Raw genomic sequence first — 144,179 nt, 5'->3', positions numbered from 1 at the left:
ACACACCACATGATGGCAGCCTTGACCATGATTGGCTCTGAGTGAGTCTCCTGCAGCGCTGCGCTGAGATCAGATGATTTGTTTGTAACGTTACTGTAATACCACGGACACACTGAAGATTCATGACAGCTGGATGGTCAGATATATGGCTGTAGACTGAACATGAAGGTAACTGAACAGCTTCTGTTACCCTGATAATCATTATTGGAGACTTCACCTCGTGTGTTCAGGCTCTTACAACTCCTTGTCGAAGACTGATAACTACTTTGTTCTTCAACTTGCTCAACACAACACAGCCACATCATCTATCTCATTTGTTTGTGTAGTTTAGACACAGCGCTTTTCCTAAAACCTTGTTCCAATTTAATTTTGAACAAGGTTTTTTAAAAGTAACATTTGCGATTGGATTAAAGGTTGCAAGATTTAAAAAAGACATACTGAGACATAACTCATTTGTTCTGTAGTGAGCGCATTATATCCTGCCCCTTAAATTCTTCCCTCTTCATCCTCTGCAGAATAAAAACCGTTGCACAACTCTCTCCCAGCGCACCATGTTTTATAAATCAGCACTGTGTTCTGAGGAAGAGTTGTGCAACCTGTTTTATTCTGGTGATGCAGAGAAGCTCACTCCGGTCTGCATTTCACTGTGTGTGCATTCTCAACACTTTACAGTAAGAAGAGTACAAACAACAGACTCGTGTGTTCAGTCTCTATAAAAGCAGAACTTTACCTGCTCTCAAAGAACTGGAGATTTGTTTTGAACATTTATATCATAAAATAAATAGTTTCATAAATAAACTTGTTCCTGTAATCCAGCTAATTTGAATCACTTAATTTAATATTGGAATTAACAGTGAATTAACAATCCTTTACTGATCATATTCAAACTGAACTAAAACATAAAGTCACAGTGACTGAAAGATTTGTTGATGGAATATTCTAAGTAGTTGTGCTCTTACTGTCCTGTGTTACCCAATTGTTTCAATCCCTTAAATGTTGAATTAAAAATTCCAACCCAATTCAGAGTCTAGTTTTGGTCTGACTCTGATATTTGGTATCTTTGGAAAAAACCTCTAACCTCTAACACAGGGAGTAATCTCTATTTCAGGGACGTGGATTTCTGGGAAGGTAAGTGTTCTGGTTTCCATTTTAACTACGCTTCTAGTCCAAGTAATGTTGACCAATCACGTATCAGCAGGCTGCGTTGTATGCAAGAAAAACAGTCCGTGAGGAGAGCAAAAGCAGGCGGAACGTAATGCCATCCCGGCTCCCATCAGTGTGATCCGATTTAGCTTCTTATTAAACTCTATAAACAGACATCTGCATGTAAGTTCAGCTAACAACCTGTTCTAGATCTAAAATTCAACTTCATATAAATTCCCTTGACGCTGTGTCACGAAAACCGTTCAGCATTCAGATTTCCTGACTTCCCCGAATGCATCAGATCGATCCAACCTCCGTTCGACAAAGGAGCATTTCAAAAGTTTTCTTCTCCTCTTGAGGACAGACCTGACAAAGCTTGAATTTTTACTTCTTACAAATCTGCATCATGATGTTGAAATTTCGGCAAAGGTAAGACCCGCCCGGCATGTTCACTGGTGTCTTCAGAGGCTATATCATCTCAGACTATAGCCGATGGGATCCGAGATTGCACAGGGAGCAACACAACAAGTTCAAGTTTGCAAAAAAGAAGGAAAACCTTTTTGTCAGTTTACAGAAATAACCTTACAAAAATCACACAATGTAAAGCAAAGAAGCCGTCAGGGTCTCCAAAGCCAAAATAAGAAGCCACTGAAATTCAGGTGTGGGGGGGATCCAGTCACTCAGAGAGGGGTGTGGCAGGCCTGATACAGAAGCCACTCTCTCAAAGGTCCTAATCCGTTTACCTGGAATTTAAGCGCACTCTTTCCTGGCAGCCCCATAGTGAAAAGTCAGCGCCAAATAGTCTGCAGCAGGTAAATCTGGAACATTCAGCACTAGCAAGTGTGCCGGGTGACGATGTCGTTCATGTTGAGCGGAGTTTTGCTCCTTCTCTCTTCTGCTTGCCTGAGAGCCTGTATATCTTTCTACTATTGTGTTTGTATTGCAGAAATGTTGTCGTGATATTAACCCAGAGACAGTCACAATTACTGAAGAGGCCGCCTCCTCCTGCAAACTAAACCCAGCCCCCCCCTCATCTGAAAGGAGGAGTTCAGGAGTGCAGTGCATGTGTGGTAGGGTCTACAGAGACTCAGTGGATGTGGAGCCAAAATCAGTGCTGCTTCCTACAGCTGGATGTCTTTAGTGCCCCTTTTCTCCTTACGAAGCCTCGATACCTGCAGGCCTGTTTCCAAACACCCGACGTTACCTGTTCATCTAAATGCATTAGTCAACAACCGTCCAATCCAGCACTGATGATAACATCCACACAATCAAACAGCCCCTCGGCCTCTGCAGCATCGTAGCGGGGTCACCTCTTTTTCCATTAATTTACCGAATCACAGCATCCGTCACCCTCGCCGTGGCACCGGCAGCCAGCCGCCCTCGTCCCCCGGGGGCTGCTGGGTGTAAAATACAGCTATCAAGGTGCCGGATACATGATTCTATATGTGAGGGTTACGAGCAATATAAATTTTTAATTCAGTGAGCAATTTGAACGGACTGCTTGTGACATGGCGATGCCGTCTATTTATTAGCATATGCCGATAGGAGGCCTGTGCTAAATAATCAACCTCAGAGGGGCTACAGGCGACGCATTAATATTTCACACAACATGCTGCACCTGTGTATAAACAGAGATTGTCCTGGCTGTAATTTTCATCATGGTTTATTGGGTATTAAAGATTGAACTCTCGTTCCCCCACTTGCTTGTTCAGTAATCAGTGTGTAGTCCCTGAATGACAGATCGCCAAAATAAGAGCCCTGGAAGGAGCGATTTGTGATTTGTTTCTGTAATGCTCAGGTGGAGAACATGTAGGCGTGGAGCTGTAGACCTCTGATCTCTGGCGGTGAAGGAATATGCAGCATATAATGTGAATTTTATTTAAAATATTCTGTTGTTATTATAAAATGTATTTGTTTCAGACCTTAACTGATTTACTGGTGTCTCCTTTTGTTTTGTTTGTTGGAAGCTGCTCACTCAGGCCTCTGCAGGTCTGTGTGAGCCTGCCCTTTGATTCTAGAGCTGATATATCAGCAATGTCTTTTTGTCAAGTCAGCCGCGTGTGGAGCTTTCGCCCAACATTTACTTGACATTGCTAAGCTAGACTGACATCCAAGTTTTTTTTAGCCACTGACCATCTGTGTCTGTTAACTAGCGTTAACATTCACACAAGAAGCAACACCTGAACACATCCAGCTAATGCTGACACACGACTTTAATGATCTAACTCAGGCTGATTAGATGTTCCTTAATGCTATGTAAGGAAAGGTTAGAAAGAAGAGACCCACTGCAGTCTGTAACGTGATTGGATAATAATTTAACTTGTTTGTTTAACACAAAAAACGTGTAGACATTTGACACATCCTTTCAGAGAGGGTATAAAATTGTTGATTAAGTATTGAAATGATGTTAAAACGTTAAACCTCCTGTTCCCCTCAGAAATTAACCACGCAAAACATGTGTTTGGTTAATCTAACAAACACCAGACAAAATACTGCTTTACATTAATATAAAAATCATTAAAAAAAATCTGATGTGATCTTTAAGCTGGTGTAAGAATTGATTGGGAACATTACCCAGGATGACAAAATATCCAACTCAAAGGCTTTGTTGGCATTTAAGTTTTAGAAACGGTTTGCAAAAGCATTAAAGTTTCTAAATTCTCTCAGTTCAAAAACAGTTACATTAGGATTACTACAACATTAGAAACAAATCAAAATAGCAACATGTTTGTTAGTGAGAGCTGACAAGTTGTGAAATGATGCTCTAAGTTGATATCGCTCATGGCAGATCCAGACCCAGTAAAACAGGAAAAGAAAGAAAGAGTAAAGAGCGGCTGGAGAAATAAAGGAGAAGTAGAAAAAAGAGAAACAAAAGAGAGAGATTTAGGCAGAAGATGAAGAAAGAAATCAACTTTACTTTATGTAAGATTAAGATGTTTTGACTTTATATTCCTGTTGTGTTTGAGTCGTGTGTGTTGTCATGACCCGTCTCGTGAGCTACGACAAAAGGAATAAATACATGGTTGTTTTAACTTAACGATGTAAAGGTTTATTAGAAAAAATACTATAGGCATAAGGTTATACCAACCTTATAAATATAAGGTTATGGGCTGTGTTAATCAGTGTTATCAAACAAGGAGACACAAAGCAGGCCCTGCTAAAGCAGGAAGGCCGTCACAATAAATAGAGAGAATGCAGCCAGGCTTCTTTCAGTGACTCGCTCCAAGATGTGAAGCACTGAGCATGCCCACACTGCCCCCTGCCACAGCACATTCAAACAACAGGCCTCTCTCCCTCTCTCATTCATCTGTGCCTCTCTCCCTCACAGGCTGTTCGGTGGCTGGGATCATACCACGTAGATCGTTCCCCTCTACAGCTACACTTTTCTTTCTGTGTTATTCAACAATGTAGTCTTACTGAAATAAAGATTTCTGTTTAAGGAAATAAATGAGACATGATAGAGTTTCCAGGGCTAAGCTATATCTGTGTGAAACCACTGCCACGTGTTTTTGGAACCACCTGAATCTGAACCACTGACTAAAAATGGACGACGTGTCTCATCCAGTTCTCGTTGCACAAATGTGAAGCCAAAATGTCGCTGCCAACGACTGTAGTGTTCGTGTAAGTCACGTCTCCTCTCGCCGTTCCTCCTCTACTCTGCTACTCGGGAACAGAACGCTGCAAGAACCCATCTGTTAACATGGAGGAGGCTGGCTTTATGAGCTATACTGCAGCCAGTCAACAGGGTGGTGGAGGTTAAACTGGCATCTTATTCAAACGTTTGAAAACCAAACTTTCCTCTAAGAATCATGAGAATCATCTCCTGCTTAAGCGCTCCTGTTCCATCTCTTTCCCTCCTCCCTCCCCCTCTCTTACCTCCCCCCCTCTGTCTCCCCTCACAACAGACCTGCGGGCAGAAAAGGCACAGGAAGAAGAAATCTCTCTACCTGCTCTGATTGTTGTTGCATAATTAAAGACGACGCTCAAAGCAGTGCTACTGAGCCCCAGGTGACACACAAACACACTTCCTTCTCTCAATCTCTGCCCCCTCTCTCTCATGTTTCAGCCTCCTTCCTGTCCTCTTCTTCTCCCCTTTTCTTACTTTTATTCTTCTCATACTTCCATATTAACTTACTTAAATGGTTGCATACAACCTGGTACACACTTTAAGGTGCCTTTTCATGATCTCAGGCATGTGTTCAATCAATACATCTACTAATAAGATAAGGAACAAAACTCTACAAAGGTGCCTATACAATTACAGATGCTTGGAATCCATTTAAGTTGTAGTACAATGTCCCAAACACCAGGTGGCAGACCCTCAAAGCTATCGCTACAATACCGGAGTCTGGAGAAACAGCCTGAGGTTAGCTTACCTGCAGGTCCATTAGCCAAGTAGCAGGCTGTAGGTCCGTTAGCTTGTTAGCTGTTCCATCTGTGAAAGCTGAAATGAAAGCGCTCGACTTTCGTGGTTTGAACAGTGCGCCCATTAATCGTCCAGTTCAGTCAAGGTCCCTTCTGGTTTAATCCACACAAAATAAACCACTGATTCCCCACACAAGTTCATGAGTACGGGGGTGTTAAGCTGCAGCAGTGTGCGGTACAAGGCGTAGAGACAAAGCTGGCCTCCATGTGTGAAGCTCTTTCAGCTGCTGTGTCCCCCACACCTCAGCTTCATTAGTCGGCTATTAGAAGGTTTTCACTTGTTTCAAAGTAAAAGCAAATATTTAAAAAAGAAATTTCTTAACATTCAAATGAAAAAATGACTGTCGACTTACAGCTATGGTTCCTGGTTTGAATCCCGGTTCAGACACAGTGGGCCTTTCTGTGTGGAGTCTGCATGTTCTCCCTGTGCATGCGTGGGTTCTCTTCGGGTACTCCGGCTTCCTGCCACAGTCCAAAGACATGCTCGTTAGGTTCATTGGCGACTCTAAATTGTAGGTGCGAGTGTGAGCGTATAAGGTTGTCTGTCTCTATAGCCGCTTTCCCACTGGTCAAAAAACCCACTAACACCCGGCTTTTTTGCTTAATGGGAAGGCTACAAGTCAAGTGATTCTGCAGTAGACCCGGGTAATTATCGCCTCGGCTCTGATCGGCATTGATGGGAACACAAAACCTGTTTCGACACGCTAATCTCCGCCCCCTCTCGGGCGCGATGCTATGCTCCATCGGTAACTTCTGCGACGCTTTGTCATCTCAGTTACAAAATCTGCCCGTCTCCATCCGAGCAGCGCTCGAACATCGTTCCACATTTGTCGCGTCAAGTTAAAGACCTAACCACCATAACATCAAAGGAGTATGCAACACTGGCAATGGGAACAGAGACGACACACTAAATTTAGGTGGGAAAGGGGTATATGTGTCAGCCCTGTGATTGACTGGCGATCAGTCCAGGTGTAACCACGCCTCTCACCATATGACAGCTGGGTTAGGCTACAGCCAGCCGCGACCCTGACCAGGATTAGCGGTATAGATAATGGATGGATTGATGGATTCATGTAGAGCCTTTCAGGGGAAGTAGCTCCAAGTGCTTTACAGTTTAGTGGACATTAAACAACACAAGGCACCAAATATAAACAAAAGGTTTCTATATGAAAACATTAAAATTGTGTGGAAGATCAGAGTATAACTTAGGAAGAGTGACAGCGCTTAAAATAAATGTTGAATTAATATCAGTGGTGTTTAAAAATGGTCACAGAGTTTGCTTCTCTTACAGCCTCGGGGAGAGATTTCCGCAGGTTCGGTGCAGACGTGAAAAGGCTGATCTGCAGATTTTATTTTTGTGTGATTGTTTTTTGGAAAACCTGCTGCAGAGAATCCAAGAGGCCGTGAAGGAATAAAAAACAACAAAGAATTTGTAATGTAGGACGGTCCATAAGCATTAAGAGCCTCGTAAAGTAGTAAAATAACTTTAGACTGGCAGCCAGTACAAGTCAGCTAAAACTGGGGTGAAATGTTCTCTTTCCTGTTTGAGTTAAAAGTCTGCAGCAGAGCTCTGAATTAATAATCAAATAATAGATCAGTGAAAGAAACATGACATTAGTTGTAGCAACTTTTGACAATAAGAACCCGAGGAGAAGGATCAAGATAGATCGGTTGGTGGATAAGTTTATGGATCTGTCAAACACCATTCTTGTTTTTCAGACTGGATGCTGAGATCTGATCCGCCATGTAATACGATTGTCTGCATAAGATTTCTCTAACGTATCCCTTAGAATACCAGATGTGGTCTATCACAAAGATTTCTGATCTTACAATCTGCATCAATGGATTTTCAGGCAAATGTATATGAGAGAATGAGACATCTTAATACTGCAGACCCTTATCTCAAAGGACCTATGCTATGACACATATTGACAGACAGTAAAGCATGTTAAGATATGAACACATTTTTGTTTATTTTGTTGCAAATAGAAGAATGTAAGGTTCAGGCTCCAACTGGATATTTCAAACCTGTAAACCTCCAAACCCCACACATCATCATAGATGCACGTTAAAGATGCACTTAAATATGAAAACATCAGAAAATAGATCTTAGTGGATTGAAATGTTGTTTTTTTCACAGATGATTTTCACATAGCACATTTGAGTAAACGGAGCAAAACAGGAAGATGAAATAAATATATAACAAAAAAATAAAAACATTAAATACAAAACAAAGAAAATAAGGAAAATTAAATTTTGCCATTGATAAATCCAAAACAGGGAAGTCCCCCAGCTGCCCCCCACACACACTTTGATGTTGCACATATTTCCCTCCTTATTGTCCTGCATACAAATACTGAAAATAATAATATATAATAAATAATATCAATGTTGTCTTTAGTTATTATAATAAACACCTCTTTTAGTTACAGTTAATTATGTGGATGTAGGCATTTCTGCATGCATGTAGAATGTGTGTCAAACATATATCTGTGCATACATATACATCTTTTTAATAGTTGAACAGACTTTTGATGATCAAGTAAGTGCTTTTTTAAAGATTTTATTTAACGTGCAAATCTAATCTACAATCTCAGTGCAGACCAAGCATCGTGCACCCCCAGCGATCTTTGACGCTCCCCTGAGAGGGGCCCGGACCCCAGGTTGGGAACCACTTAACTCCACTTCATTGCATCACCCAGTTATACATGAAATAGAGCTAAGCTGAGTTAACTAATAAAAATACAGCAACATTTAAACAAGATAGAGGAGGAGGACACTTGGCCTGGCCGTTGTATGGGTTGTTGTTCCCTCAACACTAGTTGAGTGATTTCTTCAGGTAAGTCATCGAGCACAGGAGACCACATTTCAGTAAACTGCCTCTCATTACCTCAGAACTGCACTGATCCTTTCATGAGGAAGGACTAGTGGAGTGAATTTAAGAATATTAAATGTCTATATCTCTGATAGGTGTCCGTATTTGGTATTTTTCAGGGTCCAATCTGACATAGATATCTCTAAAGTGAATCATTGTAATCTGTTGGATGTTGTATGAATCTGTGAATACAAATCAGCACCTTGGAGAGTTCTGTATTTTTTATTTATTCCAGTTATTAACTAAAATCAAGACGTGATGCGTCATCCTTTAAAATTGACCACACTTACGTAATGCTTTTCTAGTCTTCCGACCATTCAAAGCTCACTTTTACACTACATGTCACTTTCACCCTCTCACACTCACTGTAAAAAAGGATTTTTGAGGGTCATAAATAAAATCCATGCAAATTGTGTAAATTATACTAAAAGTATATAAGTTAGCAAGATCATTGAAATTATTTTCAGCAGTAACAATTGCAGCCCAAAATAACACAATAAAATCTCCCCAAAGATATCGGGCCTGTGCTGCAAAGTGTGCATGCACAGATGTTTGTTCTGGGCTGCAGGTCAGGTTTGGATTAATTGGTGTTCGCCAGTGTCGGTGTGCCATCAGGGTTAATGTTCATGATTCATGTTTTGCTGTGTATCATAGAATTAGTCAAAGTGTTTATATATTTATTAGTTAGATATATCAGACGATTTGTAGCTGGCGTTTCTGTATATGACAAGAAATGTAAATTTGTAGCCCCCTCTTGGCGGTTACACTGGCTGACTTTTCTGAATATTAGTAAGTAAATTAACTTGACCAATCTCGGCTTCCATTGGCTGCAGTCTGAGACGATATCGCCTCTGGGGACACCGGTGAACGTGTCGGGTGGTGAGCGATAAACGACTTCCCGTCAAGACTTCTTTTTCCGCTTGCTGCATTGTTACAGAAAGAGAAACCATTTTCTTGAGATTTACTTTAACGATTAAGGGTCTTACCTTTGCCGAAATTTCAATGTCATGATGCAGATTAGTAACAAGTCAACATGAAGCTTTGTCAGGTCTGTCCTCAAGAGGAAAAGAAAACTTTTAAAATGCTCGTTTGTTGAACGGAGGTCGGATCGATCTGATGTATTCGGGGAAGTCAGGAAATCTGAACGCTGAATGGCTTTCGTGACACAGCGTCAAGGGAAGTTAAATTTTAGATCTAGAACAGATTGTTAGCTGAATGTACATACAGATGTCTGTTTATAGAGATTGATAAGAAGTTAAATCAGATCGCGCTGATGGGAGTCGGGATGGCATTACGTTCCGCCTGCTTTTGCTCTCCTCATGGACTGTTTTTCCTGCATACGCCGCAGCCTGCTGATCCGTGATTGGTCAATATTACTCTGACTAAAAGCGTAGTTCAAACTTGCCTTCCTGGAAATCCACGTCCCTGCCCACGAGCAGGCTAATGTTGTTGATTATAATTCATTTTTATTTGAGCATCTTGAATTCCCAAAGGCCGCCCAGCGGTGCAGTGGTTAGTTTAGAACTAGGAGGTTCTTAGTTTGAATCCCGCTACGGACGAAGTAGGCTCGAGTTTGCATATTCTCCCCGTGCACGTGTGGGTTCCCTCCGGCTTCCTCCCACAGTCCAAAGACTTGTTAGGTTCATTGGTGAATGTCAGTTGTCTGTGAGTGTGAGCGTGAAAGGTTGTTTGTCTCTATGTGTCAGGAGTTATTATTGCTCATTTTTATTCAGTAATAAGATGTGTAATCTACCTCATTTATTTTAGTGTATCATAGTCGTTAAATGTGGGTACTCTTCACTCAAAACAAAAATGTAGTCAATCAAATAAAATGCAAATTGTTACCTGAGTTTTGTTCAGTGGATTCTAGGTTGCTTTTTGTAGTGTGATGGCTATGCCTTGTCTTGCTTAACGACACTTTGACATGAGACTGTAGCAGTCAGATATCGAACCCCCAACCCTCCGATTGAGAGACGACGGACTCTACCACTGAGCCACAGCCGCCCCTGTGCATGTGACTGGAATAGAGAGAGAGGGACAGAGTGAAAGAAAGAGAGAGAGACAGAGAGACGGGCAGAGGTGGAGAGGCTGATTGACACAGTGACAAGAAGTCAAACCAGGCAACTAGAGTAGACTTGACCTGAGCCTCTCCTTTGTGTTAGCAGCAGCAGCAGTGTGTGTGTGAGTGTGTGTCAGGGCAGGACCTCTCTTCCTCATGTCTGTCTGGGTGACAATGATTGTTGGCCAATTTCTTGACACCTCGGAGAATTAAAAAATAAAAAAAATGGGGCAGAGAGAAAAAGAGAAGGAGACAATGTCGACAACATGAAATAATCATCAGCTCCTTCCCCCTGCGCGGGGGAAATATGAAACATTAATACACACATTCCTCCACCTCCTCATTCACTCCGTCTCCATCCTGCGCTCGTATCTCTGGGGAGAAAAACTAATAAAGAGGAACAAAAATGCAGGAATGATTAAAAGCTGCTTCTATGCACGAGAAACATTAAAATCAAACAGAACGGGGTGGAGAGGAGAGGGGGGGGGGGAGAGAGGGGGGAGGATGAGACTTAGAGAGGAAAAGGAGTTCAGGTAGACAAAGAAGGAGCGAAGGGGGAGGAGAGGTGAGAGACAGATGATGCAGGGGGGAGGCAGCAGTCTCTTTGTCTCTGTCAATAGTTAATATTCCAGTGGTCGGCCTGACACCTCCACCTCATTTCTGTCTACAAATATTTACACTGGATCGCCCTGTATCCATGTTTTCTTTGCTGCACACACACGCGCACACACACACACACACACACACACAATAATCAAAGAGTGTCACATTAAAAACGACATGTATGCTGCACATGAATCAGTAGGCTCGGGCTCCATCATTATTATTTCCATGTTCCTGCAGTCGTTAAAGGAACAGGTCCGATTTTCTGAGGTGTTGTTGGATGAGGCACCGACAGTGACCAAAACTTTGAACAGACGTCCGCCTTGACAGAGAGGGACAGCAACAACATTACCTACAAGTTGTAATTATGTTATGTAAGAAAACTTTTAATCTAATATTCAAAGAACGTTTTAAGGATGTTTTTTTCATTTCAAATAAAGTTCTTGTAACGTTAAAACTTGCCGCCATTGTAAATAAGAGTTTGTTCTTAATGACTTGCCTGGTTAAATAAAGGTTAAATAATTAAAAAAGAACGCTATGTACCACTGTGGGCAGGGTTTGGGTTTCCCGACTTCCTTGAATGCATCACAAATGATGGCTCCGCCCTCCGTTCAACAAACTTGTCATTTTAAAGTATTGAGGACAGACCTGACAAAGCTTCATGTTGACTCGTTCCTAATCTGCATCATGATGTTGTTATTTCAGCCAACTGAAGAGCCGTTAATTAAAGTCAATCACAAGAAAATCTGCTTGTTTTTTGGCTTCATCCCGCTGAAGTAAGCCAGAGTGCAGCCTCTGTTTAACTTACTCTTTACAGTGAAACTGAGACTCAGCACAAACAGATGAATGGGCGCTCCTCCGGGAAATGGAACGAACCAAGAAATGACAGTGTTTATTTTGCTCACACATCTGGAGGGAGAATTTCACTTCACTTTGATCTGAACACACAGTCGCTTCTCAAGCTGCTAACTGGACTGTAAACAATGCAGCACACGGAAAAGGAAGTCTTGGCTGGAAGTGCTTATAGCTAAACGCTGGCTTAACTGGAATGCCTGAAAAGTTTCCCGTTGCTCCCAGAGGATATATGGATGTCAGACTGTTACCTCTAGGTTCCGAGATTGAAAGTATCCTAAATAAAAACCATTGTGTGAAGCCTTCAGAGTTGATGAGACTCTTCCAAACATGCCGACAAGCGACAACAAGGGCGGGGCGGACACAAGTCCTCCTTAATTAAGCGCATGTATTGGGCAGGCGCCTAATAAAGTCTGCTCCATGCTCAGGAATATGTAACTTCAAAGGTTGAAAAAGGGTCAAATTAAAGGGCCTTCTCACGGAAAGTTTAAGCATCAAACAGGTGTTCAATACTGCTGAAACTAAAATCCATCTTTTTATTTTTATTGGGGAGCTTAAGTGGCTACATTAAACCCAGACGGCAGCTGTGCGTAGGGGGGGCCATGAAGACCGCCATATCCTGTAGATAATATATTTAAATAAATTATCTTACACAGCCACAGTGAAACAAGACTAGGTCAAAACCTAGTATGTGGCTGACCGCATCAGGTCAATGCGCGCTTTTGTGGGCAACACTGGAAGCGTGGCGTGTGCGTGATGGCTGCGGGACGTGTTAATTTTCATTTGAAACGCATGAAAACAGATGAGAGTCTTCACAATGCTGGCGTGACCCACGTGTGTCTTGTGCGACTCATACGCCGAAATTGTAGAGAATAGGAGGCTCGTCTATTTTTACAGCGTGCCATGCGCGGTTCTTGTTTTTTTTACTTGTTTTTTTTTACTTTATTTGTAACTTTTCCAGGAAATTATCTGACCGATAAAGTCACTCACAGGCTCCTTATGGTGGTTCCTGCTTAATTTTCTTTGAAATAAAAACGTACTAGTGGTTCTGAGTGTCGTGTACCTTTATGAAAACTCTACAGTGCTAGGCTCTGTTCAGAATACAACTTTTAACAGATCCCGGTCATCCACTGTTAACATGATTCCTCAATAGATGGAGGCCTTTAGATTTCCTTGTCCCAAATATTAAGGCTCTGTTAAGATTTAATTTGTCTTCGATCTAAGCAGAGTTATACAAACAAGGATCTCCTGCTGCGGCCCGCGGGAGCTCGGTTTCTTTGACTAAGTTCAGTGAAGACTTCTGAAGACTTTATACGGCCTTTTTACGCTGCAGTTTCAGAGACCTTTTAAGAACCAAACAGAGGTTTCTGTTCCCATTTATTACGTTTTTAAATTTTAACAAATCGGAAGCTTCTGTGCTGCAGTGAAAGCGATGAGGCAGTGTGAGGTGGGAGGATCTCTCCAGTGACCCAAACACCATAAAGCATTTATTGTCTGTGTTGTTATTAGAGTACAAACACACACACTGAGCTGTCTGCAGGGGGTAGAAAAAGAGAAGAAGTACACAGTGGGGAGGTGTAAAGTGGGGTTGACGCCACTTACGGCTTGTTTCAGCGCCTATTTTATGGGTGTTAAAACAACAAAATAGGCTTTTAATGCAGGCCGAGGCCAGATGTCGATGTCGTTTTGGGGAGCTCTCCTCCCCTCCTGCCTCCCTGTGTACTTCATTAATCGAGACGTTAAAAGATTTATCTGTGTCTTCTGCTTTGTCGTTTTTTCCTCCACTAACTCCCATCCTCCCTGTTGTCCTCTTTTGTAATTAAACGGTTCAGGATGCTGCCCTGCGTGTGTGTCTGTGTGTGTGTGTGCAGAGCGAGCAGAGACAGACAGTGTTTTCCTCCCTTCGCTCGCCGCTTTTTTCTTTCTCTTCTGCAGCAGATGCTTCTGTTCTGCCTTAACGGCCAAGGATTCCAACTTAATTAACACTAAATAATTAAGTGAATAAACATGCTAAGCGCAGCAAACTCTCACACACACGCTGATACTCATACGCTGTATCTGCATCATCTTCAGAGAGCCGGTCTTTCGGGGCTGTGAGAAAACGGGTAAAGTGTAGTAAATATAGGTGGGGAAGGTTGTTGTAATGAAACAAGCTCATCCTCTAATCAGTGAAGTAATTAATGTGCTTAATGCTGTCATTAATCATGTCGTACAGCACAGGTAGCACACTGACAGTGTTCTGTCTCTGAGGCCTCGACCGTCTGACACACACATATTACTTTAGCTCCTGCTGGAGACGAAACAGATCCTCTCAAACGGAGCAGGGTGGTTCACTCCGTGCTCTTAATTTGTTTAACATTTACGGACACTTTCTCTTTCACCTACAGAAGGGAAACTAACATCACGTGCATCATATGTTTTTTTCTCTTTATAATGTACTTCTTGTCTGCGTCCCCCCGTGACTGTGACACATTAAAGCCATTGTCTTGCACGCTTCCAAAAACAGTGTGATTTGAGGCCGCCTTATCAGTTTAGTAACAAGAGCCAGTGTACGGTATAAAAGGTTAATTTAGAATATGCCAGAGGGTTGAGATTGGGATGGGATGAGAGGGGGTGGAAGTGGTGTTGGACGAGAAGGGTTTGAGGTAGGGTGGGATGAAAGTGGGTTGAGTTAACGCGGTATGAGTGGGGGTCAAGTGGGGTCGAGTTAGCTGGAGCCTTCAGGAACCCGGGGGTCGAGACTCAGGGAGGCACGTCTCAATGCGCTTTCTGCCTTCAGCATCCCCCAGCGGTTCCTGTGTTGAGATAGGAGAGAGGAGAGGAATGGGGTTTGGGGGGGGGGGTGAGAACTGAAACAAACAGGAGAGAAGGTGTTAGACAGGCTTATATACAGTGGCTGGCAGAGGCATAGGTGATTGGTCTGTTCCTGAACCTACTAATAACTTCATGTACATTTATTGCAGATATGTTTTTATATTCACGGTAATATCAAATTAACTTCAGGTATGTAACATTTTCCATCTTTTTGCCTTTATTTATAGGAAAGCTGAAGAGAGACAGGAAATGTTGGGAGGAGAGAGCGAATGATGGGCAGACCGGGCCCCGGTCCTGCGATCAGTGGAGCCTCTGTACGCGGGGCGCCTGCTCTACCAACTGAGCAAAACCGGCAGCCCAACAGTTTCTATCTTCATCAGATTTTTGTCTTTATATTTTATCTGTTTTCGTTATAAGTCTGTTATGATTCATGGAAAATCTGTCCATGAGTGTTTTTGATACATTACTGAGGTCTTCACTGGTCCACATGAACCGTAGGACCGTAGGACCGGGGCTGTTGTGAACAGTCGCGTCCCATTTAATCACCACGGGTCTGTTTACTGTTAAGTGTAGAATCTGAGTGTCATTAAAGTCTCTCCACAGTCTAAAACATTGATGTGAAATAGGACATGAATTAACAAACACCTGTGTAGCAGTTAAATATTGGGGGATTTATTTACATCTTTTCTTCTAATGAAAATGGTTCTTAAAGGAAACGTTCGTCGCGCTTAAAGAACCCATTTTTCAGAGAGGGGTTCTGCAGAAGACAATGGTTCTGGTTAAAAGCTCTGCCCTTCAAGAAGAACCCTTTTAGGACCCTTATTTCAAGAGTGCTGTAGCAGCATGTGTGTGTGTGTGTGTGTGTGCACGTGCAGTATTAGTGTGAGTGTATGTCTGTGTGCGCTCCAGGGACCTGCTTCATCAGAGCTCAGCCGAGTGTGTCAAGCAGTGATGTGATCTGGTCCGCGGTGACATGCCCTGTACCCCTCCCACAACCACCCACCCTCCCTCGTCTTCTACACACACACACACACACACACACACACACACACACACACACACACACACACACACACACAGGCCCACAGCTCTGCTTCAGTGTGGCCCAGAACAATAAGGGCTCATTTGGTGAAATGAATCTGTCTGCCACTGAGGCTCTTCCTCTGAGGAGCCTAATCGCACTCAAATAAATGACTAAACTGTGTAAGTGTGTGTGTGTGTGTGTGTGTGTGTGTGTGCGTGTGTGCGTGTGTGTGTGTGTGTGTGTGTTTGCCAGAGAGTGAATGAACAGACAGCTGAACACTTTCTTTGTCCTGCGCTCTGTTTTTATCAGGCAGCTCATAGAATTTGAGGTCTGTTGAGGGCCCGCCACCTGCCCAGGTGTTTTCCTTTCAATCCCTTATAAAATCTTTTACTGACCCAACCTGCATCTGTGCACAAAACCACAGCTCCCAGTGCTCCCAGTGCTCTCAGTGCTCCCGGTGCAGCTCCCAGCACTCCCAGTCGTGCTGCTCCAGCAGCAGCAGCGGTGGCAGCAGCAGTGACTGCAGTACTGGTGTGAATGGTGGTAATTAATGGATTTACACATTGAGCTCTTGTCAAACACATGCCAAGGGCAGGGAGCTCTCCCCAGCACACCACGACGATTAAGTTCTTACACACACACACACACACACACACACACACACACACACACACACTGGTGAATACAGCTCTAAGTCCCTCCGTTATAAAAACCATGTGCATAATTCCATCACCAGCAGGCACACGCAGGCTATTACCTCGACCTGGAGGCCCTTCACAGGAGCGCCGAGGCGGGTAAAGGGACCGATTGTGTGTGTAACGGAGTCAGAACAAGAGATGCTGATATGGATCAGGCAGGTTGGACATTTCTACTGGACTATACGAGGTTGAACACCGCACCAAACTTACTTTCTCATTGTTCTGGTCCCATCACCATTAATTTAACCCTCAGTGAGCTATAGCTAGCAGCCGCTCGGCCTGTAGTCCCTGACGTGCAGCAAAATAGTTTTTACCTGCTTTAACTACCTGAACCATTTATTTTGGAGAGGAGGAGGAGACCTCTGCAGATAAGCCTGCTTGCTGAAAAACCTCATAAACATTAAAAATTGATCTAAATCTAAAAACGAGCTGAGCACATACAAATAAGGTAGCAGCATCTCAGCTCACAGCCCCTCCTTTTGTGTTGTGTCTTACTGGGAAGTGCTTTATTAATTTCTTTCAATACCAGTTTAAATCTTGGATCTGTTTGTTTGGAGAGCAGGAGACCTCTGTGGGTAATTCGGCTGCCTATAAAAACTTTGTTAATGATGAACATTAAGAGGGAGTTTACAGCCTGACATGCTGTTGCTTCTGCAGAGCTGTGTGTACAAGTTAGAACCATAGACTGTATAAAAAGACGGACCACGTGACAGCTCCCTCAAAGTGAAGCCAAGCCCTCTCTACCGCCCCCTGCTGACTGGCTGCAGTATAGGTCATAAAGCCCGCCTCCTCCATGTTAACAGATGGGACATGAGTCAAACTATAAAATCAAAATACACGTCAAATACATTTTTCTCAAACATGGTTTATGTCATTATAGTTAGTTCTTATCATGCTGATTTACGTCCAAGTGTTCATTTTTTTCACAAGTTTACATTTAATTAGTTATGATGCTATAAAAAGGGGGTGTGACCTCATAATTGACAGCTAATCCTCGGTTCCGGGTCTGTTCAACATTATGAGTAATACCCGAGTGGACCTGGCCGGGATTAGAAAGTGTTCATGATTAAGGTGATGTGTGTGTCTGTGTGTGTGTTTTAACTTGCAACAATGTGTCATTCGCATGAGAACGTGAGGTTTTTAAAGTGGAAAAAAGCATAAGAAAGAGCAACAACAACTTTGAGTGACGTGTCACGTGACTGCAGGTTCAGAGAAAAGTTGAAGCCAAAGCCGGCAATGATGGATACCTTCCTCGCTGATGTGGACAATAAAGCTAAAAGAAAATGAACATAAAGAGGTAAAATGAACTGTGGGTGCAGCTACGTGTAACACGTGTGTGTGGTTTCTAAACAAGCCGCGGATTTGTCACCTTTCTGCATGACAGCCAGTGGACTTTTAATGTAAAATAAGTAGTGGATTAGCATCGCTGTTTTTATCAACACGACATGGATAACAGAAAACTTGGCTCAGGCTCAGGGGAGAAGGCTGCGTCACACAGGTAGGACAAAAAGGTTTGTTTTGACAGGTGACTAGTCGGTGCTGATCGGGTCTGTTTCGCCTGGCCAGGGTCGGAGCAGACATAACTCAGTCCGGGTCCCAGCTTTCAAATAATAGACGGGTGCGGTTCGAGTCCGGGTAGCATAATTACAGGCCTCTTAGGGTTCGGGCAAGAAATTTTGGACCCGTGAAGACCTCTACTCTGTTGAGAAATCGGGCTCCTGCAGCGCTCTGTTCCCGAGTAGCAGAGTAGAGGAGGAACGGCGAGAGGAGACGTAACTAACACTAACACTACAGTGATTGAGGTTTCCATAACTGTGAATATCTGCTTCAGACCGACACAAGGAGCTGTTCTGATGTTTAATATGCCGACGTGCCGGGTCCTTTGTGTTTCTTTTGGTAATTTAAGTGCGTTTTGGTTAGCGGAAGTGGCTACGGCGATCCAAACATCTATATATACAGTCATTGGTTGGAACCTGTTGGCTTTCTCCTGGTCAAGCCTTTCTTTAATCTTGAGAAATCTTGAGAAAACTTGAGACACGACAGTTGAGTGAGAGTGTAGAGATGATGTCAATGACTGGATTGTTACCTGCACTTCTATGAAGATCTCTGTATAACATGCTAACCGGTCCTCAGATGGGTTTGAGAATCTCATTTTGATCGTCTGTCACATGATGTGCTGCCTTCCAGTGGTCTGCTTGGGCCATCCAATGTCAGTACTTTACTCCTGCCATGCATGTACCTCCTCAGAAAGACGCTCTGCTCAGTCCCCTCCTCTTTAAATCTCTTCTATCTGCTGGTGTTGCTCCCACAACCTCTGCTTGTTCTGCCCCCACCTACACGCTCTCTAGGGCCAGTGGTTCAGTTCAGCGTCTGGTTAAACAAAGCAGACCTGGACAGGTGGACGGCTCAGGGGATGAGTGATAAGCGTCCTGCAGAGTCAAGGGCTGCAAAATACATGCCTGCTTTAAACTGCATGCAAGTCAACACAGGTAATGCAACTAAATCATGCAATAAAAACGCAATAATCACAACTAAATAAAGAGGTACAATCATGCTCCCAAATATAGCATGCAAAGTCGAATGTTCACAACACAAGATTGAAGCCTCATGCAACATTTTGTTTAAAAGAAAACCAAAACTCTCAATAAGAAGTAAAGCCGGACAAAAGGATTCAACAGGAGGAGTTTTCCATCTTCCATCTGTCCAAGTCTTTTCTTATTCTCCTGCTCCACTATCCCTCCTCTAAACATCTCAGGCCATTCGTTTTATTCAAGCTGTAAGAAGAGGGGGAAAAAACCGAGAGAGAGAGGAAGAGGATAAGAGATGTGGAAATAAAAGTCTACGAGAGGAGTAAATAGAAATGGAGGAGGAGAGGAAGAAGAGGGCAGTGGAAGTGGATAGTGCTGTAAACACTATCTGGCATCCCACTCCAATCGCATCCCTCCATTTTAAATACCTGCTGGCTGAACTGCCTGCCTGTCTTCAGCCGCGCATGTGTGTGTGTGTATGTGTGTGTACGTAAGTGGATGTGACTGAGATAGATGACCAGCAGTAAATAGAGCTATACCTCACCGCCAACAGTAAGCAAGGCCACTGGCCACACAGCAGGATAGTGTACACTCTCTCCCGCATGTCAACACTCAACACTCTGTGCGTTTTATTCTATGTGTGTGTGTGTTATTCTGGGTGTGTGTCAGTATGCTAAATGCTTTTTGTAAACTCTTCTGTCGGCTCTCAGAGCATCACTTTACTCATTGACGAGTATATGTGGTTGTGTGTGTGCAGGGTTGGGAGGGTTACTTTAAAAATGTATCCCGACACAGTTTCTAATTACATGTTAAAAAATGTCATCAGTATCTTCATTTTAAAGTAACGTAACTGATTACTTTCAGTTACTTTTGGATTACTTCAACACTAAAGCTGCAAATAAAGACAAGAGAAAATAAATGTCAATTCCTTTGTTATGCGCGAATGCCTGTTTAAATTAATAGCGATAATTATGCACATTTAACTGTACTTTGTTAAGTTGCTATTCACACAATTTCACTCTCAAACTTCAAGTAAACTGCCATAAACTCTGGAGCTTGTGTTTTTACCCGCACCATCCTGGCCGCGGCCATCACCAGAGTTGCTAACTATTTTTCAGTAGTTAAAGTCGAGGTGAAATGAGAAATGTCATTTTAATCCTTTTAGATCACATCCCCGGTAATTTTGTGCATCTATTTGACAATATAGGCCAAACAAAATACAGAAAATCAATTTATTCGTATTCTTACATCAAAATCCGATCATTTTTGCTTCTGGTAAAACTAAATTTCATGCGTGCTTACGTAGGCTAGCACCAAACAATTTCAACCAATCAATCTGCAACATTTAGCCACAGAGCACCAAGAACGCTCGGTCAGTTAGCTAGCTACTGGGCTGTGGAGAACGTCTGTCTACACCCACTTCTCAACGATCAAATCAAATTCCTCTAATGATATGTCCCGCCTGCACGTCCTGTTTCACTCGGAAATACGACACGATACGGAAGCTAGATACTCTCAGAATGCCGTTTCAGCTCGACTTTAACATAGTAGCTAACATTTTGAACTGGAACTCTGTGAAGCTAATGTTAGCGGTTGGTCTTACCTGTAAATGTTTCTTTAAATTAGACATCGAGTCCTTGGATAATGACAGCCAGGAGGCATAACTTGCACTGTACTACGATGTTGCTCCCATTTTCTCCTTTGAAGACAAAATGATGATGAAATTTCCTCCCAGTGGAAGCATTTTTTTCACCACAGACCATGGCAACCAGAGACTGTTGATGGCAACCAGAGGCTGTTGATGGCAACTTTGAGGAGCGGTGTTGTGAGACTTGTGTGTCATTAAGTGTCGTAACGTGTGCGCGCAGGTGCATGGTGTTATCAGAGACGGTCAGATGGACGGTTTGGAAATGAGACTAAATGAGATTATATCGTCTTCATTTTAAAAATTGTAAACCTGCTAGTAATCCCCTTTTTTAATAAATGTATCTGTAATCTAATTACCTCTTTTTTTCTGTAACTGTAACAGAATACGGTGGCTTTTTTTTTGTATCCTAATTAAGCAACGCCGTTACTTATATTCCGTTGCTCCCCAAGCCTGTGTGTGTGGATATATAAATATATCAGATGACTGAAACCTCTGGAGACCTGGATAACTAGTTTTTACAGTCAGTTGTTTATTTGTCTAGTCCAGCTAGCAACATGTGCCAAGCTAAATAAAATTCAACTGCTCATCTCTGCAGGTGCTCCTCAGCTGAGACAGAACGCCGGCAGTCGGTGTCAATAGGAGAAATCCTGGTCAGCCTCAAGAAGGTGGAAGCAGCAGGAAAGTTCATCAGGAAGTCCCTGGAGAAGTCGGCATAAACCCGAACATGATGGGTTTTGTGATTTACAACAAGGTGCTGGTTAGCTGTGTCGCCGAACAGCTAGAAGGTTTCTGGACGTAGTGGTCCTCCCCGTGCATGCAGGGGTTCTGTTACTCCGGCTTCCTCCCACAGTCCAAAGACATGCTCGCTAGGTCCATTGGTGACTCTAATATCACACTTGGTGTGAGTGTGAGCGTGAAAGGTTGTCTGTCTCTAAGTGTCAGCTCTGTGAATGACTGCCGGGCAGTCCAGGTGTAACCCCCCCACACCTGCTGTGAGCATGAACAGGATAGGCGGTAAAGATGATGGATTGATGGACTGACTGGCAGGTCTGGTATTGCAGACTGTGTTAGCTGTGTTACAGAAACCACTGGTAAGAGGTTAAAGGTCAATGAACAGGAGTCAGTGGATGTCCTTTGGCTTTCCTAAGTCCCCCCAGTCTTAAGTCCATCATACTCCACATGCAGGTGACAGAAGTGCCTTAAAACAGGAAAAAGGTCTCAAGCACGATCAAAGTCGATCCTGATGAAGTTATTTTCCTGATTTCAGACTTCCACAGTTGAGCTGTAGAAATATCGCCAACGAGTAACAAGTAATGACTAAGTGATTACATATTTTCAGGTAACTCGTCTCTAACCGGCTCCTTCTCTTTAGTAATAACAGCCTCTCACTGTGATCCATTTCAAACACGATTCCCATTGATTGTGATTATTAGCTGACGGTACACACACCTCCGCCAGTTGGAAGCAGCTCACCTGAACCGGGAGTGACAGGAAATCGTGAGATGTCAGGAGAAGTCAACAGTAATTGTCAGTAATTCGCCCCTCTAATTGCCTGAAGCTCACTAAAGAACACATTCAGCAGTTATTGCCATTCAATTATATCCAATTATGAATAAATTATAGAGCAAACAGAGCTGATGTAATTTGCAGGAGGCTCCTCTCCGTGTTGAACTGGCAAATTGGAAAATGGACAAGGTGGGATTTGGAGATGCTCCAGCAGTTTGAGGACAAACATTACTGCATCAACCTGAGAGTGTAAAGAGGTCAAAGTGGATTATTAATATTATAAATCACTTTTTTATTTTTTATGTGAAGCAAACCATCTTCAGCAGTGAAGTGTTTGGACTTCACTGCTGCTTCACTGGACTGCAAAAGACCGAACGCCCCATGATTTTAGTCGATAGTCGCTCATAGGGGGTTAGTAGGTCTTTGATATACTGAGGGGCCTGGTCATGTTAAGCCTTGAAAGTCAAAACAAAGAGAATCAAATAAAACATCTAAATGTCTTGCAGTTTGCCATTAGTATTGTGATACTGACCAAAGATTGCAGACAATCTGACCAAAATAATTATCTGTGGCAAGCAGCACGGTGGTGCAGCGGTTAGAAGTTAACAGTTAGAAGGTTCCTCGTTTAAATCCCGATTTGGACATGGGGGGCCTTTCTGTTCTGTTTGCATGTTCTCCCCGTGCATGCGTGGGTTCCCTGATGGTACTCCGGCTTCCTCCCACAGTCCAAAGACATTCTCATTAGGTTTATTGGTGACTCTAAGTTGCCCGTAGGTGTGAAAGGTTGTCTGTCTCTATGTGTCAGCCCTGTGCTTGATCAGCAATCAGTGCAGGGTGTAACTCCCCGCATTCCTGAACAGGATAAGAGGTAAAGATAATGGACGGATAGATGTTGTAAGTGGATTTAGAGTGGTACTGTATATTATGTTAAAAGATGACTTGACCTAACGAAGCATTTAAATGTGGAAGATTAAGGGCCCTAAGATTGATCCCTGAGGAACGCCTTGAGTGAAATAGTAAACAGGAGATCATAGTCATAGCCAACCCTATCATAGTTACAAAATCATTTGCTATCTATATCATAGCTAGCAGCCAGCAATTAAATGCAACATTAGCTGAGCAGCCCTTTTTGTTCCAAAGCTATAAAGGCTATGATAAATAATGGCTGTGTCGTGTCAGCTAGTGCTGTATTATAACAGAAATAAACTCCCTCTGGAGACGCTCAACGCTTGTCTACAAAATAGATCATCAGCTCGCACTAAAAGCTGGAAATAGACAACAATTGTTGACACTCAACTCCAAGGCAAATAGCTGCTGTGTGACTATTTGTATGTTTGGTTTGCAGAATGTATTGCTGTATGTTTTGTATTTAATATCCATGCGTAACCAGGCCCAATTCAAACCCAATATCAGAACAGCTTTCAGACACTTGAATGACAATATTGGTTTTGGATTGAAACCGATATTTATTACTTTTAGGTGCTCCTTAAGAGCTTAAATTACACAGTTAAAAGACAATGATGGATTTGGGTTTCCAGTGGCTATAAAGAACAGATTTAACAGTCATTTAATTCCGATGTTTATTAGAACCTTTACTTTCTCCTTTTACTTTCTAAAGAGTGGGCTTCTCACATAAACAGGTAGTGAAACCAGGTGGTAAATGCGGTACAGAGGAAGGGGCAGCGGTGCGGTGAACATGACTGATGGTGGACTGTCTGTGTGTGTGTTCATGTGGCATGCCTTAATAACGACACCACGAGATGGCTGACACATCTCCTCTGCCTCTGAAGAGACCATTTTAGTGGGGATTTATTTTGTGGAATGAATTACCCTGTATAATTAAAAACCTTAATCTCTTTTTTCCCCTCAACAAAACAATTTTGTTCAAACCCAGAGAAGCAATCCAAAATTAATTTACCGCACCACTGAGTAGTATTAATGCTTTGCCAGCCCCTCCCCCCTCAGCCACCCATCCACATCCTCATCTCTTACATGGGTTATGTGATATAAGATGATAGGCAGTGTGTTGTAACATGGGATGTTCCCCGTGTAATCATCAGGAGCAGAACAATACACAAAGGACGGCGGGTATTAGCTCTAATAGACTGTCCTGTGGGGGACTATTGTCTGACACTTTCCTCTGTGTGTCTCAGCGTGTGTGTTTGTGGAGCTTTCTCGTGTGATGCGGCTCTCTCATGTGTGCCAAATCATTAAGGACCATAGAAGAAACATGTCACGCTGCCTTACTGTTTTACTCTGATAGTTTTAGTGCTTAAGCTGCGTTGTTTCCTAATTTATCAACCAATTAATGAGTTGATCAGTCTATCAGCCCGAATCGACAAGAAATGTCTATCTCAGGATTTTTTTGGCGCTTTGTTTTATGATCGCCTACTCATCAAAAAGATAACTGCTGGACATAAAGATGGAATCATAATTAAAGTGATAATCTCAATGTTGAATCACTCCACTCTCTACTCCAGCATTTGCAGCATCACGAGCTATTCCAGAGACTGTTCAACTAGCTCTGCACTCCACTTGTGTTTGAAGCCATGTATGATTTTGTCCAGTCGCTGCCAGAGTTCAGACAAAACTATTCAAAATCAACCCTCTTATAACTGCTTATTGCTTTATGTGTTGCCCAAGAGTACAAATTCTGACTTTAAATGTGTTTGCAACAAGCGGCAACCTCCCGGACCGAGTCAACGCAGCGACAAAACCGCAGTTAGCAGAATAATCACTTGAGGTTCTCGTTATGCATAAATAGGGGCGTGGACACTTTGACTGAGAGGTGGTTACTGCTAGACATCTGTTAGGTGTCACCCATAGACTCTATGAATAAGTCACATTACACCAATTTTATTTTCATTTTATTGGCTTCCAGTTGAGTTCAGAATTCATTTTAAGGTCCTTGTTTTCATTTGTAAAGGCCTGCATGATCAGGCACCTGTGTATAGACCTGCTCCATCCCTACATCCCCTGCTGATCCCTCGGGTCTTCTGACCAGGGTCTACTTGTCTTCCCTCGTGTCCGACTGAAAACTAAAGGTGATCCTGCTTTCGAAGTTGTAGATAACACTTTGGAACACTCTGCCTCTGCAAATACACACTGCAGTTTCTACAGACGTTTTTAAAAAGCAGCTTAAGACTCACCTTTTTTATTTGGCCTTTAATCATCTCCTGTAATTTTGCACATTTGTAGTCTTTCTCTGTTCAATTTTATTTATGAGTACTATTTTTGTAATGTATTGTTGTTGTTGTGTTGTTTAGCGAAGCACTTTGTGACTTTGCTCCATGAAAGGAGCTATATCAAAATAAACGTATTATTATAAATAATGGACGTAGCCACCGTGACGTGTCTCAACAGCGTAAATGAAGCTAAAATATGGCTGCCGCCATGTTGGTTCACTGGAGCCTGAAGTGACCACATTTGGATGAGAGCGTGCAGCTGCAGAAAAGTGAGTGGTTGAAGTTATCAAAGCTAAACAGTCTGTGTCTACGGCTGATCCATGAACTCGTGAATGAGCTAGTTCAACTTCCTGTTTCCCACAAAGGAGATTCTGTGGGCCTTTCCCACACGGGACCCTCCCCACTCCCACTCACTCGCGGAGTGAATTCCGTTTGATGTCACACTCACAGCCGAACGGAGCACCCTTCATTCAGGTGAAGGGATTAAATGCAGCGCTGAGCTTTGAGACAAACTCCCCTCACTCTGGCGGAGGCAGGAAATGTGTGTAACCATGGTTTCATTTCATGATTACCTTAATTAAAGCGGTTCTCATTTGTACGGGTGATAACACCAAACTTTAATTTAAGTCTCTCATCTCATGACGAACATAGCACAGTGTTGCACCTGGTCAGTTAGTCAGCAACGATGCAGACTCGCTGGTGGAGGGTTTAACAACCCACTCCCACTTGACACTCGGACGGTTTTGGACGGCGAGCGCGCAAACGGAGTGGAAGTGTGTAGGGAGAGGGTGTAGGGAGTGGTCTGGGAAAGGCCCTGTTTGTGATAGTGACTGACAGCAAGTGTTTATCAGTTAAAAGAAGTAGCGGACTCCCCGCTCGCTCGCCAGGTGAGATAGCAGAGGGTGAACAACAAGTAACAGGAAACATAAAATAACCGGTCTTCTCATGCCTTCGGTCTGCTGTAATCTCTCTGGGGAAAACCAACAAACCTGACACGCACAGTGTACCTGCTACTTTATGCTAAAAACATCAATACAATAATACAAGCATTTAACTCACCGATAAGATAGTTCCATAAATCACACAGACAAGTTATTTGTCAGATTTCTGAAAAAATCCCCAAAAGGCTCCAACAACACAAACAGGTGAAGTTAAGTTCAGTTACTGTGTCTGTATTGACGTCTAGCAGACAGCCAGCAGCATCCACCTGTCAATCAAGTGAGCCGGCCCCTATAATTTAAGGTTTAATATAATTAAAACAGGGGAGTTATAAAACAATCACGCCCAGTACAGTTATCTTGAATAGTAAAATTAGCTTCTTAGAACCAAACCGTTTTATGTGCCAGGCTGTAAACATGTTTATTTCTGCTGTGAAAATTAGCATTTCCCCACCTGCTGTTATTTCTTGGTTTTTGGAGCCTCAAGTGGCCGCTCGAGGAACTGCAGTTTTTTGCCGCTTGGGGTCACCTCAGCTACGAGCTGAACTTTACATCGTCTCCATGTTTGTTTTGATGGTGCCTTTTGGAAATCAAGCAAATTACATGACTTCATTCTACTTACAGGCAGCAAATAAGTTTATTCTCCTGTTATGCTGAGAGTGAAATTATAGTATTATGTTAATAATAGCACATTTTTGCAGGTACTGGTGTCTGAGCTTACCATACCGTGCTTGTTAGCCTGTTTAGTGTTGCTGATACACTGATTTATTTGTGTTGGCCTGTGCATGGAAGGCTGGATCAACAGAACTGACTGTAGTGATGTGAAGACTGGTTCCATTAAGTAGCCTGGTTTGCTCCTAAAGCTCTTTAGTGTATCTAGTCTAATAAATAACAACTCCAGTCAGCTACCACCACAAATAGAATCTCAATCTGGAGCAAACACTGTCATTAACTATCTAATTAGCCTGCTAATGAATTAGCCTTGGGCATAGACAGTGTAACTCTGATAACTGATAGCATTTGGCAACCACTCGCTCCTCTACTGCTCAACCTCTCTTCCAAATATGGTCCAAATATGGCTCCAAATATCAACATCAGCCATCATGCCAAACCTGAGGCAACAAAACAGTTGTCGGTAACTACATCCCCTTCTTATATACAGTCTTTGTTTAGGGTTAAGTCTCTGCATGTGTCCATCTTTGCACAGTGCAGCTGAACTTCTGTAAATGTCCTGTAAGATAAGGAGGAAGGGGGAAACAGAGTTATCAGGGTGCTTCTAATATCCCTCTCCCTTTTAGGAGAGAGATCCATTAACAGAACAGACAACTTCAATCTGTGACCCTGTGATGGCCTGAGTGGTCCTTGCCTCCATTCTCTGTACAGTGAGACCACCTCAGCCCCACCGAGGACGGAGAAAGCTGCTAAAACAGCAGAATGTATTGTGTTGGACAGTGGCGACAGTGGCGATTGTTTAGTACACAATGGAAGGTGATGACAAAGTGCTGCAGAAGAGGATCAATGTGCGAGGTGTGCAAGACTGCTCTTTTCCTGTGTAACAATGCAGCGTGTGTGTGTGTGTGTGTGTGTGTGTTCCTGGTTGCTGTGGTGGGAAGGGAACAGGGGGATGTGAGGTGGGACGGGGGATCGATGAGGCATTTGTTTTGTTTAGGTAAATGATGTGGTGGAGACGGACAACAGCACTCCGTCTTGTGTCCCTAAGGAGACGGAAGACAAATGGCTATTAGTGTCCCATCATCCCTCTCTCTCTCTCTCTCTCTCTCTCTCTCTCTTTCTCTGGGACTGGCATGCATGGTGTGCTGGGTGAGGCTGGGAGCCCCACTGTTGGACTTTGATGGCATTTACAGTGTGTGTGTGTCCAAACGATACTGGCCTCTGATGAGCACTACCACAGGCAGCTCTGTACACTAACTGCACCTTTGATCAGATAATTAAATTAAGGCTAAAAGGGACAGTGGGGGAGTCAGCCTTCATCATGGCTTTAATCCGCTGTCATTATGCAGATGGGACTTTGAGCTCTGTAAATATTTGTGGTGGCAGAGCAGCTCTGCAGGGAGAAAAAATCGGATTGATTGTGGAAACTTAAACGGCCAAAGCCTGAGAGTAACGGATCGGCATCAAAATAAAAGCAATGAAAATTAAAAGGCAGACATAAACTGTATAAAATATGTGGATGAAGCCACCATGACGTCACCCACTGGTTTGTGGACAGCCGTTTTGAAGCCACGAGGTTTGTTTGTTTTTGGAGCCAGAAGCGACCAAGAGGGTGGACTCACATTGTGCACCTCGAGTGTGAATGGCCGTAGCGACTTGTCAATTACAAGCAAACCCTCCTTTATAATTTATTTTCCTCCTACTGAGATTTACAGAATGATCATCACGCTGTAATGAAGACTTGAAAGTAACGATTAAGACCAGAACATTTTTTACCAGTCAATATTAGGGTCATTTTCTGACCATACAATTGTACTTGTTCTTGCGAACAGCGGAGTCGCCCCCTGCTGGCCATGACAAAGAGTGCAGGTTCGAGGCACTTTTGCATTCCCCTTTTACACTGCCAGTTCAAGGCGTGATTATTACGCTTCTGTTACATTTATTCTTCCATGTAAAGTGCACAGAGGTGGAACAGTGGAGCGAAGTCGTTCTGCCTCTGAGCCGGCATCGGCGGTAGTAACAGAGGCGAGACGGCGACAATGTAAACAGTGGAGACAGCAGGGAGGAACAGCTTCACTGCAGCAGAACCGCAATGTAAAAAGAACTGTAGAGATACACCTCTAGCAACTTAAATGTAAACCCTTCCGTGGCAATATTAGACGCCCGGAGAAACAGTGACGTAGAACACCGTTCAACAGTGGACGGGACACACGGGACAACACAGGACTACCTCGCAGGAGACGGGGGTTCTAGGCCCTGTAAGACCAAAAGTAAACTAGTGAATAAAGTAAAGTAGTTATTGTTTTAAACTACTTAATTATGTTATTTGTTGCTTTAATGACATATATTTGGGCCTTGACATAATCACGTTAGACAGGAAGAAAACAGATGCTACCATGAACATCTGTAAAAGATACAACAGGGTATCTTGTGCATCTGACGGCAAAGGTGGGTGACAATTCCATCAAGTTCTGCCTTTATTCCACCTTTGCCATTTTACACTGGACCAGGCAACGCTGGCGTGAAGCCGCTCCAGTGTGTTTTAACAGAAGCAAAACGAGTGCCAGGTGTAAACAAACAGCGTGTACTTCACATACACACACGGTGCTGTGCGGCCCTACTGTCTCCGCTGTTTACACTGACGCCGCTGTGCCTCGGATGCCGGCTCAGAGGCGGAACGACTTCCTACCATTCTGCCTCTGTGTGTTTTACATAGAAGACGTAACAGAGGCGGAATAATCCCGCCTTGAACTGGCAGTGTAAAAGGAGCTTATGTTTAAAACCAAATCAAAGACATTCAAACATGTTTCTTTTGCAATTATTTTAACATAATTTCTGGTTTAATGGAGGGTCCCCTCTAAAATGACAATAAGACAGTGTCAAGTGTTAATGTAAGTTTCCTTACCTTTAATGCAACGCATCCTATCTGCTGTCTCCACATCAGAACTCTGTTCTTTATAGACACAAGACTTTAAAGGCCAAAGCAAACGTCTAAGCGGTGAAACGGAGGAAAACATTGGTCCACACGCAGCGCTACCCTGCAGTATGCTTTGGTCAGAATAAAAAGGGGTCAATCCAGCTCTGATGCTTAGGGAAAAGTACACATATGTGCTGAGGGGGGCAAATTCAAAGGTGCTCACTGGTTACATTTTTTATTCAGCTGAAGATGTGACCTGTGAAATCCATCCAGAGAAAGAGAAGGCATAGTCCACGTACCACTAGAAGGAGCTATTTATCTGTATATCAAAGAGCATGCAGGGGATAACATAACTCATTTTTACTTTAATCATTAATTATCACTATCATATTATTTTTCCTCTCATACTTATATTTAAATGACACTGACACTCATCACAATCTGTTCTCTATCATGTTTAGTTTTAGGATATGAACCCAGAAAGAATAGCTCGATCGATCACTCTGCGTAATGTGTGCATGAATAGATTTATTTCTGCAGATGATGCGTGAGACAACTTTAAGTGCATTAACAGGGAACTTACTGAGGAAAGAAATGTTTATTCATATTAATCATGGTAGTAATAACTGTAATAATAACTGTGATAATAATGCACCAATATCTGTAATAAATAGTATTGTTCTTTGAAGCACATTGGGAGCATACAGAAACTAAACCAGGAAACTAAACAGGAACTTAACAAACCCAGAAGGTACAGGTGCTGAACAGAAACCGTTGGATTGCACAGGTCAAGTAAAGCCACAGCCACACATGAAGTCTTTTTGTTCTTCTAATATACAGTAATACAAGGTTCTGCTGTTTACAGAGAGAAGGGAGGATCTGTACATAAGAAATACAAAAGCACATTGAAGCCTCAAACGGATAAAACAGACGGACAGTTACAAACAGAATGGAAGGAAAGTCATCTTTTTCTTTCTGTTTTACTCACGAGTCACCATTCAAACCTTTGTGCTTTGGGGATCTGCATAGGAGTGAGGGGCTGTGGGGGTCAGGGGAGTGACGCGGATGTGCAAAGGCAACAGTATACTCACAGCAAAAGGCAAAGGTGCGCAAAAATAGTTGCAACATAGAAAACGTAGTTATATAGCACAATTATTTATACGTTTGCACCATTTAAGAGGGAACTGTGATCAGGTGACAGAGCTCAGTAGAAAGATAACTGCAGTGAAATCATCCTGTGTATTCTCTTTTACTTCTGTGAAGGTCGACTCTTACGCCTAAATTCCACAGGATCCGTGTCCACTGCGTTCCGTGTGCGCCGCGGTTCTGGTCCGTCAGACGGCGCGTGCCCTACCCCACAGGAGGCGTTACTGGTTACTGGCCCAAGCAGCTGGATTCGCGAGATCACAAGATCGCGGGAGAACTACATTTTAGATAACATCAATATTAAAACAGAGCAACACACAAGTTCAGTTTGCACCTCCGAGATAAACCTCTCGTCGTCCATGGCGTAGAATAACCTCTGCGACCCTCCGATTGATTGACTCCTTGCCTCGAGCCACGGGTTATGATGTAATGTTGATATGGTGATAGGATATAAAAACTTGAGTCTGTACATGGTGATTTATTTTGAAATGACCGGTTGCTGTATGCTGTTGTCGTGTCCGACTTCCTGTTTGGAACGTTCTGCTCTGTTCAGCTTGACGTGAGCTTGAAGCGGCCTCCGACAAAAATAGAGCGGAGAGATGCTTCTGGGCCGCGTCGGAGACAGAACGCGACGCCCTGTGGAATCACGGGTTTTGACTAGAGTGGGTACGATCAACTCGGGAGGTCGCAGCGCACACGGAACGCAGCGCACACGGATCCTGTGAACTACTTTATATTACTTTATAGCAGTCACAGGAAGAACGTCTGGGTGGAAGGTTGATGATAACTTCTGTCCCTTTGAATATCAACAGAAATCTTCCCAGATTCCTGATTTTTGATGGTTCCAAACATGATCTTGCCAGATGTTCCTGTGGTGTGAGGGATGTTAAGAGTGATTTTACTTCCCCCGATCTGCTCGGAAGAACGCCGTTACTACCCGATTTCAAATCGTAACAATTAAACATGGTCAATATTTTTGATCTGATATCCTGTTGTGTGACCCCGAGGACAGCCGAGCACGCACTCTGTGGATCATCACGTGGAACGAAACGACAGCCAAGTGGGAAAACAAGCTGACTGAAGAAGGAAGCACAACAACCGCAGCCATGGCGACAAAAGAAAACTTGAAGTTAGAAGGACATCGGAATTTCATCGCCAATTCTTCCTGCCCGTCGGCCGCCATGTTTGTTTACTCTGAAGTCTCGTTTGACTGCGAGAGATTTAGTGAGATTGTTGGTTGTTGTGTGAATGGAATCTGTTAGTGTGTGTGGGTCATATCGTTGCTCTCCACACACTATGAGAACAAAACTGTTCAATCTATCGTCCTTTGTCGTCATGTGTGGGCTCTCTCACATGTTTAACATCTGTTAAGATTTTAAACATCTTCTCGTGTGGCCTTTAGCAGATCAAGTACGGTAGCAGAGCAGACATGTTCATGTTTAATTGAGCGCTCATATAGATGATTTTTGAAGGCCTTTTCAAACATGAAGACTTACAAATTAGATAATTATGTGAAAGGACATGCGTAAAATATCAGAATGATTTAAAGCATGTCCTGTCTGTAATGGAATATTTGAAATATGTAGCTTTAAACAAGGTCATTCTGCCAAGTTCACTAGAAGCAAACATTTTCAGTGTGAGTCATTGGGTTTTATACTTTTATCAGAAGGTAATTGCACAGGTTAAATAAATACTTTTCAAGCTTTTATAAGTGGTGCATAGTTCGTACATTTCTGCTCGCTAAACTTTATCTCTGAGGACAAATTCTAATTCTAATCATGAGCTAAATAACTCTCTATAATCCTCTGTGAAAAACAGCTAGGGACTAGGGACTTTGAGAGGAACTCAATGCATTTCCACCGCAGGTACCAGGTCTAAGTAAGGTCTCAGGGACTTTATTTTACCCCCCTAAAATGTCCCTGCTCTGGGGGTATTACTTTAGAAACGTACACAGACATGAGGTGAGCTTTGCAGCGCTGAAGATATCTGATTGGTGGACTAGAGCAGTGGCTTTTCCACACGTTAGCAGACTAACTATCCCAATATTCTAGATAACAAACCTTTAAGTCCCTAGAAAAGAAGCTGGGGCGAGAACAAGGTACTTTTGGTGGAAATGCAGCATTTATAGTGCCACTGATTGACAGATTCAATGGTTGAAACTTACATTTACTTGTTAGCAAAGAGATGCAGCTCTGATGCTTTAGACCAAACACAGAATGATGCACATTTCGGGCATTTGTGGGAAGAAAGCATACTTGTACTTTAATCAAACCAGGCAAACTGTGTCTCTGCAGGAAGTATACTGTGGCCTTTAAGGTGGAGGTCAGCGGGCAGGGGAGGTAGGTGTGGTTGTGGGGGTGGGAGGAGAGGAATGGGGGTGGCGAGGTCTGTTTGCCAGGAGGTTTCAGAGGATAATAGCTGCTTAAGGGCTTGCATCTGAGGTATAAACATCATACAGAAACAGGGAAAGTTTTGCAGAAGACCCATACAGGTTTTGGTAGGAAGCTCAAGGATTGTTTGTATAGTATGTGCACTGTGGAGCAGGTGAAAGGGGTGGGGGCTCTAATATGGTGTGGGTGTTTGACCTAAAGGGTGGGGGTCACTGGCGGGAAAAAGGATGGAAGGACTCAAGGTAAGGAGGACATGCTAGCTTTTACAGAATGGTTTCTCAGGGTTACAGTACTCAGCCACAGAGAACAGCAGCGCTAAAACGAAAGCTGCTTCACACCCTTTTTTTAACCTCTCCAACTGCTAATGAATGGACGGCATTTACAGGACATGTAAACAGGACAGAATTGTTGAACCAACAGCAGGAAGAACAGAAAAGTTCAGAATGAGAAGCAGAGATCTGAGGATACCTGGATCTCTGCTAAGATTGACATCGTTAGTTGTTTTTCAGTTGGTTTTTTTTTGTGTTTGTTTTCCGTAAAGTCCCAGTCCGTGTTTCTGACTCATTTTATCCCAGTTTAACAGCTCAGCAGTGGATCGCTGTGGGACGGTGGTGGATGGGCGTTTTAAAAAAGTCACTCCACCCACACACACACACACACACACCCGTGTAGTCTTTGAAGAAGCTTTGAGGAGTCCATCCAGAGAACAGTCATGTACTGTATGAGCCCGTCGCCCTGTCCACGGTGCCACACGCACTGTGAACAGCAGATAGAACCAAACCAAACAACACTGGGGGAATCACCATGTCCTTTCACTCAATATCAAAATGTTTTTGACTGAAACACCAGAGAACTGAACCCTCTCATAGAGGCCAGGGAGAGGAGGAGGAGGAGGAGGAGGAGGAGGACATTCACCTTTCCCCACTTTACATCAGATCTACTGGAGGTGGACTAAATAATGGAAACACAACTTAACTACAGGGTGAGCTACAGGTTCAGGCTGGAAGGTTTCAGCTAATCATCTGACAGAGACAAAAGAGAAAAGAAAACACTCCTGTTATTTTTTGTTGGACATGTAACAGTCGATCATTTCATTAACCCTAATCCTGATAGAGGTCAGAACACACACTGTATATTAAAAGTAGGCATAGACTTTTGGGCCTAAAAAATTAAAGCTGAAACCTGCGTTCTTTCTAATGCCCACCAGGGGGCGACTTCACTGGCTTCGAAACAAATTCCAGATGTAGAGAAGTCTATTTAAAAATAAGCCCATTTTTTACTTGGCTCTTTAAACATTTTTCTAGAACGAGTTATAAATTACAGTCCCATTAAGAGCACAATTAAAGATAACACAGGCCATGATTTAGGGCGGGGCTAACTGCAAAATTGCATAGTGACCTAAAAAATGTCTCAGCGTTTGGTTGTCCTACAAGATACTCTGGCGAGTTGGCTGTTCAGTTAGTTGTTTTTCACCAGCAAAAGTTAAATTAATTAAATTAAATTATAATTTTTTTTAAATTAAATTAATATCCAAGTACCGTGAGCCTGTCTCTCAATTCAGGGGCTGCATCCTTCGAAGGATGCAGTCTACAAAGGTTAAGTCATTCATTGCCTTTGTAGACTGCTGAGGCTGAACTGAAATGACACGGTCTGGTGGCTATTCTAGCTATTCAGTTGAGTTGAAACCAAAAACTTTTACATTTAAAGTTTATTCTCGGGCGGCATCTTGTTTGAATTGGTGCGCAATGAATCTTGGGATTTGTTGGGCCACGAAGGATGCACCTGATGGATCCTTCGTGGCCAGGGAAAAGGAGGACGCATTTTTTGGCCGCATCTGAAGGAGCAGCCTTCGATGCACCGCTGTGAAGCAGTTGGCCTTCAAATACATCCTTCGAAGGATGCAGCCCCTGAATTGGGACATAGTTATAGATGCACCTTACTAACCAACATAGCTGTAGCATTAGCTTTTAACAGTTTGCAAACCTCTCCCTTCTCTTCTCCTCCACCCTGCCGTCCAAATACGTCACTTCTAACTCAGAGGCTTCAAAATGTTAATCTACAAACCAATGAATGATGTCACGCTGGCTACACCCACTTTTTTATACATAGTCCATGGGTCAGACTGCTGCATGTGTTCATGGACGACCTGTAAGCTGCAAGTTTCTGTTTTAAGATCTTGCATGAGAACTGTCTTTATTTAGGCTGCTTAGCTTGCAGTTAAAAGTTAAGGAATAGAAAATGTAAGCAAATTTAAGCAGGTTTTTAAAAGAATGTCGTGTCTTTATAGTTATAAACTACTGGATGTTTCCTTTATTTCGTCCACTCCGTGTACCTCTGACGAGAGTGAACCCAATCCCTTTTTTTCCTTCGTCCTTGTCTTCTTCACCCCCCACATTGCACTCGCCCACAGCACCTTGATAACGCTAAGATTCAAGGGGGGTGGGAGACAAAGACAGAAAGAGAGGAGACAAGGAGTAACCACTGGGAGAAAAATCAATATTTCAAAAAAAATTCCTCTTATCTTTCCCTCCTCCATCTTGTCTTTCTCTGGCTCTCAGGACGGGCTGCTCCCCTTCTCCTTGTTCTTATCAAATTTGAAAAGCCTGGCTGCGAAAAATTCTGACTGATCCTGTAATGATTGCACATTTCTGTCTCTCCCACTGGCTTCCTTACTGGCTGCAGGGCACTGGTGTTCCCTTTAAATGCTTCCCCCCATCTTTACTTCTATTTTTCCTTTTCTTGCTCTTCCTCTTTTTGGCCATGGCGTTACAGTCTGTCTGGGTCATCAGAAGAAGAAGAAGAAGTCCAGCATATTATCAGAAACATTTTTGCTATATCATTTACACATGTATATAATTTACAGAATACTGTTTGTTTTTTTTAAGTATATAGAAAACAACAACATCTACCTAAAAAGTTTTACATTCAGTAGCTGAACCGAAAGGAAACCAAACGAATGGAACAGAATAAAACATCACACAAGTAGAAACCTCATCATACATCGACAGTGCATTGAATCCTGCATGAAAGTTGAAAATCAAAGGCAAACTTATGTCCAAGAGTTGCAGATCACAAATAGATATATCTATATTCATATATAAATGTTTTTTCTTCTTACTGGTAATACAATAAATACAACATTAGTAAATGGCTACAACTGACTCTCCGACCATGCCTGACAGCATGTTATTAGTACAACGTTTAAATATAGAAGGATGTCACTAAAGTAGAGATCCATATAAATAGAAAGGTTTAAAGAGACTCTTAGGAAAACTTTGTGACACTTTTTTAAGACTTCACATGGGGCTTTTTTCTCCCTCCTATCCCACCATCGCTCAATCTGCTGTGGTGGATTTCGAGGGCTGTTTCCCCCCCCCTTGAGTACCACCATCTCTTCCTCCTCTGTGGTGGAAGTCGAGGAAGATGGATGGAAGGAGTTTTCTGTTACCCTCCGAAAGCAGACAGCTCCCATGTTTCTAATTTGTACAACCCACTCAGACTGCAGGTTACACCCACCCCTTCCCCACCCGACACGATGTACAAAAGCATTTTACTACACAGCACGGCCACCTCAAACCACAACACTACAATGACATGTTTGGTCATGATGTCAGGGGCCGCCGGGCCTCCAGCAGACATGACCTACTGCTCAGCTGGGCCTTTTCTCATCTCCAATGAGGGATACTTATTTGTTTCTATGCTTAATTTTTGGAATCTACAAAATGCAGACAAAACTAACAAGTAGTAACAACTACACTACTGCAGTCCGTTAGTGGAAGACAGGCGGAAAAGCTTTTGACTATCTAAAGAGAATTCCATGTAACCATAAGAATCACATAGTGACATGTCTGCTGGACCAGCTACCCCCCGCCTCTCACCCCACGCACACACACACACATGTACACACACAACCCACACAAGTCCACCCCTCCCCCTCACACCTGCCCCATCCGGCAGAGGGTGAGGGGGGTGCAATCAGAAGACAGGGGGGAAGCTGGCATCTCCTCACCTCACCTCCCTCTTCTAAATTGCCAACATTTATCCCCAAGTTTCTCTTTTTATGTATACATACTTACTATATTACACACATATAATATATCATATGTATATACTTACATTAGTGTTTGCTCTTTTTGGAAATCATAAACTTAAAAAAGTTTACAAAAATAAAATGTTTTATGGTGACCTCTCTAATTGGTCTCTTACGCTCAGCAAGGCTTGTTTTTCAGGGGTCAGAGCCAGCAGGCTCCCCTCCCCCTGGACTACAGGCTCAACGGTTCAGGCCCCGACTAAGAGCAGGTCCACAAACTTCCTCCGTCCATCACGTCAGATCCTCTTTCGTTCCCGATAGAAGGCCGGGCTCCTTTACAAATCTGCTCTTTTTGTTTAAGTTGATCTTTTTTTAAGCGTCTTTCTGTGTCCATGTTGTTCTTCTCTTTTTTTAAGTTGAAGTCCATCTGTACTCGTCCCTCTAGTCTCTCTTTTATTTACTACAAAAAGAGAAAACAAGCAAGTCAGTGTAAATGACATTCATCTACATTTTGGAAGGTGAATTTGCTTCTTTACAGTGTTAAGAAACAAAAAAAAGAAGAACAGTTAACTTTCTTTTCATTGTTAAAAAAAAGAAAGAACTAAAAAACAGAGACAGGCAATTACATACACTTTACTATAATGACATCACAACAGCTGGAGAGGTAGTTTTCACTCAACAAATAGTATTGATCTACCATCTTGTAAAACAAAATCAGACAAGTCTCAAAAACAACAACAGCAGAGTATACAGAGCAAAGTCATATGTTAGCACCTTCTGTGGGCAGCTGGGTTTGACGCTGGAGTACAGGCTGATGTGTCTGGCACAGGGAAACAGTCACAATCAATACTATTGGGAAGTCAGCAGAGGCTTTATCCTTTCTGAAACTAGCAACTGATCTTGCCAATTATCAGCCGGCAATGGGAAATGAATAGTTAAATATTCATTGGTCCATCTAACTTTGCAACTCACTTTATCAACAACTGCCTCTGCAAGACATTAGCTTCCGAGGCTAGTAATTAGCATGCCAAGGCCAGCAACCTACAACTAACAAGCTGAGGCTAGCAAACCCACTTGGTTTGCTTGGCCATTGGTTACTGGCCTGGCTTGACATTTACTACCAATACAGGTAACTGGATTGACTTGGCTTACACAGCTGCTAACAAGCATGCCATCGCCATCAACTCAACTGGATTGGCTACTGACTTGGCTAGTCATGAGCTTCCTTGTCTGGTAACTAGGATGCTGAGGGAAGCAACCGCCTGGATTGCCTACTGACTTGGATAGTCACACAGCCAACGTTAGCAACCAGTTAGATTGACCAATGATGAGCCATGTCTGTAGTTGATCCATTGGGATGCAGAGGCTCTCTCAGTAACATGTTCTAGCGTATCATTGGCAATAACAGTTACTGACTTTGGCAAGGATATGCTCTCTGCTGATTTTTCAACAATCTTAAATTTGAATTTTATCCGGCATAATAGTTTAATCAGCTAAGTTTTTGATGAAATAATACAATGTAGTTTACATGATATAATAGGCAATCAAGTCACCAAGACATACCATGTGTGTATTAGAATATTAAGTGAGTAAACGAGACGAGATTTAGAGAAATTCGTTTCCTTTGAAGCGAAGCTCGGATCTGAAGACGATGGCACAGCTCGATCAGCTGTGAGTCGACACCACCGCTCTGGTTCTGCCTTGCCCCTGTTCAAGTACTTTTTTGACCACCTTAGAAGGTTAGCAAGAAGTGTTCACTGTATTTTTTTCTTTCTGTACAAGACAGAAGAGTGAAGAGGAGTGCAGGAGTTGTTATGTCCTGGTAGACTCTCATCTTTACAGAACATTTCTAGGAGATGAGTTGAGACAGTGTGTGCGCTTGTGTAGGAGTGTGTCGGGGAGGAAGGTGGGATTTTCAGAGCCAAGAACAGAGGAGGCCGACTTTAATTTCAGCATAGCTTTGTAGTTGCTCCGTCCCGCCCCTCAGAAGAGAAACAAAGAGAGAGAGACAGAGCCTGCTACACCACTGAGTCTCCAATCACAGCCAATAACGGCCTCCTCTTGTCTCAACCTGGTCTCCTCCTAGATACATTTTCAGATCAGGGCCGCTGCAGGAGTTTAGCCTCAGAGGGAAAAGGAAGAAGGAAGGTGAGATGGGGGGAGGGGAAGTTTAGAGTGTCGAGGGTTCAGGCTTTAGAGGATGCTAGCTGAAAGCTGAGCTGAGGTGTCAAGTATGCTAATCGCTTTGGGCAAACACTTTCTGCTGAATTTAACAGGTTGAGAAGCTTGTGCCACCCGGCAACCCTCTACAACCATCTACCCAGCATCCCTTGCAACCGTCACTTAATCTCTATAAACTGATATCTACATATGAATGCAGAATTCATATGCAGTATTGGCCGAAATGCAATCAGGGAACCCCTCGGCTTTTGTCTGTCTGCAATTTAGCTTTTGATTAACGTTTATGAACAGAAAACCTGGTCGTCATCTTTGCACTCCAACTTCATTTTTGCATCTCAAAATCCTAATTGGAGTTTTGATACACTGTCTATTGTCTGACCTAGCCTGGGGCTGCCAGGTTAGCCAGCAGTTATCCAGATAAGCGATACAGGCTATCTGGGCCATAACCTCCCTTTGCATGTGCTGGTCATTGTTTACAGTCTGACTACCAACTTTAGACGTGAGAATGGAAGTGGTATTGAGAGACGTCAAAGAATGGATAGTTCTCTGCACCGCAGAAAACTGTGGCTGTGGATCCATGACTTGTATGATGGCTGATGTGGGCCGCCATTTTTGCTCTCCACTCGTACTATTTTCCGACATCAACCAACAGTTGTTGAACAGAATTCGTCAAATGGACTCAGGCAAAGCTTTCGATGTACTAGTCGATCTACGTTCCAACCCTCACCTATGGTCATTAGCTTTGGGTAGAAACCGAAAGAATGACATCGTGGGTACAAGCAGCTGAAATGAGTTCCTCTGCAGGGTGTCTGGGCTCAGCCTTGGAGAAAGGGTAAGGAGCTCAGACATCCGGAGGAGGCTCGGAGTAGAGCTGCTACTCCCTCACATCAAAAGGAACCAGTTGAGGTGGTTTAGGCATCTGATTAGGATGCCTCCTGGCCACCTTCCGTTGGAGGTTTTCCAGGAACGTCCAACTGGGAGGAGACCCCGGGGCAGACCCAGAGCTTGCTGGAGGGATTATATATTCCATCTGGCCTGGGAATGCCTCGAGATCCCCCAGGAGGAGCTGGAAAACATTGCTTGGTAGAGGAACGTCTGGGTCAACTTGCTTAGCATGATGCCACCGTGACCCAGCCCTGGATAAGCAGAAGATAATGTATGGATGGATGGATGGATGATCTCAGACCCCAAACGGCAACCAGTGACCAGTGCAGGGAATAGTTAGTCCTTGCTCGGATGTCCATTACCGGTGAACCAGATGTTTGCTGGCTACACTGTAAGCCATGAAATACTGGCTGTCACCCTACGGACTAAATCATCGTCAAACAAAGGCGATGGGTTCCCGGATTGTCCTTCACTACCCTTTCTTCTCAACTCCACAAAGATCCCAGCAGGCGTCCCCTCACTTCTCTACACCTGCCACTGCATGAGTTGAAGTGTGTGTGACATGTGAAACTACCTCATCTGCTCTAACTTGTCAAAGTAAGAATGACGGAGGGAAAGAGCTTTGGAGGTGAGCGATGAGGCAGGATCTGCACTCATGTTTCAAAAGTCGGAGCCTGATCACCTCGAGATACCTCGTTTTATGAGCGGGCATGAGAAGAAAAGAACAGACAAGCACGAACCTGACAGGTGTCTCAAATTATATTGTATAAGTATATGTTAGTATATACAAATTTGAGGATAAACAGTTAAATATGATATACATTTTTGCTAGGTAGAGACTATAAAACAAAATGAATCAGTGATGCACTCACTGATACCGGGCTCGCACTAAAATGAGTCTTTGCATTGCACAAATATGCTGCCTAGTACATATCAAGCAGATAATGGCATGTGAGTACATCAGAAGAAATGAGAAGTCAAATACAGAGCAAAACTGAACACAGAAAATGTTCAAAGATTCAGCAAATCATCAGGATAAACAGCTTATCAAATCATTAGATACAATATCAGATCGTATAGAAAAAGAATAATGACACACAGCACGTTTAAACTAGAACTACACAGCATTTGTTTGGTTATTTTTTCATATAAAACATTTATCTCTAAAAATCCCTTTTGGTGTAAACCCACGACTTCAAAACAAAACGAGAGCACAAATTTTAAAAGCTGTCGAAAGGCGAGCGGGGGGAAAGAAAGAGTCTGTAGTGAACAGACATGAAAAGCACTCTGGAGATTGCTTGTGCGCTTCTTCTCATATCTGCACCTCAACTCTGGAACAGTGCTGTGATGAGTCCTACTATGGCTTTATGAAAAATATGTGGCCTTTAAATTGGCTCCCTCGTGGCTCCTTTGATAGTAGAAGCCCGCTCTGTTCATAAGTCTTTTGACTCAGGCTCTGTCACCCACAATCCCACAGAGGAAAGACTGTGTGGCTTTCTGCTGCAGCCACAGTCATTTAAAACACAAACGGACTCAAAGACCAACACTGAGCCAACATACATGGAAGGCAGTGGACAAAACAACTGAATATATATGAAGGAACTAGTAAGGACTGTTCTCACCACCACTAAAATACAATTGTTATAGAGAGGGGGAAAAGTAGGGACAGAAATGCTTATGTCTTGTAAATCACATAATTTAATGGAACTAGTTTGCTTATTTAAACCGAACTCTAAGTCCAAACATTTCACAACGTTGAGCAACATTTCCCAGTGTTTGTCCGGTGCCGATGGTGACGAGTTGACAGCAATTGGTTGGGGCGCTAATTCTGGAAACACTGCTGCAGGATGTATTAAATGGAAGGAACAATCAACCGATTTTGTTGTGTAGTTTTAAGGACTTATTAAGTGAGAAGGACGGCAATGTTCTTTCTGGAGAACAGCTTTTAAGCCACAGTGACATCATGAGTTGCACTGCAAGATTCATTCACTTGTTGGCTATTGGGCTAGTGCAGTCGCATGCACAAGAGTTACAAAGTTAGGCCAGACCATGCCCAATCTCTTTTGTTCATCTTCTATAACAGAAGGGTTACTTAAAGTGGTCATCATCATTTTTGTATATTTCTATTAATTGCTACAGCTCATCTGCTGTGGATAACTGTGTGTGTAGAGCCAGACTGATAAGAAGGGACTTTTGAGACTGATACGGATGTTAGCGGGGAAACATTGCAGATACACTGGTAGGTACAGTCAAATTGACTTGTACAACTACTGATACAACTATGCAAAGGTCAAAGGTCATCCCCAATTTCCTCTCTGGGGATCATTAAAGGATAATCTTATCTTAATCAAAATGCATTATCAACCAATTCAAGTGTGGTTTGAACGCAATGACTTGGAGCGAGCGCTGCAGGAAAAACTACATGATGCAACCATCTGTGCAAGAAGCATTGTTTTTGCATCATGTTTTCACGTAAAGTATTTATGTCAGTGCTTTTTCTAAATCATAAACACCGATATCAATATATATTCAACAGACCCATATTGCCCGATATTATCGGCTGTGTGATATATCAGTCAGGCACTAATCGCCAGATTGTTTGAAACTGAAACTACACCAGTAGTAGTGTACTGGTACTGGTATGACTGCGGTAAAGTCACAGCATTTCACTGCCCATCTGTATGAGCATGTGACCAATCTTAAACTCTTGAACTTGACAAATATCTCTGTGGACCTACGCAGCTGGACGGGGTTCACCTGTGTGCTGTCCTTGCATTGGTTAATTTTTGGTTATTTTGTCCACTCATTTTACGTCAGTGTTGAGAGAAAGAAGAGAGAAAGGGATTCATTTCCAGAGTCAAACACTTTGTATTTGGATGGGAGCCCGTGCTGTTCCATCTTAAAGGGATAGTTGTAGGGGGTTGTACACCTAAAGCTAAGCTAAGCACTGCTGCAGATGGGGCCTAATGTACCACGTACTTTAGCCACTTCAATAGAGTCTTACATATAAAAAACATTTCAGTTGAAGTATACACTGTGTTTTTTATTTTTGCTTCACCTTGGCATCAGACAGTCCTTTCCCTCAGTATTCCCTTTTACTCCACACAACGGCCCTTTATACCTACGCATGCAGCTTAGCTTCTGTGTAGGAACTCCAGCTGGCTTCTCCTAACAGGGACTGTGCTGACTGTTATCTACTGTACCTAGCACACTTACTATTGATAACTACCTCATACAACCCCACTTCAAATAAACCTGAACTATCCCTTTAAAAGTGACTGCATTAAAAGAGCCGCTCAGACTTTGAACTGTTTCATGGTTGCCTATGCTGTGATGTGAGACGGAGACTTTTATTGTGAAAATCGCAAAAGAACTAGGACTGTGGAGGAAGCTGCCTTATACTACACACAGAGGGGACAGGGGGCTCCTGCTCTGTGGAGCTCCTTCATAATGATTCACGTCCAGTTAAAAAGAACTGGGTTAAAGGTGGAGGAAGTTGAGGTGTTATTTGCATGTTTTTTTAAATATTTTTTACCTAATTTTGTTTCAAGAGAAGCTTCCTCTCTCTCTTTGTTTCACTTTAGTTTTTTCTGGCTGCTTCGTCCCTCAGCACAGGCTCTGTGTTTAAGTGATGTCATAAAAACCAGAAGCAGCCTAACAGTCGTTTAAACTTGTGCTCTCAATTTCCCCAACTGAAACAAGCTCAGACAAACAGAAGGGCAGCAGATAAAAAAATAAAGTGTCTTGCCCGAGAGCAGGGAGACATAGAGGTTATTTAGGAAACATTGCTGTAGACAGAAGGAGACCTATGGCTTAACAAAACACAGCTCGTACATTAATGTGACCACAGACACATAGAAAGGCTTTACATTTTTTATCATACTCTTTGTTATAGAAAATGTTGCCGATGTCTAACCCCTAACCACTGATATATAACCATAGAAAAGGAAGAACATTTGATTTTTTCTCTTCTCATATACATATTTTTTTCTTCTTCTGCAGTATAAGAATGTTAATGTTTATATCACTCTAAATAAGAACTATTAAATACTACACTATTACACTTCTTTCTATGATACACAAATAGACATAAAGTACCTTCACAACCTTCAGACAAACACATATTTAAAATTTGTAAAGTGCATGGAGGAGTGATAAAAGTAAACACGAATACCAGATTTCTATTTACATTAATAGAGATGAAAAGCAGCTGATATCCCATCACCACTGAAGTACATTCCACTCTAAAGAGAATATAAGCATGTTCTGTGTGCGTGTGTTTATAAACTCATTTTGTAATAGAGGTTCTATGATACATCTCAGAAGTAAAGGTTGGCCTTAAAATCCCCCATTCGCCAACATTAGTTTTAAAGCATGAACATTAACATGCATCGATATTAGATAAAATTAGATTTTAAAAACAAAGTGTCTTTCCTTCAACGAAAGCAGCTTGGTCAGTGGCCACTGTCCTCAAGTTCACTGTTTTGATGTGCTGTTCAAGTCAAACGAGGAAGTATGAAGAGCAAGTCTTTTCGTGTTGTAAACATTTGAGTTTCTGTTTGTAGACACGGCGCCCGGTTGTTCAAGAGATTTAATCCGGATACACATTATCCGGATTTGGAAATCCAGTTTTTTCTATCCAGGATCAGGTCATCTGGTTTACTTTTATCCCGGTTGTTCAAAGAAAACTGGATATGATCAAACTTAGGACACAATCAGACAGATTTGCAGGCTGTAAAACGGGAGGCGTTTTGTTAAAGCCCACGGTTAAAAAAAGAGCAGCTCGCTGCGCATTTTCTTTTTTTTATTGTTGTTAAGGCAACCACCGAATCATTAGCTGCCATAAACCTAACCGCTATTGTAAACTGACAGAAGGCCCGCCTCTCCTTTCATCCGATTGGACAAAGAGAATAAACGCCCAATGATGTCGGGCGCTTTTCTGCTTTAAGTTGGAGTTTTTTCAACTCAAAGCTTTCACAGCGTTTCCTCAAACACACGGGGCGCACAGAGCGGAAAAACGTGAGGCGCTCAGCAACGCAAAAGCAGCGCGCAAAAAGCGTCTAGTTGAAAACAACGTCAAAAAAGCCGCCAGCTGCTCAAACGCGCTCTGTCTGATCGGGCCTTTATCCAGATACTGACTTTTAAGGATTACCAAGGATGACCAAATCCAGATTACCAGAGCTCTAAATGAGACTTTATACAACATTCTTTGCCCACAGGGGGCGCCAAAATCCACACTAAACAAAAGTTCCAGAGAGTTGCTTTTATATGAATAATTTATGTTTGATATTAACAGTTATTTGGTGAATTATTGTATGGGGACAAAATCCTTTATTCTTTCCACAACCTAAAGTCTACGTTATTATGTGACGGAGCGATTAAGCAAATTAAGAACAAAATATAAAAAAATATTATTTTCTTGTGTTTGAGTCGGGATCAGTTGTGTGCAGTAAAACCGTGTTTGGGTGACACACATTGTACTTAATTCAATCCTACATAGCGTTACCTAAGGTCTCATAAAGAGTTCGCTTTTCACATAATTGCATATGAACGCAGATACAATTCTAGTCGTAGCTGTTTTCTCTCAACCCAAACCCTATTGTTCTGTTCAAGTTGCACGTCAGACTCGGAAATCCTTTATCAGTTATTCAGATATGTGCTGAATCGTCATCAGGCATTAGCCAATACGTCCCAAGATTGATCATGTGTAAATTATTGTCGCATGCAGATCCAAACCTCTTAAATGTTTCTTAGCGAGCTTTATTTTGAAAATCTAAAAGGAAATTGCTTATTTATTGACGCACACTTTCTCTTATTTTAAAGTCTAGCCGAATGTTGCATATATATTACTGCTAACGTTAACATGGAGAGCTGCACACACAGCTCTGATGCAAGAGGGTTACCGACATTACATGTATGAAGCGGAGGGCCGCTGATAAAACTGCTGAATTTGACAAGCTGTGAGTAAGAATGTGATGCAAGGGCAGCTATTTCGGCTGCACCTTGAGCCTTAATGACACGTTTTCACCTAAACAAGGCCTAAAGTTAAACTATCGGACTTTCTGAACATTTCTGCAGCACTTTTGTTGTTATCTAATCCTGCACTTCTCAGGACACAAGCCTGACTAAACTTTTCCAGGTGAAACCAGTCGTGGAAAGGTTGCACAGACTACAGGGGCTTGTTTATAGAGTCTGCAGACATGTTAGATTAAGGCCACAGTTCGTCTGAGTAAATAAAAATAAAGAAGACGTGTGGTTAGACAGGGAGAGGGAGCTTTGTGCAATCCATATTTACTGTAACAATGGCCTTATCCTTGTTGGAAACAGCAAGAGAGCGAGGGAAAGGTCTGCAGACAGACACAACAGTGACAGCAATAGACCAACTAGTGTGAATGTGTATGTGTGTGTGTTTGTGTGTGTGCGAGAGTCTAGTCAGTCTGGTATATCTTCAAATGAGATCAGTGCTTATTGACTGAGCTCTCTTATCTCTAATCTGTGGGGTAAATTGCCTCGGTTGCTGCTTCTCTTCCTACTCCCCTTTCTTCCAGCGCTACTGACTCCCCTCTTTACGATCCCATCAGACACAGCAGGCACAGATGCTATTTACTGGTGGGAGAGTTTCTGTGTGTGTGTGTGTGTGTGTGTGTGTGTGTGTGTGTGCGTGTGTGACTGAGGGAGAGAGGGAGAGAGAGATTGGTGGATGACTGAATGCTTGGATGTATTAGGGAGTGTTGGTCTGGGGAGTGTCTGTGTTGGTTTTAGCATAGATCTGCAAAGCAATGCAGCATGTGAGTGCGTTTGCATGGAGGCTTGTTCACTGGCTTTCTGACGTGTAAAAAATCCACTCCAAGATTTGTTGTAGTGTCTAATAACTCGGGCTGTTCCCCACGGATCAGTTTCTTATTTCAGTTCAGGGCTTCATCAAACTCCTACCAGCCGAGATGAGTCTCATGTTTCACCTGTAAGTCGCACACGACTAGAGGCGGGATGGCCGCACATCATCTTTCTGATTCTATCGCCACACTAATTGAGGTAAAGAAAGTCACAGCTCCTCCAACGACTTTAATTACGACTTTTTATTCTTCCTAATGACCAGCAGGGGGCGACTTCACAACTTGTAAATGGAAGTCCTGTTGTATAGATTACTGTGAGAAAATAACCCTGCTTTTCATTTGATTTATGACTTCACTAAACATTTACCTAATGAGTTCATGTCCCAACTGATATCAACTCTTCTACAACACAGCTGATAAATTATAGAAGCATTTAGAGTAAAAAAGACAACAAGCAGGGTGATTTAAGGCCTGGCTACATGTCACTGACAACTAGCTACCATAGCGTAATAATAAAACTTCTTTTAGCTAGCACCCCAATTAAGGTCACTGAATTATGGGTGGAACCTGCCAATGAAGCTAGCTAACGTTAGCTTTTAACTTCATGTTTGCTTGCTCTTCTGTGGCTCAGTGGTAGAGTCGGTCGTCTCTGAATTGGAAGGTTGGTGGTTTGATCCCTGACTGTTGCGGTCTACATGTCTAAGGCTGGGTTGCACCAACAAGGGTTAATTTAATCTAAGATTAGTTCTAATTGGAGTTTAGGAAAACTAGATTTAAAATAAGTCAATCCAGATTTAAAATCAAGCGGAGCTCTGTTGCACAATTAAAAACTAATCTCGGTTTACAAGTTTATTGACGTAAACCGAAATTGAAGTTTAATCAATGGGGAGATGCTTGCTCACCCAAATTAAAATGAATAGATGAATAAAAAGGTTCCTTTGCAAACCAGTATCTTGATTGAAATTCAGCAGCATTGTAAAACTCAGTTGGGTCGAGTTTGTCCCTTAATTTCCTTCATGAACTTCCTCAATCACATCAAAAAACTAAACTGAGGTTTAAAGAGAGGTTTAAATTCAATCTCTCTTCATTTTAAGCTAGTTTTAAAGTTTGGTGCAGCATAATTTAAAGTTAAACTATGATTTAATCGGGTTTAAAAATGAATCCTTGTTGGTGCAACCCAGCCTAAGTGTCCTTGGGCAGGAGACTGAACCCCAAATTGCTCCCGATGGCAGAGCCATCAGGTATGAATGTGCATAGAATCTGATTGGAGATTGGCACTTAGGCCTTTGCCATCAGTGTGTGAATGTGACATGTAGTGTTAAAGCGCTCTGAGTGGTTGGAAGACTAGAAAAGCGCTATACAAGTAAAGTCCATTTATCATTTAGCTTCGATCTTTCCTCGCTCACCAGATATTTCCATTTCTGCTCTAAAAATCCCAAGGGGCAGTGGTCAAATTGCAAACTTGAGGCTTCAAAACAGCAGAGAATCATTGTGAAACAGGCTGCTGGCACCGTGTGCAATCATGTTCGAGCAGAGCTGGGAATTTACTCTTGTCAAATAGGCCCCTGTTTTGAACAGACTTTATTCACTGTTTGGCAGAACAGTAGCAAACTGCTAGCCAGGGCATTGGATTTCAGATTCGAGCGTCGATGCTGCAAAGAAAACAGATTTTCTATGTGTGTAATGTGATTACAATTTTATTTTGCTAAACAACTATTTATGTAGCGCTTCATTTAATTTGTTCGCCTTGCTGAAAACTTCGAGATTGGGTTAATCGACCCTTTCTGGCCTGATTTCAAATAGCAAAAAAACAAATGGCATTATGTGCCTTTGAAAACCTGGTAAATCTCCTGGCACCTATCCTCTGTATCAGTCTATCCACAGCTATGGGCCTGAGCCAAGGTGGAAAAAGCTAAATAACAGTTATCTGGGGTTTTGATGGAAGGTGGAGGTTATTAGGTTGAGCAGCCTTTCTGTTCTCTAAATGACCCTCCAGGACTTATCAAGCTGCCTCTGCACTCCAGCCTGACAACCTCTTAAAACACACTATACCTGGGGGTGGGAGTCACCTTGAGAGTCAATCTCCCAGTGGAGAATGAGAGGAAAACGGACTTTCAGGCTGCGGCTGATACAAAAGAGTTTTAACTACAATGACTGAACATCTATCCTCTCACTGGCTTCACTACACTTTTCTGTCCTTCTTTCCTTTTTTACTGGTCTTGAATTAGAGCTCTGGGCGACAACTCATGCCACTAAAAACTAATCAAACTAAAGCGAGTGAGAGATCTTGTGTTTGCATTGAGGACCCTATATTTCCTTCTTTTACTTGACGTCCAATAAGATGGTCTGAGGCTGTTTTTTGTGGGTGAAAGGGAACATAACATCTTGTTGTCTCCTTCCAACATGTTTCCTCAGAGCAAAGACAAATACCTGCAGACAGGGAGGAATATACTAAGCTACACTAGTGTTTTTTACCTGGATCTACGCCTCTTTCAATTTCGGCCAATCCATGCCAAACAAAACAAAAAACCTCTGTGAATCTTGCAATAGATATGCCTCATTGCTCACAGAAAACGTCAAAGAAAAGTGTATGAATGCATGAAAAACTGTATCGTATGTATTTGGATTTGGTCCTGTCTTTTTTTCAATGTGGGCTTTCTTGATTTCACCTTCAGATATTGTAATGTTTTCCCTCACACACCACTTAAATAGTCCCTGCTTGCACTTATACTTGCACTGCTTGTGCTTAAACGATACAGTATGCTTGCTCTCTCCTGTCTTTATTCAAGAGCATGGACTCTCCAGTTCGACAGCAAGACTGATTTTTACCGTGAATCTTTTAACGCCAATGCACTGGAATAATTCCTGCTTTCGCTTAAATTTGCAATGCACAAAAGAAGCACATTTAAGAAAGTTATGGAGGGTTGAAGTGGATGAACCCTTAAATAGTATCCTTCCATACAGGATGCTCTAAAGGTAATGACATTTCACAAGCACACAGAAACAGCCTGAGTGCGAGGAGAGGGACACAATCTGCAATGTATTTAAGTGCGAGCAAAGTCTTGGAGCACAAGCAGAGCAAATCTAAGCACAAGCAGGGACTATGTGAGTGTTAAGGTGGGATTGTGAGGGAAAGCATTGTGAAATCAGAGTCTTGCTCTAAAACTGAGAGCCACTGTATTTTACAAAGAATATTGGGTTAGTAAGTGTGTCTATCTCATTCATATAATCATTCCTGCTTGGCAACTGATTTTAACTGATTTGATGCTGCTTATAAGCAGATTTTTGCAGGTGTTTTCAGGTTGCAGTTGCAAAACTTATAATGCCACACACTGCTCTGACTCTGCAGCGTACCTTTGTTTGAGATACTGGAAGAAATAAGTCGTGCTGCTCTTATTTAATGCCACAGACTTTAGATAAACTTAACAGCAGAGAATGGCTTTCTTGAGGTTTGATGCCCCATAAATAACTGGTTGCTATGAACTACAGGAGCTAAAGCCGTGGTGCTTTGTAGGAAATATAATCAATCCTAATTGTTAAACACTGACCTAAATCATAAATCTGAATTAATTGGTAAAAGCCTTATACTGTATTTATCATCAGGTTAACAGATGACGTATGTATGTTTTCAGACAGGGCAAGGGTTGTTAAATTTTGTAGCCCGTCAAGTTTTTATTCCAGCAAAAAAAAAAGATTTATGACAAGATGAAACTAAACCCGGGGGATTCTCCATCCCATGGTTAATTGATAATAAAGGGGCAGCCAAAATAAAACTTCTCCTGAGATAGATATAGACCGTGTAGTGGAGAGCAGCCCCGGCCTGTTTGATCACCTCAGGAGAAGATTTACCATTTCAATATCTGCCCGGTGAAAAAGTCAATTTAATTGTGTGAATCAAACTCTGAATCCAATAACTCCGTCTGGCTCTGACTCTGTTGTGCAACTGAGTTAAAATGGGGTTGAAATAATAGAGAATTATTATCCAACATTTATTCTTACTCTCATTTTGGTTTTAAGGGCCATTTATTATACGGTTGACTCACAGCTGCTGTCGTCAAAACAAGCTTCCTGCAAAAACCAACAACGTGTCGAGTAACAAACGTCAGACAGAGACTAAAGCGAACTTTCAGCAGCTCTGAACCAGAGATACTCTCATCTCTGTTTTCACAGCTTCCATGCCGACTGAAAATGATGTCCAAATGCGATTAATGCAGCTTTAACATGAACATGGTCCTAAGATGTAAGTATTAAAGCAGTATTTAAGAACACATTCTTCCATCTGTTCGCTAAGTAGTCAAACATATTTGTGAGTGTTTCTCTGTATGCATATATAGCTAATGCGGGATTATTGCCGAGTATGTGCATGGCGCAGGGAGCCATGAAACAGGGAGAAGTGTTGTGTGGAAATAATGTGGTTTTCTCCTTTAAAGCCATTCAGCAGTAATGGGATACCTCCTGCCTCTGGCACTATGCCAACGATCAATGGACTCTAACACACTGCTGCCCAATTTGCAATGGATGCCATAGCTCTTGCTCCACACCCTGCGAGACATCACTTCCTCCTGCATTCAGATTCAGTAATACATCACTCTCTTCCTCTCACCTTCTGGCTTTCATAATGCATCACTTCCTGGCAGCCATTTTGTTTCAGTTTCAGCTCGTTTTGGGGCTGAACAGTTTTAAGTCAGTCTGAAACTCAGCTCACGTCACTGGCCTTCTTTAGAGTGGAGCCAGTTCTCCAAAGGGTGGAGGCTGTTTTATTTACTTAATAAGTGTGATCCAAAATGTGATGCTAAAAGTGGAATTGCAGAACACTGGGGCCCTTATGCACACAGGGGAAATGAATATTTGTAACAACAAAGTACGGGGAAGTAGAAAGAGAGCAGTAAATGAGCACAAAAGGCCAAAGGAGCTGAGCTTCAGACCAATAACTTAGAGAGGAAAAGAGTGAGACATCTTTGTTTCCACTACAGACATTTCAATGCAAATACATTCAAGTCCACACAAATGAGGAACAAAATAAGTACAATACATCAATAAATCACAACGTTTACACTCTGTAAGTTGGGAAGACTTGAGAATGATTCTTGCGTTTCAGGGTCACATTTGCCACCAGGAAGCTTTTTGTTTTTAGTTTTCCATGAAGAGGCTGAGGGCGGGTATTTACTGGTTTTATTTGTTGCTGTTTTTTGTGTCTTTTTGCGGGGATGGAAAGGGATGGGGGAAGGGGGTTTGTCTCCCTCTTTTCTAGTAGGGAGTGAAGCGACTGCACCCTCCTCTGTAAAGGCTAGCCTGCAACATCAAAGATGAAAAAAACTCCAATCAGTATTCAAAGGATGCTGGTCATGATGTCAAATCTAACTTTTCTCTTTCCTCCAAAGAAACGGTCCTCCCTTTTTCCACTTCTGATGTTTGATTTAGAGTGAATTTGAGTACAAGTTTATTAATTTGTCAAGTGAAATGATGTGATTGTGTGTATGTTTGTGAGCAACACGTTCGGTCAGTGGCCCTACACTTTCAAATACGACGATCGAGGCACCACTCTGGCATCAGTTTGTCATGTGCAGGTGTCTGTCGTGAAGGAACAGGCAGGTTGGACTTTGGTAATAAAGCTTGCGCAGACGTGCAGGAATAATTACGTAACAAAATAAAACGGTCACAGTTTGGTCATGTTCTGGCAACAAAACCACTTGTTTAGGTAAGTCATAATAAACATCCATTACATACCTAACTCATGTTAGTAACATTGGTTACGTATGTTACTTACTAACGTTCCATAACTCAAAAAGAAGTCAACACCGACTATTGGTCTAACTCGGGAATCAAACCACAGTCTCCTGAATTGAAGTCCTGTGTCCCAAGCAGATTTGCGCTCTTCGTACTACGTCACCTGACATCAACAGCAGATCAAAACTAATTAGCCAGAGGATGGCGTGTGGAAATAATCCTAGAGTGGTACCTACAGCAATCTGACAAAGCTGCCATATGTGACGACAGAAACAAGATGGCTACCTAATTCATATTCATCCTGCGTAGCTGAATAGAGAACGAGGGAAATAATGATGTATCGCTTTCCATGTTCCTGGTTCGGAGGCTCTGTCTGGATCAACCTTTTTGCTCTACAAGAACCTCAAAATTCTTAAGTTCAATGCCGACATGTTTTCTTGGCCAACTTACGCTTTTTAAAATTCTTGCTTTCCATCAATGTTGATTAAATTGATTCATCAGAACCAGAGATAGAGTGTTTTATATTCGAAGGGTTTTTCTTTCTAGTCACAGACTCATCAAATCGTTAGCTTGGTCAGTGGCTCTACTCTTCACAATATGAAGCTGTAGGTTCTCCTGTGACATCATTTGCAGGCTAAGTGATCAAGTTTGTGATCATAAATATGCAACATCGGGTTAACTATGATCAATAAGAAACATCCAGTGAGATTATGAAAATAAAACTTGCTAAAAAACTTGTCACGTTTAATGAGTTCTGGACGTACAGTTGCTGCGTAGTTACGTATCTTCGTTAGTTATGCTAACAATGTACGTCATGTAACCATATTTATAAAGAAGCTCCTCTCCTGGATGGAAGTCCTGTGACAGTCTGACCCTTCCATCTCGCCTGAGCACCATGGAAAGCAGACTTTATGCTCTGTGCTATGTCACTGGACGAAATCACTGGACCAGATGACAGTACAGTCGTACCTACAGCGTCATATTTTAAATCGTAGGGCCACTGACCAAGCTTCTTAAAGAGCTGGGAGTGAGCACAGACAGCTTTACTTTCCACCTTTGAAAACCTCAGCAACTCAGAGACTTGGTGATCCAGACCAACCAACAAAGCCTGCATCCAAATGTCTGCTGCCAAACAAATACCTAAACTTGCACGACCTACTGCTGCTGGTCGACAATGACCCCAACATTTCTCTAAACGCAGTAAAATAAAACAAGAGCCCGAAAACGCACGATTAATAGACCTTGTAAAATCTTGCTTATCGAGAGAAATATCAGGTACATTAACTCACTTATCCAACCCATAGTTCTACCTCAGTAGACTTTTCTGTTTTGTTTTGTTAGAGGCCAAAGTTCAGAAATGATATTGTTTGTGTGTTGCTGTTTTTTTGTTTTTTAAAAATTGAGAATCAGGAATAAAATTCAGCAGAGAGGCGTTTGGATGTGGGAGGATGCGGAAAAAGGGAGGAGTAATTTGAAGAAAAAAGAGAAGAAAGTGTAGAGTAATCAGGAGGAAAACACAGGCCACTGTTTTAATTAAGTAAATGAAGAGGAAAAAATGGTCGCAATTAATGAAGGCTTTTAGCTAGCAGCTGCACTAGGGGAGGAAGGAGGGGGTGTTTGGGGGACACATGGTGGTAGGGCTTTCGATTTCCATCACCACAAACACGTCAGCACTCAGCATCAACGCTCAGCTGTCTGGTGTCCAAGATACTGCAGCACGCAGCAGCTCGGCTGCAGCCGGTTTGCTACCAATAACTTTAATTCTCCCTCTCCTCCTCCTTCTTTTGTGGTCTATCTTTCGCTCCTTCTACTTTAATCTCCCATGGCACGTCGAAGCATGTACTAGATGGTCGTTAATCTTTGGAGGAAGTCCCTACCCACACCCACGAAAGAAAACAAATTGTACTTTCTCTTTTCCCCGTCTTCTGGGGTGCTCAGTTTCTTTCTTTAGAAAGATTTTTTTTCATCTTTGATGTTAGCTGCAAAGCTAGCTAAAAACAAACATTAACCATTCGACTATCTCCCCTTGTTAAATTTGAAGAGACTGTTTCCTGTGGGGAGGAATTCTCAGTCTCGATTGGATTTTGAGCAAGTAGCTTCAGGCCAATGAAATTGAATGGGGAGTTTGAGAATAAGGCAGTGTCCCTTTTTCATTTACTGAAGTGGCAAAGATTCACATTAAACATTAAAATGGATCTCTCAGAGGGAAACACAACAAGTTGAGGAGTAAAAATGGGCTCTTTTGTTGAAGATAGACTATTAATAAAGCAAGTTAGCTATATATTTGAGTTATTCATTTACCGTTAGTAATTAAGGAAGTTAATCGTATAAAAAGTTCAGTAGAACTTCTCTGGTGTGCAATGGGTCTCCTGAAATTTTAAACATCCTGTGTCACACAGCATCTTATCACAGACGCAGTGTGAGGATGCTGCACCAGACCCAGACACACAGTCAGCAACACAACTCAGAATACAGGAAGCAGACTTACCATAGTGCCCACGCTGTATGTGGCTGCAGGACCAATCGTATGGTGATATGGGTCTGCTGTTGCATAGACTCTGCCATAACTATAGAGAAAAGACAAGAAGAAAAGTGTTAACTCTGAGCATACAGGACTAAAAATAGTACTTCCTTTGTTATGTTTACTCTATTTACTGTATATTAGAAGTGAGTATAAGAACTGTGACACCACCCATTGGCGTTTGGACTTGGCCGTATTTGTACAAGAGGGAGAAACAGGAGAGGAGTTATCAGCTAACAACGGCGCTAGCTTGATTAGTAAGGTGCATTTGTAAGTGGCGGTAACTGTGATGATTCAGAAAGCTTTAAACCTTGTCAAATGCAAGGTAGCCACGCCCTAGGCATACATAGATTCAGCATCTATTTTACTTTAAACTGGATCATCCAAACATCCATTATCTATACCACTCATCCTGTTAAGGGTCACGGGGTGTTGAAGCCTATCTCTGCTGTCATTGGGTGAGAGGCGGGGTTACCTGGATTGATGGCTAGTCGATCACACAGCTGATACGTAGAGACAGACAACCTTTCACGCCCTAATTAACACCTACGGGCATTTAAGAGTCACCAATGAACCTAGCGAGCATGTCTTTGGATTGTGGGAGGAAGCCGGAGTACCCGGAGGGAACCCACGCATGCACAGGGAGAACAAAGGCCCCCTATGTCCGAACCTGGATTGGAACAAGGAACCTTCCAGCTATAAGGCGACAGCGCTAACCACTGCACCTCCTACTGCCCTAAACTGGACCATAATTCACAAAATCAACATCACGCTGTATTGAAGAAGATTTGAAAGTAGCAACTGAGAGCATAAACTCAATAAGAAAATGTTTACTGTGGTTATAAATCAAGTGAGAATCAGGCTGCTCAGACACGTCCATACAAACGGACTTCTTTTAGCAAACAGTGGAGTCGCCCCCTGCTGGATATTAGGAATATTCCATATTATAGGCACTTTCAGAGTGGCTTCGTCTGCTTCTTTTATGGTTTGCACCCACAATCTAGTCATCAAAGCAGGGCTGGATCAACTCGCGATGGGACCGAGGGACAAATATGAGCTGTGGACTCCTAATGACCCCCGTGCTACTCCCACTATCTTTGAATTGTGTGTATATCTTGTTACCTTAAATTGCCCCTCAGGTGCACACAGCAGAAAACAGCAGGCTGCACATGGCAGAATTATTAGATTTTGCCCAGAGCCCCAAGAAACCGTTTACTATTCCTGTGCTGGAATACAACCCGCCCCAGTTTGCTGTGTGTCAGTTAGTTTGTGTTGATTTAATTAAACATATATTCATAAAGGAATATGCAGCATGGAGGCTTAACAGCTAGTAAAATAAAAAGGTTAAAACTAGATCCAGCTATGTTTTATTCATCCGCAACCAATTGCATGTATTGTTGCAGTTGTTTGTGGAGTGATTCCATCCCAATCAAAGTAGTATACGCACCAGTATTTGTCTGAACTACTTCAAAGTTATGTTTCTTTCCAATAGTATATAAATCCTGTATTTTCCAACAGCAATGACCTCCCAGGAGGTCGGGACAGCTCTGCAGGAAGTTGCTCTCTGAGGCAGTAAATCCACCATCAGAATGACATTTTGACTCACTCCCCAAACATAAAACTCTTTGAACCAGTGCAAATCAAAGGGAATTTAATCAGTTGGGAAAACTGTTAATTGTTTCTCCCTTCCCCAACTACAACCAGCAGACATAAACCTTGTGTCTGTTGGCTTTGATTGAATAGATTTGATAATGGATAGAGAGTGCCAACCCGCCACAATGAGTATGCATGAGACACATAAGGCATTGGGTCGTCGATTTTAACTGGGGTCCGGAGGAGAGATCTATAATCATTTCCCCCTCTCACTCACGCTAAGGACAGGCCTATCGGATGAAAATGCAATCGATGTCTCGCTATAAATGTACGTTGTAAAGGTGAAAGTGTGTGATTGCAATGATTTGTTTTACCTGTTTCAATTTATGAGAAAAAGGGGACGAGTGTTTTATCTTCCGCATGATGGCGAATGGTTGTGATAAAAGATAAGAAAAGAAATGGGCAGAGTGATAAGAGTATAGATGGCTGAGGGGAGGCAGAAATACGATTATGAAGAAAGAGAAAAATTAATCTTTAGGGTGGAGACACGGAGACAGAAAGCATAGGGAAAAAGGAAATATAGGTTTGTAGAAGGATATTAAAAGGAAAGACTGGAGAGAGTGAGTTCATTTCTTTGACAGTGTCCCAAACCCTCCCCCCGTCTACGCCGTCTCCTTCCTCTCCTCCCTCTCTACAGTACGTCCCTCCTTCCTGCCATCTCCCCCTGTATCTCTCTCTCTCTCTCCTGAGGCTTATTTCCAGTCTTTTCACCAGCATTGGCTTGGAACTAATCCCCACCCTGAACGCCCCTCCCTTTTCTCATTCCACCCCTCCATTCCTCTTTCCCCGATGCCACCAGACTGCTTTATTTATACTCCTCTCTTCCTGTCTTGTTTGTTTATTCTCCTCTAAAAAGTAAAGGGAAGCCAGCGTAGGTCTGGAGGGCAAAGATAAGCGGCTGCGAGGGTACACTACTATGTGTTAGACTATGCGTTACAGAGGGAGACCTAAGAGAAGGATGGTAGTGGAGCATGCATGGAGGGAGGAAGGAAGGTAGGGAGAGTTTAGGACTGAATTGTCAATGATCAATCACTATTAATCATCATCAGACAGCGGCTGTTTTCCTCTGACATCATGCTTAGGGTGGGAATCTTAAATCAGGCCCTCCAGAAAGTTATGAAGTTGCGCAAATTCAGAGAAATGAGACCTGTCCCTTCAATTTTGTCTGATTAAGGCAACTCTTCCTCTTTCTCCCGCATGTGTCGTCGTGTACGTCACCGTGCATGTACGCGCACCGCTGTAACGAGGCTCCGGTGTGATTGTTTCCCTGTCATGAACTGCCCAACCCGGCCTCAAACTACAGTGTCCTTCTAGAGACTACACAGTGATTCCATAATAATAAATCCAACACTCGATGTCTTCTTGTGATTATTTATCCATGTTTACGTCTTCAAAACATTAGCCATCCACTTAGCCACTTTCCACTGTCTTGCGTTGAGTTTATTGATCAATCAGAGTTCTAACTTTGACCAATTGTGTCAGCGCTGATCTCAAAGAGTCATTGTACAGTGAGATAGTAATCCCCCTGTCTCTTCTAAATGGTTTTATACATAACTCAAAATGAGGAGTAGAACAGCGTAAATGCAATAAATAACGTGTGGATTCTCCAGTACTTGCGTAGGTGCAATGCAAAAGGAGCATTTTATAGCAGTTTACTTTAGTTTCGCTTCAGTTTTTACACATTTCATTCGGAGTCCTGACATGGAAATCGACAGAGGGAATGTTAGATGACAAACAGCTCGCTCAGCCAATAATGGAACTCCTGGAGGGACTGTCACAGGCTGTTTTACTGCTTTGTTAGAAGTTTGCAAAGTTTAGAAACAACAACAAGTTGCTTAAATTTCACTGCATTTCACTGCAAGACTTGAAAGATAATGCATAGCCAAAATTAGACCATATTTCAAGGTAAAACTGCAAATTTGATAACTCATCAGACAGCTAAGCTAACATTAGCTTTTACCACATCCTAGCTGACATTCCTGTTAGCTAGCTGACACATTATGTTTAAGCTAACATTAGTGTTAGCTAGCAATTTAGGCCTTTCCTTTTGTGTTGTGTAACACCACCAAACGGTAGCTAACGTTAGCTTGGAAGTGGTAAACAAATTAGTTTGATCTTGAAATATGACCAGATATTCTACTGTATTTTCACTATTTATTGTCTTTTCAGTTGCTGATCAGTTGTGAGACTGTTAAATAATCAGAATCCAAATGTTTATACGGTTTGCAACTTGCAACACAGCAGTAGGACATAATCACGTGTGACATCAAAGAAAAACACCTGCTGAGTGAGTTTGGGGGTTTCTGTTTGGTCTCAGTCCAAGCAGGAGATAAAGGAGTTTAAACTGGAAGACGAGTTCTGTTCCTCGGGCCATAGCAGCCCTGAACAAAGAGCTGTAGCTCTGTCTACATGTTCTGCGCTGGACTGACTGTAAATCTTCCATTGTTATGATGTTTCATAATCAATCAATTCTGGATTGCAGGAATCATTGTGACAATTTATTTGGGTGAAATAACATATGCTACATGTTCAAAGAGAAACATAAATTAGAAGAACAGCTTTCTTCAGTGTCAGTAATAATCCAGAGACTGTTGTCTGTTTTCATGGGTGCATGTCGTGAGCTTGTACATAAAGGGAGTCAAAACTGAATTAAAACACCAAGGAGTTCAAAGGTTTCAATTAATTAGAATAAAGTCATAATTTCCTGGGCCTAAGGTGAAATAAAGCGAACAGCTTCTTTATATCCACATACTTGGTCGAATAGCTTAAGGGTGCGGGACTTAGTGAAAAGGTCAAACTGACGTTAAGTCCTGGTTTCCTTTTGCTTCCTCTTAGGTAGTCTCATGTGTAGACAGCGTCTAGTGTGTGTGTGCCTGTGAGTTTCTGTGTATATGTGCACTCTAGACAGACAGAACAGAGGCAGAGTCTCTCAGTCCCCAGCCCATCCACTCTGTGTAAGACCTCTCTTATCCCACAATAAATAAAACTCCTCCACCTCCCCTTCCCGCCTCTGCCCCATCTCCTCTCAACTGCACCTCACTGCCCAGGCTTCCCTTTAAATCAGGGGAGCTTAAAAAATAGAATGAGAGAGACACAGTATAAAAGATGACAGGGAGAGAGAGTGTGGAGGGATATACTGCACATCAGCCACAGAGGGAGAAACGAATAACGGTGAGAGTGAGAAACAGGGAGAGGAGAAAAAGAAAGGGAATGAAATAAGTCTTGTAGAGAGCGACGTGCCCCCTCACCTGCTCCTCTCTTCTCCTCTGCTCGGTTCATAATTCACCCACGCACGCCGCTCGCTCCTTGCCTCTGATAAATCTTACATTATCGGAGGCCTACAGGCTCCTGCTGTGGCTGTTTCTTATCAGCCTGAGATGCTCAATCTCCCTAAGATTAGCTCCCCAAGCACCTTCGTACACACTGCGCGACAGCAGTAGTAGCAGGTGCACGCAACAGTCTGGCACACACGTTTTTTCACACATATCACATATCACTTTTGATGTGGGGGACTCGGTAGCAAACTGCAGACTCCCAGAGGCCGGAGGAAAGCTGCACAGGGAGCAGCGATCGTGTGAAGACAGGGGCAGGTAAGGTAAGGTACAAGGCCCCAGAGGTGAGGGGGTCAGAGATGAGGGGGTGACAGGGGGCTCAGAGGGGAATGACAGTTGAAAGATGGAGTGGATTAAAGCGCTCTCTTCCACCTCTGCTGTCTCCTGCTCTGTGTACACACACAGTCCCACAGCCCTGTGGCAGGATGTTACTCTGTCTGTATGAATGTGGTTTAACCAGTTCAGGCTAACAGGCTGTTATCAGGCTAAAAATCATGTCCTTTCTCATCCAGCTGATTTGGTTCTTTGTGAGGATTATTTAGCATGCTCTTATTTTTAAGTAAAGACAAAATGATTAGCATAGATTGAATATAGGAAGTGGACGCAGCCTTCTGCAGTTGATTTATAACCTCAGTAAACTTTTCCAAATGAGTTCATTGTCTCAATCACTAGTTTTAACTCTTCTTCAATACAGCATGATGTTTTATTTTGTAAATTCTAGTCACATTAAGAGTAAAAAACATGATAAAGCAGAGTACGTTTGTAGAGTAGGCGTGGCTACTTGTGATTGACAAGTCACTTCCACAGCGACCTGTCAACAGGATAGGGTCCTGTCCTCCAAATATGGTCACTACTGGTTCCAAAAAACAAGATGGCCGAAACACTGAACTTGAGGCTAGGGGAATGGCTCTGAATGGTTGAAGCATCCAGTCATTTTGGTCTGAGCCTGTTAATAACACCCCTGGATATCGAAAGCGAACTGAGAGGTTCCTGACGAATCCTCAGGCAACGATACACTTGTTTAAAAAAAGGTCTATGGTCACGAAAGTTTATAGTGAAACCTTAACAGAGTACCCTGACGTGATCTACAGAAGAAGCCAACCTACCTGTCGCTGTATGCAGCTGCAGTAGTACCAGCTGGCTGGGCATATCTGTAGGCTGCATACCCTCCCTGTGGAGAGACACAGGAAAGCACCTCAAATTATAAACACAAGATTTTCACCATAGGTCAGGATAACCTGATATTTGTTGGCTTGATCGCTGCGAAAAACTACATGTTGACTTACGTAAATTTCTGCTCCATAGAAGCCATCCTGGTAGACCACCCTGTTGACAGAGGATAAACAAACATACAAACACATGATTTTACGATAAGACTGTTCTGTCTGTTCTGACTTTGTGTGGGTGGAACTTCACATCACCCAATCTCCCAATGCCTATCGTCTGACATTGATTAAGCCTCTGGGAGCTACGGCCAACTTTTCGGGGCTTCCAGTGTAGCCATCGGTTAGAGATAAAGGACTTCTGTCCAACACATCCTTTTCCACTAGCAACTTAAGAAGCGACAATGGAGTCTGAGTTGGGATAAGACGTCAGACTAAGAGCTGCACTTGCTACAGATGTCTGTTGACGTCAGATGACCGTTAATGGGAGCGGGGATGGCATTACTGCAGATTTCGTTCTGCCCCTTTTCCTGCATGTACCAAAACATACTGATACGTGATTGGTCGATAAAACTCGGACTACAAACGCACTGCAACCAGAACACTTCCGATGCCAACATCTGGTCCTGGGCTTACAGATTCTGCGTTTCGATGCAGATGTGCCCCTCATGCAGAGGACTACCATGCTGACCAGGCAGAAGAGAGAGAGTGCACCTTGCGTGGTGTTTGATTATCTGCAAAAATGTCTGTTAAAGGAATGCAGAAATTTGTTTTTTCAAAATGAAACATGAAGTAATTTTATAAACAGTTAAAAGTTAATCAAAATATGATGAATTGGTATTACTATCCTACAATAGGAGACTAATTCAGTAGTTCCGTCTGGTCTAACAGCACCATTCATCCATTCTTCTTCTCTCAGCCTCCTGCCTTTACTCTCTCAGTCTCCATCTGCATTTCTCTTCTGTTCATTCTTTCTTTTAACCCTAACACGCTCCCTCAGACATTTATTCTCCTTCTCTCTCTCTCTCTCCACCCCCCCCCCCCCACTAGGTCTCCTGCTCTCTCTGAAGCGGGTGCACTGGAGTGTGCAGGGCAGGTCATAGCAGTCCATTCACAGCTGAATAAAGAATGACACATTAGAAAAAAGAGAGACAAATTCGGCCACTCTGGAATCAAAGAGCAATTTTCTGCTCTATTAGAAGGCAGCCTTTTTGTTTTCCACTCGCCATTCTCCAGCTACTGCGCGTGTGTATGTGTGAGTATGTATATGCTTGTGTGTCCGTGTGTGTGTGTGTTTGACTGCCGCTATGAATTAGATTTGTGCAGTAGCATGTTTTCAGTCATTGAGACCTGTCATACAGTGTTTGTTTGATTATGTGTGTATGTGTTTGTGTGCACTCACGCTCCGTAGGCAGGGATAGGTGGAGGAGGAGGTGCAGCACGGAACGTGTTGTAGACGGCGCGACCCCTCCCTCTCAAATGGGCCCCTCTGTAGGCCACAGCTGCTCCTGTACTGGGGTATGGGAACCCAGTCACTGAGAGAGAGAGACAGGCAGAGACACAGACAGAAAGAGAGAGAGAAGAGGGGGAAAGTTCAATATGTCGTTTCATATTATTCCATCCCATTTGAAATACTTAAAGATTAGCCTGCTATTGTGCAATATTTATTTTACTGTCAACCAATCCTATGATAAGAAAACAAAAAAAATTAAGTTAATGTTGAAATTGATGCTTCATTACGTAATAAAGCTCTGTTAAACCTCTGCCCGGTCAAGTTTTTAGCACACATTACTAAACCAAATCGAATGTTGCATTGTCAGCACAGACTTCAAACCGACTTCAATTTGAAGAATGTTTCACGCCTGCAACATGAAAAGCTTTCGGAAAACTGGTGACCCGGCATAAAGAAGTTCACAAGGGTTAATTTGAGCCTTAAAAAAAAACTCCTTTCCTCCTCTCTTCTTGCATTTGAGAGTAAATATAGGCGGGCGAGGTGACCAGTGCTCAAATCAATTATGAGACAAAAATTCAAAGTGGAATTATTTTAACAGACACACAGATCGTCACTTAGCTTCCTTCTTTGATTATTTACCATATTTAAACCAAAACCAGATCAAAAATTAAACTGTCACTACTTTTTATTTGGGTTTGCAAACCAAAACTACTTGATTAGGATTAATAAAAACACAAACTCGTGGGTGATGAGGCAGCAGAGCGCTTTGAAGGCTGTCAGACACACAGCTCATGCCACCACCACGTAGTGCTACTGTATATTTTGCAGGCACAAAATAAACTTCATATTAAAATTTATTTGACACTTTTGCTGTCGATGGATCAGATTCCATATTTTATGATTTCATAACTATTTCAACAAACTGCCATTAGACTGTGTTCAACTCAAACAGGAGGAAACTTTTGACATATTCTGACTTTGCCAGCACGATCTGTCAGTGTCTGTGAGCTCTTTACAACAAAAGGTATACCAGAGGAAAGAGGAACATCTTTCCAGCTTTGGATAAACATAATACATGTTAGAAAGATTTAAGTATCAATGCTTTTGGTTCACACATGGGATTTAAAGACAGCAAAAAGCAAACAGGATGTCAAACAACACATGACAAGGTGTGTCCTCTGACCACATAATTATACTTGACATTAAGGTGTGAGGAATTTTATATTTAGACAGAATATTTCAGCATTCTATTTAGAAAATACATTTTTGTTGACTAAGAAAAAAGTATTACATCTTTATTCCGGTCACAAGCTGAAATACATCTACAACTTTGAGCAGATTATTCTTCCTTAAGGGGAAGAACTTAACATGGTAAAGAAAAATATAAACAAGTATGGAGGTGTCGGTTGGATGTCCCTCTGAGGGAGAGAGCTGAGCTGGCACAGACAGAGAGAGAGAGAGAGGCACGGAGGCCTGCGTGAGGCACAGGTCAGTGTTTGGCAGCAGGGACACGGAGCAGATGGCCTGTATTGTTTGGAGCGGCAGATTCAGCCCTATGGCCATGGTTCATCATGCACACACACACACACACACACACACACACACACACACACACACACACACATAAATACACACGAGGGTCCCCCTAACAGACACTGGGTGGCATTGTGAAGCTGAAGGTCCTGGTTTCACCTTCAGTCTGCAGGGGAGCAAGGCCCTCACACACACACAAACACACACATTGTGCCAGCCTCTAATTATCTTCATGGTCTTTGTATGTAGCAGCTTCCCCCACACTAAAACGCCACGACACAGACTAGTGCTCTGGATTCTGGGTGTACACGTCTTATGTAGTGGCACATGTTAATGTACACTCACAGCAGTGTTATTCTGATGTGGATTATATGTCACAAGTAGAGCAAAGTTAAAAACGCAAATAAATAACACACATCATTTTAAAAACAATAATGCTATAAGTTCCAGTCTGAAGTGAAACTTCAAAATCTGATCAGAAACCAAAAAAAAACTATTTATTTTATTTTTTTAAAATGTGTTTTATATGTTGTTGTTATGAATTATATTAATATTATTAAAAAACATTTTATGCATTCAGTTAACTGCTCTATTAGATGTGATGATTTCCCAACATGAAGCCCTGAGTAGTGCTCCAACATTTCACATTTATACTAAAAATGCTAAATTCAAAAAAATCATCATTTTCACCATTCATTTTTGATTAACTTTAGTAGTAACAATAATGCCTGGTCACAGGCACGGTAATGTAAAGGTAAAGGTCCTTCCTGTTGTCGCCTACAGATTTTGCGTGCTTGCATCACATTGATGATGACACAGGGGCGGCAGTGGCTCAGTGGTAGAGTCGGTCGTCTTTCAATCGGAAGGGCGGAGGTTTGATCCCCAGCTTCCTCAGGATACATGTCGAAGTGTCCTTGAGTAAGACACTGAACCCCAAATTGCTCCCGGTGTGATAACTGATTGACAGTTGGACACTTTACGGTCATGTATGTGTGTGTGAATGTGACATGTAGTGTAAAAGCAGCTTTGAGTGGTCGCAAAGACTAGAAAAGCGCTATATCAGTACAGTCCACACTGACCGGATGCAACGTTGAGTTGTGCTCATCATGAAAGACGCTTAACATAAACCACTTTAAAGCTCCTGTGAGGACCTTTTGGTTTGTGTTGATTTTGTCGCCCCCTGTGGACAAAGCCATACCTCTCAGGTTTCAGGCATTAAAAATAACTATAAAGAAACACTCAGTCTTGTCGCTGACGGTCTGGTTTGCTTTTGTCGGAAATTAAGAGTAAACAGAATTAATTTCAGTCTCCTCACAGGAGCTTTAATGAAGATTAAAACATTAAAACTTTGAATCGTGTCATAAAGACGTTTAAATCTGAAAGTAAACATTGTATTCAGGATCTAATAAATCTGTTTTTAGTCTAGAAAATGCTATTAGTGTATTTGATGGGACAGTGTTTTATTCACTCAGCAGTGGCCAGACATGAAACCATGGATACATTAAGGTTCAGTTTCTGCAGTGTTGAGGGGAGTTAGTCCCAAAGCTCGCCACTGTATCTGATCCCTACATCTTAATGAAGGGTGCTTCAGTCAGTTGTGAGTGTGACTTTAAACGCAGTTAAATCCTTGACGAAGTGAGAGTGAGGAGGGTCTGGTTTGAGAAAAGCCCTTAGCTTTGATAAAACGATGCCATGGAAGGTAAGGGTTAGAGTTTGGGGTCAGAGCATTGTCTTGTTGGAGGCTCATCTTACTGTAAAAAACAAACAAACATCTAACTTGTAGATGAAACAAACACCTTTCTTTTACTGTAGTAAATAATCTCACAGGGACACAGTTACAGATACATTGTTGAAGCAGAGAACGAGGGTCTTGTTCTGTATCTGTGAGCTTCTTTCAAAATAAAAAGAGCCTGATATAAAAGAGCCTGTTTTTAATATTCTGTAGCAATTATGCAAAACCTAAGTGTTCCTGTTCACAGTGAAGGTGTATAATCCATCACTGTGATGGATTACTAAATGAGGAGTCCTCAGACTTGTTTTCTGTGCTGCTTGAAAGTAAATTAACTGAACGGACCAAAAGTTATTTTTACATGGGGAGCATTTAAAATGGTCTGACCTTTGACCTCAGTTAACCATTTAAAATAGTATGTCTGTTTCACATGGATGTCCTGTAATGTATTCATGTTGTAATTAAATAAGGTTCATATTTTGCAGCAACAAGTGATCAGGATTTCACTAAAGTAGTGTTAATGTCCTGTCAGACTTCACTGATATCCTTCTGGCTGCTTGTGCACAACTAAATCATTTTAAAGAACAGACGTACGGGAACAGTGTAAAGCTTTCCACTGGTGACCTGTGGGCTGTAAACACAAACAGGCAGAAGCCTTGAAAGGAGTCCTGTTAAACTCCAAACATATACCATCACCTCCTGAGCATCTTCAGACCTCTGACAGCCCCCCTGATATGAATGACTCCTACAGTCTGCAAAACACAACATGAGAGCTCCGAGACAGAAACACTCTGTCTCCCTCTCTACCCCTCTCTCTCTCTGTAGTGTGATGAACATCCTGTCCCTCCGCTGTGTCTGCCTCTGCCTTCTCTAACTAGTCAGAAAACAGCATTAATATGCTACACAGCCAGCACATTGTCCATTGGTGATATATTCTGAGCAAAAGATCAATTTCTTGCCCCCACCATCCTTCCTTTCTTAATATCAGACATCCATATATTCATTCCTCTGCGCGCCCGTGTGTGTGTGTGTGTGTGCCAGGAGGTGCGCGGTATGTGTGTACATGCATATGAGGGAGCATGAGGACATGTGTATGTGCCTGTTGTTGTTGCTGTGACGTATATGAATGCAATCTGATGATGAGCTATGGCCTGTGCATGCTACAGCGGTGCTGTAATAACCCATGAATCATGGCAGGACCTGTGTCTGACAGCCAGCAGGCTCATAAAACAAACAAACAGCAACATCCGCTGATACACACATGCATGAGCTATTATACAGAGGCTGCATACACACATTTTAACTGCTCGTGTAGGCTGTGTATGAGAATGACTTGTAACGTAAGCTGAAATCACTCTTTTTAAAGGGTGGTTCATGATTTTTAAAAACTGGGCCCTTTCTTTTTTTTACACTTTGTGGCCAAAAATGACTTAAAAAGATACATAATGTTTTGGTATTACTCCAGCAGATCACTTCAGACAGCAGCCGTGAAATGGGCTGTAATGGCTGTACTGTAGTGCTTTCAGGCAAATGAGCCTGATCAAAGTAAGTCCACTAAAAGTTCTTGTTTTTGACAGGCTCTGACACAAATGATCATTTTTGTGACGGAGTAATACTTTCTTTGAAACACATAAACATTCTTTACGTTGCTCTCTTCAACTCTACCAGACTACAATGACCAAAAGAGTTATTTAACCTCTGAGAACACAGGAGTTCCTTGGATTGAGTTTCGTGGGAATCTACACAGGCAACGTATTTGAAGCGTATTTTTGACACGCGTGTGCCGGGACAGAACTTCTCCAATGTTATTCAATGCTGCGCGGGAGGCGGGCGTAAGACGGGGGTCACTTTCTGCCACTCTGTAGCTGTTTTTCACTGCTGCTGTGCGTCAGTGAAGTGCAGAAAGCCATTGACTGCTATGTAAATACATGCCCGCAACCAAGGAATCCATGTTAAACAATGTCATCTCTTAATTTTGGCCAACTTCCATTTCAGTTTCCTATTATTGATCGGCTCGATGAGCAGGCAAGATTAATTTGTAAAGAGCAATGAATACGTACATTTCCTCAACATCTGGGTAAACCAATCCTATTAATTAATTCTAATTCGACTTCTACGTCCTACATAAATACAGGATTTATGCACAATTAAAACACAAGTCTACAATTCGGTTGCAAAGTTGTCTTCTTCTAATGTTTCTGGCAGACTGCACACTTTTTGGCGTCACTACCACTCCTAACTCTGAGACTCATCTTTGCTGTAGTCTGTAGATTGCAGAATAGATGCTGCCGTGATGCTTACGTGTTGTGCTGACGCTATAGTGTCGGTGTAGATTCCCAGTTATAGTAAGTTTCATAAATATTGTGTTGGATCCAAACGAACTCTTTCAAAAACCAAAGTCATACAAAATAACAAATAAACACAAATAAACTAACCAATCAAGGCAGCAGTAGGCCAGCAGCTCCTGTACGAGGAAAAAATCCTGTTTTTTTCAATGGAGTCTGGTAGCTTACTCTTTAACAAAGCGGTTCTCTCTGCCAGGAGGTTTGTGCAACATTGTCAGACTCTTGGTGCCCAGTCTGATTGTGGTGTATCTAACTAATGTGGCTTTAAATCAATCTAAATGGACATGCTACATTACCATGCTGATGTTGCAAAATATTAAAGTGAAGTACATTTATTTCTAGTGAGCAGATAAAACCCCCAAAACACGTGCATGTGTACTTTTCACTCTGTTTCATTGCATACACACATGCATCATGTTGTTAGCGACTGTCCCCCCATGGATCAATGAAGTCTTATCTGTAAAAAACATTGTTGACTATCTGTTGAACAGCATGGCTACAGTCATACCACTGCACGTTAAAGGCCATGACAAATCACGGCTAGCGTTTATAACAAGCCAGACTGATTCAGTTACAAAGGTGAGCTCCGTGTCTGACAGTGATGTCGGGTGGCCTTGGACCAATGATGGCGTGCAAATATGACAAAGCCCAAAGTTGATCTAATGTCGCCCTTCCAACTTGCAAATTTTTCAGCATATGTTAAAAAGGCCCGAGCCGCTTGTCTTGTTACTTTCCTGCCTGCATTTTGCATTTTAATCTTATTTGTTGTGTTGTGGAGAGCTGCTCTGCCAAGCTCTGCATACACTAACTCACATTAGATGTACACACACACACACACACACACACACACACACGCACATTTGTCCTGCTTTGCATATACTCAGTCTAGGACACAGTCAATCAATCAGTATTACATTTCCCTCATTGTCCTTCATGCCCATGCAGCCTATTTTACCCACCCAAACACACACACACACACACACTGGTTTCTCCGTCTGCGATGCAAACGCACTAAACATAGGCTGAGGCTATTATGCAAACTCTGATCAAAAACATTTAACCCTTTCCACACAGCGTGCACAAAGTCAGTGCAATGACGCAAATAGACTAAATACATACACGCAATTGACAAAAAAAAGAGCAACGCACATCACGCAATTTGTGTCATCCGCATGTTCATTAGAGATTTTTTTTAAACTAAAGCTGTGTGTGTTTGTGTGACGCTGTGTTGCAGCATGATTCTCCTGCTGTCCTGAGATGGCATCAGAAATCATAGTTCCAAACCTCATTTGAAAAATGTGTATTTTTAAAAGTTGTTGCAAGTCTCGTCTTGACAGACCAGAGAAAGCACAAATTGTTACTTTTACAAAGCTGCATCATGGAGTAGTAATTACCTGTTTATTGCAATTAAATCACAGTAATCTGTTTCTTTTGCAATAAAGTTTTTTTCTGAGTTGAATGTTTGTATTTCATCAAATCCAATTCCACCATATTGTGTTGCTAAATAAATTCTGCATCTAATTTTTGCTTAAAGTAATAATCTTGAAGATTTTCATGTAAATAAATGTCTGTTAAGTCTCTATCTATCGCCGAATGAGGTAACCCAATGGTGATTGAGCCTACGGCCCACTGATGAAAGCCTTTGCAGTTGCAGTATTACAGGCTGGTGCTGTGTTCGAAATGCCGTACTATACTAGCAGTACGTACTGATTTGGCCAAAATGTAGTGTGCAAACAAAAGCAAAATGTGCAGTATGCCAAAAATACCCGGATGTCTTACTGATTCGAAGAAAATCTCCAGTATGCATCGGACCAGTCTACTTCGCCTACTGTATCCCACAATGCAAAGCGCTGGAACGTCACCGGGATAGTTGAAATGACGGACAGCAGCAGCATCCCAGCTAAATTAATTTGAAAAGCTCCTCCATACTACAGCCGAACGCAGTATGCAGTATATAGCATGTAGTATATAGCATGTAGTGTGTAGTATATAGTACGGCATTTCGAACACAGACTGGGTGTCTGTGGCGACTATCGCAGAAAAAATCAAAAGCAGCGCCCAGTTAGTGACGCTTTTTCCATCAGCCAGCAGTGGTGGGTCTGCCAGAGAGGGTAGGCAGAGCTAAGTGGCTGCTTTTCCGCTCTCTGCAAGTGTTGCGAGTAAACAGTAATCTACTATGGCTGAACAAACAAAGAAAAGATGGATGACTACAGATACAACTTCACAAATAAGTGAAAATCCAAAGAAAAAGAAACAAACTCGACGCTCAGATGAAGGCAAACAGTCTGAAAAGGAAAGCGACCGTCAGCGAGGAAAATCAAGAGTTACAACCTGAGCCAACCGTGGACGTCACACATGCAGCACTGTCTGGATATCTGGGAAGTGTGCTCCCGGAATAACCGTTTATCGCCATAGGTGTTGCCAAAGAGAACGAAACTGAGATCTTCAAGATTAACACTTTAAGTTAATAAATTGCTTTTCAGTTTTGTTTTTTAACACATTTTGAAAAGTAAAACAAATAATATTTCCTCAATACTAAAAACAACAGTAGTGTAACTGGGAGAGTTGTGGTTGTTTTAGTTTATACCTGAGTGTGAATGTACCAGAGACTCTGTACATCTTTGCTTACATTCTTCCATGTGTACCTACATACGGGTATTCATGAGTGTGCGTGAACATGGATGTGTATGCATGTCGAGGTCATCCGTCATTCTTCTGAATGGGATTTGCGCACAATAAACCTGTAGCCGAGCCCGGCAATGGAGATGGAGTGCACTGTCAGCCGGCCAGGATTTATGGAGGCCGATTCAGCTGATGGGTGCTGGGAAAGCCGGCCTGATAAAGGGTGATTAATCGCCCTTACATCTCGCTTTACATCCTGCTTTACTCCCGCCTCAAACTAGATTAAATGCACTCATAATTATTCCAGAACAAATCCCAATCCCACGCACCTTCACTTACAGGTGGGAACTCTTCATTTTTCATACAGTGCAGGTGAGAGGAGAGCAGAGAGAGAGAATAAGGAACACCTGGGGGAAAGCGGGGTAGGCGTGGTTATACACTGCAGCGTGTATGTTGGGTGAATAAATGTCAGAAGACTTGAGTTACAAGAAATATTTTTTTCGTATCTAAATTTTTTTTAAATATGCTTATTTTTTATAAGCAGAGTTTAAAGTAAAGCAATACCAACAGATTGTTTGGCTAAAGATATCGATATGATCTTATAACTGATATATCACTATCATCATATATGTTCACCTTTCGGTGCCATTGCGAAGCCTTTTTTTAAAGAACATCTAATGCAGGAAACAATGCTTGGGGTGATTCAGAAAATGTGTCTGCATGAATTTTGTCCAGCAGAGCATAAACCAAATCCCCCTCTGAGCACTGTCTGCAGCACAGGCAGCAGAGCACCCCAGCTGAGCAGACTGTGGTACGCACTACAATTAGTGGTCGATGTATAATATTCAAAATCCTAATAACATTTATTTTATAATCACTGAATTCTTCCCTCTCCAATCATCATAAAAAAAACATCAGTCGCATGTTTGCTGTGTTTCATCTTCAGTAGAAATGCAGTGCCTGGTTGGTGTCTTTGATTATGTGATGTCTTTTCTTGGAGTATCTTCAAATGTTTCATATCCCACCCGTACAACATAAAGGTTATTAAATGTTTAAAACGTATGCTCTAGCTCTCATGTTTTTTATTTTAGATCAATTTAAAAAGGATTATGCAAACAAAAATCTCCTGCAGCTACATTACAGCCGCCCGCATGTTGTCACCAACGTAGTAACGTCATCAATGATTTAAAAACATGGTGACATAAAGATGGAAGCCTGAGCTCACGGGTTGCAAAAAGAATGAAGGCTTTAAGCCCAGTTCGGATCAATGATTCGCAGCGCAACAGAACACTTTTAGAATGTCGCAGAGAAAATTGCAGCGGTGTGAGCTGGTTAGTTGCAGAGCGTCTGAAGCCGTTGTGTGGAGTTGCAAAAGATTTGACTTGTCAGATCTCCAAACGCAGTTTTAGAACTGACTGATGTAGCTATTTCACTTCAGCCAATCAGGAAACAGCATAAATTGGCGTAGACACCCTGTCTCTGCTGCTGTTCTATTTTATTTAACTTTCTGGATCAATTTAAACAGGATAATGCAAACAACGACCTCCACAGAGCGCTCCCAGCAGGTCCGTTTTCAAAGGGTTAAGTAGCTGCCTATTGTGTGTTTACAGAGAGTTTAGGAGGATTGAGAATCAATACAGGAAAACCACAGACTAGTGTTAGACAAGCTGGTGTAAAATAAATGCCTGAGTATACATATCCATGTGTATCTCAGCATAAACACACACACGCACGCACATACACACACGGAGGATAGATCCACCGGCAGTGGAGCATGGACAATGTGTGACACAGTGTGTGGAGAGGGTCATCTGAGGCGGCCGTGTGGTTGGGTTTGTGGATTGAAGGATGGATGGTGGGATGGCGGGATGGAGGGACAGAGGCGGGAAAGCAGGAAAAGAGGGAGGGAGAAATAAAAGAGATGGATGGCCTCTCTGTGTCAGGGCGGTTATTTAGAGGAGTGCTGTAAAGCTGTCTGCGAATGAACAGATTTCAGACTAATGAGCAAAAAGGAGAGCAGTTAAGGGGAGCGGACAGTCTCAGCACTTCTAGCAAATGAAACCAAGCTGCCACTTCAAACTGCACACACACACACACACCCACAATAACCCCTCCCACACACACACATTTAAATGTATACACACACGCACGCACATACATAACTCGGAGTATTTGTTTCAGGATTGATCCAGAGCACGAGACGGACTCTCACAAACGTCTTTCATACGACACATCAAAGGAAGACAAAGAAATAAAGACTCTACAGATTCTAAAGTAAAGAAATTCTTACTGTTTGATTCTTTACCTGCGTAAAATTCAGGGCCGTATACCGCTCCAACCACTGGGTTCAGCTTCCAGCCTGGACAGGAGACACACACACAAACACACACGCACACAACATGGTACATGTTAGCATCGCTGTAGGAACGGGTATCTGTGTTGAGCTCGAAATAAACATTTTTTCTACTTAATTACTACACTTCCCTCTTCCCCTATTAAACTGTAAGCTGTCAGAGTGCTATTTACATAACCAGTTATATCAAAGTCTTCAATATGTTGCATCAAAATGTGGTGTCACTAAAAATGCCGACTGAGCGAGTGCAGCTTCTGGAAAACTTTCATTACGCAGCTGTTTCCAAAAGTCCTCATTTCCAATACATGCTAACATGTTCTCATTCCCAACTTGTCGAATACGATGGTTGGTCAGTGTCCGACCATTTACAATACAAAGATAGATCTTGTGTCAGTTTTGCTCAGTAAGTGACCCACTGTCAAGTCAGCAACAACAAATATGAGGTCATTTTTAAGCTTTCATTAAACGCAGTCGAGTTATGGATAAAAAAATATGCAAGTCCTTTAGACTTTCAAAATAAAGTGTCCACTGAGTGATAATAAATATCCCAACCTTAGCTAAGAGACATTTATAAAATTAAGCAGTCGGGTCAGAGATAATAAAAGTGCAACATCCAGGAAGACGTTCAGAAGAAATTTCTCAAAACATTTAGATTTTTATGATTTTTATATCTGCAACACTTTTAAAATGTGGTCAGCAGTGTGATACAGGTACAGTTTGGTTATGTTTGGGCACCATCCCAGCTAGCAGGGAACGTTCCCATAACGTTGGCTAACATTACCGACAAGTTCTAATTATGTTTGAAAGAAAACATTTTAATCTAAGATTCAAAGAACGTTTTAAGGATGTTTATCATTTCAAATAAACTTCTTGTGATGTTAAAACTTCAACTAAGGCCATGTCTACACGTACACATGTATTATTGAAAACAGAGTTTTTGCCTCCTTTGTTTCCAAAAAAACCCCCGTCCACACTAGTACGGTTATAAAAAATCCCCATCCAAATGAAAATGAAAAAAAAACACAACAGAAACGCTGTCATGAGAATGCCGCACCAACAGGCGGCGATATAACCCGGTCATGCAAAGAAGAAGAAGAAGAATCGCAGGCAGTCAAAGTCTGAAAAATCTATCCCGATGCCTTTGTTTCTCAATATAGTAGATGAGTAACTCTACATATATCATATGTACATATGTCACTGTTTTTGTCACAGCCGTCATTTTGCAAGGAATGTCGTCTCATAAGTGACTCATCACCATGGAGATAACGGTGCACAGCCTGACGTCACGTGCCAGAAATGCTGTTTACCCCGTCTACAGCCTCCGCGGGAACGGAGTGTCTAAAAGTCTTCACCCTGGTCGGAGTTTTACAAAAGATCCCTTTTCAGTGACCTCGAACAGTGTTTGTGTGGACGAACGGTCAAAACGCAGAGAAAAAGCTACGTTTTGAAAATTATCCGTATACGTGTGGACATGGCCTAAGACATAACATTTTTAACTGCAACATTGTGAAGATATGTTCAGGATGTTATTGAGGCCTGGGATGTCAGAACGCCTTTTATAAAACATTTGCTCAATGTTACATAAAAACAAAGGTAGAACGTGCTCACTGCAACGTTCTGAGGACCTTTTCTGGATTTTAGTACGGCCTGAACTATCAGAGCGTTCTCCTACTATTAAAAGGAACATTCTGGGAACCAAATAAAAACTTCCCGCTCAAAACATTACCAGAACATCGCACGTAACATTCTCAGAACAAAAAATTCCAGCTGGGATAACAACTTGGTTATGTTTAGGAAAAAGATCATGGCTTGGGTTTAAATAGCAACTGACGTGCTCATTAAAAAACATACATACGAAACACAACACAACAGAGGAGAGGTACCTACAGCGTCATATTTTAAAGGTTTGGGCCACCGACCAAGATGCTGTATTTGACAAATTAGGAGTGAGGACCGAATGTTATTCCACGCATCAATATCTATGTTTCTTAGGTGTGTGCATCTCCCCCTTTTCTAGATGATCCGATCTGCATCTATACATGGGCTACGATATGATTCACGGGCAATACATTTTAATCTAGAATGATTCAATGCAATTCCACTTTCATGCAGTTCTTTACATTTCTTTAAGAAATTCATTTTCTATTGTAAATTAAATTCAACTAATTCTATAAAAGGGCTCCGCACATCTTCAAACAGTTAAATGTTATTATAGACCAGAGAGTCCCAAGTATTTTTTACTTCATGAAATGGGGGTAAATAGCCCCGAAAACCTAAACACAAAATTCTTTCTGACGGCACAAATTGTAGCCAAATAAACTAGAAAACAAGACGAGTAAAAACTATGTCAGAACTCTGTGTGCTATCTCAGACAGGAGGACAATGAATGTGAGGTCCTAAAATCGTAGCAATACATCGGGTTAAAGATGCCATGATAACCATCGACCCCAGAGAAAAGAGTTTCGGGTCTCTGCCTTGATTGCTTGTGTTTGTGTTACTTGTTACCCGCACAGGTGTTGCCCTGCCGCCTCACCTGGTGAGTGTTCTGATTTGTTTTGCTGTTTATCGCTTCTTTACAAAACAAACAAACGCACAGACTCTTTCCCTTTCCCCCAGAAGTTTCCCTTCCTTCAATTAAAATCCAAATGACTTCTGACTTTAGAAGTGGAGCACTGTAAATCGCACAGCGTTTACGGACATGTTGCTGCTCTCTCCTTGCAGGCCTCCTAACACTAATATCACTATGGTAAAAGGTCAAAGGTCAGCTTCAAATAATAACGAGATTGGAGACGGTGAGTACAGTATCTAGGATACTTTACAACTTTAACTTTATAATTGTTCCATCGACCGGTTCGTCTTACATTCAAACCGAGCCAGGGCTCCACGTACCGATGGAGAGGCATCTTTAACGTTAAAATCACTTACCAATGAGTATCAGTGAATCTTATTCAACTACAGATGTACGTATATCAATATTTTTGTTTTGATATTTATTTCTTTATATACTCTCATTGCTTTGTAATAAATGTCTATCTACCCACTATATGGTAACTGATATTTAAAGTGCAGTTTCAGACACATGGTGTTAATAATGCTGATAACTCTCTTAAGTCTCAAGAACTCTTCCTCTTATTGTTGTTTCCCCAAACACAGAAAAGTGCAGTCATAAGAAATGTTGATGTTGAGCTTTTCTTTAGTTCTTTTTCTATTTTTACTCTGTTGTATTTCTGGTGTTTGGCAACAGTTTGCTCGACCAACGCTGAAGCCAATAAAGCAGATTGAACAGAAGTGAGAAAGAGATGAGGAAACACGCAAGTGTGTGTGTGTGTGTGTGTGTGTGTGTGTGTGTGTGTGTTTGTGTGTGTTTGTGCTTGGGGCCTGATGACAGTGACAAATGGAAAACCCTTCAGGGCTCATTCTCTCTTTCTCTGCACCCTCAAACAGGATGGAAGTGTGTGTGTGTGTGTGTGTGTGTGTGTGTGTGTGTGTGTGTATAGAAGAGAGGTGCTGACCAGGTCTGGCCATTTAATTCCCTCCCTTGTTCATCCATCCCTTACCTCTCTTTCCTTCTTTTACTTTTAAGCGTCTCTGTCGTTCAAACACACCCTAAAGGCCTCTCTCTCTCTCTCTCTCTCTCTCTCTCTCTCTCTCTGAATGACTCCTGGCTCTTTTTATTGGCTCTATCCATTTACCCATTCACTCTCTCGTCCATCTACCAAACTCTCCTCCTCCTGTCCTCTGATCTCCATTCTTCCTCTCTCTCTCTCTGCCGCCCTTTTCCCTTTTTACCCTTTTAACGTCTCTCCCCTCCGTGTTAGAAAACATTTCACTTTGCTATTTGCGTGATATTTCAAACCAAACCCACCGCCTTTGACAAATATTGGTTTCAATAACCAAAGTCTTTTTTTGTGTGAATGAATCTGCTGCATGGCCTCCAGGCTTTTGATTTCCTTTCCATTTACAATTCACAACATTCCCAATGCGCTAAAGGTGAACACACTTCTAATAAATACAACCATAAAACCGTCAGGTCGGAAGAGATGGAGATGAAGTCTTACCGTTTGTGTAAGGGTTTGCCACCTTTTTGTTGGTCATTACTCGGGCTGTGGCGTTGTTGACCTGCAAGCAGGCAGAGGAAAGTGTCAGCGTGTGTGAGGGCAGACACACACAAACACACAAGCAAACACTGTGCACACTGCAGATAATCCACATCACACCCGCTCTCCATGCCATGCTGCTATTTGATCATTTCTGGCGACATGCAGCGAGTCACAGGTCTGATGTTGAAACACATTCAACATCAGAGAAAAAAAGCAAGAGATCAAACGTCATTTAAAAATGAAAGGATGCACACAACACTGCAGTCTGCAAAACATGGAAAGTAACACAAGATGTTAGTGACTTCAATAGAAGAGCTTCGACTCATCCAGAGTAGTGATGGTGGTACCACCTATACCCACCCTGATTCACACAGCTGGAAGAACATGAGCTACAAGTGAGCTTGTTTAAGGATCTGATGTGCAAAGCCAGAACATACAATGTTTTTCAGTGCAACCACTTCTTTAGTTTGAATGCCAAGCGCTGGATTATCTTAAATGGCTTGTTAGTTGTCTTAACAAGGGTAAGACCGGTGGCTTCAGACTGCATGCATGAGCAGCTCGTTACTGCTGCGTCGCCGGACAGCTCCGGCTCGCTCCGGCTCGCTCCGTCAAGTCACGCTGACTTGGGTTTTTTCAAACCCGGGATGACCCGCCAATAAATGCCGATTGTCTCTTCTCCCATTACCAGTGGAGTATACTCTTTTCAGTCTCTTCTCTGCTGCGTCACCGTCTGACGTCACAAACAGGGTATTTTTGTATATCGCAGTGTGTCTAACTGCGCCAGAAACCTGTCGCCTTTTTTCTCCTTCTCCTCGGATCAGAAGAAGCTCTGTCACCTTGCTGTCTTGCCAGTGTTGCTGCATCTTGCACGAAACAAAGAAAAAATTTGCCGTTGTATATTGTTCTTCCGAATGTACACGACAGTGGCCGGAACTTCATTGTGCGTCATAGCATCGTGCCGGAAAGGGGGCGGAGATGCAGGTTTTGTTGACCCGGGTTTTGTGTTCCCATCAATGCCGATCGGAGCTGAGGGGAGGTCTACTGCAGAGTCATTTGACCCGGGTCTGAATGCCGATTGTAACCTTTACCACTAAGCAAAAAAGCCGTGTGTTAGCAGGTTTTTGGACCAGCGGGAAAGGGGCTCAGGTGTTCTCACTGGGTGCGTGTCAGCTGCCGCTTCAGATGGGCTGATCCTACCAGCCCTGTCTTTCTACGTGAGCTTTACCTTAATAAAGGCCATAAACAATCTGTACAGGTTCGCTTTATAAATGTCATTTAGATTTATTATATACAGGAAATAATGAAGAGGCGTCTGCTCAACTGTAAATAATAATTAATACAGGGAAATAAGACATTAATCACTCTTCACTTCACCTGGCTGTTTGCCACATCCAGAGGTGGTTGCGAGTCTTTGTTTACACAGGCGACACGCCTGACATGCACTGACAGTCTGAAGCCACTAACCTGTTTTCATCTATTTGAAATGAAAATGAAGAAGTTCTGTGGCCGTCATGCACTGCTCACATGGGCAGTGTGAAGCCACAGTTATTAACAGGTTTGCTATTATACAATTTCAAAATAGGGCCTCACGGCTTATTTTGATCTGAACCCAGATGATGTTGAATCGACTCTGGTAGAGTTAACCCTGCACGCAACTCAGTTTCCTAGAAATAACATAATATGCCACTTATTTTGCAACAGCACATACATTTTGGAGGAAATGTTAAGCTGCTTAAGTTATATTTTCTTGAACAATAATGAGGAACGATGTCACTCGGCGTAATTGTCAGGGTGCAAAAGCGTCTTCATGTCATTTGTCTTCCAGAAGTTTGCTCCTGCGATATCAGCAGCATGGCTTTAATATGGAAAACTTCAAACATGAGTGATTATAAGGGACATTTAACCCAGGATCTGATTTTCCTAGTAGTAGTATATTAATGGAGTTTCTTGGGGACAGGGTTGCTGCATCAACAGTTACTGGTTTACCTGGTAAGCTGGCATCACCCACAACAATTAAATACAATAAAATTGTATCTAAAACGACAAATAGAACAATGGGGTAGATTTACACCCCTTATCACCTGACACGTTGACATCAAAAAGGGAAACTAACTGCTGGTTTGGAATTTCTAACTCAAAGTAAACCTACCGTTATCTCATGCACAAGCCACATACACAAACACACATGACACAATCCAGCAGAGCACAGTAGAACCATTTGTGTAAAACAAAACACTCAAACACCGCTGAATAGTTCCTTCTTTCTCTTTTCGTCACACACACTTACGGATCAGGGTTTCGGCATGCAGCGTTCAAGGTGCAGCAGGCAGGTGGAAGAGAGGGGATGCATGGAGGAAGAGAGGGAAGGGAGGAGGGGAGTATGCAGGATTTGTCTGGCAGGCAGAGAAAGGAAAGAGAGAGTCAGGGGGAGGGGGAGAGGGGAGACAGAGGGTAAGGAGGGACAGGAAAAGGAAGGCACCTCTATTTTGCGTCCCTCTACGATTGTACCATTTAGTTTCTCCCGTGCACGGTCAGCATCTGCACTCGTTTCAAATGTTACAAACCCAAAACCCTGCAGTGACCGGGAGGTGGGGTTGGAAATCAAGCGACAGAGGAGGGAGGGAAGTCCGGAAATAAAATAATGAAACAAACAAGGGAAAAGAAGAGAGAAGGAAAAAAGACACAAAGTACAGATGAGAAAAGCTGCAGCTCAGGAGGAGGTCTGAATCTAGAAGCAGAAGCCAAAGAGACGTCAGACTGGTTAGACAAACATGAGAAACAGAGCTGGAGTTAAAGTAAGGAGAGGTGGGACAGCAGGACATTAAACAACAGACAAGAGCACAGATTAAAGTTAAATACCATCTCATCTCTTTGTGTGTGCGTTACTGTGAGGGTGTTATTATCCCCCAGTCCTTTCGAGCAACCAGTTCACCATATTCACTTGGCCACTTTCCTCTGAGATCAGGGTGGGAAGCTCAAACACTGATATTTCACAGCTGTGTTTCAGGTTTGCTAATATAAATTTAGGGAATCAGACAACATGTTTATCAATTGCCACTTCTTGATTGATCAGCTTGCTAAAAGACAATCTATTTAACGAGATCGGCCCACATTTCAAGTTAAAACAACATAGGCCTATCTGATAACTCACTAGGTACCAACAGGCTAAGTCACAACAGCTAACGTTAGCATTTGACAATTTCCTAGCTTACATAAGAATTTGCTAGCTCACAATTGTTTGCGATATATGTCTATTCCAAAGTCCAATCATATCCTGTAACATTATACAAGATATGAAGTGATTGAAGGCTAATGTTAGGCTAGGTGTTAGCTAACATTAGCCAACAGGAAAATATTGTTTTTAACTTATCGACTAATGCAGCTAAAACTGACAACAACTAACATAAGCACTCAACCACATCAGAGGAAAATGGCCTCTGTGGATATATGGTGAATACTTTGCTAAACACAAAGCTATAACTGAATCTGACTAAATTGACACGTGGAATAAAAGACACGCACTAAGGGGATTGATACATGTATGTGTGTGTGCGCTGTAGGATGCAGTTCCTCTGCTGGTACGCAGAGGCCCCTGTGGGAGAGCAGATAAGTGCCATACAATTACAATCTCCATGGCATCAGTCAGCCGTGACTCTCTGAGGCCCCAGGACGCAGCTCGCTCACGAGACCCTGTCTGTGTCTGAGACTTGGGCCTGGAGAGGCAGCTCACTCTTATAGCCCATATGCAGTAAAACATGCCTCCAAACCCTAAACTACAAAGTCTCATCTGTCTATGTCAATGAGCTTAAAGGAGGCGGAGAGTAAGAGCTGAAAAATCCTCTCTCCATCATTGATCACTGCCTGTGTGAAGGGCTTTTTGTTCAATGTTCCAATGTGACCGTGCTCTAAATAAGGAGTTCTCACTTCATGAACTTGCAATGAGACACATTAGAGCCACTGGCTGTTTAATCACACTTAGTCCTCTGGTCGCATGAAGCAAGATTTGTATTGTCTCACTTTTCAAAGCTTGTTGCCGTGTACATTGTGTTTGTGGCATAATAGTTCCCTCAATTAACTTTTTCACTGCCTTTACGCAATGCCTTCTGGGCCCTCAGTGCGTTCTCATAGGCTTTCACTTTTAGCACAAAAATGCTCAAAATAAAACTACTGTTCTATTTTTCGTTACATCAGTTTACATAGTGGTCATCACATTACCAGATAACCAGACACACTACCAAAATAAAACCTGTGTTGTAATAGCTTAAAGGTTTGGTAAAGGGACAACAATGCTCAGTTTGTCAGGTAAGATTTAGCTTTGGGTTAGGAACTAGAAGTGTCTTATTATTCATACAACAGTGCAACAATTATGGCCGGCGGGTCAACGCCCCGAGGCTTCAAAGGCAGCAGTTTCGGGATAGACCTTCAAAATAAAGCTCGCTGAGAATCATTTCACAATTGAGGAGTTTTGTACCTGAAACAACATTTAACACATGGTTTACCTGAAGAAATGCTCACACTTTGGTTACATTTACACACTAAAACTACCTGTTAAAGTTTAGGAAAAAGATCATGGTTTGGGGTTTAAAGAAGTATTAACTTACTGAGTTAGTTAAATAACTTTTAAGCAACGTAACCTAAAAAGAAGTCAGTGTCGACTGTTTTGAGCCCAAGTCTGGTGGATGAAAGTCCTGTGTTTGTTTGACAGTTCCATCGCCTCTATCCATACAGCCACCTGACTGCAACAGCACATAACAACATAAACTAGAGGACAGTGTCCAAAAATCATGCTAAGGGATACCTACAGTGCCTACATTTTTAAGTGTTGGGCCTAAGGCCGGAGATATACTTGCTTTTTAACCTTGCGTTCACGTACACAACCGGCAGCGTCATGAAGTGTTCACATACTTGGCTAAGCACTACATGTGTTACTAGAGGATACCTCTAGAGGCTGTATGCAACTACTGTGTGCAGGGTGTAAACAACAGACATGGCGACACTCGAGGAGGTTACTGTTATGTTCATTCTGAGTTCTCAGTGGCCAGGTGACTGACAAAGTCATAGCCAGCTCAGATGACTGATGACCGGTGGACAGAACGAGCTGTCTGCACCGTCCCCACTCCATTTCTCCAACATGTTCCTATGTGCACGAAAAAATACTGACTTGTTTCCATTTAGCTTTGCAGGTTTTCACGTCGACTTCTAAAACGGAACTTATCTGTCTCCAGCTGTTTTGACAGGCATGTTTTCTCGCTGTGCAGCGACAATGACACATCGTACAGATAATTGTGGACTTTGTCTATCATTTTGTCTTCAGAACTTTCTGACATTGTTGTCCCTGCTGCTGTGTTGACCCCGTCACATCCCCTCTGCCTCCACACTGCCCCTACTGTTCATGTGCATACTGCATCTTGTGTACGCATAGCATTCATTTTTGATGACGTGCACAATCGACGCTACAAACGCGGGACAGCCATCATGTGCACGCGAAAGCGTAGTTAAAAGCAAGTATATCTCCGGCAAAAGTCAGAGCTGCCATATTTGAGGAGTTGTGAGGCTGGTTGTATTTAAGTGAGGACACGATGTATGATACGTTTGATTTTCTTTTTAATGATTTGAGTCATTAGGGGAAAATAAGGTATTTTTTTGCATTCATAATGTTGTCAGCAACATTTTTTTATCCACAGATACCGTAGAAAACCATGTTTCTTGGGGCAACTCTCTACTTCAACTTACAGCCATTAAGACTTTTAATATCTGTGTGTTTTATAGGTTTTTTGTGCAATATCTTTTACCCCTGGCTCATCTGTCGCTGTCTCTCAAAATGCTGACTCTAAAGGCACCACATTTTCTTACGTGACCTCTGTTTTTGGATCAATATGGTCGATATATGACCGGTGGATTTTAGCTTAGTTTAATGACATTAAAGGAAACCTAATTATCTACATGAACTCCTCTAAATGTTCACTTGTAGTCTCTTTCTTTCTCCCTTTGTCTTGTTCATACAGTGCCGTGTGGCCCTCACTGCTCCCGGCCCTCTTCACCATGGTGAGTTATGGTCTAGAGGCAGAGACTAACTCCATTTGATATGCCTGGCAGACCCGCCTTCTGGACGAGCCTTTAGCTTATGTATCCTGTGCAAGTCGTCGCCCTGTAATTGCTTTGCCAGATAATATGTGCGAACAGCAGCCTGCGCCGTGATCTTGTATGCATATACAGGATTCACTGCCTTCCGCCGGGCATAAATAACACATAGGGCTGCCCTTGAGAGGAGGAGCAGATAAAAAATACATTTAAAAGTGCAAAGTGGGAGTGAAATTAATACTTCTGACATTCTGTTGCCATGTATGGGTACGATCACACCTCACACTAATGCAGATAGTCTGCTTTCTTTCCCTTATCGTGTGGAAATAAGTAGTGTTTAGGGGAGGGGGCACGACCGGGCCAGCACTGACTGTAAACAAGACCTGTGCTTAGGGCAGGAAACAGAGGGTGGATCTCCTTAAAGACAAGACAGGAAGCTAACTGCTGTCTTGGTACCTGTAAATCCTTCTCTGTGTTACCTTTTTATGATGGTGCTAAATCACATGACGGGTGCCTCGTGAACCTCGCAGCCACAAATACACTTTCATCGGTTAATTTTGGAGTTAAAGAGTTGATAACTGCGTAAAGTCTGTTGTTACGTCCTGTTGTCTCGCATGGATATACAGAAAGTCATGAAGCTAATAAAATATGAACAGCGTTGGTTGTAGAGAATGCTGTCAAACACGTTACTCCAAAATCTCCCATAGGTGTTGGTTTGAGATCTGAAGGGCATAATATATAATTCAGATTCTGTCAGCTATCCCCCGCTGTCTACGTGGAAGAATCAAATCTGTCAGATTTTTTTCACTTATTTACTTTTACTTCGTTTTCCCCCTTTTATATGCCTCTTGTCTGTACCTTTGAGATGAAGTTAATACAAATAACCATTCTGTAAAATTTCTCATTATGCTTTGTTTAGATCTGTAGGCAAGGACGAGGATTTTTAGTAAGGCAAGTGTTCTGGTTTCTGCTTATTTGACTGTAATATGGACCAATCATGTATCAGCAGGCTGCAGCGTATGCAGGAAAAACAGTCTGTGTGGAGAGCAAAAGCATGAATTATTATTAACCTCTATAAACAGACGTCTGCATGCTAACAGCTAACAACCTGTTCTAGATCAAAAGTTTCAACTTGAGCAGTACAGATATTAAATTTACCCATTTCCTGTTTTTCACACGTTGTTCATGTTGAAAGAATGTTATCAATTCAAATAAAATATGAATCGTAAAAAAAAAATTTAAAAAAAATCCAAAGAAAAAGAAACAAATTGGCCGCTCAGATGAAGACAAACAATTACCGTTTATCGCCAAAGAGAACGCAACAAAGAGACGTAATCTTCGAGATGAGCACTTTAACCTCCCTAAGTTGTTTTGGTGCCTAAACATAACCAGGTGTTTATTATTTCTGCACGTCCAGACTGATAAAGTGTTAAATGTTGCTCAGCAGGCTTTCTTTAGAAAGTCTAACCAGCTGACTCGACCACAGAGCTCTAAACGTGCAAAACAGCTGGTCGGACGCCCGCTGACTAAGCTGCCGTATTTGATAACTTAAAGTGAGAGTGAGTGTCAATACAAGAATATAAGATGCCGATCCACAGTGAACAGGGGATCGTTTTTGTTTGAGAGCTTATGGAAGGTGCATCATATGTGTTAGATGTTGCCTCCACACAGGAGATGGATATTATTATATGTTTGCTAAACACAATTTATCAGAAATTGTACTGTGAATAAAAAAGCATGTTACTATTAACCAATAATCATGATATGTTAGACCTCCCTAAGTATCTCACTGGAGGCTTTCCCTAACTCCCCAGTATTTGTGTGAATGTTTGTTTATAAAAAAAATGATGCAGTCAGCGTGTTTATTTAAACTAATTTCCATCTTTTCAGCGTGTTCTGAGATTTGATACCTGTATTATACCTTACATCCTGGACTCCAGCAGTGAGGAGGTTTTTCACATACTGTTTATTCTAGTAATATAGAATAAATTAACCAGGTAAGGCAGCTTGTGTTTGCAGCCTGTGTGAATCTGACTGTCAGAGTTAATATAAGTGAGAGCGATGCGTTGTTTGTCACAATGTATGGCAGGCCGGTGAGGAGTATAAACTGCCTGTGGGCAAGTGTCACTGATATGTCCATAATTACTGTAACATAGAAGGAAAGACAGCAGTGACGACCGTGAGAGGAGTGCAGGGCTACTGGAGAAAAGGAGGGGGAGTAAAGGAGGAATACAGTGTGCAGGATAATCATATGTATTTAAAGGACTGTTCATGAATGTAAGGTCACAGTGCACTTACCTTGGAGCCTCGCTCGTTAAAAATAATCTCCACGTCTAAAATCTTGCCAAATTGCTGTGGAAGACAAGGAGGGAGAGGGAGGGCAGGGGGGGAAGAGGAGAGAAGGAAAAGAGAGAGAAATGATTAGAAAACATGTCCCTAAAATAAATAAAAATATCCTCAGTTAAACCCAAACTGAAAAAGCCCACACACCCTCCTCCTCCCGAGTAAAAAGGTCAAGCAGTCAACGCTCCAAATTAACAGACTCCTCTTCACCCGACAATGAGATTAATAAAATATCCATTTACTCTTAATGCTGTTTAATGCTGTGTTTGCTCTGTTGTGGTAATAAAGAGGTGCATGTGTGTGTGTTGGGGAATAGGGCTGTGCAGTGTTAATGAACATTACAGGCGGTGCATACGGACGCTATATCAGCGTAACGCCTCAGCACGCACCACTGATCTTAATGATGCCCATCATCTCGCTTCCCTCGCCCTTCTCAAGAAAAAAGAGAGAGCAGAGCCGGAGAGTTTTTAGTGGAGGCAAAGGCCCTCTCGGTTTAAACTGGAAATGGCTTGTCGAATGTGTTTGTGTGTGTGTGGTGGTGGGGTTAATGATAATACATTTGTTTATCTGCTCACAATGAAGACCATCATAGTAATTACCTGCCAAGGCCTCTCTACAGTCTAAACATGCATATTTGATTCCTATAGGTTCTCCTGTGATCCGCCTCTTAATGGTCTTGATTGGCTCCATGCGTCATTTTAATTGGCTAATTACTGTAGATTACTGTAGAGTGAGACCGCGCGTTCCAGCACATTGATGTAGGTCCCTTTGTTTCCAGCCTTATCATGGGCTCGGATGTATAGTAGAGACATGGGAATAAGGCAAATAGGATTAGACATGTATGTATATCAGGCTGATTTATCACACAGGGTATGTTCTTCTGACACCACAGAGGGATTCCTCTTACAGATGTGTGTTTGCTTTAAGGCTCGGATTTCTTTCTTTATGTTCCATGTTTGACCAAAAAATAATGATATTTTGCTCATGTACAGTGCATCCAGTATTGATTCAGGGCTGATTGATTTAGCCTTCACATTTAGGTGCTCAAGCTGCTGCAGCTGACAAGGCAAGAGAATGATAATAATTCTTTAATATCAAATGAAATGCATTAAAAAGTACATCCGGACAACATTAGACTAACTGAATTCCATAAGCAACACACTCTTACTCCCAAGCGGCAAGGTTTTGTGGTCAAGTGTGCTGTAGAAATATGCAATGTCGGGCTATTAAGTTAGGGCAAACACATAAGAAACATCGTGTTAGACTTTCAAAATAAAGCTTGCTGAAAAACATTTTGATGGGCAACAGTTGTGAAATTGTTGCAGTTGTGTTTTTTGTTTTGGCACTTTAACCAAACCAAATAATTTTACTACTTTATCCTTTTAAGAGTTGTGAAGTGGGGCCTCCAGGGATCAGACTTGTTTGTCCAGCACATCCCACAGATGCTCGATTGGATTGAGATCTGGGGAATTTGGAGGTCAAGTCAACACCTTGAACTTGTCTTGTTCCTCAAACCATTCCTGAACCATTTTTGCATGATGGTCATGACCCCGACGCCGCTTCGCTGGTTTTCCTTCCTTGGACTTTTGGTAGGTACTGACCACTGCAGACCGGGAACACCCCACAAGAGCCCCCAGTCGTCTAGCCCTCAGAATGTGGCCCTTGTCAAAGTCGCCCCCATCCTTACGCCTGCCCATTTTTTCACACATAAACATCGAGGACAACATGTCCACCTGCTGCATAACATATCCCACCCGCTGACAGGTCCATTGTAACAAGATAATCAATGTTATTCACTTCACCTGTCTGTGGTCATAATGTTGCGGCTGATCGGTGTATATCACATGACTCCACTGCTACATCAAAAGAAGTGAGAAAAGAGTGTCTGAAAACAGTTATGTTATAAAATAAAAATGATATTTGATTTCATTTTGGGCATTTTTTCTAAGTAATAAATACTTTGTACTCATACATTCAACAGCTTAGATCTGGGAACAAGGTAACAAAGCTGAAAGTCTAAATTGTCAAGAAACACACACCAGCTGTTGGGCTCAAACTCGGCGGGAATCAAACTTCCAGGTTCATCAAATTCATTCTGAAGAGAACACGAGGACGAATGGTAAAAATATCACAAGTACAAAAAACATCCATCAGAGTTTTCAGACCCATTTCCTGCTTCAACTTTGACCTTGTGTACTTACTACTGTTGGCTGACCGCTGGGGCCAGCCCTACACATGGGTCTGTATGTGACTGACTGATTCAGTGAGTGCATGACGGTACTTTCAGAGCCAAATAAAGTAAAAAACAAAATAACAACAACGGTCCGGGAAACACTTGAAAATAAAAGCACTGTGTACAAACGAGGGGAGTCAGAATTCCAGATCGAAGCATAACAGAAGTGTTGACCTACTTTACTCTCCATGCCTGTGACTTCTACTACAGGAAGAGATGTTAACATGGCTGTCAGAGATCAAATGGACTCATCGCAATTCATTTTCACCGAGTATTTTGACGGAGAAACCGCGCAAGCCTCCTATTCTCTACATTTTCGCCGCTTGATCCGCACGTGTCACGCCAGCATTGGGAAGACTCTCATCTGTTTTCATGCATTTCAAATGAAAATGAACACGTCCCGCAGCCGTCACGCACACGCCGTGCTTCTAGTGTTGCCCACAAAAGCGCATATTGACCTGATGCGGTCAGCCACATACTAGGTTTTGACCTAGTCTTGTTATTACAACAAGGGATTATCACCAACATTTCAGGTGTGCTCATTTTTGTAAATCTCGTTTTAAAGAAGATGTGACATCATCACTGGCTAGTTGTACTTCGACACCGTGTGAAAAGTCGAGTTGATGAGCAGCGCTCTGAAAGCAGTGATGGCTCCCTGTTGTCTCTTCTGATGCACATGAAGTTAGTCCATTTAAATACACCTATCTGTTGATACATGGTTCATTCTACATTAAGGCCATCTACTGTAATATAAATAATGCAAGGATTTAATCACACTGCCTTTCAAACCCTTTTAGTGTCCAAACAACTCCCGGTTAAATATACAAGAATATGGCTTTCAATCGTTCACTCATGAAGAACGTTTCACAATAAAGCGATCAGGTTATCTAGATGTTATCTATATGTCCCTGTAGACTTTCAAAATAAAGGTTGAAAATATTACATAACTAATGTAACTTACAAAACTAACAGTCACTGCCAACATGGCTGATATACGTTAATTATGTTACTAATGGTTTCTTTTTGTTTGGAGCAAACAATCCATGGAGCTCTTCATACTTTGTCTCCTGACTTCAACTGCACTTCAAAACAATAAGATGGAGTACAGAGTCCAGAAATTACTCACCTATAGAGTCATATTGAACATGCTGCCATATTTGCTGGGAGCGAGACCAGACTCTCTTCATGCTTCTTCATTGGCAATGATCACACTGATACATGCTTGATTAATATCAACACAAAATAGGAACTACCTCCCGACCCAGTGTGATTAAACATCTGTCTATAAAACCCGGATCAGAGGCGGCCCAGTCTGAGGCGGTGCTGTGTGAGAGCAGCTGGATGAACTCATGGCAAAGTGAAGCAGCACTAACCTTGCCAGGCAGCATGATAATGCTCAGCCTTGTGCTCTCCATAACTAGACCTTGAATCAAGTACTTTATTTCAATAAATAAATAAACATGGAGCAGGCAGCAGAGCAACGGCAAGGTCACCGTGCCAGCACCAGCCCTGAGGACGAGGCATACCAGCAGCAGAAACACACATGTCGGATCATATACAGGATTTGCATGTACGTACATGTTAAATGTTTCTACTACAGAAATACAAATGATCTGTACTGTATGTGTTTAAGCTGAATTTATGGACTCACTCTGATCAAAGCCAAAAGAAAAATATCTGTCCATTTCATTGCAGTAGACATTATTAAGTTGAACTAAAAGAAAGATTAGGTTTGGGCTTGTCTTTGCCCGGCTCTTCTGCTCTCTGTATACATGTGTGGGTTTGTTGGAGTCCAGACAGCATGGATCAGAGCTCTGTGTCTTCGCCTGTCTCTACCTTCATAGCTCTCTTTCTCTCTGTCCAGGTGAGAGACTCCTCCGAACCCTGAACAAGTCATTCAGCCAAACTACCTCTGTTTTCTCTCTGCTTCTCTGCCTCTCAGTGGACTGCTGTGTTTACACAGTCTCTCGCTCTGTGTGTGTGTGTGTGTGTATTTGTGTGTGTAAAAAGAGGCTGGTGAATCTCGAAAAGAAGGACAGAATTTTGGTTAAGTCCAAAAGGTGTTCAGACTGCACAAAATCTACTTTAAGTAGTCACTAAGGCCAAACACAGAGTTAAAAGTCAGAGTGAGAAGCGCTGTCTTGAAGAACGAGGGTTAATATAATAATGTTGTAGGGGAAAGCCAGACACGTCACTGCCCCTACTGTGACACGTTTCTCAGTAGTTTCAAGTTAACATGAGAAGTATGGCTTTGTCCACATGACCACAATTTTATTTCAAAGCCCTTAACTTTTGTTACAAGTACACCTCCTGTCCACCCTACAGCGTTTAAGAGCTAAGAGCCTGTGTCCACTAACGGTGTTTTTTGAGCTGGCAGCTCAGCGTCCTCACAGTCGGCTGTTTTTTGGTCACTGCGCTCACAATTTCTGTTTAAACTCCTCAATGTCACTTCTCCCTCATCGACCAATCAAAATCAAGAAGGGGCGGGACTTCAGATATCAACTTTGTCAGTAATATTTTAATTATATATACAATTAAAAATGTATTTGAGGGTACAGTTTCCAGGTGTAGAGCTGCTGCCAACACCAGGACACGATTCCTTTACATTGTTTTCATGTTTTCTTGAATAAAAGCAAATATCAAGCATAGAGAGGCGGAAGTGCAGCGATACAACTTTCGTAACCTAGCAACAATAAGCGCCGATGAGAAGTGCTCTGAAATTGAGGTCATGGACGCTGCCAGCGCAAAAAGCGCTGTTAGTGGACACAGGCCCTTACACAGAGGCTTATTGAGACACTGCTGAGCCTGTTTTAGTTTGGAAACTCTGCGGTTGTTTTTCAGTGGATACTGAAATGATGGTTGAGACTTTCACATCATCATCAGTCCCTTACTTGTCACGTCCTAATCATGTAACCCTTTTTCACAAGAACACAAACAACATGGTTAACATGAATAATGTCAACACAGGTGTTGCTGTCCGTGTTGTCTTTAGAAGCTGCTGTTGTGCATTTTATAATGCAACTACTGCCTACATGCGCAGTGATTCCTATGTTCAGCGGTTTTATTAGCCCTTCATGGGGCACTGCTGTGTTGGGTGAGGGAACTAGTGCCTGTTTTTGGTTTGCCTGTTTTTGGTTTGCCTGTTTGCACCAGAATGTGCATGCCAAGTGCATGATGGTTAGCAACAAGCTGTCCTTGGGAATATGTGCAAGATCTGGCAGTGAGCAGCACTAAGTACATTTACTGAGGTACTGCACGGAAGTACAATGGCGAGGAGCTAAATTGCTTTTCCATTTTCATCCTACCTTACTTGCCTTATTTAATACTCTAAGTACTTCACTACATGCCTAAAGTGCCGTTTTATTCCACTACATATTTGGTTACATTGCAGATTTAAATTTGAATCGATGAACAGTTAATAAAATATGATGTATTGTTGGTGGTCATTCCACCACGTTGCCTGACTTTGCACATGCTGGGCGGACACAGCAGTTTCTCCAAATGTCTTAAATTGCTGCAGATAGTATTTTATCAGAGTTGGTACTCTGTGCGTAAAAAATCTGCGCGTATGTGACTTTGTTCAATCAGTGGGTGATCAGATCGTGAAGGGGAAAAGCCCGCCTCCACTCAGCCTAATGAGTGGGATGAGACCTACCTTTAATTGTTGCCCACAAGGGCCGAGTTATTTCATTAGAATGAATTACTCTGTCAGCCAGGCCTGTGGTGACGCAGGCAAACACACACACACACACACACACACACACACACACACACACACACACACACACACACACACACACACACACACACACACACACACACATGGAGTGGAAAACAATCAATGTACCACTGTTCTTACTGTACTGTAGCTTAAATTAGCTCTGATGCACTGTAGGTAATTGTAATATAATTGTGGAGTACTAGTTCCTCTTTTAATCCTTTTTATATATTTTTTTTAAATGATCTTATTCTCTTTTTGTATTTCACTATTTTATCTTTATTTTAATATTTCAATCTTCTATTTGAAGCATATAAACATTGTTTTTATCTTCCCTTGGACGTCTTTTATTTGTGTAAAGCACTTTACGTTGCCTTTGTGTATAAAATGTGCTATATAAATAAACCTGCCTTGCCTGAGACTCTGAGCACTGAAATAAATAACTGGTACTGACTGGAGTGGACAGATGTCACAAAAGTAAATGTACAAGAAAAATATTATTGAAATATTAAAAACATAATTTCCATCACAATTTAGTTAAAACTTTTTTTCTTAAAATTAAATCTCTTTTTGCCTCCGCCCTTTTGAATTGAGGATGTAACTTCTTTAAAGAGGAAGAGATCACATGGGTTTGTAAACAACGCTCTGGGAGTTTCGTTATCCAGTGGATATGCAGCTCACTGGACATGCAGCTTCCACAGTATCTGTCCACTGTAGTGAACCCCAAGCATTAAAGGTGAATAACATCAATCAGTGTGATCACATGGTTACAAATGAGATGCATGTGGCTGCTTTTGTGTCCAGCTGTAATAACAATTATATCATTATAATAATCGCCTAAATCGTACTGTTCTGAGATTGTGTTGACTTTAAATTACATACAACTGATTTCTATGCAGTAGATTTACAATTAAAGTTCTTATCAATAAAAAGTATTGGTACCAGTACATCCAGTGATAGATTCCTTTATATTGGTTTGAAATGTTTGTGTCATTTTGTCTCACAACACCTGAAATCTTTGTTGTTTTTCTACTTTCTCTGTTCTCTTGCATCTGTCTCTGCTCGCGTTAGTCTGAAGCCAGTCGTCTCCATTAGGCCACATTAGAGCTGTCGTCCTGTTTCCCACAGAAGACAGAGAAGTGTAAATCAGCCGCAGAGAGGCTTCCTAACACAGAGGCAGATGTTTTTACACGTTCACTGGGAAATATTTGACTTTAGTTTTTTTGAGAATAAAAATGAATTCATTGTGCATTCAGAATCTCTATTTTAATATTTATTATACTACTGGATTATAATCACTGATGCATTAACGTGTAAGCAGCATTTTAATTTATGCAAAGCATTTTTTGGTTATTGACTTCCAGACTCTGAAGAGGAACTATTAAATACAGCGAACAAATCAATGACATTGAGTATAAAAAGTGCAGTATTTCAAACTGAACTCCAGAGTAAAGAACAAAGTACAAGTTACTTTAGTATTATTATAATGCTGAGATCATTCGGGACAGACATGAGCATGCACAGGTATTCGGGGATACACATTCCTGCCAATGGTGTAACACTACCCCACTGCTCTATGGGAGGTGGTGGTAATGTGCCAACAGATGCTGCAGTGCATCAGCAAAGGCAGAGATAAGGAAGAGTTTGTGCCACTAAAGATTAAGCTTAACAATGCAGGCTTCAAACTTTCAAGACAAAATTGCCTTTTCAAGTGTTTCATAGTGAAGGGATCCATTCAGCATGTTTCGTTAACCTTAACATCAGAGACAGTTTGAAAGACCTGTGAATGTACACAACATTTTACAAGGAAGCCCCCAGCAGCGCCGAGGTCGAAAAGTGGCCGATGGCATGCCACGACACGTGCCGGTAGCTAAGTGGCATGTGCCGATCGTAAGACTGGCAGGCCGACCCCCTCAGTGATATGCCACTCGTCCTCCAAAGGCAGGTGGCTCACGAAGTGGAGATGCATATGAAAATGTACAGAGATCTTGCTTTACGACATTTAATGTCGTAAATATATAAATGTTTTTGTCTTTTGTCTGTTCTATGTAAAGCACTTTGAATTGTCTTGTTGCTGAAATGTGCTATATAAATAAACTTGCCTTGCCTTGCCTTGCCTTTATTGACAACACAAGTGCAACATGTAAATACATCAATGTATATGTTTCTCTTGTCCGTCTTTCATGTGTACTGAAAGTATGGTTGATTACTACCTGTGTGACGACAGAAAAGTAACTTCATAGCATTAGTTGGTGTGGAACGGATGTCACCGTTCTTCACTGACTCCACAGTGCACAATGCAAACCGTCTGATCAAAGAACATCCACTAAGAGTAAGAGATAAATGCTCTGTTTGAAATAATTAATTATGTCTGATATGTTTTTTCTGCAAAATACGTTTAATTACCTTGTAAAAATCCTTCCAAGGTGTCTCTTCTCCCTCATTAGAAATTCCAGTATCTGCACAGTCCCCTCCCACTATGCAAATTCCCAACCGTCTGTCGCCAAAACAAAACACGTCTCTGCCATCGTTTAGTGGCAACGTGTTGAAACTTAGCTAGCTTGAAATTTGGTAATTAGTAGGACTAAGGTTGTTATTAGTTTGCAAAAATGTCGATGATGGTTACAGCTGGCTCGCGCATCGCTGAAGTGGTTGCCATAGGTTGCGCAACGGGATTGGCTCCTTAGGTTTGTGACGTCTCAAACCTGCCAATCTGAAAAGGTGTTGTTCAGCCTGTCCTTGGTACACTGCAGTTTAAAAGTAGACAGGCCCAACCATGGAGATGACTGCTCATGATATGTCTTGTAGCGCACACATGGAGATGTTTACAAGGTTAAACACTTGATTTTCACTGGAGGGGGTCTTTAACACCTTCTGTCACCTTTCAGTGACAAAAACAAGCACTTTTAGTGGATGCACTTTAATCCGGTGCATTTGACCCTAAGGATGACAAAGCAGCCATTACAGCCTGTTTTCTCTGCTTACGGCTGAAGCAATCTACTGGAGCAGTTTCCAAAAAAGCAAAGTACCTTGTGCTTAGTTACTTCCACCACTCTGCAGAATACATGCAGTTTAAAGTCCCCAGAAGAAAAGAAAACAGTCTCTAAAGAGGAGCAGCTAATTTAGCCTAAACACACCTTTAAGCCCTTGGATCAGGGGAACATGTTCACTGTTTAACTCTGATGATTGTTTAAATATTTGATGAAACTCCTGTGGTCACCATAAATGACCCGCCTCACCTGCAGCACCTTAGCTTAATGATAAACAGAGCAATAACCTGTAACGCTGTCCCCTCTTATTCTAAACACTCTAATTGTCTTCATCAACACAAACACTGAGGTACCACTGGGGGACACAACAATGGCGGAGCTCGGGCTTTCTAACTACCCACTCAGTGCAGAATGGCTCCACTGCTGCACTGATATGTTGATGTAAATTAGCAGATTTTTAGACTATAATTACACCTCGTCTCCTCGGAGGCAGAGCCGGTTAGAGCGGGGCCTTATGGAATAATTGGGGAGGCAAATGAGAGTGTAGCCATGAACAGGAGACATTAAAAAGAATTCCCTTGCTGGGAACGCTGGGCTACCTGGAATGCTGGAAGCCTCCAGAACAGGTGATTAGGCAGGAGTAGGTGTCATTAAAAGTCCATTAGCACAAAGCCCAACCCCCGGTGCTCTCAGAAAACACACACTCTCACACACGCGCGCCAAGGTAGGCTATAAGCATTAGTGTGAGTGTGAGGTGTGTGTGAGTATCTAATGACTCATTTAGGACCCCTACCTCTGGGAATGTGACAGTAAGGACCCTCTTGCGGCTGGCTCACTAAGTGCCTGCTTATTAATTAAACACAGCTGAAGCTCAGGGGATGGCAGCGGTCCTGCATATCAGCTTGTCAAGTTTCACTCTGTGTGGGGCTAAATGAAAAGGCTCCTCCTGCGAGCGCGGCCCAGCTGGATCCACCGGCAGACATGTTTGTTCCATGCATCAGAAGTAATTACAAGAAATATTATGAGAGGCCGTAACAAAGCCCTCCGACGCTGACGTGTGGTCAGACTGGGATTGCTTCCCTGCTGTTTGAGGGATGTAGAAATCCAAATAACCCCGGGTGTGTAGGTAAATGTGCAGCGCATGTAGGATATAGCATGAGCAGCAGTCCTCGATTACAGATATCAGCCACACCTTGAGAAAGAGAGAATTGAATCAGTGAAGTGGTGCTGTGAATGCCAATTATCATTCTACCATTAAAGCCCTCTTCCCCCTGCTGCTAATTTCCCTCTGAATGTGTTGTTCTAATTATGAATTAAACTCAAATAAGCTTGGGTAATGAACCCAGTTTTATTCCTTTCCGGGGCCGCACCTTCTCCTCCCCGTGTGTCCTCCTGTACACAATAATCCGGCGTAATTCCTGCATCCTGAGCCGGACTTCCAGAGCTGTTTGAAGGAGCATTACTGTGTATTATTGTGCACTTCCCAGAGATAGACCTGCAGCTTGTGGCTTCATCACCTTTGATTGAACTTCTTTATATGGCTTTGTTTAATGCTCTCGTATTGCTTTTCTATAACAGCTTTTGCTGAAATGACACAGAATTCCATTTGCTGTAATGCCCAGGCTATTGCCTTTGTTTGCATTGTGCTGGTAGTCTAGCAGAACCGTAATGAGAGATTGAGCCAGTTTCTCACGAGTCCCATTTTAAGTGAATGGAGGAGAGAGCCACCAGAGCCCATTGTGGAGAAGGCTGAGCCCAGACAGAACCTGAACTGCAATAGCACCGCCCGGCCCACGACCATTAATCCTTAAAGCTGGACTATTAACGGGGAAGAGAGTGTGTGAGTGTGTATACTGCATGTGCCTGTACGTTTGTGAGCCATGACAGCCTTATACTTCCTCTGCGAACACAAACACACCAACACAATGGATCTAAAGTGCTGAACGGCTCTGCTGAAGTGACAAAAAAAGCAGTCATGAAGTTCTTTGGTGAAGCAATCATGTGATTAAAACTTTTCTAGTTACCTCGATAGTTTTCCAACGAAGAAGGAATCTCCTTGAAATACCTTGTTCATGTTTCTCTGTGCAATTAAGTCATCAGTGTTGGGTAACGTTACTGTAAAAGTAAGTCGTTACATTACTGCAACATGTTAGATTACTTTTGTGTTACCAAAAATGAAACACCCTCTGCGACTCGTTACGCATGCCGGTTATATCATCAGAACGGCGTGTAGCCTGACGCCCATCTGAATGAACTGAATGACAGACGCAGTACCTTTACAGCTCTTAATGATGCTAACAATCTGACAGTGAACTGGGCAGAGGCATACAGTGTTAGGCACAGCTGTTTCCATGACACAACACAGGCTCTTAGTCCAACCAGTGTTGTGGAGCTGTGTTTAGCTGCAGATGCAGTCGAGCTCCTCAAAGCTGACGAGCACATATCCTCTAGACACTGCTTACATTTCACCGTCATGTTGTTCTCGTCTCTTTCACCCAAACATTCAGAATAATGTGAATATTTCCAATTAGTAAACGCTGTCCTCTCTGCCAGCTCGCTAGCTGAATTAGCTAACTACGCATGCTCACTGACACAGCTGTCTTTTCCTTCTGCTGGTACGCAGCTACCTGCCAAGACGGAGGAGAGAAACAGAAACAGAGCTTCTGGGATTTTCTTGTTTTTGTTGCGACAAACGGAAAAGAGAAGAACGACAATTTATTTTCCAGGAACTGCTAAATAACGGAATACTTGAATTGCGGAAGTAATGCGTTACGTTACTCGTTACAACAAAAAAGTAGTCCCAGTAGCCTGCTATATTGGATTACTTTGTAATGCATAGTTCGGTCTTGATAAAGTGAATAGTATGGGCATTTAATCTCTCTCTGCATGTTTAACCCTGCTTCATGTATATTTACTTTTTGCCCCAGATAAAAAAAAAAACTGGAAATCCCCTTTTTTGTGCTATTTCGGTATTCTTTGTCATTAAACTGTGAAGATCAGTTTCCTTTGTATTTGAGTGTTTTAGTCTTTCAAAAGAGAATACTTGAATTGGAAATGTGCACTTTGTGTGATGGAGAAAGTTTCCTGGCTCCGGCTCTCCAGAGGCCCTGTGATGTGGATGCTCAGTCTTTGTGATGGCGCTCTGAACAGGAGCTGGACGGCCTCTGAGCATCGCTAATTGTAGCGAGAGCCACCAGATTGTCTGTCTGTTCTAATTCTCCTCTCCTTCTTCCCTTTCCTTCTGTTTCTCTTCTCGCCTCTGCCTCTACCTGATGATGTCACTGGTTAATTGTGGCGCAGAGCTCAGTGCCTCGGAGACTTCACTAAGTGACTCCAGTCTGTTGGGAGAAAGTTCCAGAGTCCCACTCCTTCTCAAGAACACACACACTTGGACACAAACACAAATCTAAACACACACACACCTACTGTGTACCCGTAACTGAAGCTGTCACCCTGTGTACACCTAATGAGGATAAACTCACTTTTAACCCTGCTGTGGATTCCCATTAGTTGTGTCTCCACTGACGGGCCCCTCCATCCCCCCTCTTTCCCCAAAATCAGAGCTCTGAGGCTGGGGAAGAGTAGCGGGCCGGCTCCCCGCCTCTCGGTGCCTGCAGGAGCAGATGTTCGACTCCATTGGAGGAACAGGGAGGCGGGTGGTGGCGTTAGGAGGGGGGTCTCCAGCCTCCTATTATATTAAATGTTAGTGCTGGGTTTATGTCAGTAAATCTATAGTCTGTATACTGATCCTGTGTGTGTATGGAGATACACAAACACACACCATTACAGACCAACTCCTTCTAACATCTAACTTGTCAACAAGGCCAGCATGGACAGTGGCCCAACTCTTCATAATATGATGCTTAAGGCTCTTTTAGCCTGATTTCTAGCTGCTGTCCTTCAGCCAATATGTTGAAAGCGCTGTAGAAGTTAGGCGTGATGGATGGTTTGAACAAACAGGACTTTCATCCAGGAGACGGGGGTGTATACCTGTGTGAAACTTACAGTCATGTTGACATCATTGTCAGACATTGCTTATTTATCTCACCTAACTTGATTGCTTTATTTTGAAAGTGTTACCACATGGTGCAAACTTAAGCCACTAACACCTGGCTTTTTTGCTTACTGGAAAAAATTACAATCAGCATTCAGAGCCGGGTCAAATGATTCTACAGTAGATCTCCTCGGCTCCGATCGGCATTGATGGGATTACAAAACCCGGGTCGACGCGCTAATCTCCGCCCCCTCTCCGCCGTGACACTATGCTCCATCAGTAACTTCTGCGACGCCTCGTCATCTCAGCTACAAAATGCACCCGTCTCCGCCCAAGCAATGCTCAAACATCGTTCCAAAATTGTTGGCACAGAGTTTGATAAACCCTAACTAACCCTGACTCTGGCACGTTTGAGACGTCAGACGGTGACGCAGCAGAAAAGAGAGCGACAGGAGTATACTCCACTGGCAATGGGAACAGAGATAATCAGCATCTATGAGCAGGTATTCCCGGGTCTAAAAAACCTGCATCAACACGCTAAATTTAGGTGGGAAAGGGGTATTATTGTTGCTTACCTGACCCTATATGCGTTCCCAACTCACACTAAAGCAGTACCTAGATTGTCAAGGTGATAAGTTAGAAAGCTGATGCACATGCACAAAAGTAGATCTTGCTTTCTATGATGTTTTTTCAAGTAGTTTGGGTTGTGTTTCCTCCACTAGCATGGTACTAGCTGTCCTTTCTTTATTCCCCTTCTCTTTGATTATCAAACATACACAACTTCTTGTGGGATTGAGCCTCCTTCTTATCCTGAGTCGCAGTGAGATGATCCACTCTGCACACAGTGGACTGTTGTGCTTGAATGGGATCCTAAGTTTCAGAGGAACTGCATCCAATATGCAATGGAACTTAAACTTTTCACCTTATCATGTCAACATGCCGACCGTTGCACAAGCAGATGCACCGGCCAGTAACTCAGTGAACAAGTAACAGGCAGCATTTCCTGTTTTGTTTTTGTTTTTTATACCAAAGGTGTTCCAAAATGGTGCCACATACTGTTACATCCAATGTACGTGGGACAATTTGTCACATTCAGTTTCTATCACAGCGTCTACAGATAGTGAGCTGTCATTGTGAGTTACTGTCCAACATACTCTTGGCTTTACATCTTGTTTGCTCCCCTTTTCTTACCGCTACACCTGGTCTGTTTTTCAGGACCAGTTTGTATCTCTTATTATATATATTGCGAATTGATGTAAAGTCCTATAGTTACTGGAAACAGACAACACTAGGGGCATTAATTCAACAACGTATAGCGCATCGTTCAAAGTGCATGGCAGAAGTGCATTGATGGCATGTCCAACCCTCCTTTAGCTATATAAACTTTGGCGCAAAGAAAGGTGCAAGGCACAAAGTAATTGTATACTTGGGTGCAACATGAATGAAACAAATCATCAGTGTCATCTCTCCTTAGCTAGATGGGGCTGCATTTCGGGCCTTGCTATTTCAATTGCACGTTACACAATTTGGAGATGTAAATTATTTTATTTCTGCGGAATCTGATTTGTCAATGCGCTAAGTGAAAGTTGGTGGTTTCATGGTGTCACTGCTTAATACTGTCTCAAGATAACAATGTGTCAAAATGTGCCAGACCACCAATTGCCCATGGCTGCGAAGACGGCCACAAGTAAACTTGCTCCTTACGCAAGGGGGGCGTGAAAATGACAACTGTATCAATCAACAGTTGCACTGTGTATAGCTTTGCACAGAGTGTAAAATGGAGCCCTACATCTGAAACTACAGGTCATTACCACCAGTTCCAAAGGCTGTCATCGACTCATGATTGCCTTTAAGTTCCCATTCATGAGTTACTTTTCGAGAATTGTATTTTGGCTGCATTTACTGTCGTTCTGAAAAGTACAGGCAGAAATATTGTACAGTGCTGCAAGGGGAATGGTTTCAACTGGATATACAATATAGACATGTGATTGCCCTGCAGTGCATCGTATCTCAGCACAGTAACATGTGTGGATGTGAGGGTGTGTGTGTGTGTGTGTGTGTGTGCATGTCATCTCACCCCGAACATTTGCCGGAGGTCAGGGTCTCGGAAGCGGAAGGGGATGTTGGAGACGTGTAACCTCTTGGGCTGCTGCTTCTCCGACGAATCGCTGGGCTGCAGGTGGAGCTGCTGGGAGCCCTCCGTCTGTGCAACCTCCTCTGCCTGCTGCAGGGAAACACACATGGTGCAACAGATAAGCTCCTACTGTGGTGAAAACATTACAAATACTAGAGAGGCAAAAAAAAAGGTGGAAGTGAGAGGTATAGTGCTGGAGTGACATGAATAAAACACATCCTTTACAATAGATGAGGACTGACAGAACACCGAGGTGAAATATTCATAAAGAGGAGAAGTGTGAGAACGTGGAGGGCGAGGGAGGGGGACATGAAAGAGAGATGTTTCAAACTCCACCCTGTAACTTTCTGTGTAGCTCTAAATGTTCAGCCGGCAGACATTTGGTGCCAATGCATGGAGAAGATTGCCCCATAAGAGTTGTCAAAACTTAACCATTCCTGAACCGGGTAGTAACAATGCCTCATACAGTCACCTGTAACAGTTTGGTTTTATTTTATAACTTCTCCCATACTTTGGGGAGAGACTGATAACATCCCTGTACTCTGAGGTGTAATTGAAAAAAAATGGATTGTAATAAAATTGGTTATGTTTACGCACCAAAATGTCTTTGTTCTGCTTGGGAAAAGAAAGGTTTGGGTTTGGATATGGACATGTAACTAATGGAGGCACTTAATGAAACATACTTACACAACTAACGTATGCAACATAATTTAAAAGAAGTCAACTTTTGGTATCAAATCTTAGTAGAACCCCAGTCTCCTGATGAAAGTCCTGTTTTTGTTAAACTAATTAAAAGCCCACGACTGCCACCCCAAGAGGACTTTGATGTTCTTTATACTACCTCACCTGACTGTACTGGCACACCAAAACAATAAGCAAGAGGACAGAGAAGTAACTCCAGAGAGGGACCAACGGCGTCATATTATGAAGCTTTAGACCACAGACTGTTTAAAAAGATGGACGACATGACAGCTCCCAAAAAGTGAGGGCGCCCCCTGCTGACTGGCTGCAGTATAGGTCATAAAGCCCGCCTCCTCCATGTTAACAGATGGGACATGAGTCAAACTGTAAAATCAGATTACATCCAAAATACATTTTTCTCAAACATAGTTTCTGTCATTACTGTTACTTCTTATCATGCTGATTTATGTCCAAGTGTTCATTTTTCTGATAACTTTATTTTAATTAGTTATATGATGCTGTCAAATGATGATTGACAGCTCTGTTGACAAATACGGCTCCTGCAGCCGATCTGTTCCGGATTAGCAGAGCGGAGGACGAACGGTGAGAGGAAACGTAACTACAACAATCACTACAGTCAATGAAGTTTCCTGTGAACGTTAACCTCAGACCAACACAAAGAAGCTGTTCTGCTGTTAAACACGCTAACGTGTAAGATCCTTGCTGTTTTGTTAAGTGTGTGTTTTGGTTAGCGGAAGTGGCTACAGCAGCTCCACCCGCTGATCTCTACTGCGCAGCCTCTGACTCCAAATGACGGCACTATCGCAGGATGGCAGCGCCTATCAATGGGGCTATTTTGGTATCAATTTCTTACAATGGGAGCAGATGGAGACGCATCGTCCATCTTTTTATACAGTCATTGCTTTAGCAATGACCAAGCCACAGTGGTTAATAAGTTGGGATTGCGAATGGGCTGGTTGGTTTGGTTTCTTATATTTGTGTTGGGTTAGTTCAGGTCGACCTGGGTGGCTTTCATTCCTTTTGTAAAAATACAAGCTGCCCTGTCATTTTCTTTTTGTTGGTATATATTACAGTGTGACATGTATCTGAAGAAAAACATTGTTTTACTGCTCGACCTCTTTAAAATCATCCTTTCTGGATATTGTAACCATCTGTCTGTCTCTAAATGCTTTCAACTATGCAGCTGTGCTGTTTGCAGTGAGAAGCACAAAAAGGGAGATAGAGCAGAAGGAGTTGATGTACATAATGAATCAGACCAACGTGGGGATGGAGGGATGAAGAAAGAAAGAACGAATGAAAAAGACAGAGATGGAGACGGAACGATGATGTCAGCTAAACCTGCCCGATCAATGAGAGAGAAGTGCTGAAGGTAGCGGCATTCATACAGAGAGGGCGAGAGAGAGGGAGAGCTGCAGAGAACGATGGAGAGAGAGAGAGAGAGAGAGAGGCAGAGAGAGCATGAGAACAGTGAAGGAGAGAGAGTTCAGAGAGGCATGCAGGATAAGTGCTGATTGAAGGGAGAACAGTAAAAACGGAGAGACAGGCAAGTGAGGATAATGGCATTACATCACACAAACACACACACACACACACACACACACACACACACACACAAAGCTGAATAGGCAAGGAGAGCTCTACCGAATGGGACACAGCAATAATCAGCTGCTTGTGTGTGCGTGCGTGCCTTTGTGCGTGCGCGCGTGTGTGTGTGTGTTTATGTGCCTGAGAGAGAGAGACACACACGCACACACACACACACAAACACACAGAGTTTAATAGCAAAGAGCTCATATCAATCCTTGGCCGATGGCAGACACTGGGACCCTGTGATGATAAAGCACACTCTCCCAGGCACTTAGTCCCTTGTCTACACGTACACACACGCGCACAGACACACACACACACACACAAACACACACGCACACACACACACACATACAGACACAGTATGGCCGTGGGGCCGGGTGTTACAGGTCAGATGGATGGTGTGGACAGCGGTGTAATTATCCCTCTCGGTGCTCCTGCTCCTCCTCTACATGTCAACAACCACTGAACTCGTGACACACAAAACACTGACGACAACTAATTACAACTTCTTCGGCCGTTTACGACAAAGTACAAAATACTTTCTGGCAGTGATGTGATTACTGTCTGCAACGATTCAAACAGTACAAGCTGCAGGGTTACATCCTGCATCCCCAAATAAACTTTTACATTTTGAATGATGAGTTTTGTTTGGCGACAATAATGAACACGGGGTTAACACTGTGAGATGGTCACAGCCAGTGTTGTGCCTGAACCTAGCACAAGAGCGCCATTATTGATCGTGCTCATATTTTTGGTGAACAGTGAATGAAATCAATCTGCAACTCATGAACGAGAACGTGAGCGTAGTTCACTCTGGAGACAGAGAACGACCGCTTGCTCTCCGTGAGGTACGGAGAGTTGCCGAGTGCTGCGTTTTACGGTGGATTTACAGCACCCAGCATGCATCTGTACTATTTTTAACTTTAACTTTATACTGTAAGCTTTTTGCACTCACCAATATCCTGCACATCTGTACAGTTTTTATTCACACCTGTTGCACATATTATGTATTATACGTATTGCTTTTTATATTTTTATTCTTATTGTCTATTTTTTATCTTATTCTACTTAAGACTTTTATTTTTATTCTAGTTTTGTGTTAATTGTTCTGCACCAAAATCACCAAAACAAATTCCTTGTATGTGTAAACCTACTTGGCAATAAACCTGATTCTGATTCTAATGCTGCTAGCACTTCAGACAATGCAGCAACAGGCACTGCTGGAGCCAGTTCAGAGGAACAGTTGAAGGAGTTTCATGAACAAATCAGTGAAGAGTCTAGGGAAATATCTGTGAGTGAATGATGACTACAAGAAATCATTATTACTACTGAAAAAGTGTAGCTCTGTGCAACAAATATATAAAGATATATATATGATTTGTGTTAAAATAAGAATTTAAAGTTGTAATTTTGAAGATCTCACTTTGGCGATCACAGTAATTGCAGGAGCACATTCAGACAGTGCTGCATGTGTGACGGTTGTAACTCTTGATTTTCCTCTCTGACGGTCGCTTTCCTTTTTAGACTGTTTGCTTCATCTGAGCGTCGAGTTTGTTTCTTTTTCTTTGGATTTTCACTTCTTGTTGTATCTGTAGTCATCCATCTTTTCTTTGTTTGTTCAGCCATAGTAGATTACTGTTTACTCGCAACACTCGCAACACTGGCAGACCAACCAATGCTGGCTGATGAAAAAAGCGTCACTAACTAAGCGCCGCTTGTGATTTTCTTCCACGAAAGTCGCCACAGACACCCAGTCTGTAATACTGCAAATGCAGAGGCTTTCATCAGTGGGCAACAGGCTCAGTTACCATTGTGTTACCTCACTCAGCGATAGATAGTGACTTAACAGACATTTATTTCATTGAGATTTTTACTTTAACTGTAACATGATCATGAAAAAGTTGCATATGCAGTTTTTGCTATGGTTTCCTTATTTGGTAATGCAAATGTGTGTTTTTTAATGTGTTTTACAAAAACAGAAGTTTTAACAGACAGGGCCATGATGGCTGCCTGAGGACTGGTTAAAAAAATTAAATATGCAGCGTGTCAACAAAATATGATGTTTGAAGATGGATGGAAAGTTGCTAAAACAGCATCTGTTTGATTTGGAGGTAAAAGACTGATTTAGGTAAAAACACTTTTGAATTTATTTTTTCAATTTTTTTATAATATGTGAAGAAGCAGAAATACATTTCCAAACGAAGTGACTGTAAGTTGTCCAATCAGCACTCCTCTGCTCTTCACACTGTACAGCCCTCTCTATCACCTTGTTCTCTCATCACCTCCCTCCTGGCCCAGAGCTAAGCAGTCCTCCACTGGGAGCCGCCTTGGTTCCGTTTGGCCTTTTAATTTGTGTTAATTGCATGTTAATCGAGCCACATCTGTCTGAGCAGAGGAGCAGAGGTGGGGGGGTAATTACATCAAAATGCTAAACTGGTTTAACCTAAAGAGTTTCAGTCAGAGCACGGCAGGTAGGCGGGACATGGTAAAATGGGTAATTTGTCTACAGGCTGACACGCAGTTCAACATGTAAGAGGATGAGTTCACATGGCTTTATATGGATCAGTCAAAGAAATTCAACAACTGTCATAAACTGTCAAAGCAGTTTTGCCCTTTATTTAGTATTATCGAGTTTTGCATGAGGTTCTTTTCAAATACTATTTTGAGAGCATGATGTTTCCTAACTTGTCAAATATGGCAGCTTGTTCAGCGGCTCTATGCTTCAAACTGTGATCATCTAAGTAGCGCTCTAGCATCATGTTTTTCTTAGGAATTTGTGGTTAAGTTAGAAGTAAAAATGAAATCTTGTTAGACTTGCAAACTTAAAAGATCAAGTTCAAGATAATAAATAAACATCTTCTGGTGGAGTTTGCATGTTCATGTTCTCCCCGTGCATGCGTGGGTTCCCTCTCAGTACTCCGGCTTCCTCCCACAGTCCAATACATGCTCGTGAGGTTCATTGGTGACTCCAAACTGTCCGAAGGTGTGAATGTGAGTGTGGATGGTTGTCTGTCTCTGTGTGTCTGCCCTGTGATTGAAAGGCGATCAGTCCAGGTGTAACCCCGCCTCTCGCCCAATGACAGCTGTGATAGGCTCCAGCCCCCCGGGACCTTGAACAGGATAAGTGGATGGATGGATATCCTGTATTGGAAGTGTTTTATTCCCACAGTTTTACATGTAACAGCACATTATATATACTATGAAACAAATTAGAATCAGAACTTTTAAAATTGAATTAACTTCAATTGCTCAGTGTTTTATCATTGTGAAATCGTCATGTAGGCTGACTGGAGTGTCACAGCTGAACCCAGAATCCCTGTGCACCAGACAGAGGATGGCTGGCTCCATTTTAAATGACCACTCACACCCATTAAATGGGGATTTTCAGCCTCTTCCTTCTGGATGAAGGTATAGGTTACCAGCCTGTAAAACCAAGCGGTACAAAAAAAGCTTTGTACCAGCAGCCATCAGTGAGATAAACAAGTTTTTGCAATATCCTGTACTATTGTTGCACTATGTATGGATATCTTCTTGCCATCATATCTTATCTATACTGATGGCACTTGCCATTTTATCTTGCTTTTATTTATCTGTTTTTTACTAAGGTTATATATTTTACCAGGTTTTATTAACCTTGTTTTTACTGGTGGAATATTATATTATCTTGTTTTTACTCAGGGTTACCCCTTTTAGTCTTGAGTACTGTTGTCACTTTATGTATCATGTTTTACAAGTCTGTTTTTTTTCCGCTGTCTATTGTGTGTGTGTAAAAGGAGGCTGACTCACTCACCGCAAACCAAATGTACCTACGGGTACAAATAAAGTAACCTAACCTAACCTAACCTAACTAACCTAACCAGGTGTATAGTAAGTGTAGTTCTTGGCTTCAAAATTCTTCACACCTCACATACACCACTGGAAAAATATACGGTATCTAATTCAGAGCCGCAAGACGGCTTCTGTTTAAAGGTCTGTTTGCTTCCTTTTGAACACGTGACTAATGTGATTATGTTTGGTTAAAATCAGTACTTTGTTATGTTTAACTCGGGGTGGCTGTGGCTCAGTGGTAGAGTCGGCTGTCATTCAGTCGGAAGGTCGGGGGTTCGATCCCCAGCTCCCTCAGGCTACATGTCGAAGTGTCCTTAGGCAAGACACTGAACCCCAAATTGCTCCCGGTGGCATAGCCAACAGGTATGAAGGTGATAACTGACCGACAGTTGGGCACTTTATGTAGCAGCCTCTGCCATCAGTGTGTGAATGGGTGAATGTGACATGTAGTGTAAAAGCAGCTTTGAGTGGTCGCAAAGACTAGAAAAGCGCTACACAAGTACAGTCCATTTACCATTTAACTCAACGTTATCTCTTTGTTTTCACTATTTGGAGAAAGTCCCGTGATGATTGAGCGTCAATCGATCATCCTCGACTGCCACACCATCTGGATTCTACAACGTTACATATTGTTGCAGACAGTTTTACACTGGACTTAGACGAAGCCTGTTGTGTCTCGTGCAGACGCTAAAGGGTACCAGTGTCTGAACAGTCTGGTCAACACGACCTTTAACTTCCGATACCTGAAAATAACTAAATATGCTGCAGTTGGTTGGTATTTAAATTCCCATTAGTTTTTGTTGTGTGACTTAAATTAGTGTCTTAGGGCCACACAGCTCTCTGAAAACCAATGTTTTTTAAATAACAGATAGACGGATTATTGGCATTACATCGTCGTTTACATGGTGAGTCCATTACACAGTATGGGAAATAATCTTGTTCAAAATAGCCAATGCGTCACAAATCCCTACATAGAGGAAGTTCCTCTCCCTGTTCCGCTCAGTTCTTCCATCCAGTGGCTGAAGTCTTTCATTAAGCTTAGCACGGTATGGAATGGAACGGCTTTAAGGCTGTAAGCCCTCTTCTGCCTCCGTCACACAGCTAAAATCCGTCTCTGCCCTTCTTTCTTCCTCTCTCTGTGGTCACCGTGCCGCCACCATCCACGCTGTGTGCGCAGTCAGGCAGGAAGTGGAAATAATTACATGAACATTATCATACACAAGCAGCCCGCACTTCCTCCTCTGTCACCACGGAAACAGTTCTGAGCTGTACAGTATGTGTGTGAGGAAGGATGCTCTGCAAAACTAATCTACCCAACCAAGCCTCCCTTCTGCCTGTTACACACACACACACAGACACACACGCGCACAGACCAGCAGCCAAAAACGCCCCAAACATCTAAACCTGATTACACACCCCGTTAGAGCTCTCAGACGTGTCGTTCCTGTGTTTTGGAGGGAACATGTGTGTGTGTGTGTGTGTGAGACTTGCTGAGCTCAGCAGTGCGTCTGCGGCCTGCCTTCCCCGGGCGGATAATGGAAGTTATCAGATGAGAGCATCTCCAGACAGGTAGATTACAAACGGTTAGGCAGCTACAGAGACTTCCCTCACCGGGGATTAGACCGAGACACACACACACACAGAAATACACACAGGCACATGCAAGCACACATGCAGGGTGAGTGCCATCTTTAACCCCTGCCTCTCTGCTAAGATGGTATTTGAATCCAGAATGTGAGTGGCACCACGTGGGACAGCTGAGGGGAACACTGCATCAGGATCGCAGACTCACTCAACATTAGGAACCACACTTCAAAACCTGTCACAGCATCTATTGGGAAGAGGTCAAAGGTCAGTCTGTGTCAGTGAGAAGAAGGACATTCATAGCAGACACCTGAGACCATGTGTGAACAGAGACAAAGATGTTGCCCCATCGCTGAAGTTGCATACATGAGACACCCCTGAAGTCAATCTCTCTTATGGTCTCAATTGCCAGTTAAGTTTTCTTTCATTCAGCAGGATGGACACCAGAGAGGAAATGCTTTAGGGTGTGATCTTAAAGAGACCTTAAAAAATTGTTCTTGAAGTTCCTCTGAGAAGTCACATTTGTTGGAAAGCACGTTTTGTTCAAAGGCTCTTTTTCACTTTAAAACTTTGCATCACAATTAATTCAACTTTTACAGTGAATCAGGACTGCAAGCAAGCTAGTGCTAGCAGAACTAAATTGTAATTCATCTGCGATGGACGTCGACAAACAAGAGATTACAATTTCATGCATAGAAATCAAGATTTACATAAATGCAAAATACTACAATTATTTTTATTTGATTTCAATTGAAGTTTAACAAATCGTATTTGAGAATTTGATACTTTAAACTCAGGCTGCACGATAAATCGTTTCACCATCGTGATGGCGACGTGCGCATGTGCAATAGTCACCTTGCAGGACGTGCGATAGTGAGGCAACACGTGAGGCTGCTACTTTAATGTTGTTTGGTTTTTCTCATTTTCCATCACTAATCTACAACAGAAGTCCGTCTGATATCACATTAGTGCAGCTCTTCATCAGAGCACAGAGTGAACTGCAGAGTCTGCGTGTCAGCTGACTGTAAACTGTAAACATGCACACGACGCTGCTGCTGTCACAGATCATGTCTGTGGGATGATCGAGGCAGGCTTTTAGTTATGCATGGCGGCTTTTCAGTGTGTTTATTGCCGTCATCAGCGGCACCTCGTCCCGGTGGCTACATATATATACGGGCTGGTAACGGAGCGTGTCGTGTTGTGTTTACTTGAGCGGCTAGCGGTGTGTATCGATACGATGTAGGAAGTAGGATACGGTGAGCTTTCGTTTCCAAAAGTTACCATCAGCAGGCTGATCACGCTGATAAAACATACATTTGAAAATCGTTAGAAATAGTAGATGACATACATACAGTAACGCAACTGCAGCCCACAAGTCTGATTGTATTTATTTGATAAAGAAACCTGTCGCTCCACCTGAACTCTCTCTACTTTTTCTTGCAGGTGTCAGAGTCACTGAACCAAGTGTGGTTAAAGTAGGAGGGCGGTTTGTTTTGTTAGAGGAAAATAGACTGAAAAGTCCCAAATAATAAAAAGTATGACTGTTAATTGTATATATGTACACACACACTAATTTATCTGGTCAAATAATACCAGATAATATAATAATGATAATAATAATAATAATAATAATCCTGTATTTATTTTTATATCGCAATAAATATCTCAGAACAAAAAAATATTGCAATGTCACTTTTGCAAACCAGCCCACCACTTCATACATGTGAACCCCACGGCTGTATGTAGCTGCATGTAGTATCCTCAGCACGGAGATTATTTTTCTCTTTTAAACATATTAAGAAACAATGCTGGAAAATAAAAGAACTGAACAAGTCAAATACTGAACCACTTTAATGAGTTAATATTACCCTCAAGGCCATCAAAATTGACTGTCAGCTTGAAAGGCAGATTTCTTATGTACTATTATAAACAATAACAATAACAGAGGAGCCGTGAACTGCGATTTCTCTGAGCAGCAGTCATGGGAATGAATTACAATATAATTTATTTCACTGGTCTGAAAAAGACGCTAAATTTGTCGCGAGTCGCTTTTTGTTTTAGAAAAAAGTCGCCGAGAGGGAGAGAGAGAGTCGCTACCATGGCAACACTCACAGGAATCGCCACAGGAATTAAACACAGCTGCGTTAATTGCATTTGTTTTTTTTAATTTGTTAAATATTTCAAATTAATTGCAAAAATTAACGCGCTGATTTTGACAGCACGAGTTGCAACATATTTGGTTTCGACCACTAAAGAAAATACTCCTGAAAGAACCCACAGCATATCAGTTAGTCGTCTTTCCATTGACAGCGAGTACATCATCATATTTAAAACCACTCAGTATCAACCTGATACGGAGGTTTGATCTCTTTACTATAAATGTAGTAAGTGCTTTTAGTGCACAGTGAACGTGTGCGCGGTGTCTCTTTCCTTTATCCTGCAGTAACTACGTCTCCTGACAGTAACAGTTACAGCTTGTGACAAACTCTCCACAGTGACCGTAAAACACTCCCAGTAATGCTGACTGTACCGTAACTTCTCCCGTCGCTGGACTCCCCTCTCTGCCATCACTGTCTATACTCTCCCATACCTTCCCGCTGCGCTCCAGTCTGATTGGCCCTGACAGCTTGAAGGCTCCTCAACCAGAGACGAGTGGTGCTGCAGTTAACTGTGGTGTGGACGACCTTAACACTGCCCGTGTGTGCATGTTTGCAGTTCAGTGCTGAAATGCAGCTGATATATAGGTAATCTGTCTCTGACATGCAGCCAGCTATCTCCCTGCTGTCCTGCTGTGTGTGTGTGTGTGTATACACTATATGCATATGTGTGAGTTTCATGCATGCAATGACACTTTTACTTGATCTTGCTGTGAAGGCCCCAAAGATGACTAAAATCCTTGCTCTCTTCTCTCACTCTTTATACTCTCTGGATCTCATTTACTTTCTTGTTTAATGTATTTCCACAGATTTTAAAGCTTTCATTGGGAGCAGACGTTTTGGGTGCTTTTTACTTTAAGTTTTGGGTTTCATGTTGTCTGAAGTTTGGTGTCAAAGAAACTTCAGACAGACAGTCAAGAGTCAGCCAGAGAGGCTTCACTCTCAGTTTCCCGCGTGCTTCGCAGCCTGCCACCCACTGATTTAAAAGAATTTGAGGCTGGAATGAGAGCAGAGAGCAAACTCTGAACCTTTGCTCCAAACTTTCAATCCTTTAAAGTACATGTTAAAGCCTATGCCGATATATCTTTGATGGGCCAATATCGGCCAACAAATATATTGTGCAGTCTGTGAAAACGCAACAAATTAACTGCGCACCACAAGAGCCTTGACGATGAGGTTAATTTAACGTTTAGACTCACCGTTACTGTGTTGGCTGTGAGGGCGGGGGTGTTGCTGTCGTTTCCCGGCTGTTCGCTCTGCGTGTGTGTCGGCGTGTACAGCGTCAGGGCGTGCTCGGCCACCGTGCTTGGTCCCGTGTAGTCGGCCGGCGGGTGGGTGTGGGGCGTGGCGTACTCAGCTGGGATCCCGTTCTGTGGGGGAGGGGGGTACTGGGCCGGTGGGAAGGGTTGGGCCATGGCTTCAGGGGGAGCTGGGGCCTCTTGGTTGCCCTGCGTGGACAGAGGGGAAAAAACAACAGGTAAATAAGGGTCCGTATCTTAGTAACTGGTTAAGTTGTCTGAATTGTCGAAGAGGATGTCAATTCAACCATCCTGCTCACGTGACACAGAGATTAGCCAGGTTTGAGGAGGCGGGAAATGCGCTATTATCTTTTCCTATTATTCACAGAACAACATTTCTCACTTTGCATTTGTGCGACTGAGTGCAACACCATGAATGCGTTAAAAAAAGCATGGTCTGAAAGTGGATCCCATGTTGTACAACAAGTTTCATGAAGCCCCTCTTTATGACGTGCAGGATCTTGGCCCCAGAACGAGGCTTCTAGAACAGATACAAACACTATTTGCCACCTTTAGACAACATTTACAGCCTAGCTTGTTTTACACGTGCTGAGATCCTGGGGAAGATACTTATTAAATAATCTGGATTTCTAGCAGACCAACAGGATGGTTTGCTGATGTCTTATGTAAATACAAATATGTCTAGGAGGAAAATTCAGCGGAAGATGAACTATCAACAGAGGACATGCAACAAAGGCCTGAGACCTTTGTACTCTCCTCTTCTGCATCTATTCGATCTGCTGTTAGATAAAGGCAAAGGCAAATTGCTGCATACTGCTCCCTTCTTTTCAAACATGGCCAGATGCATAAACAATACGTATGCATTAATACCATGCATTTCCTGCATACAAACTTGTAAGCATGTTTGGTGAGACTGTGCACACCTCATGCACAGTTAGACCAGATGCACATATTTTTCTAGAGACAGCTGCAGGTGATGTAAGGATGAGATTTAACACAAGGTCAGAGGGTAAAACTTTGTTTGTGCAGATTGTATCTTGTATCTATTTTACAGTCTGTAAAATGTCAATCAAAGTCACTAAACTTAAAATAATATCTTTCATTCTTTTTATCAACCTGTTTCATTGTTTCCTGTTAATGATCTTTTTATCTCATCCTGAGTTGTTTGTAAAGTCACTTTCTATATGAGCTCTATAAGTTAATCATTTATCATCCTGACGTTTAATAACGGTGATCAGGACATCACTGTGATGATGGTTTATCGGTACACGTGATGAATGAATGGTACGGGCGCTATAAATAAAAAAACAGAGCATAACCGTCACGCATGCTGACAGCTGATCTCTGCACTACAGGAGAAAAGTGCTTCTGCTCTTTGATGTGATTTATTGTCTTTTATTTTCATATCATGCACATGATGTGCCCGACCCTCAGGGGTTAACAGGGCACCAGAAGAGTCATGGATGGGTCATAAACAAACAAACAAAAATATTTCTCTCTGTAGCTCTGCAAGTCAAATCTGTTCCCAAAAAAATGTCCTAGTGATGCACAACTCATGTTTTCATAGTTATCAAGCCAACAGGGATCAGGATGAATACATTTTATTTTACTCAAGAGATCTTTGCTTTTTCTTCAATACATTTTAATATTTTCTTTTTGTTTAAGATGTTATTTTAGAACTAATGATCATAATAACTTATTTTTTAAATGATTGACATAATTACCCAACTATACTGGCAGAGAAGCTTTATTTTCTTTTATGTATTTATGCTTGAAACAAATAAACTTAACACTTGGTTGAATTGTATTTGACATAAAGTTCTACACTGTAGCTATTATTTATTTATTTATTTATATTACACAATAAGTCAGTCATTGTTTATGCCATGTATGAGCACAACATATGACAAAAATAAGGCTTGTGCATGTGCATCCAGTTGATTGAGATCCATCCGTTATCTATACCGCTTATCCTGTTCAGGATCGCGGGGGGTGGAGCCTATCCCAGCTGTCATTGCCCAGCTAGCAGGGAATGTTCCCATAGCATTGGCTAACATTACCGACAAGTTCTCATTACGTTTAAAGGAAAAGGTTTTGATCTAATATTCAAAGAACGTTTTAAGGATGTTCATCAAATAAAACTAAAACTAAGACAAAACGTTTTAACGTCAACATTGTGAAGATATTTTCAGGATGTTATGAGGTCTGGGACGTCAGAATGCCTTTTATAAAATATTTGCTCAATGTTACATAAAAACAAAAGGTAGAACATTCCCACTGCAACTTTCTGAAGATGTTTTCAGAGAACGTTCTCCTGCTATTAAAAACATTGCACGTAACATTCTTATAACAAAAAAGCTAGCTAGCTAGCGGGGTGGGCGAGAGGCGGGGTACACCCTGGACTGATCACCAGTCAGTCACAGGGCTGGCACATAGAGACAGACACACTCACACCTACGAGCAATTTAAGAGTCACCAATGAACCTAACGAGCTTGTGTTTGGACTGTGGGAGGAAGCCGGAGTACCTGAAGCCAAGCATGCACGGGGAGAACATGCAAATCCACACAGAAAGGCCCCATACGTCCAAACCGGGGTTCGAATTAGGAACCTTCAAGCTGTGAGGCGACAGCGCTAACCCTGAACCTGAATCATATTTCTGTATTTGTGTGTACACACAGTGTTCGTCATGAATCCACAGTTTTATGCCTCTGGACTGGGCTCTTTTTATTGGAGGGGAGGGGCGGTGACATGATCGGCTGTTAAATCCGACAGAGATGCTTTTTACGTGGGGACATGAGACAGTGTGGAGGAGTGACAGGACGAGAACAAGAGGGAGGAGGTGGGAGAGCGGCTCAGTTAATCTGTTTATCTTGAATGAGTGAGAATTACAGCGATGGATTGGTGATAAACTCCAAACAGTGACGAGACTGGCAATGACACGGGAAATCGTCAAACTATCCGTCTGTCCGTCAATAAACTCAAAAGGAGATAATCAAATCAAATCTAACATGTGGCCCTGTGTGTGTGTGTGAGAGTGTGTGTTTAATTTGTGTACAGGGCAGGAGATGAATATTGGCTTTATTTGTAGAACACAAGTCTGCTTGATCACAACATAAAGAGAGACGTTTAGCAAACATACACACACACGTGCGCGGGACGACAGACACGTACACCAAAGTGATGAAAATCACAGCCCTTATGGAGGATGAAAAAGATCAATTAACTGATACTCCTTTGATGACAACCTCTGTTTTGAAATTTCTAATAAAAGTTGGCACTTTCTCTCTTCTCCACTTTCCTCCCTCCTTCCTCCCTTTCTTCCACCGCTGCGCCTCCTCTTCTCTCCCTCTTTAAGGTGAGCGTGGTGCTCTTTCACCCCTGTCCGGGCTCTCCCTCTCATCTACATGCCTGTCAGATAATCATTTCCTGCTACAGATGATGATGAATCCATCTGACATATTAGCGCCCTGCTTTTCTTCCACGCTGCTTTAAAAACTTGATGGAAAATGGCTTAAAAATGTAAAAATCAATCACAGCAACTTTTCGAGGTGGGACGAGGCTCTGACCTTAGCTGTTTCCGATAGAGGTATTGAAGTTGGCGATTCTTATGCATGGAGATTGATGGTGGAAAGCATAACAAAGCAGTTTGCCGATGGATCGCATCGCTCCTGGCAGAGAGTCCTCGTCGACTCCACAGGCGGAGCAGCTTTATGCTCAATTTAGGCTTTACTTAGTGTCACTTCACATATTAATTTAGAAAAATATAAATCTCACACGGCAAACAAGTCCTCATTAATGAAACAGGACTTTGCTGCGCTTGTGAGATTTGGATACGAGCGATGCTTTTTTAAACATCTTGTGATGTCCTAACAGATCAAACAAACACTCGACTCACCGCCTGAAAAATACATAAATTTACTCCACTCAGATTTATACTGAACAGCTCTTTTAAAGCTTTAATAGCAGTTTAAATGTGCAGTTATGTCGTATTAAATGCCCCTTCTCATAGCTCAGGTTATGTATCATCTTTGAAACGCCTCTTACACCTCACTTCATTTGAAGAGTTGAAAGTGCTGCTGATTATTTAGAGTTTATTTAGCCCCGTCCTTCTTGATTCCTGGATTTAATTTTAAGATTTTATGGGCAAGAAAGTTTCAGAAACAATTTGCCAAACTATCAAAGAACAAAACCAGGGAATATTTGGACGAGATACAAAACAGTGATATAGCTCTTGAATCTTTTTAGCTCTTCCAGTTTATCCACAAAAAAGTGTACTAAAGACAGGCGCTTCATATTTAAAGAGTTACAAAGCTATTCTTTTGTGCCGACCAATCATACTTGAGTTTGTAAACATCCCATTGTCTGAAGAGGGACAACTGAGCCACTCCATCCACTGGAAGTAAGTGGACCTGGAATTGAGGTGTTGTACCAAACATTATTTTCTATTAAAACTTTTTCCAATCAGCTTCCTGTCAATTTGCGTATCATATATCATTGCAATCTCTCTTATTCATGCTACCTACCTAAGCTCTGTCCTGCTAATCATCTTTCCCGCTTCTTTAGCTGTAACTGTTGCTGAAAAACCTCCCACAACAAACCATAATGAAACCAAAGAGCTAGCCACGACGATGGTCTACTGTTGCAAGAAGTTGCATTAAAATGCACCGCAAAGACCAAAGCAGACGGCCAACTCGCAGGTGCGTTCTTCCCCTGCATGAGAGGAAATACCCCTCCAGACCAGCAGGTGGCGGTGTAATGTATTAGTCATTTGAAAATGGAAGACCGAAGCCTGTAGATATGAACCATTGTCAATGAAAAAGCGCTTGCCTACCATGATGTAATCTAAAACAGAATGTATGAAGAGGTCTGTTTTGGAAAGTTGTTTTTTAGCTATTTATTAATAAAGTTATTTTAAACACATTCAAATTATAGCCTATCATCTGTTTTCACCATGCCTAGCTTGCCCGCTAGCTCCCGGTGCTGTAGCTAACGGTAGCTGGCAGTCTATGGTAACGTTGATTGTTGTGAGGGTGGTGGCAGCACTGGCGATCATTACTTTAGCTAGCTTTAGCTAGATTTTAGCGCCATCGTCTGGGTAAAAAAAGTAACACAATAAAATAACTCTTCGGGTATATTGGTTGCACCGCTATATGATGCAGCCAACTTTTTAGATTTAAAAAAAGTATTAAAAGGGCGTCTTTAACACTAAATTATGCGGTAGCTTCTTTATATCGAGAATATTTCTGATGAGCGTAGAAATGGCGCTACAGTGTCAGCCCTCTGTGTTGTGTTTGTTGAGAGGGCACTGGTCCTTGGCTTGCTTTTCTCACTTTTGTTTCTCTTCTGTTCCCTGATTTGCTGAACTGAACACCCAATCTGAGTGGTTTCTATCACCGGCGTGCTCCGCCGCCAGTATGAAATGCTTAATCAGGACCAATGACGCTCAAAGATGGCTCAACTTTTGCTGATGGACAGCCAGTGTCTCGGTGCGTCAGGTGTAGTGTACGGTGTTGGAAGATGTGGTAGTCTTATTTCAACAAATCGAGTAAACTGAATTCAGTACTTTGTTCAAGGTTATATTGAAGAAGTTTTCTTACATCTGTAAGAGGAGTCAGAAGTCCAGGTTTACACCAGCTCGGTTTTCACCCCCATACAGCCGCCCAACCCTGATTTCCCTTATTCAGTCTAATCTCCGTCCATGCAGGGTGGAGCTGTGGCCCGGGGCGAGTCTTGGTTCACTAAAACAAGGAGCCTCATTGATAGGCCTCCCTGCCTCGCAGCATCAATAAAGACCTGAGCTGATATATGGCCCCACCTGGTCAATACACACACTGGAGCACGCACACACACACACACACACACACACACACACACACACACACTAACACAAACACACACACCAGCAGCCAGCCATGAACAGTCAAGTTAAATAATGGCAGCAGAGTGAGGGAAATGAGAGCTGCAGGGAAAGTGCTTCACCTGGAAGTTTTCCTTTTAATATGCCTAAATCATGAGCTGATGTGCGATACATCTCCCTGTATGTATGCACACACACACACACACACACGCACACACACACATGCACGCACGCACACACACGGCCGCGCTCACGCTGAGCAGGAGACGGTTTTTGCTCTGCTGGGGTTTCAGGCAGAAAAGAGTGAGCAGGAAAAGAGGCAGAGGGAGAAAGAGAGTTAGAGCGAGCCAGAGGCAGAGAGAGAAAGAGAGAGAGAGAGTTAGAGTCAGTGAACTTACATCATCCATCACAGTGACTGAGGCGCTGACACACTGAGACATCCCCAGATCCTTGTCGACAAATTGCGCTGGTAAATGATTTCTCCTATCAGCTAAATCATACTATCCATCCCTCTCTCCCTCCATCCCTTCATCCATCTCTCTGCATCATCCACACATCTCTCCCTCTCCCTCTCTCTCTTTCTATATCCTCTGTCTTTCCCTCATTGAGTTTATTTCCCTTTGGCTCAGTGGAGCGCCATGCCTGATGTCTGATGGACTCCCGCTCCATTTGTACTCCCGACACATGTATGACGCTCTCTCTCTCTCTCTCTCTCTCTTTCTCTCTCACACACACAAACACACACACAGCTGGATGGCATATCTTCATGAAAGTTAAAGTCAAGTCATGCCAGGAGTGATGAAAAGAGAAACTGAAAAGTGTCAGGTTGTTGATATGTTACTTCTGCAGCTACCACAGTAGAGCCACCTGTTCACAGCAGCTCGGTCAGTCACCCAGTGGTCCTGCATCTGCTTAAAGGAACCTTTATTTTTTAGGTTGCGTGATTTCCGGACAACTTCCTCTAGTGTGCTATCAGATGTGCTGTTGTAGTCAGGTGACCAAGTATGACGAGCGTGTCAGTCAGGGCAATGAATGTATCAAACAAACACTTTCATCCAGGTAAAGGGGGGTTATTACCTGTGTGAAAAGCTAATGGCAATTACTAATGAATAAAATACGTGGCTAGGGCTCAGAGGTAGTCAGCCGTCTCTCAATCAGAAGGTTGGGGGTTCGATAAATAACGTCTATTGTGCCTCCTTAAACCCCCAAAATGACCTTTTTACTAAACGTATTGTGCATTTTTGTTGCCTGAACATTACCATTCTGCAACACATTTCACAACTTTAACCTTGTGTAAATTATTTTTGCGCGTTCAAAACTTTCACACTTTCTTTCAAACTACGTTCAGCTTCACTTTGACTATTAAAATATTATCTTTGAATTCATTTGGTTTGAATTAAGTGGTTTGACTTCATATCCTCTCAATCAGATGTAAAGACATGGTGTCAATATGGATCACTGCTTGGTATTACTATAAAGGACCATTGCAATGTATCCTCATACAACTTTTCTTATTATTTATCATTTTAAAAAAGTAATGCACAATTTTTTCATGCATAATCCTCCGATTGCCCTGTGCATCCTCAGCCCCATGTCATCAAACACAGGCCCCCCGCTTATGTCTCATTCAGACACACAAGGAAGCATCTGTCCACGGGGCGCTGGTTTATCTCAGTTGGTAGAGCAGGCACCCCATGTACAGAGGCTACAATCGCACTGAACGCAGGTTCGACTCCCGGTCTGCTGGTCATTTGGTGCATGTCACCCTCCACTTTCTGCTCCCCACGTTTCCTGTCACTCTTCAGTTGTCTGCTCAGCATCTGTTCAAGGTACAGTTTAGCGTTTTTTCTTCCTTTGAAATGTGTTATGTTTTAAGGTGAAATAACTTCATCTTGCAGACCACCACCTCAACTGGACTTTCTACTCGGTTACCTTTATTTGCATGAGGCAAGACTTCCTGAATGGCTCCTGATTACTTGAGTTGTATAGAATTTAAAGGGCAGTAAATTTCGTAGGTATGTGTACTAACAGTAAATGCAACAGCCTGGTCATGATGTGTGTGTATCCTCTACATTTTTCATCATAAGCCTCTGTGTGAGAATTGGAGTAGAGACGGCCTTCATGACAATTAACGACAGGAGGGGGCACAAAGTTTTATAAGGAATCTTAATGTTTGATTGAAACAAACAACTCGCCATGCACCCCTGAGCCGATTCATTTTACCCAATGCACCTTTAGCGCCGGGATACATAAATCCTATCATGTCAGAAGTGTTGGTGTGTGTGTGTGTCTTTTTTATATCTTAAATATGACTCAGACTGGATGAAAGATTTATTTGGGGTGTTGACCTGCGATGCCTTACACAGCGAGACAAACATCAGCTGAGACGTTGAGGAGGAACAGACGGCCTTTTGGATAATTTACACATGACTGTAAATTTATGTCTGAAGATTAGGCAGAAAAAAAACAGATCCACTCATTGCAGGGTAATTAAAAAGCTCACACACACATACGTATCAACACACACATGCTCGCACAGCGGGTGCGTGTCTAATATTGATTCTCTTCTCTACAGCTATTTTCCAAAGTAGCCCGGGGGGCTTCTCTCCACCCCTACTAACCATTACCTGAACTCTTTGCTGGGCAGAGACCCTTCAGACCCCCTCCCTCCACCCCTGGAGCTACACCACCTCGTGTATGTGTGTGTAGGGTGTAATACATCGTAATGATCTTCCAGGGAGGCGGAGCGATGCGGAACGCACTGAAGTGAAAACAAAGCTGAAAATTCACTTAAGTCACAGGGAAACAAATGCCACAAGACTATTGTGAACGTGTGTGCGTGTGTGTGTGTGTGTGTGTGTGAGAGTTGATCCTGCCGGTGTGACACTGTCTGGGTCCCTTACACTCCCATCACCACCGCTTTATTGTTCCTGGTTGACAGAGACAACTAATGAAGATTGGGGCCGAGAGCCAGTGAGACTGATCAGATGGGGACATGCAAATTGAAGCGCACGCACAGATGTTGAGGCGTATCACGCGCTTAAAAAAAGACACGCAGCGCTCATCAGCTCACCCTTAGCATTGTTGCATGTGCGGTGGATGTTTGGTTCCCTCACACACACATCAACATTCAGACGGACTGCAGTGTTTTGCCTAATGCAGCGTTTTAGGCCGGACTGTGTAAACACAGCAGAATCTGGTGAAAAGGGGGCGGCTCATGTCGATGTCCACAGCAGACATCACACAGAAAAGAGGACAGAGGGAAAGAAAAAGACGGGGGAGAGAGAGAGAGAGGGGTGCTCTCTTAAAACAATGTAGACATTTTGTCAGTTCGCAAAAAGTAACGTCGTCGGTGTAGCTGGGTTCTACTGTAACTACCACCGAAAGCTGTAGTGGCAGCAAACGGCTCCACGAGTTCACGAGACGGCTGCAGCCGCCCTCTGACCTCTTGCTCTGTCCTTGTGTTCACATTGGACATGGTGGAGGCTGTAAAACAAGCTGCTCATGGTCTAAAAAGTTTACAGTGTGACAAACAGCTCCTTAAAGATCCTTCTTTGGTCCCTTCTGCTGAAGCTGAATTTATTCAAAGTCTAACAGGTTCCAGAACATTCTCTACAGTTTGTAATACAACCAAAAGCAGACAGCAGGAGATCTGTGTGATTCTGAGCGGCCTCCTGTGGATGGTTGCTTCAGATAGGAAAGAAAGTACACTCAGTGTGTTGACTGAAGTGTTTGTAGAACAGAAATATGGTTCATGAGATAAAAACGACTATCAAGGCTTGCCTCGCCCAAAACTGGGTCTTTAGGGGTGACCACACTCGATCGACTTGCTACTAAGGTAATGACTGTCCGTGTTTCTGACTATCTGAGAAACATACTACTAATCAATCAAATTGCATTTCCTAATCACCTATTAGTTTTGGGAATTACGGCTCTTTGAAGAAAGTCGGCTCTAATGGCTCCATTCCTTTCTGAGGATTGTTCGCGAACGTCACAACACTACGGAGTAGAGAGCGGTCAGACTCACGAACGTGCCTGCACTATATCCTCCCGTGTCAACACACGCCTTTGCGCTTTTACAATTTAAAAGGAAACAGCAGAATAATGTAGGAACAATCAATGACAATGATTTGCCAATAATTGATGATACATCTCTGTATGACTACAGATATGTCAACAAAAGAACAACAAACTTGGTGGAGGCTTATAATGCTGCTCACCATTGGCACTATGTTCTGCTGCAGGTGACCTCGTATAGCGGAGTTCCAGTTGAAAAAAGCTGGCTGTGGTAATTGGGCATAAAGGGGAGTGGATCTCGGGCGGGCCGTGAAATTTGGGCACAACTACAAAAAGAACGTTTCTCACCTACGACTCGGTTCCCGTCGTTAGGACCAAAGAGCCGATCAAAAGAATCGGATCGTTCGCAAACGTCACAACACTACCACCTATTTTACATATCTAATTTTTACTTGTTTACTCAAAAAAAGTAATTTTCTAATGTTTAATGTCTGTCCTAAATATTGTCCCCAAGTCGAGCCGAGCAGTGAATACAGCGCTGTGGATGAGAGGAGAGTTAACAGCTGGAAGTCAAAGTTGTATTTAAGTTTATATCCTGCTTGTTTTATAGTTGTTAGATAAATTGACATGTAATGAGAATTTTAATTGCTTCATTTTTTAACATTTCTTATCATACTGGGAATGAAGATTTTCCCTTGGAGGAGGCTGAACCCTCTTTGGTGGCGCCCGAAGTTTCTATGCAGGAAAAACCATGTAAATAGTTCCAGTACGGCCTGAACTTTGGGTGCTGTTAAAATGATGTTGAGGCACAAAAACCATGCAGACAGAGAGAGGTGTTTGTTAAAGAATATGGGGTAAAATAAACTGTATGTCACATAAAACTTCAGACCAGCAAATGCAGGGTTAAGCTGAGAGAGCTGCAGGTGATATGAAGAGCAGGAGCATATAAACATTAAACACACAGCCTTTTGATAATATTTTCTACTAAATGTGCATTAATTAAAATGATTTCTGAATGAAAAATGTTATCATTCTCTCACTCACACTGCGGCCATCTTTTCCTCATAACTGATACTTTCATTTGTTCCTAATTGTGAAGCACTTTGTAGAGTCTGTTTTAATATGAGCTCTATTGATGAATCATCCATCCAATGTTTAATATCGGTGACTAATCACTGCGATGACGCTTTACAGGTACATGTGATTAATTAGTGCTATGTGTGCTATAAATAGACGCAGCCGTGCGTAACGGTCTCTGCTCTATTGGAGAACCTCGCTGTCATTCATTGACAGGTGTAATGAGCGGTGGAGCACAAATATTGATAAGCAAATTACTGTTTTTTTCCACGCACATTTACGGCAAACTGTGGGAGTAGAAATGAGGGTCCTGCACGATAATGATTGAGATCTTTAAATCAGACATTTATGCGTCTAGCTGCTGATTGGAGTGCTGTGTGAGTCTCTGTCCGAGGATGCTGAAGCTTTCTTTAATCTTTTGTGATATTCTGGAGAAAAACAGTCAAATTTAAATATCAAATATTAATTTTAAGGCCTGTGTTTCCACCAAAGTGGCAGCTGAAAACCGCCATATGCTCTTATAAAAATGGCTAAAACTTTAAGCGCTTTCAGTTGCACATTACCTTTTCCAGCTGAGATGCTTCGGCTGTGACACGCTGCTGTGATGCAGAAGTAAAAAAAAAATGTCTGCACACGGTAGATTACTTGCTCTGGTCCCTCTCGGCTCTGTTAACCACTACATACAACAGGTGACAGTCGAGATTTTTGTCCTGCCCCTGCTCCTCTGTGATTGGACAGCTGGGTAATAAGGAAGTGACACATTTTTTGCATCTCTAAGTGGCCAGTAAAAAACACAAATCGTGCAGCACTCAGAGCAGATTTAACACCTAGCCTCGTGTCACGTCGCTTTCCTTTGTTTCTATAGCATCGTGTAAAAACTGAAAACCATCCCTGGCGTCAGGAAACAAGTCTTTGGTGTTCAAAGGGCCTTTTAATAAGCATCCGTACAACATCTGAGAAACTGATACGGGTGGGCCTCCGTTTACCTGTGTGGCTCCACAGCTCCACTCTGTCTCATTCATTTTCCTGCTGTGACAATGCCTTTTTAATAATGTTTATTAATTAGTGCTGTCTGCTCTGCTGTCAGCATGACTATTATTTTATTCAGGCACCATTAGGCCTTCCTGTTCTCACAAGCTCGGGTCCTTCCCCAGCGAGGGCCGCTGTACCAACACCCCCATCGATAAGTTAGTCTGACGCCGACTATAAATCGGCCTCGACAACGGCAGCCGGAGGAATAGTTCCAGTTACCTGCACACACACATACACATTTACACGCACACACCGCTCATCTATTACCAGCGTAAGCACGCCCCACTGGTCACATAATCATTAAATAATAACATAACATCGGAAATATTCTGTTATAATACATTATGCAGTGTAAAATAGCCTCCATCTGTTGGCAGCGTAATACAGTCATGAAATTAAACCCTCCCCTGCTAAAAAGACGCTAATTCTACATTTGCGTTAATTATGGAGAGATGAGGAGCGGCCTACGCAGAGGGAGAACAGAAGAGGAGAAGAACGGCGGAAAATAAGAGGGAAGGGAGCAGTGCAGGTCCCTGAGGAGGAAACAAACACAATATGTGCTTTTACAGAGTGTGTAACTACACATGAGCCAACACACACTCATCATCATCATCATCATCATCATCATCATCATCATCGCCATCGTCGTCCCCACCACGAGGGCAGCGCCGGCTCTACAAACTCACTGACTTTTCTCTGTGAACAGTCTGCTACTATGAATATCAGTGTGTGTGACAGTGACCCAGTCCCTGTGAGTGAGTTATGCTCAAGTGTGTAAGACACGCTCACACACACACACACACACAAACACACGCACACACACTGACACACACACACACACACACACACAACTCTGACAGAGAGGCAACAGAATCTAATTTAACACTCGGCTGAGCAGAGATTGGCCGACACTCCCAGTCCCTCACCGGCCGAGCGGGGATACTCCACGACCCAACCCCTGTGTGCGTGTGTGTGTGTGTGTGTGTGTGTGTGTGTGTGTGTGTGTCTGTGTGTGTGATGATAGCTATAGAACAAGAAAGCAAGCGAGTGAGAGAGAGAGAGAGAGAGAGAGAGAGAGAGAAATCATGTTCATGCAGGAGTGGAGCAGGGAGGCTGAATGAGAGGAAGGACTGTTTAGGATTCAGAGTGTGTCGCAGGTCCGCTGGCTGCCGGCTCCCTCCAGGCCTGCTACATGATATTCACTAACCCCCGTAACAATGGCAAACATATGTAAATCTGCCTGTGTGCCCGATTCAATCAGACCGCGGCACAAAGCTTCAGACACCGCCGGCACACCCGGAGGACGAGGACGCGTTCAGGACAGAGACACTCGAAAGCTGAGGATAGCTCAGGAAGTGTTTGACTGTGTGTGTGAGGCACTTTATTCATACAGGCCACACTCTGCAGGAGCCGTGTGTACAGTGCATCTAAAATTCACAGTCTATTAATGCATCAGCATTTTTTAAAGGATTTTTTCTTAATTGCACGAGAAAAAAAATTGGAAATTAACCACATGTTAATTTGACTACATGGCTTTCATATGTTTAGCAACAAGTAAATCTAAAAAATCTGACTACATTTGGAAAAAAACAAATCACTGAGGATACAATTTATTATATTAAAGGAAGAAAAAAAACTTTAACTTGTTCAACTTTATTCTTGACATTCGTACTTAATTTTCCAAATGCCAAATTTTACATTCCTCCTCATTACCTCAATAGATGCTCGTACATATGTATTAGCTGACTGAATAAGTGACATAAGGTGTATTGGAAACTGTACAAACTTAACGACTTTATGTATTGTATTTATATTTCGTCATTCAAGAAGCATTTCCTGATTTATTTTGTTACTTACTCCCTTATTTTGTTACTACTGCGTGCGACAGCAATGGTGTCATCGGCGTCCGACAAGACGTCAAGTAGAGTCCGAAAGTGTTTTTTCTTTTGTGCCGATGAGCTCACTATACGGTCCACTACAGGTAGCTCACTATAGAGGGAGTAGTGAATGATCTTCCCATTCCTGTTTGTCTGTCCGTATGAAACTGCATTCAGTCATATCTTGTGTCCTTGCTGCCAGTGTCAATTATTCCTCATGGATCTCCTTGTGGTTTTAAGTTGGATCTTTTGGACTTGGATTCTTACACAGTGAGCTTTTGTCTTCGCCTTGTCTTTTGTTTTAAGTAATAAATCACGCTCAGTCTGCCGCTGGGTCATCTCCCTTTTCTGTTAAACCCCAATCGTGACAACAATGTTCTGCTATATGTGCTTGCTATATTTCCACTTCATATGCCTTAGAATTATATTTTAATCAAACAATTATCTCATGAGATGGTTGGAAAACAAAGCTTGTGTTAAACTGAAAGAAGTCTCTGGTCGGTCAAGAGTCAAGTGAGACATTTCTGTTGTGTCAGGTGAAGTCAGAACTTGTTACTGTACCACACTTAAACTTTTGCGTGCACACTGTTTCCAATAAACATGAAAGGTGAGTGGGGTTAAGAGTGTAACAAAGGAACATTTCACCCAGTGCAACAGTGCAGCTCATTGATGTGTCTCTAATAGTTTCTGGCACAGAGGACGAGGATACGACACGTAATAACAGGATACATTCGAGGCTGATCTGGATAAATTTGCAGCAATCACACGTGTTAGAATTTCTCCAAACGTGGCGGAATAGTTTCACTTATGTTGAAGGAAGAATATCAACCACACACACAGAGAGATAGTGCACACTGTCTGTCTCTGATCTCATTATGAGCAGGCAGTGAGAATCAGCAGGGCCCTAAGTGTATCATGATCAGAGATAACGGCAGCTGGAAAACTATTAGCGATCTACAGCTTCCCTTTGGGACTCAACTAGATATCATCAGCCCTTATGAGCCACCACTCTCATCTCCGTAATGACCGCCTCATTCTGCTTGGATCTATGTGAATGTGCTCAGGTAAATTGAAATGCGACCGTATTTGTTTGCATTTGGATTATATATTTTTTTCTCCCTCTTTCTCCGGCTGCATCTGCGCTTTAATAAGTGAAAAAGCCTCAGGGGTATAAGACCATAGCACTGCTCCTAGGATAGCATCGGCTGACCACACACACACTCACACATACGTGCTGTATTGACTATCAGCCACGGCCACTGAAAACCATTAGGCTAAATGATTCTAACCTGGCTATAGAGATAGGCTGCGGCCAGCTCAATCAGAGGAGAGTGCCTGGGACAGGGCGGCTGCGTCGATAGTGGACAAGTGAAGCAGTGCTGATACAGTTGAATAAGAGAGCGAGGGGAGAAATCGAGCCCTCTTAATTCCAACCATTCAATCGAAAATGGATAAGGACAAAGAACGGCTAATATGTGTTTTCATTTAAAGGGAATGAGCGAGATAAGATGTGCTGCTGGGATTTCTCCAAAGATAGAAGCGAGGTTCGTCACGATTATTACAATATTCTGCTGAGAATTATTTGACCTGATTTTGATGCTTTTCGTTGGTTCTTTGATACAAACTAGTCAAACCGAGTCCTACTTACAAGCCATTTATTCTACTCTTGTGCAAAAATTTAAATTCCTACCCTAAATCCAATCACAACGTCCCGATCGGAAGCCATCAGCTATCGTCTGACGATCATCGAGCCTCTTGAGTCAACAGCAAAAATGTTGGGCTTCAGGTGCAGCCAGTGGATATCTGGATAAGAGATCTACCAGCCAAGACTTTCAGGAGGCAGTTGGAGTTAAGAAACCACGTTGTTTACACTTCTATCCACATAATTGTTTATTAAGATGAATTATTGGCTAAATCAGTGGAAGATGGAATCCAATGAGTGTCAGGATTGCATTAAGCCTGATGTTTTCCACCTCTTTTGCTCTCCACACCGACTGTTTTCCTGCATAACACCAAATCCTGTCCAATACTAACTGGATTACATATGAAGCAAAAACAAAAACAAGAGCACCAAAACACCAAAATGCTTTCAAGTGTCTACAGATTCTGCATCCATATGCAGATGTCTGCTTACAGAGATTAAGGGCAACCCAACCTATAAGTGAGACGCTTGAGAACAATCCAGTTATTCTAAATTACTCTTTGGAACAACATTTCAAACAGAGTCACATTTGACAGCAGTTGGATTTATTGTTTTGACTGCCTGCCCTGAATCCACTCCCCTTGTTCCAATTCTGTCCAGTTGGTGGCAGTAACTCACCTCTAAGCTAGTTTGTCGACTGTAAATAGACACTACGGCTGTGTCCGAAATGCCGTACTATATACTATATACTACATGCTATATACCGCATACTGTGTTCGGCGGTAGTACGTAGTATGGAGGAGCTTTTCAAATTAATTTTGCAGTATGCTACACCAGGCGGAAATCCGTCATTTCAACTGCCGCTGTGACGTTCCAACGCTTTGCATTGAGGGATACAGTAGGCGAGGCAGACTCGTCCGATGCATACGAGAGATTTTCACCGAATCAGTACAGTGCCAGGGCATTTTTGGCGTACTGCACATTTTGCTTTTGTTTGCATACTGCAGAATACATTTTCGCCAAATCAGTACGTACGGCATTTCGGACACAGCAAACGACAATCAGGGCTTGTGCCCACTAACAGCGTTTTTTTTGCAGACTGCTCCTATTTTCTAAACAAAACCAATGCAGATCAACGTATTCAGCACAAAAACAACCTCGGCGTCAGTGGTGTGCTCTCAGCGCTCTAAGTTGAAAATAGTTCAACTTTTGAAACTCTGCCGCACTTGTCAATTTCACTTCTCCTTCACCGACCAATCAAATCATGACGGGGCGGGACTTCAGAAATCAACTTTGTCAACAACAAAGGTAAAAAGCTAATCCATTTTTTTTTAGAGGGTACAATTTTATATCAAATATTAAAGCATACAGAGTAATTAAAAGCAGACTGAACGATCCCTACCACGGGAAGCCGAAGTGCCACCATACAACTTCTGTAACCTAGCAACAGTAAGCGGTAATGAGAAGCGCTCTGAAATGGAGGTCGTGGGCGCTGCCAGCCCAAAAAGTGCTGTTAGTGGACACAGGCTCTACGAATGAGAAAGCAAGTTACAGGACGTGGATGTGATTGGGACAAAAGAAAGCCTCACTTGGCATCACACTGTATAAGTTCATGTTAAAACTTGATGATATTAACCCCGCCTAAAACAAAACAAAAGATGAGTCACTGGAAGGAAAGTTATTCCCAAACTTTTCACTGTCTCAGTACACTGATGGCGCTTGGCCGGGTGTTAGTGATGTCTCAGTTATTTAATGGTGTGCCCACAAATACAGTAAGTAGAGTCCATCACAGTTGAATAAATTGTGATGCAGTTTTGGTAACAATTACACCATTTACATTTCTTCTTCTAGATAATCTATAACTGAAGGGAAAAGTAATCCGTCACACTGTATGCTTCTGGTCCAATAGGAAGTTGTCCAGTTGTAGAAGCTGCTGACCTATTACAGGCCTCTTCAGGAGCCCTTTTCTTTAATGGAACGAGAAGCCTTCCTAAATGTTTGATGATTTAAGACGGTTTCATTGTAAAAGGAACCACCCTACATTATTCATAAGGGCTATTCTATCACTGCACTCTTTCTGTCTGAGGCAGAGAGAGATGGCGAGACACGAGAGAGATGGGACAAAGAGAGACTGATGGAGAGTGGGAGAGACTGGGGAGACGGACAGAGAGACACAAAGAGCCTGGGAGGGCAGGAGGGACTGACAGGGACAACATTCCACTTCGACTTACAAATGAACAATCAATGTACGAATCAAAACGCATCAATATCACACACACTAAACCCGACTTAACTTCTGAAGCAACAACAAGGAGAGCTTGTTTTTCCTGTGTTGTAATCCCACTCCACATCAGGGTCTGCTCTGCACGATTATTTTATCTCTTAGTTTGAATATACCAGCAGGAATACTGAAAAAGCAAACTACAGAATATTTACATATATTTGACTCATGAATGGCTGCAAGAAGCACAGTGAGAACTCCAGAACTCTGCAGTGAATATCTCTCTTGTTGCGTGTGACTGGATGTCACTCCAGATCATGGACTGTATAGACAAAGTGGACGTGCAAACTGTGGAGTAACCAACTGGTTTGTGGAGCACCACTTTGAAGTTTGGCATTTAGGCCGTCACCATCTCGGTAACTTGGAGCCAGAGGTGGCCAAATTTGGATGAGAGGATGGAGCTGGAGAGGAGGGAGATGTTAGCAAAGGCTAAGATGTCAGCTAACAATAGAGCCAACATTGATTGAGAGGTACGTCCTTACAGCTTAAATGAACAAGGCATTTTTCTGCAGGCGACACTGTCAGAAAGGATTTTTGAGGGTAGTAAATAAAATCCATGCAAATTGTGTAAATTATACTAAAAGTATATCAGTCAGCAAGTGGAATATATTGAAATTAGTAAAGTTTACCTGCATTACCTGCATTAATTTTCAACAGTGACAATTGCTACCCAAAATAATATAAAATCTACCCAAAGATATCCTGTGCTGCAGAGTGCACATGCGTCAACGTTTGTTCTTGGCTGCAGGTTAGGGTTGGATTAACTGGCGTTCACCAGTGTCGGTGTGCCATCAGGGTTAAAGTTAAGATTCCTGTTCTGCTGTGTATTATAGAATGAATTAAAGTGTTTATATATTTATTAGTTAGATCTACCAGACGATTTGTAGCCGGCGTGTCTAAATGTGACAAGACATTTAAATCTGTAGCCCTGTCTTGGCGGTCACACTGGCTGACTTAAATTAAGATGAGCAGGCTAATGTTGTTGATTTGAATTCATTTTTATTTGAGCATCTTGAATTCCCAAAAGGCTGCACGATGGTGCAGTGGTTAGTGCTGTCGCCTCACAACTAGGAGGTTCCAAGTTCGAATACCGGTACAGACAAAGTGGGCTCGAGTTTGCATGTTCTCCCCGTGCATGCGTTGGTTCCCTCCGGGTACTCCGGCTTCCTCCCACAGTCCAAAGATTCATTGACTCGCGTGAAAAGTTGTCTGTCTTTGTGTCAAGAGTTATTATTACTAATTTTCATTAAGTAATAAGTTGTGTAATGTAATGAGAAATGTTGAGTAGAATTTACCTAATTTATTTTAGTGTATCATAGTTGGTAAATTTAGGTACTCTTCCCTCAAAACATAGGGTAAAATTTACTCAATCAGATAATGTGCAAATGTTACCTCAATTTTATTGAGTAGATTCTAAAGGTTGTTTTTTATAGTGTACATACAAAAAGTTGTACTTCTCAGAGTGGATTCATGTTGGGTCTTTCTCTTTTTTTTTTTTTTAAACACAGCCCAGATCAGTTTGTAGACCTTCACAGTGTCCTGAGAAGCCTGTGTAGGTAGGGTAGATAAATTAATTACCATCACCAATGTGTCCAAAAAATGGAGATTTATTTCTACCACAACAAATGTAATGATTTGATGACAATGATCAAGAACCGCACTGGGTAAATACCCGCACAGCCCTCACCAGTCAACTGATCTGATAACGATGAGATCAAAAGGATACCTGGCCAGCTAACAAGAGGCCAGGCCCTTTTATAGCTGAGAGGAGCTCAGGAAAATGATGTCTTCAACCCCCAATGGGACTGATATAATTGGATGTTCTGGTCCACATCTGTGTTCCACCCTGTGGTTCCCACCGATCCATGTGCCTGATCAATGAGCCTGCCCCCTGGGGTGCTGCTGGATATGCTAATCAATTGTCAATCTGGGTGCAAAAAGTGCGGTGGTAGGCAAGCAGATGGGATTTAGGTCAAACAACCACCTGGGATCACTGGACAATTTACGACAGGCTAAATATTGTGTTGCCGAAACAAACACTCCTACGGCACCCTGCTCATGTTTTTGTTGTGGATGAGTTTAATACGATGCGGAGCGATGACCCTCCAGTAAAACATCCAGCTGTGATCTCAAATATTTGGCTGCTTACATAAATACCAACGCTTTATCAGGCCCCTTTTGGTGTTGCATACAGACACACTAGGTGGAATCTTTTTGTGTCTGTTTCAAGGTATCCTTTAGTATGCCCTTTTAAGGTCTGTGTTTCGTACACATGGTTAACTCTTTACTAAGGTACATTTTGGAACCTAGCGCCTGGTTGGTTTAAGCCACCAAAACTATTTTTTGTTTCTTACAGGACTTGAACTCTGCTCCTTGACCCGTCCATCAAACCTGACTGCACACCACGTGGATTATATTTGTCTTCTTCTGTGACTTCACACATGCTTGATGGTGGGAGTTGTTGCACTTTTCTTCGGTATAAGTACGGACAAGGAATAAAAAAACACCTCTGTCTGTTGTTGTGTGTTCTGTTGAGTTGCACAGGGCCACATGCCCGAGATAAGAAAATATGCATGTTTAACAGAAAGCACACATTATGCATTAAAAAAGGGAAAGACACAAACACAGAGAAACACACACGTGGACACAAACACACACAAACAGACACTGTGTGAAAGGTACTTCCTCACGCGGTGACGCAGGCAGAGACCTGGCACAGTAAATAAAAATACAATTTCCCAAAGTGACACTTCCATTCTGTTCAGCGCCCACTCAACTGCCTGTAATTATTTTAAGCATTCACAGAGCTGTGTCTGAGCAATGCATGCACTTACACACACAAGGTACACACAGAGTCCTGCAAAACCTCTAACCCCTCCATCACACACACCCACCCACTCAAACTTCACCCCTTCATCTACCCATTTCTTTAGAATGGCCCTTTCCTTTAATAAAGGGCGAGTGAGACGCCTGTTCAATCTCCATGTCATTCCCTTGTCCCGCTCCCGTAAGCCACCCTGTCACACGCACACTGTTTTATTACACACAGCAGAAAAATGCTCCAGTCTGAGGTGAGGGGGGCCAGAGAAGATAGATCAGACACGACTGAAGAGTTTATCAGAGTCGACAAAAAGAAAACAAAAGGTAAATATTTATCATCTGATTCTCATTCTGCATTAACTTCTTTTGATATTTATATGAAGACGTGGGATCAGATCACTGATCACGAGGCTGTAGGGAGGGCACGTTTTCCCTGAGGGACGTTTTCTTGTTTTCCAGCTTTCCAGCTTTCCAAAGAGCAGTGCTGGGTAACGTTAGGTTACGTTACATTACGTTACGTTAATAACTTTTGCAGCTCTTTATTATGCTGACAATCTGACAGCGAACTGGGCAGAAGCGTACAGTGTTAGGCACAGCTGTTTCCATGACAACAATACAACACGGGCTCTTAGTCCCACCAGTGTTGTGGAGCTGTGTTTAGCTGCAGATGCAGTCGAGCTCTTCACAGATGACGAGCACTTATCCTCCAGACATGGCTTACATTTCACCGTCATGTTGTTCCTTTCGCCCAAAAATTCACTGCTGAATGCTGTCCTCTCTGACATCTCGCTAGGTGAATTAGCTAGCTACACATGCACACTGACACAACGTTTTTTAATTGTGATGGCCTACGTTTGTGATAATAGATAAATGACACAACCCTGCTTCACAGGTATGCAGCGCTCTCTGCCAATGGAAGGTACCAAAGTCAGAAATGGTCAGATAGAACAAATTCTGTCTCTGTCGATAGTTATACAACCAGGACTAATGGCAACCGTACACTGAAAGACTTGAAACACAGTCTGACACACTCTCAGACCTAAAGACGTTTAAGTCACAGACTACAAGACAAAAGTTAGGTTTCCAGCAGGGCCACTGTTGAACACTTCAACTAGATGCCTGTTGAGATCCTTTCCCGTCCTGAAGCAGGTTACAATTTACAAGAAGAAAAAAGAACAGACTCACTTAAACCGCACAAAAGTGATGTCACCCTTTGGTTTGTGAACCTCCCTTTGAAGCCTACATTTTTGGAACGTCACTTTGTCTGAGCAAAGACTAAAAACATGCAATAATATGTAATATGTTTGTTTGAATCAGAACAACAAGAAGAGGAAAAGAAAAGATTGAAGACAACTCGGGCTGAGCTTCATTACTACCTTACACCAGATGATGAAGATCACAGGTGTTCACCACAACTCCAGCAAAACTGTCATGAATTTATTCCATCACTGGAATTTTGTTCTGAGACAACGTAATGGAAGTCATTTGGTGAAAAACCAGAATACATCTTCTAGGATAAAGCTTATGTCACTGGTATCTACTTGGAGAACGTAAATATATCAGAGATTGATAACCAGTGGGTTCAGACTGCCGTATAAAAAGATTAAATATAATGATAGAAACAAGAAAGATCCCTGCATGCGCATTTACTTCATTGTCATTCATGTCAAAGCCATAAAATAAGCACGAGATTCATCATTCATTGTGGTCAAAAACACATTATTTTGCTTTAAGAATGAGAACTTATTTTAACATTGAAAATTTGTCTACGGAAGCGAAATCACTAAAAAAGACGTTTGGTGTAAGGCGAGAATAAATCTCACGAAATGACAATGATGTCTCTGAAGTCTTTTTGGAGGATATGAAGATTTAAATGATTGAAAAGCAGTCAGTTTAGACTGCAGTATGAAAATATGAAATGTAATCATAAAAAGGCTCTGCATCAAACTCCCACATTTCATTTTCAAGTCAAACATGCAGTATAAAACACGGCAACAGTCAAATCCTTCTTCCCCTGTCTGTAATTTTATGTCTTGTGAATTCAGTTATGAAAAACCTCAGACGCCTGATACCTCATGGGCTCCCTGAGCCCTGCGAAGCACCCCTGAAACCCATACAGGGGATTCCCTGGAAGCCCTGCAGTCCAGATGAGACTAATTCTGAGAGAGTTTCTGTTTCACTGAAGGACTCAGGTCAAGTGTGTGCGACTACAAACATTCTTTATGCAACCAAAAACAAACCTCTCAGCAAAGTTTGCCACTTTAACTTTTCCATCATGGAGTGCAGGCTTTCTGTTAGCCTTTTAAAGGCCCCAAATATTTAATCGGCACCTTAGCACCCGGGGACCTATTTCTGGCCTCCCCACATCTTTCTTCCTGTCTGTCTCTCCTCCTCCATCGCCCCTTATTCTTGTTCTCTGCTGCCATGTCCCTGTCTGCTTGCCCTGACTAATGGGTACACAGTGCCCCAAATTGCCCCGGAGTCCCCTTTTGCATTCCACCCATGGATGTTCCATCACACACACACACACATAGAGAGACACACATAAAGGGAAACACACACTATCCCACAACCAGACACACACTGATGTCCTAAGATGCTTGTCTACTCAGAATTCCTCTGGGCGAGGATGCTGGGTTAGGGCGGGGGCGGGGGTGTTTCCCACCTGCTGAATATCTTGCATAATGTGTTTTGAATAATGCAAATGCTTATGCAGGCAGACGTCGGGTACAGCATGTTTCCCTGCCCCCAAAAGAGCACAGTTTCAGGGTCACACACTGGAGAGGTCATGTACTATTCATGTAGAGGAAGAAAAAAGAACAACGTGGGCTGGAAGTCTCCAACTTCTGAGAGCTCTGTCCTACTCTTAAATTCCAATGTGTTTCATAAGCTTGACCCTTATAACAGTAAGTACAGTTATGTGAACGCTGCAAAGCTTACAGCGTGAGAATACTTTAAATCTTTCAACAAATAGTACACACATTATTTTTTATTATTGCATGGCTTTCTCCAATGCTCACTGATTGGTTGTTTTCAAGACTCTACGGGGGGTTATTTCTGTATAGCAAAACCACATTGCTTCAAACCCTCAAATTCCACAGGATCCGTCTCCGGCACGTTCCGTGTGCGTCGCAACCTCCGGATTCAATCGCGGCCATTCAAGTCAATGATGGTGATTCCACAGCACGCGCCGCGGTCCGTCTCCAGCGCGTCCCAGAAGCGTCTCTCCGCTAAAGATACGCGCCGGGTCAATTATTGATGGAGGCCGCTTCAAGCACGCATCAAGCTGAACAGAGCAGATCGTTCCAAACAGGAAGTCACACACGAAAACAGCGTAGAGCATCCAAAACGCGGCAGACGCAGATCCTGTGGGATCCAGGAATTTAACATCAGGCCTTTTACTGTGGCATAAAATAAGAGAAAGACAAACACTAAGAGAAAGAGACACTAAACCGAACATGGTTTGGTCTATGAAGGTTTAAAGATTTAGCCCCCTGTGGTAGGTAGTTGCCCAGAATAGAGTGAAAGAAGATACAAGCAAGGTTATTCATTTCCTTACAGTAGAGTGGCTGCAGTCTGCCACTGCACATGAACAGAAACAGCATGTGGCAGCAGTGCTAGCAGAACCAGGCTGGTCTTTTAATGTGCTGAAATGTAGTCTTTTTTTAAACTCCACTATCCTTTTTTTGATAGTGTAAAGCAAGTGTGTGCAGCTCTTCCTCAGTCCAGCCGGCCTTATCTGCGTGCCCCTCCCCCTCCTCACAGAGTGGAGATTAGTCTGTAAGTGCTACTTTAAATGTGTCCTCCATCCCCTCTGGCCTTTGTGAATTGAGAGACTGTTATCATGCTGAGGGGTGAACACACCAGCGGCGGCTGAGGGTGTTTTCTATTTGAACTCCCCCAAACCCAGTCATTTTGTATCAGAGGGGTGGATACTCCTGCTCGCGTCTGCTCGGCCTGAGAGGCTGAGGACAAAAGGGGAAGGAGGGAAAAATGGAGGTAAAGCCAATAATAGAATTCTTTCTATGGGAATTTTACATGTATGTCCTATTTATGCTGTAAGGACAGGCCTGAAACATTTCTGTAACACTTACAACAGGGCACACGTCTTAAGTGAATGTCATCACATTAACTTAAAGAGCAGAGCAGCGACCAGAGATGAAATACGAACTGTGTTCTGCCTTCTTGTAATAAATGGATCTTTATATTGATAACTCTGAAGTACAAAAAAAAGACGATTCTGATACCATAACAATCAAATCACTGATGAAAGCCTTTGCATTTGCAGTATATAGTATTATTACAGACTGGGTGTCTGTGGCAACAGTCACGGAAAAACTCACAAGCAGCGCCCAGTTACTGACGTGTTTTCCATCAGCCAGCAGTGGTTGGTCTGCCAGAGAGGGTAGGCGGAGCTAAGCGGCTGCTTTTCCGGTCTCTGCAAGTGTTGCGAGTAAACAGTAATCTACTATGGCTGAACAAACAAAGAAAAGATGGATGACTACAGATACAACTTCAACAAGAAGTGAAAATCCAAAGAAAAAGAAACAAACTCGACGCTCAGATGAAGGCAAACAGTCTAAAAAGAAAAACGACCGTCAGCCAGGAAAATCCCGCAATTACCATTTATCGCCATAGGTGTCGCCAAAGAGAACAAAACTGAAATCTTCAAAATTACAACTTTAAGATGGGAGTTGGGACCTGTTGGAATAAGCCAGAGTCCTGTTTACTGTGTTACTTCCTTTTGCCAAAGCTTTCCTTCAAGCCTTATGGCTGCCATCTGCATGAAGGACACCTTTACCTACATGTACATGCATGTGAGTCCCGACATTATGGACAGAAACAGGATCCTCAAATTAAGCCAAATTGATTATTAAATTAGATTCACTGTGGGAAGCGGGGACGTGCATTTCTCACATTTACGATAGTAATTAATTAAGTCGTCAACTCGTGATATGTTTCCATCAGGGATGCAGCATGTGATTACCCTTCTTCTTGCATCTTACTACATCCCAACTCATCCCGCTATCATGTGAGCATTATGACTCCTTCAATAACGTCCCTGTCACGTCTGAATGAAGACATTACTTCACAATAAGTCACAGAGATTGATGTGCAAAAACTATTAAAAGCACATCAATATGCCACTTTGTTGCAAGGGGTCACATGTTCCTTTATTACCATTACGAACACACACACACACACACACACACACACACAAACACTGTAGTTTATTTTGACTCCATCCCACAGACACCATCCGGCTGCCAGAAACTCACTAGAGCACCAAATGTGGATTAATCCACCGCTGAAAATAGTTCACTAATTCCCCCATTTGCTGAATTTCTTTTTTATAAAGTGCTGTTTTCATTGGACACACACGCGCGCGGAGTCTATCACACACACATTATTTCATCGACACCTGGATACATATGGAAACACACGGGCAGAAACATGCTCATATACAGTGGCGTTACACCAGAGAGGGTGGAAGGTCAGACTTTAATTGAGTGTGCATATTGCAGTGTGTGCAGCCTTTGTAAATGTGTGAGAATGTGTGTGTGCGTGTGTGTGTGTGTGTGTTAGAAGAGAGGGGTGGGGGGCTAATAGGACTCGAGGCCCAGGAGTGCTGACTTGACAAGATGAGGCTGGTGAGATGTGCTTTTCATTTTCATTCACACTCATACCCTCCTGTTCCTGTGTATACTGTATGTACACCGTTATTTACCTACAGTATGAGTGTGTGTGTGTGTGTGTGTGTGTGTGTGTGTTCATGTGTGTGTGTGCGAGATTAAGAAAGGAAAGCGTCTCTTGAAATCAAAGCTTCCTAATGAAAAAATGAGTGAGATCCTCCCTTCCTCCATCTTTTCATCCATCCCTCTCTCCTCTTTTTCTTCTCCCACCAGCACACGATTCATCATGTCAGATGTTAATATCCCTAAAGGTCAGAGGGAGTCATAAAAGGGGAAAATATGCTTTGTTAAACTTTTTCCTCGCCATTTTTCCCTGTCGTCGTTTCCCCCCCGCTAACCTTATCGCATCTGTGTGGGGGGGATGCAGTGACCCGGGCTACTGTTACCACAGCGATCTTTAGAGGATGATTGATAACAACAATAACGGGGGCTGGCGGTCGGCACGGCTCTGAAAAGGAAGCGCTCCATATTAGCTTCAACGCATATATACAGAGGCTAGTGGGAATGAGCGGATGGAGGGATGGATTAGAGGACGGTAAAGAGGTTTAAATTAGTCACTATGTCCAGTCTGCACTCTCAGGTAGACACACATGAACACTAGTGTATACATATGAATGTATTATAAGTTCCTCTGTGTGTTTGTCTCTCAGGTATCAGCCTTTATTTCTGTGAATTGATCGCTTTCCTACATTTCAGTGTTCTGCAACATTTCAAACCCAGGGCTTGCCACTGGCTTGTAAGTGGGAGGGTTTTGTGGTTAAGCTGTTAACAGGAAATGCAACATGCTTCTACCAATGTAGCCTGCAGGTGGGCAGAATTGTTGTGGCCAATCCCTGTAGTTCGCCTTCAGCGTAGGCTGGAGTGTATGCTGCAGAGACTCCAGGAAATGAGGACTCTTACTGAACAATGTAGGCTGAATCACAGTGCAATACTGCGCTAACAATACTCCATCCTGGTGAATAACCTAGCAGGATTAGCATAGAAAGACGTAGGAGAAAACTGCAACTTTCCTTTTATGTCCGTTGTCATTTGTTAACCGTAAATGTAACAATTAAAGTTACACAGTTAAACATGGCGTCCCGACCCATGTGGCGTTTTTGCTGTGATTCATGTGCTGTGTTGCTATGCTAACGTGTTGGATAAACCTAACTCCCCACAGCCACATCTCAGCTCCGCTCGGACTAACGTAAACCCAGTCCTTACTAACCTCAATTAACCCGACTTCCTGACCAGATATTATCCTTTTAAACCACAGACATTGATTAAAGTCTTTTTTTCTATGCTTTAAAGGGCCAGTTTGCCGATTTTCAATCTTAGTCCTATCATGCTATTATGGGGAGCTCATGCCATCATCGCTCTGTGATTTTGGAGGACGCTATCCGCTTCTCCAACGGGCCCTGGAAAACCTTCAGGGGAGCTTGCTAAACTACACTTCCTCAATCTAGGACGCTCACGTTCGATGTCATGTCTCGTTCAAAATCGCCCGGTTTGAAATATAGACTGCAGATTGAAGCCTGAAGATTTTTCAGACGATGCACCTGCGTATTCTCGTCGTATTTCGGATTCTTACCCGCTCTGAGCTGTTGCCTGCAGTGAAACGGTAGTATTTCACTCCAGCATCTCTCACTGGGCTCTTCCTTTCAGAGGGAGGGGCGCAATGCACGCTGGGTGTTGTAGGAATGTAGAATGGGCGAAAACACAAGCTGTTTGTACAACTTTCTCCACAGCTATGGCGCCAATTACAAATATTATTGCTTCTATCGATTACAGAGGACACCAGCTTTGACTGACAGCGGCTTTTTCCCGGGGGCAAACTGCTCCTTTAACCGATGCATGTTATTTTAAAAAGAGACCGTTAGCTTGCTAGCCTCAACGTTCAGCTGTAAGTAATGTTAGCCAAACGTTAGCTAACTAACCAAAGCACTTTTGTTCCACACAGAAATCTACAAAATCTTCTTCAGTAATGTGAAGACTTGTAAAGCTGCATAAGCCTCCTGTTCTTTTCCAAACTCATTTCTATGAATCATTACAATCGCTTGTCTCGTGTTAAAACAAATTTCATTTAACATTTACACATGAGAAGCCGATACAGTGACAGTTGTTCACCTCAGAGGAGCCCGAGGGTCTTTCCAGTTTGTAGATTTTTGCTCAGCAGAAAACGATGTGCCCATATTCCTCACACATCCCTGCGGCAGTCACGTTCTGACATATTTACAGATGTAAAGCACTGACACGCTGGAGTTTAACGCTGCTGAGAAATGTAGATTCATAGTCCCTGCAATGAGTTAGGGCTCTTAAATATGAAAAGAGCAGGGTGTGGGGTGTGTGTGAGGGGTGGGGGCTGCTGAATTTGCATTAATGTCCTTTCACCCTTTCATTCCCCATTCCATTTTATCATATATCTATATGTCCTGGGCTGCACGTCCGACAGGCACTGTGAGGACAGGCTGGAGGAGAGGCTGCCAACATGACCATCATGAATTAGAGATTAAATAAAAGTGCGAGGCTGTGCAGCCACTGTGGCCCCCGCAGCAAATGAAAGGCGCTTTTATTAAAAGGACATTAAGACCTCCTTCACCGAGAAAACGTGAGGACCATGTGAGGAACAACTCTACAGTTTCACTCTGCATCTTATGAGAGGACATTAGAATAAGAGCGGGAGAGGACGTGTTAAAGGTGTTACTTTAGTGTGTGTGTGTCTGAAAAACACACACAAACAGGCTAATTAGCACTAATTTGACCACTTGTCTCTGAGGAGAAGTGCTGAATGAGAGAAAAAGGGAGGAGAGGAAATGAAAGCAGACACAAATCATCTGCACTAAGTACAGTGACAGCACTCGTCCTCTCCCTCACACACGCACACACGTTATTCATTACTCTAAATGCATCTCATACTAAATAATTATTTAAATATTACAAAACTAGGGGTGCTCGTTTTGCTCAGTTGGTAGAGCAGGCGCCCCATGTACAGAGGTTATAGTCCTCATCGCACTGATCGCAGGTTCAACTCCTGGTCTGCCGATCATTTGGTGCATGTCGTCCCCCACTCTTTTCCCCCAATGTTTCCTGTCTATCTTCAGCTGTCCTATAAATAAAGGCAAAAGTAAAAAAAAAAAATTTTTAAAACATATATTTATACGTATATATATTACAAAACGAGTAGCCTTATTTTAACCATAATCTCCATTTACAGATTCTACATAGAAATGTAGAATCAGGCAGGGACGTGGATTTTAGGGACGGCAAGTGTTCTGGTTTCCGTTTGTACTACGCTTGTAGTCTGAGTAATATTGACCAATCACGTACCAGCAGGCTGCGGCATATGCAGGAACAACAGTCTGTGTGGAGGGCAAAAGCAGGCGGAACGTAGTGCTCCGTGAAGACAACGATCTAGCTTCTTATTAATCTCTATAAACAGACATCTGCATGCTAACGGCTAACAATCTGTTCTAGATCTAAAATTCAATTTGAGATAAATTCCCTTGACGCTGTGTCACGAAAGCCATTCAGCGTTCCGATCTCTCGACTTTCTTGAATGCATCAGAAATGATGGATCCGACCTCTGTTCAACAATCCAGCATTTAAAAGTAGTTTTCTTCTCCTCTTGAGGACAGACCAGACAAAGCTTCATGTTGACTTGTTACTAATCTGCATCATGATGTTGAAATGTCGGCAAATGTAAGACCCGTTAATTTAAGTCACTCACAAGAAATAGGTTTCTTTTTCTGTAAACAATGCAGCAGCTGGAAAAGGAAGTCTTGACTGGAAGTCGTTTATCGCTAACCGCTGGCTACATGCCCGTCATGTTCACTGTTGTCCCCCGAGGCTTTACCGTTGTCAGACTATAGCCAACGGGGTCCAAGATCATGATTATAACACCTTAATCAAATTCACAAACCAGGATGTAGAGGAGGATTTTTTTAAATCCAAACTCTGTTGAGTCACTCGTTTATGAAGCAAAATCATCGTCCAAAGAAACCTCAATTTTTGCTATAAAATCTATTGCCTAAAATCATGCAGTCAAATAAGTCAAAGCGTAACTTATGTGTGACTAACTTTCCTTTCAGGCAGAGGAAGGAGGGTGATAAAATATTAAGACGTCAGGTAATTAATAAAGTAAAGTGACAGTACTCTTCCTGTCTCACACACACGTTCTGTCATCACAGCATTTGTCTCGACAGTTACGACCTTTTTTCTAATAATGATTATTGCACCTTATTCATATTTACATCGCGGGACGTGGTGACTCCAAAGGGCATCTTTTTAGTACTACAATTCTGTTGAGTCACTACTTTTATGAAGCAAATTTATAAACACAAAATTCCTAATTTGATGCTGTAAAACTACCTATTGCCTAAAGTTATACAGTAAAATAAGTCCAGGTGTAACTTATTCATGACAGACTTTTCTTTGAGGCAGAGTGAAGGTGGTGAAATATTAAAAACGTTGGGTAATTAATAAAGTAAAGTAGGATCAAATCTGGATCCTCGCTCTTAAAATGATTTAGAATCAGCAGGTATTTCTCACCCTGCTAACTAAATAGGTCATAATGCATGAGGAAGAAGACACACACACACGGTAATGAGCGAGAGAGTGAGGCGTTGGAAAAAGTGCTGATTATTCAGTTACAGACATGAGAGGGAAGAAATAATGAATAAAGCACAAAACAAAAGAAAAAACTAAATGTACACACAGAAAAATAATCAAAAACACAAGCAAACGACAGACATCTTTCTTTTTCAGACAGAGAAGAAGAAGAAGACATGCTCTGTATTCCTCCTCCTCCTCCTCCATTCTGCTTCTGCCTCTCTATAAATCTTAATGAGCTTCACTGGGCCCTATCATCACTGTGTGTGTGTGCGTGTGTGTGTGTGTGTGTGTGTGTGAGAGAGAGAGAGAGAGAGAGGGTGGGTTGGGGGGGTCTTCCCTCCTCTCATAAGCAGAGATCCAGTACTTCATCAGCATGTAGGAGTGCAAATGAGGGAGTGAGTGCAGGGAGGATGGCTTCAATCAATTATTCAGTAGTGAACACTTTTCACTTATTACTTAACTAAATTCTCAACATCCACACCGTCTGTCGTCCAATTCATCATCCCCCATCCGCCTCCTGCAGAGGGGCTCTTCCCACACGCTTTGTGTTTGCAGTCTCTCTCTCTCTCTCTCTCTCTCTCTCTCTCAAAAACACACACACACACACACACACACACAGAAACACACATAGAAAAAATAGCAGTAGTAGCTGTTTCACTGAAAGTATACACTACACCTGACCTCACAATTTAGTATGCTCTATCTTTGATCTCCGGCTTGTTCATCCAGAAAGAGTCTGGACCTCTGATGTTCATGGCTCTGGTTTCAATATTCAGACACTTAAAAGTGAAATATAT

At 42.5% G+C, this 144,179-nt stretch overlaps 1 protein-coding gene across 1 annotated transcript; it reads right to left on the bottom strand.

Moving 5' to 3' along the window:
• Window positions 1–30,404: 30,404 nt before the first annotated feature.
• rbfox3a (RNA binding fox-1 homolog 3a) lies at window positions 30,405–112,681 on the bottom strand. Its single transcript, XM_069663847.1, has 11 exons — window positions 112,436–112,681; window positions 101,320–101,466; window positions 86,263–86,316; window positions 80,363–80,455; window positions 77,842–77,902; window positions 73,736–73,789; window positions 63,151–63,283; window positions 61,872–61,911; window positions 61,692–61,756; window positions 55,568–55,646; window positions 30,405–37,913 (listed from the first exon to the last, which is right to left on the bottom strand). Exons 1-11 carry the CDS (start codon window positions 112,649–112,651, stop codon window positions 37,911–37,913), a joined length of 945 nt encoding a protein of 314 aa, XP_069519948.1. The 5' UTR covers window positions 112,652–112,681; the 3' UTR covers window positions 30,405–37,910.
• Between the last annotated feature and the right edge of the window lie 31,498 nt (window positions 112,682–144,179).

The sequence above is a fragment of the Semicossyphus pulcher genome, unplaced genomic scaffold (assembly GCF_022749685.1).
Source record: "Semicossyphus pulcher isolate SPU_LCO1_2020_fin unplaced genomic scaffold, fSemPul1.0.p SCAF_16, whole genome shotgun sequence".
Classification (NCBI taxonomy): domain Eukaryota; kingdom Metazoa; phylum Chordata; class Actinopteri; order Labriformes; family Labridae; genus Semicossyphus; species Semicossyphus pulcher.
The sequence above is the reverse complement of the archived record's forward strand: the minus strand, read 5'-3'. Positions and strand labels throughout refer to the sequence as shown.

What these genes read in the sequence shown, in the direction of transcription:
- rbfox3a (XM_069663847.1), bottom strand. Translation starts at nt 112,651, where the DNA reads ATGGCCCAACCCTTCCCACCGGCCCAGTACCCCCCTCCCCCACAGAAC. An exon ending in TTAACGAGCGAGGCTCCAAG is followed by an intron (nt 80,456 to 86,262) that starts GTAAGTGCACTG and finishes CGGTCACTGCAG; the next exon opens with GGTTTTGGGTTTGTAACATT. An exon ending in TAGAGGGACGCAAAATAGAG is followed by an intron (nt 77,903 to 80,362) that starts GTGCCTTCCTTT and finishes GCCTGCTTGCAG; the next exon opens with GTCAACAACGCCACAGCCCG.